The following is a 144,179-nucleotide window of genomic DNA, read 5'->3' as shown; positions in this document are numbered from 1 at the left end:
GCGTGTGTCGGCCGCTCTGCCTGGGGCTGTATCTATGGCGTTCTTGGCCTCTGGTTCACAGGAGTTCTACTGACCCATCATGGAGGGCTGGGCTATCTTCCCAGAACGTTTAGGATGCGCAGGCAATAGTATAACAGATGATATGGCGCAGGATATCTTAGTGGAGCGGGAGCTCTGGAATCAGGCAGCCATTTCCGTCTTGCGCAACAGCGCCCTGCAACCAAACTCTTCTAAAAATAGGGCGGTAACTACTGCAGTTTGTGGGGTCTCTATTAGGCTTAAGTATAGCCGTTGTGGTGGAGATTGCCATGTCCCATGAGATTACACCGGTTTCGTGAATGAGTTTAAATAGTTTGCTCAATGGCCCCACAAGCCATGGTTTCAATGCTTTATAGAAGCCATTCCCATACCAGGGCATGCTATTTTATTAGGTGACAATATGTGATAGAACATTGAAATCATATTCTATTTAAACGGTGACTTGTGTGAAAAACAAAAGGGCGTTTCACAACCTAGTCCCCGGGGATCCCATACTCAGGTGGCCAGGGAAAGGCCATTGATCTTGGATCCATTCCCTGCGGGTGGACAAGCAAGGCAGGGTCACCAGGGTACCGGGTCCTCTGGGAGTGGGGGAGAAGCACCAGATGGTAAAACATGGTAGCCCCCTTTTTCCACAACCCATCTTAACCCCTATGCCTCCTTATTTTATGGGAAACTACAGCTCCCATAATTCCTTCCCACTTTACATTGACAACACTACTGAGCCAAGGAAGATGAGGAATGAGGCCAGAAAGACTACCTCTACTGACTTGCAATGGCTCTGTCCCTGTAATGAGGCCAGCCAGAGTCAGGCACTTAATCCTAACTATACAGACCTGCCACTTGTTAACACTCCCTGTCAGGATAAAACATAGTGCTCACAGGCACACTGTGAGCGAGTCTGGTGTGAAAAACGTGAGGGTATTTCACTGCCCCGAATCTTATTGAATGACGAGGAAACATCCAAGGGAGGGACGCAGTATTCCCCCCTATCGGACACTTCCTCCACCTTTATTGGTCGTTGGGAATCATGTCCCGTTGGCCCCTCGTCCAACAGGTACCAACGTTAAAAGGAGGCGTAGGAGAAGAAGTATATCCCTATCCGACATCCCCTCAGTTACTATGGGACATTATCAGCTAAAACCCATTCACCTACAACCATACAATTGCCCCTTCCCCCTGACAAACACTTACAGAAGTTTCCCTCCATTGTTGGGGAAAACTACAACTCCCGTACTTCCTCCCCATTGCCTTTTTTAACAAACACTGGGACGAAGAATAGGAACAGAGCTCTGAAGATTGCCCATAGCAACCAATGTACCATGGATTCCTATGGGGAGTCTCCATCTTGTCCCATTAACGAGGACAGAGTCGGGCCTCCCATTTCAACCACCCACACCTGAAACTGGTTAAACCTTCCTACCAGTATAAAAACAAAGCACAGGAACACACTGAATGAGCTGGGGATGCAGTGTCACCAGAGGAGCTGAAGAGCAGAGGAGTGTACTGGAGAGTGCTGGAAGACCCCTGTAGAGTCTGGAAGGGAGCTGAGGGCCAAGACACTGATCCTGTGTTGATGAGGGCTGCAGCAGGGCTGAGGAGCTGTGCTTTCCAAGAGCCAGAGAGGGCAGATCATATCCTGCTGACTTTGGCCACAGAAATACTTGTTTCCCCTTGGCTTAGTAAGTAGGAAATAAAAGGCCTACGAAGGGCATAATGGGCATAATGGGACTTGAAGTTCTATTTGAAATTCAGTGAAAGTAGGAACGCATTGAATGCAAGCAGGCAAGGGTTATGAGAAACCCGTGTTAGCACAAGTGAATCGCCAGCTGTAAAGGAAGACAGAAAAAAGGGTTGGCGAAACCCAGAGAAAGTAAAGCGGTCAAGTGGCCCGGGCTAACCCAAGCAAAAATTGAAAGAAAGTAAAGAGGGGCACGTGGCCCAAACAAGTGAAAAGAGGGTGCAAGAGGCACCAGAACAGTAAGAAAACAGAACAAAGGGGAATGAGGTGACTGGGTAGTCTGTCTGAGTGGTTGCGCAGGAGCAGAAAGTCGGATACCTTGCATTCTCAAGCCTCAGACCAACTCCCCCCCAACCCCCCAATCAAGCAAGTGTGTCTGTGTTATATGGAATTGTTTCATTGACCAGAGAGAAAGTGGGAATCCTTAAACAAATTTGAGATGATGATGAATTTGTATGGAAGGAACCTAGGATATTTTAAAGGGCCTGACGAACTCTGTCTCAGGTTCCTGTTTTTTCTTCCGTTTGGAGCTCCTGAACCCCACAGTTCCTTTCCAGTTGTTCTGCACCCCACTTTTGATTTACAGTGTGGTTCAGATCATATAGAGGGGGAAAGGGGAATAGGACGAAACCATAATCGACACAGGAGCTCTTCTTGCTTCTTATTCACACCCTTCATAGGAATTAAAGCGTGTTAAACATAAGCGAATATCAAATTCAAATTGATCTCTTCCAATTCTACTCTTAAGACTGTAATATACCTGTGACTCCACCGCCACTACCTTGGAGGAAATGATTTGGTTTGTATTCTTATACAGTCTTTTCAAATTCTACATTTCTTAAACTCTATTGTTTTTCTTCTGATTTCACTTGAAACCTTCCTGGGTAGTTTGCCTTCCTTATGTTACTTAAAAACTTAAAACATCTCACTTTTCTCCAAAAGAGTTTTGTTAAAAAGAGTAACTTTTGAAATAACCTTTTAAATGCCTAACTACTTGCTTTACTCGGCTTGTCTTTCAACTTGAATGGATTTCACTTTAAAAAGAACCTTAAAAGGAAAATTCATTTTATTTTCACATTAAAGGTTACTAACTACATAAGATGTGCATCTTGGACTACATTACCCAAAATGCCAAAACAAGATGGCCGCCGGCATTTTGATGGTTTGTGAAGCGTCACAAAAAGCTTTTCTACAATACAAGGCTTCTAGTATAAAGTTGTTTCCTGATGCGCTTGCAGGTGCTGGCCTTTTAATTTACTTTCCTAATGGAGATTATAAAGACTTGCTCGCTGATTTAGCCTGTGTATGCCTCCTTAGTTGGAGTTGCGTAGTCCAGCTGATAGCCTGTAACCTTTTAGTCAAACAAAACGCATGCAAAGCTTTCCAAAAGTGTAATGATTCACAAGCGCAAAGTCACGTTCACTTGGATTGCTTTTTACTTTTGAAAACAAAGCAGTTCGTTGAACATCCAACGCTGCTCTGCTTCTAGCAACGTTGAAAGAATCTATTGCAGCTTCACAACAGAAAAATACTCATGCGAGATCGCCTTTCCACAAAATGTCTTTCCAACTTTAACAGACCAGTTTTAGAAACATGAAGGTGGCGAGTCCGCCAACTACATCAAAATATGATTATTTAAATAAGCGCTGCAACGCTATAACTCGTGTTGACACGCAAGTCAGTTTCTGTAAAATGAACAAAGCGCGAGAGTCGCGTTTGAGCTGAATTCACACACAGTCAATCTCTACAGCTCAGGAAAACAGTCATTACTCAAACTCCATGCGACTAAGCAGTTACCAATTTCTTCATGCGCTGCTTTCCCTAACCAAACCTAATGTTCAAAGTCTTTACCACTTATAAATAAATCTTTCATAAGCTTGCCATAACCTGGGCATTTGTCCAATAGCTATAACCTGGGCATTTGTCCAATAGTTATGCCGTTTGTTTCCAACATTACTCATTTTATCAGCCCCTTTCGTTTCCCCTCTAGTAAGGTGCTGCATGAGACATTTCATTTGTTTGGCATAACAAGGCCGCAGATTTATTTTTTACATATACAAAAACCACTGCAAACAGGTATTAAACTTTTGATCCAATAGGTGTGGCGACTGCTCCTCGTCCTGCTTCCCCCTTTTTTCTCCATACTGATTGCAGGCATAACTCCCCCAAGGCCTTCGAGTCTGAGAAACCGCCTGCCCTTGCAGGTCTTTGCGGACTGGGAGAGCGCCGTTTGTTGGGGGGAAGTTGAGCCCCAATTGCTACCGCCAGACACCCCCGCCGTTTAGGCTCCCAGGAGGCGCTGTCTAGAATGGGCGAAGCCCCTTCCGGTTTAGCAATGGCTCATTCGGAGTCTTAGTCTTATCCTGGGTTGCCACAACCCGCCACGCCAAAGGTGGGTTCTCGCCCACCGTGGCTCCCCCCTTTCCTAGCTTATAACTCCAGTAGTTTTGTGCAGATGTTCCAGAAAAACAAATCCATTCCCTGCTCCGACAAATGCACACCGTCCTTCAAGTAGTACTCCGTGTTTTTTAGATTGATCAAACCATGTCTGATGTGTTGAAAGCCTCTCCCTTTGCAGAACTTAGCCATGGCCCAGTTCAACTTCCTCCTTGAGTTTTCCACGGCTGCCTGACTCTCGGCGCCCCTCCATTCGCGCCTCGAGATGATTTCAGACCATACGATTTCCGTGTCCCCCAATTGAGCCGCTAGTTCCTGCAATGATGACATCATTTCTCTGAGCAAGATCCCCCTCCCCAACTCAGCCAAATCATTGCCGCCGAGGTGTACCACCAATACGTCAGGCCTCCGATGGCTCCTCAGGAGACTGCGTATGTGCCCTCGCAGCTGTGCCCATTTCATGCCCGGCACTCCGTGCCACTGCACCCGGTACTCCCCGGCGGTCAACACCTCCTGCTTAGCTGACCAGCTTCCCTTGGCCCTTGACACAAACGAATGGCCCACCACCCAGGCGGACCGCCGCCTTCCCCGCCTTGGTGCTACTGCGGGGAGACAGGAGGGAGGAACTGTTAGTCTAGCATTTTTTCAGGCCTGACATACCGCTTAAAACAAGATGACCTCCAGCCCCCAATCCGTTTGATTGTTTCCGCACCCAGGCCCAACCCAGCCGCGGTTGTGGCGGCCCCAATTCTAAAGGAGTGTGTCCCGAAAATCCCACTGGAGAACCCCGCCTCCCCCAGTGTCCTGCCCAACACCCTTTTGAATTGAAACATGCTTGGTGCCGTTCCATCGTTGTGCACCAGGAAGGGGGCCTCTTCACCCGTGTGGCACCTGTGTATCAGGTACCTGCTCACGCATCCTACTGGGCAGACCGGGCTGTCTTGCACCCTCCCCAATGTGATCATTCTGCCTTTTCCCATCTGATCGGTCTTGGACCTCCTCAGATATAAGCATAACTGCTCCCCATGTACCCTTACATCACAGCTCCTCAAGAAACTCAAACCTTTCCCCTTCTTGTTGGCAGGCACCAGTTCGCTTACCCTCAACGCCCCAAAAAATGCGAGAGAGAAGGCTGCTGCGAACAATCTTATTTCGTACTCGTCCCTGCACACCACCCCCAAGTTCCTGATCAATTTGTGCAATTTTCCCACGTCTATGGGCCGTCTCTCGTCGGGCTTTGCCAATACCTGTTTGGCCCAACCTTTCATTGCCATGACAATATAATGCTCCCTCGTGGGATCAGGCATGCCCCTTAATTTGTAGAATTGAGCAATCGCCGCCAAGTGATAAGCCACCCACGCCCTGGACCGTCCTTGGCTCCAGGACCATCCCACAAAGGCGCGCACAGGCCGGCCCTTTTCGCTCTCGGGCAGAACATTACTCTGAAAGGCCCTGAATCGTTCCCAGCATGCCTCGTATCTCCGCATAGTGCCTGGTGCGAGGGCCGTGTTGATCAGTGCGCTCAAATCTCCCCAACCAGTCCCCACCACTGTGACTGGAAGGGTGTCATCCTTGCGCTCGCCTCCGGATGGTTTTCCCGGAACTTTCCCCACTGTAAACGAGAAAGAGAATCAGCGGCCACATTCTTAACCCCGGGTATATGACGTACCCTGACTTCTGCATTCAGTTGCAGCAAGCACCTAGTCAATTCCCTGAGCAGCCCCAGCGCCCTCCCATTCTTGCTTGTTCCCTGGTTGATAATCTGGACCACTGCTAGGTTGTCTGACCAAACTAGCACCTTCTTGTCTTGCATCTGCCCTGGCCAAAGTTTGAATGCCACCACTATCGGAAACAGCTCCAGTACTGTGATGTCCCTGGTGATCTCACTGGACCGCCATTCCGCCGGCCAAGCATGCCCGCACCACCTAGAGCCCAAGATGGCACCAAAACCTAGGGCCCCTGATGAATCGGTAATCAAGTTCGGTCCATCACCCTTACCCAGGGGTTCCTTCCACACCAATACCCCGTTAAAATGGTCCAGGAAGGTATTCCACATTTCTAGATCTTTCTTAACCTCTCTCCCTAGGCGCACGTGTTGGCCTGCGTGCTTCAAGCCCACTGTCTTCAACTCTATGCTTCTAGCAAATGCTTTACCTGGAGGGATCACTTTGCCTGCGAAATTTAAGCTGCCTGCCAAGGCCTGGAGCTCTTTCAAAGTGGCTTTCTCCTTGCCCAGCAATCCCGTAATTACTTCCTTAAACCTCAGTACCTTGTCTCCCGGAAGCCTGCACACCCCTGCTACAGAATCAATTTCAATCCCCAAAAACACAAGTGATGTCACCGGACCCATCGTTTTTCCCTCCGCCAGAGGTACACCAAATTCTTCCATTAACCCCTGAAACACCGCCATGAGGTTCTTGCAATCTTGGGTCCCTTGGCCCCCCACAAACATGAAATCATCAAGGTAATGCACCATCCCCCCAACCTTGCTTCTTCGCCTTACTGCAAATTCCAGGAATCTGCTAAACCTTTCAAAATACGCACATGAAATTGCACACCCCATCGGTAAACATTTGTCGTAGAAGTAATCCTGCAACACCTTGAACCCCAGCAAATGATGGCTGTCCTTGTGAATCGGTAGCAACCGGAAGGCTGATTCAATGTCCGCCTTCCCCATGAGGGCCCTCACACCCGCTGCCTTTACCAAGTCCACTGCATCTTCAAATGTTGCATAATGCACCCTGCATTCTTCCCCTGAAATGCCATCGTTCACCGACTCCCCTTCGGGGAAGGACAAGTGTTGGATCAGTCTGTACTGCCCCTTATCCTTTTTAGGTACCAAGCCCAATGGTGAAACCACCAGGTTTCCCAGTGGAGGAGTGAGGAAGGGGCCAGCCACCCTCCCCAATCGTACTTCTTTCCACACTTTTTGCGCCAATATTTCGGGCATAGCTAGCGCTGATTTTAAATTGCAAGCCTCCTTAGTTCCTAACTGCCCCTGGAAGGGAATCTTAAATCCCCACCTGAAACCCTCCCATAACAGTTTTGCGTCACCCTTCTCGCTGTATGCATTCAAGAAAGGAATCATGGCCTGTAAACGTATTGGCGTGGGCAGTTCTGTTTCAATCATGCTTGCTTTTCTCTTTGCCCTTTGCGCTGCCCCTTGGCTTGCCCTCTCGGCTGGTGGAGCTGTGTCTCCCTGCGCTTGCTGCTTTTGTGTGTTTGAACCTGCACGCATTACCATACGTGCACCTCCCTTCGGCGAACAACCAACATTCTGGCAACTCCCCTTGGTAACTGGACCGGTTGGTCCAAGAGGAGTTCCCACGAAAGGACCCCCTCCCTTTTGCATAGGACCCCCTGCCCCTGCCATGTGCTGTTCTTTCGCTTGCCACGCTCTCATCCACCGGCCTGTCTGGGACCGTTTTCGTATCTATGCGACCCCCCACATCTACTTCATCCCATGTCATTCCCGGCCATACCTGCATTTTAAGTCTAAAACCTTTATCGTAGTTGCTCCATGTAACCCCCCCATGCTTCAAGTATTGCTCGTGAATATAATGCTCATACGCCATCAATGCCACGCCATCTTGTGGGAATTTTTCTAACATAATCGTGGCATAAACCCTGAACGCCCTCAACCAGGTATGTATGTTGAGCTCTATCTTTGGCCTCTCCCTCTCCCTCTTCTCCCTTTCCCTCTCAGTGGGTTCGCTGAAGCCTTGCCCCGAGGGGACCATCCCCAACAATTCCATAATGTCCATGAACTCCTTCCTCCATACCCGCTCTTTGTATGCCAGCGGGATATGCCATGCCAATGCATTGATCGCCACTCTGGCCGGTGCAAACCCTGGCATGGGCCTCCCGTATATTGTGTTACTACTGGCCAGCTCCTGCCCCTGTACCTGTGAGGAGGCCTGTGCCCCCCACCAAGGTGTCCCCCCAATTTGTGGCGTATAGATGGTGTTTGCCCCCTGTGTCGCCATCTGCACCGGGTTCCCTCCCATTAATGGCTGTCCTGCGCCTGCCACTGGCTGACTTGCCCCCGAGCCAAGTTGCTCCGTGCTCCCATTCTCCCCTTGCATTCCTTTACCCCCCATGTTCAAAGCATTATTATTACCAGGCAACTGACCATTTGCACCCGTCGCCCAAGCTTCCATGCATTCCCTGAACATACCTTTCACCATCTCCAAGGTGGTTGGTGCCTCCGCTGCTACCGCCGGTGTGGCTACAGGTGTGCTGCGTGGACCTCCCACTGGTCTTGGAGCCTCAGCAGGGACAGGTGCCGGAATGGCCTCAACCTCCTGCGCCCTCCCCTTTCCCTTGGGGTTGGTTTTTCTTTTCTGTGCTGCCGCCGCTTGCTGCTGGCTGTCCCTGGCTTTCTTGGTCATCACCCTTTTCCTTTTGGTGACCGGCTCCTCCTCGTCCTCGAGCTCCTCAATGTCCAGCTCTCCCCCTTCCTGCGAGTGCACTTCCACCCATGCCTCCTCGATGGGTGTAGGGGGGAACAAGGTGGGTGATTCTGCCCCCTGATTTCGTCCCGCAACCTCCGCTCCCACCTGTGCTGCCATTAACTGCATCCAGTCATTGCCGTATTTGTCCCCTGCTCTTCTTGCCATCATCATGAATGCCTCCAGATCTTCTTTCTGCTGGTCCTCTTGGCTTTTTCCTTGCCTCTGCATCATTTCCCTTTAAGCACCGTCCTTGCAAACAATGTCCGCTTTCCTTCACAGACCTTGTAGCCCAGCGAGACTTCTGTTTCAGTTGGTGTCCTTTTACTTGCTGTTGCCTTGCCAGACCAAGCACTCCTCCTTTGTGCAACGGACTCCCAGCACGTGATCGCTTAATAAATTCACCCAGCCGACAGCCGTACTACCGTAATGTCCCCTTACTGCGTGGGATCAGAACTCCGTTCTTCCGCCTTGAACAGTGCAAGCTCCTATTGCTAGCACCCTGAGTTCTCCGTGCTTGAAACGGATTAGTCCGCTTCCCGCTTCCGCTTCCTGGAGTCGCTCGGCTGCCAGGCTCCTCTTCTCCCCGCTGCGTCCCTCGCGTCCTGCCGGTTATGGGCGTGCAGCTCCCTGCTGCTTCCCCGTTCTTAGAATCGCCCCGCCTGCTTCCGCACCTTCCTTCCTGGCGGTTACGAGCGTGTCGCTCTCTGCTGCTTCTCCGCTCCTCGGACGCCCAACGTTGCAGTCCAGAAGAAAAACTGCCTTGTGACCCTCGCGCTCCGCTGCAGCCGCCTCCGGATGCCGTCTGCTCACTGAAAATGCTCTGCCTCGCCGATGCACGCCGCTCTGCCCCACGAAAGCGTAGTCCCACGAAGACGATTCCTGATGCATGAAACGAAGTCCTCCTCTCTTGGCGGGCGCCCGGCTGCTGGAAGAGCTGCAAGTGCTCCCAAGCCGGGCGCCCGCTGTACTTATGCGCCAAGCCACGCCCTCTTTCTTTGTTGCCCTTCGCGGGCTTTCCGGGGCTCTTGGCGCCCTTTCCTCTGCTCTTTCGCCCTCCTCTCGGGGGGGAGAGGCAAGAGCGCGAAAAGGAGTAAGGCCCCTGCCCCGGTTATCGGGGTGCCTCCTCCACTCGCTGCACTCCCCTTCGTCACCTTCATGCCGTTTGTATTCAATCTCACACATTCTGTCAGCCCCTTCGTTTCCCCTCCAGTAAGGTGCTGCATGAGACATTTCCTTTGGTTTGGCATAACAAGGCCGCAGATTTATTTTTTACATATACATGACCACTGCAAACAGGTAAAAATTTAGTTCCAACAGGTGTGGCGACTGCTCCTCGTCCTGCTTCCCCCTTTTTCCTCCATATTGATTGCAGGCACAACTCCCCCAAGGCCCTCGAGTCTGAGAAACCGCCTGCCCATGCAGGTCTTTGCGGACTGGGGGAGCGCCGTTTGTTGGGGGGAAGTTGAGCCCCAATTGCTACCGCCAGACACCCCCGCCGTTTAGGCTCCCAGGAGGCGCTGTCTAGAATGGGCGAAGCCCCTTCCGGTTTAGCAATGGCTCATTCGGAGTCTTTGTCTTATATTAGGTTGCCACAACCCGCCTGTCCATCCTGCGACAACGACGTCCAGGCTCCGCCATAGCTGTAGGGTGGGAGGGTGGGAAAAAGAAGTCCTCCACTCTTGGCGGGCGCCCGGCTGCTGGGAGAGCTGCAAGTGATCCTGTGCCGGGCGCCCGCCGTCTTTAAGCCCCAAGCCCCGCTCTCTTCCTTTGTTGCCCTTCGCGGGCTTTCCTGGGCTCTTGGCGCCCTTTTTTTTTTCTGGCTCCTTTGCTGCCCTCTCCCCTGCCCCACAACCCGCCACGCCAAAGGTGGGTTACCGCCCACCGTGGCTCCCCCCTTTCCTAGCTTATAACTCCAGTATTTTCGTGCAGATGTTCCAGAAAAACAGATCCATTCCCTGCTCCGACAAATGCACCCCGTCCTTCAAGTAATACTCTTTGTTTTTCCGATTGATCAAACCATGTCTGATATGTTGAAGGCCTCTCCCTTTGCAAAACTTAGCCATGGCCCAGTTCAACTTCCTCCTTGAGTTTTCAACGGCTGCCTGACTCTCGGCGCCCCTCCATTCGCACCTCGAGATGATTTCAGACCACACAATTTCCGTGTCCCCCAATTCAGCCGCTAGATCCTGCAATGAAGACATAATTTCCCTGAGTAAGATCCCCCTCCCCAACTCGGCCAAATCATTGCCGCCGAGATGAACCACCAATACATCAGGCCTCCGGTGGCCCCTCAGGAGACTGCGTATGTGCCCTTGTAACTGTGCCCATTTCATGCCCGGCACTCCGTGCCACTGCACCCGATATTCCCCGGCGGTCAGCACCTCCTGCTTGGCTGACCAGCTTCCCTTGGCCCTCGACACAAACGAATGGCCCACCACCCAGGCAGACCGCCGCCTTCCCCGCCTTGGTGCTACTGCGAGGAAACAGGAGGGAGGAATTGTTAGTCTTACATTTTATCAGGCCTGACATACCGCTTAAAACAACCGTACCTCCAGCCCCCAATCTGTTTGATTGTCTCCGCTCCCAGGCCCATCCCAGCCGCAGTTGTGGCGGCCCCTATCCTGAAGGAATGTGTCCCAAAAACCCCTGTTGAGAGCCCCGCCTCCCCCAGTGTCCTGTCCAACACCCTTTTAAACTGAAACAGGCTTAGTGCTGACCCGTCGTTGTGTACCAGAAACGGGGCCTCGTCTCCTGTGTGGCACCTATGACTCACATACCTGCTCACGCATCCTACTGGACAGACCGGACTGTCTTGGATACTCCCTAACGTGATCATTCTGCCTTTCCCCGTCTGATCGGTCTTAGACCTCCTCAGAAATATGCATAACCGTTCCCCTTGTACCCTTATGTCACAGCTCCTCAGGAAACTCAAACCTTTACCCTTCTTGTTGGCTGGCACCAGCTCGCTTACCCTTAAAGCCCCAAAAAATGCCAGAGAGAAGGCTGCTGCGAACAATCCTTTTTCATACTCGTCCCTGCACACCACCCCCAAACTCCTGATCAATTTGTGCAACTTCCCCACATCTATGGGCCGTCTCTCGTCGGGTTTCGCCATCACCTGCTTGGCCCAACCCTTCATAGCCATGACAATATAATGCTCCCTGGTGGGGTCAGGCATGCCCCTTAATTTGTAGAATTGCGCAATCGCCGCCAGGTGGTAAGCCACCCACGCCCTGGACCTTCCTTGGCTCCAAGACCATCCCACAAAGGCAGGCACAGGCCTGCCCTTTTCGCTCTCGGGCAGGATATTGTTTTGAAAGGTGACGAACCGTTCCCAGCACACCTTGTATCTTCGCATAGTGCCTGGTGCGAGAGCCGTGTCGATCAGTGCGCTCAGATCTCCCCAACCAATCCCCACCACTGTGTCTGGAAGGGTGTCATCCTTGCGCTCGCCTCTGGATGGTTTTCCCGGAACCTTCCCCACTGCAAACGAGAAAGAGAATCAGCGGCCACATTCTTAACCCCAGGTATAGGACGTACCCTGACCTCTGCATTCAGCTGCAGCAAGCACTTTGTCAGTTCCCTGAGCAGCCCCAATGCCCTACCATTCTTGCTAGTTCCCTGATTGATAATCTGCACCACCGCTAGGTTGTCCGACCAAACTAGCACTTTTTTGTCTTGCATCTGTTCCGGCCAGAGCTTGAATGCCACCACTATCGGGAACAACTCCAGCACCGTAATGTCCCTGGAGATCCCCTCGGACTGCCATTCGGCCGGCCAGGCCTGACCGCACCACCTCCTGCCCAGGATGGCCCCAAAACCTAGGGCCCCTGACGAGTCGGTAACCAGATTGGGTCCATCTCCCATCCCCAGGGGTTCCTTCCACACCAATACCCCGTTAAAATGATCTAAAAAGGTATTCCACATTTCCAGGTCCTTCTTAACCTCCTTTCCTAGGCGCACGTGTTGACCCGCGTGCTTCAAGCCCACTATTTTCAACTCTATGCTTCTAGCAAATGCTTTACCTGAAGGGATCACTTTGCCTGCAAAATTCAGGCTGCCCGCTAGGGACTGGAGCTCTTTCAAAGTGGCTTTCTCTTTGCCTAACAATCTTGCGATTACCTCCTTCAACTTTAGTACTTTGTCTCCCGGAAGCCTGCACACCCCTGCCACAGAGTCAATTTCAATCCCTAAAAACACCAGTGACGTGACCGGACCCATAGTTTTTTCTTTAGCCAGAGGTACCCCAAACTCTTCCATCAACTCATGAAATACCGTCATAAGGTTCTTGCAATCATGTGTCCCTTTGCTCCCAATAAACATGAAATCATCGAGGTAATGCACCATCCCCCCGACCTTGCTTCTTTGCCTTACTGCAAACTCGAGGAATCTGCTAAACCTCTCAAAATACGCACATGAAATTGCACACCCCATCGGCAAACATTTGTCGTAAAAGTAATCCTGTAACACCTTGAACCCCAGTAAATGGTGGCTGTCCTTGTGAATTGGCAGCAACCGGAAAGCTGACTCAATGTCCGCCTTCCCCATGAGGGCCCCCACCCCCGCCGCCTTCACCAAATCCACTGCATCTTCAAATGCTGCGTAGTGAACCCTGCATTCCTCCCCCGAGATGCCATCGTTCACTGACTCCCCTTCGGGGAAGGACAAGTGCTGTATAAGTCTGAACTGCCCTTTCTCCTTTTTAGGTACCAAGCCCAACGGGGACACTACCAGGTTTTCCAGTGGAGGTGTGCGAAAGGGGCCAGCCACCCTCCCCAACTGTACCTCTTTCCCCACTTTCTGTGTCAAGAATTCAGGCATTGCTAGCGCAGATTTCAAATTACATGCCTCCTTAAGTCCTATCTGTCCCTGGAAAGGAATCTTAAAACCCCACCTGAAACCCTCCCATAACAATTTTGCATCACCCTTGTCACTATATGTATTCAGGAAAGGCATCATGGCCTGTAAACGTATTGGCGTTGGCAGCTGTGTTTCAATCATGCTTGCTTTTCTCCTTGCCTTTTGCGTTGCCCCTTGCCTTACCCTCACGGCTGGCGGGGCTGTGCCTCCCTGTGCTTGCAGCCTTTGAGTGTTTGAACCTGCACGCATTACCATAGGAGCACCTCCCTTCTGCAAACAACCAACATTCTGGCAACTCCCCTTGGTAATTGGGCCGGCTGTTCCAAGAGGAGTTCCCACGAAAGGACCCCCTCCCTTTTGAGTAGGACCCCCTGCCCCTGTCCTGGGCTGGTCTTTCGCTTGCCACGCTCTCATCTACCGGCCTGTCTGGGACCGTTTTCGTGTCTATGCGCCCCCCCCACATCCACTTCATCCCAGGTCATTGCTGGCCATACCTGCATTTTGAGTCTAAAACCTTTATCGTAGTTGCTCCATGTATCCCCCCCATGCTTCAGGTATTGCTCGTGAATATACTGCTCATATGCCATCAATGCCACGCCATCTTGTGGGAATTTTTCTAACATAATAGTGGCATAAACCCTGAACGCCCTTAACCAGGTATGTATATTGAGCTCTATTTTTGGCCTCTCCCTCTCCTTCTCCCTTTCCCTCTCAGTGGGCTCGCTGAAGCCTTGTCCCGAGGGGACCATCCACAACAACTCCATAATATCCATGAACTCCTTCCTCCATACCCGTTCTTTGTACGCCAGCGGGATGTGCCATGCCAATGCATTAATCGCCACTCTGGCCAGTGCAAACCCCGGCATTGGCCTCCCGTATATTGTGTTATTACTGGCCAGCTCCTGCCCGTGTACCTGTGAAGGAGCCTGCGCCCCCCACCAAGGTCTCCCCCCAATTTGCGGTGTGTAGATCGTATTTGCCCCTTGCGTCGCAATCTGCCCCGGGTTCCCTCCCGTTACTGGCTGCCCTACGCCCGCCACGGGCTGCCCCGCCCCCGAGCCAAGCTGTTCCGTGACCCCACTACCACCTTGCGTTCCTTTACCCACCATGTTCAAAGCATTATTATTAACAGGCAACTGACAATTTGCACCCGTCACCCAAGCTTCCATACATTCCCTGAACATACCTTTCACCATCTCCAAGGTGGTTGGCACCTCCGCTGTCACCGCCGGTGTGGCTACAGGTGTGCTGCGAGGACCTCCCACTGGTCTTGGAGCCTCAGCAGGGACAGGTGCCGGAATGGCCTCAACCTCCTGCGCCCTCCCCTTTCCCTTGGGGTTGGCTTTCTGCTTCTGTGTTGCCGCCGCTTGCTGCTGGCTGTCCCTCGCTTTCTTGGTCATCACTCTTTTTCTTTTGGCGACTGGTTCCTCCTCCTCCTCCAGCTCTTCGATGTCCAGTTCTTTCCCTTCCTGCGAGTGCACTTCCACCCATGCCTCCTCAATGGGTGTAGGTGGAAACAAGAGCGGTGACTCGGACCTCTGGTTGCGCCCCGCAACCTCGGCTCCCACCTGTGCTGCCATCAACTGCATCCAGCTGGTGCCGTATTTGTCCCCAGCCCTTCTTGCCATCTTCAAAAATGCCTCCAGGTCATCCTTCTGCTGATCCTCCTGGTTTTTTTCCTGCATCTGCATGATTTTCTTTAGGTAATGTCCTCCCAAATCAATTTCCTATGTGCTTCTTCCTTTCATGTACAGCACACGTCGTCAAAAGAAATTCTTTAAAATGCTGTCCGGGTTTAAAAACGCACCCGGCACTTTGTCGTCCACCCCTCCGATTGAGCCGCTTCCGCCTTAGGACAGCCCCTTCTCAGTCCTTTGTGCCCACAGCCGTTCCCCGCGCCGTGCGTCTTGCTTTTGAAAATTATCCCCTGCCGTAAACAGGGATCGAACCGTGGACCTTTAGCACTGTGGGCTGCGGCTCTCCCCACTAAGCTATTTCGTGCTGCTCCCAACCTAGGGTAGTGGCCGCCTCTCACCTCAGCTTCCCAGGTTGCTACGCACCGCCGTGAGCCTGCAGGACCCCGCCGCCTCGTTGACCAGCTGCCTGGCGCCTCCTTTGCGGGAAAAAATTCTGCCTTTGTTGTCTGCGAGCGTGCAGCTCCCTGCTGCCTCGACGCTCTGTTAGCTGGCCTCGCCTGCTTCAGTACCTTCGGCGACTGCTCCTCCCCACGCTGCAAGAGCCGCCGCTTCCTCGCAATGCAACGAAGTCCCGGGCGGGCAGACACGAACTCCGGGCAACTGTTCCGCTGCCGAGGAAACCGCTGCCACACGAAGTCCAAACGAAGTCGAAACGAAGTCCAAAGAAGTCCAAAAGAAGTCCTCCACTCTTGGCGGGCGCCCGGCTGCTGGGAGAGCTGCAAGTGATCCTGGGCCGGGCGCCCGCCGTCTTTAAGCCCCAAGCCCCGCCCTCTTCCTTTGTTGCCCTTCGCGGGCTTTCCTGGGCTCTTGGCGCCCTTTTTTTTTTCTGGCTCCTTTGCCGCCCTCTCCCCTGCCCCTGTGGGGGAGGGGGAAGAGAGCGTAAAGGAGGAAGGCCCCTGCCCCGGTTATCGGGGTGCCTCCTCCATTCGCCGTGCTCTCCCCTCGTCACCTTCAAAAATGCTGTGCTGCCACCAGTAATTTTATTTAGACAGCTGGGCTCTTCAAACTTGCTTCTTCTGCTCTTTTCAAGTGACAAAAAGGGGAGGTCTAAAGATAGCTAAACCAAAACCTGACTAACAATTGTTATGCTTACCTGGACTCCTCAGGAGCGTAATGCCTTCTCAGCCTGTGGACCTGGTACCTTGGCACTTTTAGGATTCTCTTTCTGTTTAAACAATGACAACAGTAGTAATGCTAAAACATCTATTAACTGAGATTGTACTGCATGAGATGTATACTCCTGTAATCTCTGCCTTCTCACCTGTGTTTATTTATTGTGGGGCTCTCCATCCTGCTTTTCTACAGGGGCGCGTTGAGACGAAGGAACAATGGTAACTTGGATAGCTGATGTACTCTATAGCATCTTGCCTTGAAATGTCTATACTCTAAGAATGAGTCTTTGGGTAAGTAAGCTGGTGAAAATACTGTAATCTTTAGGCTTGAATTGATTCCTACGTTGGAGAGATCTCTCTTTCCAATAATTTGCTCTTTTTCTCTTTTTTTGCAGGTTCTCGGTATTTGGGAAAAGCATTATGGCTGCGGATGGCTGCAGAGTTACTCAGGATGAGAAAACTTTTTTAACCCGTAAGTTCGCCAATACGGAGTAACTGCAGCCTTCAAGGAAGAGCACGGAAACAACTGTGAGGTGAAAACTTGAAGAACCTTTAGGTACGTAAATGTTTATTTAACGTCTTTTCTTTTTAAATGTTAAGTTTGTTTGTAAATTAAATACCTCCTGTGTTTTCTTCAGGTTTTCGGAAAGCTGAGGAAAAGTACCTTCGAAAGCTGCAGTGGCTGCGGAAGAAACTTCTGACTGAAGATGCTGCGGCTGTAAGTGAAACTTCTGACTGAAGATAAGTGCTTCGGAGATAACTTCGGTCTGGTAAGTCTTTTCTATTAACTATAGTATTCTGTAGTTTTCTGTGAAGCTAATGTCTCTATTTTCTCCTTTTACAGGTTCTGTGAGGAGGAACGCTGGTAGCGTTACTTGCTGTCAGCGGAGCAGATGCGAAGCGCGCCTTCTAGCGGAGGTGGGGCTTAAGTAGCTCCCTCTGCAATATGAATAGAACATGCTGCAATTTGTAAATGGATCTTGCGGTTGCCATGTTTAGTGTATGAAATTACTGTAAAACATCACAAGAGTCTATGAAAGCATATGCTGTGAATGGTGTAAATGCCATATGTGCCAGGCTAACGCCCACCTTCGACCTGCTGACTGATATAATGTTGCCTGCCTAGCCTGAATACCTGAATGAGGACTATGCTCACTAACTGGGATCATCACACCATTAAGAGATTTGATGAAAGGCATTTTAGAATTGTCTGCCAAGACAAACTGCCCTCTACATTGTAAATTAGATCACTGCTGAGGGGGACCTCCCAATCCACCATTTTGAGTGCTCAACTCAGCTGATCTCTGAGAGAAGGCATTGAGGAAATGAGATAACCATTTAGAATTGCACATCATTCTACAAACCCCCAACCTTTGCACCCCAGAGACTTTATGTATCCTAGATCTTAGCCTGACCCTTCCCATATGACCCCTGATGTCCCTGACAACGAGGGAGACCAATTGTGAACATTGTGTTAAAAGGGGGTCCGAGCCTGAAGGAGAGAGACCCTTGATGAACACTGTAAGTGAGAACTCGTGAATGTACAAATCCTGACGAGAAAGGAACTTTGGTGCTTGTTTGTTATGACGGCCCCTCTGCAATACGTTTTTTTTTTTGGGAATGAGTCTTTAGCAGAGGGCCCCGATACCTATGCTTTGAATTTTTATCCTCGTGGCAGAGATGCACGCTAGTACATCATGCTAGTTTTGATGATATTTGACAGACGATGGCCTTGTGCAGGTGGTGGGTTTAAGAATGAGGATACTGGATTTAATATCTGCTGGAGAAACCGTTTGAAATTTGAAAGAATGTGTTTGCCCTGGTACTGAGGGTAAGGAATAAGGTTGAGATGTGTTTGCGTTCTGAAGGAACACATTATCTCTGTGACTGCTTGAAGAACCGATTCCTGATTTTTGTTCGAAAAATAAGACTGAAATCCATTACACAAGACTGGAGAATACATACAATTTGCGTCTTGCCTGGGTCTCTGCCACAACCTTAATTGGTTGTAAAGCTCTTCTGATTTTTAGAACTCTTCTAAAGTTCAGGTCATCAGCAAACTTCCTGATTCTGTTGGTCCGAACTGAACCTTGCCAGATTTTGTTTTTGGATCTCCTCCAACTATCAGAAGACAGTGTGGATAAGCCAGTGATGGGGGACGGATCAGAGGACTGGATTCTAGTTTTAATTAAGAAAAAAGAAATCCCTTTCCTATCATACCAACTACAATGACGGTGATGATCCATGCGCTAAAAAGGAAAGGACATTTTAAACTAAGCCTATCAGGATGCCTTAAAAATAATCGGTCCTCCTTTCAAACCTAATCTGTACCATGCTCTCCCTACCACTAACAATCTAAATAACATACATTCTGCCAAGGATAGTTAAGTTCACTCTATTAGGCGTTAGGTGGCTGGTCCCTGACCGCTTCTTACGAATCACTCTTTTCTCCTCAGGCCCGGCCTGCTGATAATGTTCAATATGCAAAGGTTCTTGTTGACTTGTAAAGTTCCCAGAATTCACAAAGCTCATACAGTTCATACCATTCACAAAGTTCTGCTTTCTCTCTCCAAGTATGTCTTTCCACAACTTTGTTCCTGGCTTGACAACATGTATAGTTTTCCCTGGATATTCAGGAGTTTCTTTGCTAAGGTTAAAAAAACAGCATCTTTTAAATGATGGGAATTTCTCAGTTTGACATAATCTGTCTGGCCCTCCTGACCTTCTCATTCTGGGTTTGGGTGCACTCCCTCAAAGTATTTTCGAGTTCAGCCCCCTTTGGGAGACTCTGGCCTCCAGGCCTTAGTATTCTTCGGTACGCTCCACCCTTCTGTAGGGTAGTCTCTGGTTTTGCCCCTTGTTAACCCCCTAGACCTTATGATTCTTTAGTTCATTTCACCTCTTCGTTTGGTATTCTCTACTTTCACCCTTCTAGGGAGATTCAGGCGCCTGATTCTCAGACTGTGTTCAACCCTTCGTTGAGTATTTCTCAGACCCCTCTCCACCCTCCCGCTTTCCTCGATCGGCCGCATACCTGCTCTTCTGGAGCGTGCCTCGACTGCAGAGGTGGCTTCTTTCTGCATCTCCGAACTGCAGCTCTGACGTCTTTGCTGTCTGCATTTGACAGTTGGTTTTTCCTGCCTATGATCGGCAGGACTTCAGCGTCGGAATAACTGAACGCTGGTGTGCAACTGCGGTCGCATTTGCCACCCCCTTCATATGTCGGTTCTGTACCTCAGGCTTTTTTCCTTCTTGGGATCGGCAGCATTCCACAGGCCCTGAATTCTCTTCACCCACCAGGTTCTGTGCGGGGTCCTGCCTCTAGGTCCCTCGTTGCAGGTAGGCTTCCCGTTGCGTGCTCACATAGATTGTTTGCCCTCAGGATGGTTCTCTCTCCTGACTTTGTCGGCTTGTTTGTACTCCTCTCTAGAACAAGTGAGATCGTTGGTTTCGTTCTTCAGGTAAAGGAGCCAGTAACATTGGGTCAGAGTCGAAGCCACAATCATTTGAAGGGCCCTGCATATTTAGACACTGTTCAGTTCCCATATAACCCATGAACATGTTGAACTGTGAATGTAAATTGGACGTGGTAGCGCTTGACTTGGGAGTTCCTTGTTCCCTTAAGGGGGAGGGGGGAAATCGCCCCAAGTGTGATCCCTTTTACTCTGTCCAAGAGAGAATCTGTTGCATAGCAGGCTCACCTTCCTAGTCCCGATGGGGTGGCTCCCCCAACGGAAGAAGCAACTAATTCCCTGGATTAGTCGCAACAGTCTCAAGGTATTGCCTCTGTTTCCGGGTCAACTTTACAGAATGATTGCATTCTCAACCCCTCCCTCCCATCTTTGAATCTGAAAGACTGGCAACTGAAAAATGTCAGTTGGATATATTTGAAACACCATGGTGTTTTCAGATTGCTTAGTCCTTGCTCCAGCTATCAACAACCACCATTCCATCCTAAGAGCATATGACAAAGTCCAACCTTCATACTCTAGGGTATGGGTCTGCAGCATTTGGCCCTTCAGATGTTGTGGACTACAACTTCCACCATGGGAGTTTATGTACAAAAAATTGAGAGCCAAAAGTTGCAGACCCATGCTGTAGGGGGTGGTGGAATCCTATGGAACAGGATGTGGTAGTTTGGGATGTTCTACTTGCATGGAGGGGGCTTTGTGTGCTAATGACCTGGGCATACAGATCTCAGTTTTGAAAGCTTTAAAGTGATGGGCATCTTTTTAGGCATACTTTACTGCTTTAAGCAATTCCTAACAGATTGTGAAGGAGGTAGAGCAAGGACTAATAGAACCAAATTTATTATAAAGGCATTTTTTTCTATTTTTTACTCGTGGCAAACCTTGACATGCTCTACTACCTTCCGTTGTTGGAGAGTAGCTCAGGAATGACTTGAGTTTCCATGCTAGAACTGTAAATGTCCCTATTCTGCTTGCCTTGCCATAAGTGCAACTGTTAAACATTGGCCTATAAAACAAAATAAAGTGAGGGTTTTTACTGATCAAGAAGAGAAATGAGTTGGTGTTTTAAATTTGGTATCTTTTTTTATTTTAAAGAAAATCAGAAGAAAAAACAGGTTGGAGAACTTCTGCAAGAGATCAACAAGTTGAAAGAGGAACTACAGGCTGGCAAGTCAGAGCTACAGACTGAGAAATGTGCTAGTGAAACCAAATTGGCAAAGGTAGTGTGGTCTCTGATTGGTTAAATCTGCTTTCTGTACCATGTGGATTCTTGAGAAATGTAAGCAATTTATTTTATCGTAGATATGACATGAGAATTAATTGTAGAAGTATGTCGTTTGTGCTCCATAATTAAGTAGGGCATGTATTCATAAGGTCAGATATCCCTTCAGGACAGGCTGTATGGTTCTGGAACATATTTTAAAAGGGCATTTAAAATTGCTTCACTTGTACAAGTCTCAAACAATTATAACAAAACATAACCAGTACACACCCATATACCCTCACTCAACACTTCACATCTCCCAAACGTGCACTATTCTTCCCACTTACCTCATAGCCACTCCATCTCTCCTCCCATTTGCACCTTCAATCTGACATCAAACACACAACGAAACAAAATGACCCTCGTCACAGGCCCACACAATTGTATCTACCAACTAATCCATTTTATTATACAACTACCTGGCCCCTCCTCCTCGGGCCACCAAACTACTTAAAATCACTAAGCACTACTATTTACAGCAACACTTGTGTGAGCCCTTCCACCTCGGCCAACACAATATACCACAATATTTCTAATCTACTACGCACGCTCAACAATAATCAATGCTTACCTCAATGGACCACAGGGATGGCAAGACCCTCCCCTTTCACAGAGGTTGAGTGAGGCCATCCTTTCTCCCTAAAATAGTCTTCCATCTCCCTCAAGTGATTTTTGTGTTTTTTTTTCCCCTCTGGCTACCTTCCAAGACAGAGGCGTGATACCATCGGCTGGACATGGTGCGAGCCCTCCGCTAAGTTTCTCTGACAAGGGATAGCTCGTTCTTGCAGGGAAGGGTGTGGGTGTTGGGCTCCCACTCGTGCATTTCTTTTTGCATTTCGGCCCAGGATGGCCAACATCACCATAACGCCGGAGGACACGCCCCCAACACTTTCATCTTCCACAGCCCACCAGGGTGAAGCCAGCAGGAAAGGTACAGGAGCCAAAGGGTGTTGGGCTCCCGCACGGTGTTAGGCGACCGGCGGGGTGAGGGAGCATCTAGCGCACTTCCAGCGCATAGCTTAATAAGGAAAGCGGGGAAGGATTCGTGCAGGCAAAGGTGAAGAGAGGTGAAGGTGAACGACCCCCGCGAAGATTCACAATAATTTATCCAAGAGAAGAATATTGGCTGTAAAGCGGAAATTGCTGGCCCCTATATCAGGTGCCGACCCCATGGTGCAGTCACACAGTCTCGTCAAGCTAACTGGGAAAGCGTATCGGCTGATTAAGGAAATTAATTACTTCCTTGGAAGTACCTTGGATGTCATGGAGTGCAAAGTCACGGACCCTGAAGAAAAGGACATTCATAACGCCCCAACAGAGGTTTTGCCCAGCAGACAAGGGCCTATTACGAAAAGTCAATCCAGGGGAGCACAAGTTAAGTACACCTACCCCTAAAGGCATAGACTTTGTCATTGCTGCAGCCCGACATCCTCCTATACCCTCTAGCCCCGTTAGAGGTGTTGCCTCAAATTCAATAACATCTAGTTCTGTTGGTGGGAATGAGAGCTATGTTAAGAATTCAACTCCTGCCCCCCTCCTTTCCTTGAATAGGCCACAGGGGGAAGGGGTCCGGGCTAACTCACTAACCTCATTTTCACCTTAAGTAACTTTATAGCTGATAAAGCTGAGGCGCAGGTTGTGTGCGTCGAAGGGACACCAGCCGAGCGTCAACTTCACCTGCATATTAGCCACAACTGGAGCATCTGCCCAAGCCTTCTGGAGAACAGTTTGCTGCCTCGCCCGAGTAAGGTATGCTCCCCAATGCTCAGCGACTCCCCAGTTCAACACATTCCTGCTTCCGGTATTGTCCATCTTGTGGCGGGAGTCCCTGTATTCTGTAGTTGCAACTGCAGCCACGTGTTGGAGGAATTCAGGGATGTGAAGAGGCTGCTTATGGAGTTTGAGGCCCTGGGAAGAAGGGGGGCACTGGGGGGCTTTCAAGCGGGAAACGCAGGCTGTCTTGGGGGTACAATTGAGGCCAGAGGTGCTGGCATGCATCATTGTGGATGCCACCCCAAGCAAATTGAAATTAAGTACAAATGGGGTTGATTAGCCCTGCATAAGCAGAGCATCAAATGGACCTTAAAAGGCAAGGCCCGACGAGGTGCAACCAGCTCCAACTGGCCAATCTGAACCAATTCTGCGCCCAACTAATTAAGCTGCCCAACCAACTAAGTGGGCTACTCTTGGGGGAGATGCCCAGGCCCTTTGAGCTACATTGCTAACTGAAGTGCGAACACAAGGTGCTTGTCACAGCTCAAAAACATGTAAAAAAAAACAGTGTCTTCCCCACGGCCCGTAGAGTTTACCGTGGGTGGGACCCTACGGGGTGCTACGTTTACCTGCACCATGTTCCCGAAATTACCTCAAAACCAGCACGCATTTAGAGAGGCTTTGATCAACAAAAGCCTATAATGGTCTCTCTCCACACGTGGTTATTTATTTGTATCCCAGGAGACCATATTGAACTGTACAAGGATGCATCATGGGGAGCGGGGGGGGGGGAGTGATCATGAGTAGAATTGCGGGATCAGCGCACAGCGAACTGTATCTTGGGTTTCATTAAGAAAAGCTCCCCATTACAAACTAGCTCAATTTTAGTTTGTCATTACTTTTTATTATTTTATTAATGTCCCTGTTATAAGCAATCCCCTTAGTGCTGCCTTATCTGGGGTGAATGCATTGCCACTGGGGAAACTGTCTATGGGGAAAGGCGGCAGGTACCCTGGGACTTTGGCAATTATGGTGCCCAATGGAGGCAGGATAAAATTATCCTATCCTATAGTTTTTGCTATGTATTAATATCTCCATGCTGTGTGTACTTTTATGGCCTCATGGCCGAATAAAGTTATTGACTGATAGACTTCCAGTTTTTCTGGATTATACTGTTTTCCATCCTGACATTGCTGTGACTACACTCACCCCTTCAAGGTGGCTCATTCTCTGAATGCTAACATCTGGCTGGCAAAGATGTACCCGAGGACCTCAGGGCTCAATTAACCACAGGGCTGGCTGTCACCTCTACCCTGTGCCAGTCCGAATCTTGGAAATTTGCCAGACCGATACTTTGGCAAAAAAAAACACTACTGTTTAGATTCCCTGACAGGGTACGACTCTTGCTTTGCTAGAATGATCCTGTGAAGTTTTTAGGTTTAGGTTGTGTACTCTCGCCCTTCTCCTTCCACCAGATCTTCGTACTGCAGTGGGAGTATATTATAGATATTATAGATGAAGAAGGAATCCATTAGAAAAATTAATTGCGTACCTCTTGTGAGAAACCAGGAGGTGTCTAACACACTAGTCCCCAGAGATCTTTCATCTAGGTGGCCAGGACACTGCCATCGCTTTTGGATCCAGTTCCTGGGCGTTGACCAGTGCGGGAGGATCACCTGGGTGAGGGGTCTTCGGGGAGTGGGACACTGGATGGCGAGACATGTCCCCTTCCCTGTAACACCTTTAACCCACCCTACCAGGTAGGATACAACTCTGCCCACCCCCCCTTTCCTACACGAAAACATTCACATGGACAGCCCACTTTGGGAGAAAATAGACTAACACCTGAGCAGTAAGTGTCCCAATACAATGGGCAGGCGAGGTCAGGCAATTACTGACCGAAACTCACACCTGACTTCCATTAAGCTTCCCCACACAGATAAAAGGTGGAGCACGAAAGCCCACTCTGAGCGAGGCAAAGCACACGAGTAAACAGCAATTTTGAGACGGCAGCTGAATGAGGAACGAAAGACGGCCAACCACGAGGGGATTGCAAGGAGGGAAGTTCCCCTGACCTTTCTGGAAAGAAACCATTATGATCGGGAGAACCCGAGACTGGCCAGCTTAAGGCCAGCAGACAAGTCTAAAGAATCCTGCATTGTGAGTCTGAGGTACTCTGCGCTCCTCCTACCTGTCTAATCGAGTCTGTGAGACGCTGCTGCAGCCATGGTACCGTCCTTGGCTTCAAAAACAAAGTAGCGACAGAGGAATCAACACAGTTGGGGAGACTGATACGAGACTGGTCTGTCTTGAAGCCAAGGTTGCAAGCAGCAACATTGTATACCGAGCGCTGGAGCGAACAGTGTTAAAAACGTGTGTAATAAAAGACGCAAGTAAAGTTGAACTGCTGATGAATGTTTAAACTTTGAAAGAAGTACAATATCGTTGACAGTGGTCTGGCACTGCGTGTGCGCTTAATCAAATGTCTCTGTAAGATATCCAGCCGCAAGGTGGCACAAGTGAAAGTAAAGAGTTGTAAAGAGAAAGGTTTTGTGAAGCGAAGTGGTACTGTGGCGGGTCAAGCAAAGTCCTGCGCACAATCAAGTCTTTGATATTTGATATAGAAAAGAAAAGATTGGAAAATGAGATGCAAATGGTCCAAGCCAGATTGAGGGAGATCAATTAAGAACCTTGTATGAAAGTGGGTCTGAGCCCGGCAGAGGTGGGCCTGGGGTGAACAGTAAATCACCAGAGAAATTGTGCATCTGAAATCCTAAGAAGAAAGGAACTTTGGTGTTTGTTGCATCAGGCCCTCTGAAATAGGAGACTTTGAATGGCAGAGAGACTTTGGCACAGAAGGTCCTGATGCTGATGTTTTGAACTGCATCCTCGTCCCAGAGAAGCCAGAATGTGTGCTAAGCTTGAGGGTGCTGCCTTGTCCTGTGCTGAAAATGTGGGGAAGGGGAACCAATGGCTCAAATATCCTGACATATAATTTCTTGAACACTTCTTTTGCATTACATTGTTTCCCACGCTATTTGTATTTAGAAGTAAGGATTGGCAGTAGGTTTATTAGTATAGGCCTTTGTATTTTGACAAGACTCTACTAGGACTGAATTATTATTTGATGGTCGTAGCTTGCTCTCATCTTTAGATTTAGGATTAGATGGGCGTTGAAAGTTCAATAAAAAACCTTGAACTGTGAGCACTTGTCTGTCTTGCCGTTTGATGTCATGCCTTCCTTACACTCTCCATAATGTTCGTTCTGACTGGCATTCCTCCCACTCATTCGCCATTGCCCGCCCAACCAGCCTCGCTTGGTGGATAGCTTGTACACTTGTTCTGCGATTCCCTCTGCATCAGATTGCTAGGGAAAATAGACGTAATTAAGGTCATGGGGCATAGCGGCTCTGCTTATACAGGCCTGTTAACGTAGGACGTGTAAGGGCTCAGAGCGGAACGAACTGTGCCGCATGGTGACTAAAATGTTTTCAAAGCTGCTCTGGAGATGTGATTATAATCTGAGGAATCCGTGGGAGGAGCATCCACCAGAAATAACATTACCAAAAGGTAAGTAATCTTAGCACAGTAGCACAATGTTTAGTCCACCCCTTCCTTTTAAATTCAACCTATTACAGGCAGATGATCTTATTAAGCAGATTTCTTCTAAAGTTCACTATACCAAGGTCCCAGTTCTCCAGGTGTGGAGGGGTTAAACTACCAGTTCCGAAACCCTACATGACAGGAGAGAAGTCTCCCGATCCAGGCTTCACCCACCAGCTTTCGCCTGGTAAGGTATCTACTTTTAACATAAGGACTTTCTGCCCAAAGTAGGGGCACGTGCAGTGATATAAGATATCCAGCCACCAACTTGCAACGCCGCAGATACCACGGGATAGGGAATCGGTGGAGACAATACAGCCCACTGTTGACTTCGCTGTACATTGCAGGTTCCAAGCTTTAAGCAACAGCTTGGTCAGACCTAAGGACTCCAGGGCACAGTGAAGATGGGTCAATATTGTGCCCAGCAGCACAGGAGGAACCCTCGGTTCCAGAGACAAGAATGGATGTTGGTGTGACCCAGGACCGGATCAACAGAACCTTGTGGTGAGACTTTGCGTTCCAGCAGGTCCTTCCTTGTGGTGAGAGGCTGGAGCAGTCGGCTGGTGAGGTCCCAGCAGCACAGTTTCCATCGCTAAGACACAAAGGGGCATGTGCAAAGAGTGAAGTGCAGGACAAATACAGACCTGCTGATGACTCCAACTTTGAAACTGCAATGGATGCAGAGCTTCATTCTGTCAGACCTACACCAGAGGAAGGCAACCTGGTTCAGGTCTTGGCAGTATATTGGAAGGCAGAGGTCAAAAACATGGTGGTTGGCTTGGCCAATGATCGTCACAGCAGAATTCCTCATAAGTTGACCCTAGCCGTCCTTTGGCTTCAAATGCTTGGATCTTGTGGTCGATGACCGTGAATGGCTCAGTCTCCTTTCCTTTCAACCAGATTTCCATCTGGTTCCTGCCCCAGCCCATCTGAGGAAGGACCTGCAACATTAATTCACACAGGGGGACAATTTGCCATCTCGCATTCTGCCCAGGGACAGGCAATACCCCGGCAGTTCGCTCACACAAAGCATTGAAGCAGGCCAAAAGCTGGACTGCCACAAATGTTCATGCCTTTATTTGGCAATTGTTGACCTTGAAAAGAATGAAGATTGCCAACAAGCAAGGTGGCGCAGGACGTGTACCACAAAGGACAGCCATTTTGAGTATATGGTACTCAAAAAGGCGTCATGGAAACAAAGTTGCATAGCTGTGCTCTGGAGAAAAAGATGAGCACAGTGCACTGCAATCATTCTGTCCTAGTACACATCACAAAAGTAAAGTGTCCCTGTAGCCCTCCACTGCTGAAAGCTTGTGCACAACTGTAAAAGTAAAGGTGAAAAACAAAGGGAGAGCCATTCCGTGCACTGGTAGGCATAGCGACAGACCAGTGCATTCCAACACGAAAAGTGAGAAGTAGGTGATTAAGTCAAAAGGGCCTCCTTCCTCTCAAAAATCTGTTCCAAATAGAAAACAAATATGCTGGGGAAGTCCATCGCAGTCAATGGAGGAAACTAGCAGAAATTGTGCAAACTCGCTCACCCGACCAAAAGATGGAGAGTATACCAGGCGGTAGTCTCCAGCTTTTATAGACGGGTCCAATGGTGAGGAAAATATTTTATCGACTTGAGCATCAATGTAAAAAGATCACAACATTCTGAATGAGTTCACTGAGTTCTCTGAATCTTAAAAATAATAGATTGTTTTCAAAATTAACCAAATTCCTAATATATTAGCAGAGTTGTGGAGGGGAGTGGCTAAAGAGCCATGTAGGTGGACTTGTCCTTGCTGAGGCTCCTGCTGATCCGGATATCATCCTGGCAAAACCGCGTGGGGACTGATGCATTTGTTCCACAAATAAAGGATTGTGCAGCTGATGCCTCAGGGCACATGAGGAGTCAGTGTGGCAGTGTAATCCGAGGTGATTACGACATTAGGAGCTTAGAAAGTTTCGGGGACCCGTCTGTCGTGAGAAGGAAGATGGCTGCCGCTTAACAACAAAGGAGAGTATGGAGCGAAGGCAGTTTGGGTGCCCGACTGCAGATCTCATTACATTCTGTGGCAGCGTGCGGCGTCGGCCCCGTGGACACAGGACTAGACCTGTGACAATTGCAGGAGCGCAGAGGATTCTGTTTGGAGTGGAGGACTGACCGCATGGACAGTGGCACCAGCACCTATACAACAATCAGGGCACGCAGAGGCTGCGACTTGGTGAACGAAGAGCAGAAGCTGGACCCGAACATGAGGTCAGGATGGCCCGGGGCTTCGGTGTCAATGCGAGCGTATAAACAAAGGCTCTCCGAGCCCTGCAACTGACACAGGATTCGTTACACCGAGCGCGACCATGGACACAGTAACATCGGCGCGGGTGCTCCTATTACACGAACAGCCGTGCCCCTGGGAAACAGATGGATGGCCTGATGCGACGTGAGGCCCTGCAGCATTTACTGCACTAAATGATTACCGGCGCGCACATGAGGCCCATTTATAGCAATATGGTGTGCCTACTGGAAGGTTGATAGGAGTCACGAGACAGCCCTACGCATGGCAGCTGCCCATAAACTGATGGAAGCACTCGGATACGGCACTGCTGGTACCCAGTAGCTCCATGTAAAGTGTACTGTGCATTGACCATTAACAGGCAGTGATGGCCTACAATAGGGATTAAGACAAGGCTCAGCCTGGGTGTGTGGGTGCAATGGAACTCCCCTGCTGGCGAAGCGAGGTCCAAAAGGGAGCGGCCCTTACTCACCTATTGCTCTGTGGACGTGATTGGATGAGGTTGGTTGCGGAGAGGCCAAGATGAGTCCGTCCCAATAAACTGCAGTGTCCGCTGTGGAAGGTGTGCCAGGACTGCATGAACCAACGGGTCTTGGACGTAACTGAGGGCAGGCACAGTTGCAAACGTCTGGCAGCGCTTTAGCTATGGACAGAAGGGGCGCGCCCGTGAGCTAGCCGTACCGGCCAAGTACACAGCAGGATCATCTTTTGGCAGTATCTGAGCAAGTCAAGAAAGCGTGGCGTCTAAGACCAGTAAAGTCAAAGGCAAGCAGTCTACAATGGAAGAGTTCGCCAAGGTCTCCCCCCCTCCCCCCCCCCACGCCGGATGGGGATAAAGCCAAGAAACAAGAACTACTAGCAGAAGGTACCTTGGCACATGACGATCACCGGATTCTGGACGCCATAGCAGAGCTGAAGACATCCTGGGCGAGCAGGATGGACGTATCAAGGTCGCCATGTCCTTTTCCAGCGCCCGGTGCGTTCCGATAGCTTCCCTCACATCTTGCCGCAGGAGATTCACTTCTATGCAGACTGCGTCTATTTTCTGTTCTAGTGAGGTCTGAATGGAGCAAGATGATGGAAACATTAGAGGATATTGGTTTACCTAAACTGGGCATTGAAGAGAGAGCACCTAGAGGCCCCAATCACATTGGAAGAACTAGAAGCAGTAATTAAGCTATTACCCACTAGTAAGGCCCCGGGAATGGATGGACTCCCCAGTGAGTTCTACAAAACGTATAAGATGGAAGTGTTGCCCCCGCTACTGGCAATGTTGAATGAAGCTTTAGAAATAGGGATACTACTGGAATCCATGAGAGAGGCAGCTATTGTTCTGCTTCTCAAACCTAACAAGCCGAGCACGGACTGCGGTCGTATAGAACGCTATCCATGCTAAACCAGGATAGCAAGATACTCACGGCTGTGTTGGCAAATAGACTGAGACAGGTCATTAACAAACTTATACATCCTGACCAGACCGGATATGTTCCACACAGAAGCATATCCGACAATCTCAGAAGGCTCCACCATGTCATAGAGCAAACAGAAGGGGACTCACAAGAAGTTGCAATTGTTTCATTAGATGCGGTGAAGACCTTTGATTCTGTCAAATGGCCATGGCTGCTGGCAGCCCTAAAAGAATATGGAATAGGGCCCAGGTACCTGAAATTGGTATAGTACGCCACTAGCCAGAGTCAAGACCGGAGCAATCATTTCAGAGAGGTGTCAACTCAGTAGGGGCACCAGACAGGGCTGCCCTTGGTCCCTGATGCTGTTTATCCTCGTACTAGAATTCTTAGCGATATATCTGAGACAACAATACGAAGAGGTGGGAATCTACACGAAAGGAGGGCCACATTTACTATCAATGTATGCCGACGATGTGCTGTTATACTTGGGGTATCCGGAGGAAAACCTGCAATATATCTTAGAAGTGATGGAGAGATTTGCGTTGCTCTCTGGTATCACAGTTAACCCTAAGTAGTCGTGTATATTCCCCGTGGGGAGATATAAAGGGATTCCGTGAGATAATCTACCAGTATTACAAATACCTTGAGAGACTAGAACCTTTAGATACCTGGGGATTGACATCTATCACACAGTGGAGGCTGAATATAAACATAACACAGCGAAGGCAGTGGCAAACATTGAGAATAGCATGAGAATCTGGGTTAAGCTCCCTTTGGCAATGTTAGGGAGGGTGGCACTGTTAAAGATGTTAGTATTGTCGAGGTTGTTATATTTTGTATGGGAATATACCTTGCATGATACCCAAGCGATTCTTTGTCAAACTTCAGAGCATATGTAGAGGGTTCATATGGCACAATACCAGGCATAGAATAGCTCTGTGGAAACTGCAGAACATGTATGATAAAGGGGGCATACAATTGCCCAACTTTGAGGTCTATTATCTGGCCAGCCAATTACAATATGTGGCTAAGTGGCTAACAGAAGACTCAACAAATCGGAATCCAGATTGCTGAGGTCTGAATGTGTTCCGTTCATTTTGAAAGAATGGATATGGGTGCACAGGGATGTTAGAATTGGGATGGAAGATGTGGCGTAAGGCTTGCCAGGCCATGGAGAACCCGACGCCTGTGCTCTCCGCAAGTGCCGCTAGTGGCATTGACAGGAGGGGACGAGCAACTGAGGAAGATAATTGCTATGCACTGGGATCCGGTGGGCATTGCAACGCTGGGAGATGTATGGCGAGATGGGAAGGTAATGGAATTTAACAGACTGGTAGAAGAAACAGGTCTACACTTAGGGCAGTATATAACCTACGCCCGACTGGTACGGCGGGTTAAAGAGACATGGTCCGAAATAGTGCTGGAAAACCAATCCGACACGGCCATAGAAACAATTTGATATCTCAGAGGGGGGGCACGAGGTCTCTCGGATCTATGAACTGCTGATGTCCAGGGTGGGAAAGGAAGTGACCCAGCTGAGATGGGACTGGGAATAGGAAGCCGGGGAACGCATGAATGATGGGTTGTGGGAGAGGGTCCAGAGATACCATAAATAAGTGTCTAGAAATGCGAGGCTGCAACAGATCCAGCTATGTTACCCACAGAGCGTACATGACGCCTCCAGAGGATTGCTCGATTCAAGAGCGCAGAAATACAAACATGTCCTAAATGTGGGGAAGTGTACGCAGGGATGATGCATATGTTTTGGGCATGCCCAGAAATTGGAATATTCTGGGGAGAAGTAGCCCACCGCTTAACCGAGAAGGGGATCACGCTAGATGTGGACAATCTGTGTGGGCGTGCATGGTAGGGGGGTTTTTCTAGACCGCGCAAACTGAAACATGTAAGTAAACTCAAGGACTGGCCTATAGACTTGCCAAGCGCAGAATTGCCATGGTTTGGAAAGCAAACAATAGGCCAAGAGCGGAGGTCTGGTGGCATGATCTCCAGAAATGGGCAGAAGCGGAAACGGTGGTATGGAATGAAGCGGCCAATAGGAGGGTGGGGGATGAAGAAGCGGGAACTCTGATGGCCTGGAGACAATTAGTGGCCACACTGTCTGGGTCCACCCAGGCCTGCCTAAGTGAACATGATTCCTCCGGAGATACAGAGGAAGAGGTACCCCAAGAGGAACCCACGGCAGAGGGCGAAGTGGAGTAGGCTCGAGTTAAAGGGGGCGGGTGTATGGGGAGGCAGTGCACATGGCACGATTCTGAATATGATGCTTGAAGTTACATGACATGCACTGTTGGGTTTGTTTTTTGTTGATTGGTTGTTGTAAAAGTTAATAAAAATTGTTTAAACATTTTTTTTCGAGTGGATTGTGGCCTCCAACGTATTCCTCATCTTTGATGTATTCCATCCAGCTTCAGCTGCTTCGGAAAATAATTTCGGCAGAGGGCGCCGTGCGTCGATGTCGTCGAGTCGATGGTCCCTCGAAGGCCTCCGTCGAGGGTGACGTCATCTGGTGTATAAGTAGAATACGCGGCGCCAGTTGGCCTCAGTTCTGTTTTTCCGCAGTGTACGTTGCTTCGGAGATTCGGCGCGCCTTGAGTTCTGTGAAGAAAGAATAAATACGAAATCTGTCTTCGTCATCGACGCCGACCCCGAAATCGGGTTTCAAAAAGTGCAAGTCGTGCGGTTCAAAAATGTCGATCACCGATTCGCACACAGTGTTTATGGTGCCTTGGAGAAGGCCACGACATGGAGGCCTGTATGAAGTGTCAGGCGATGATGGGGAAAGCCTTGCGAGAGAGGAGGGGAAAACTGCAGGTAGGTCGTAATTCTGACCGAAAAGCTTCTAGCGTCGAGTCGAAGTCCCGAGAGGAGAAATCTCCTCGACGCGAGAGGCATCGGTCCAGATCCCGAAGCGATTCCCATCGCTCGTCGTCTTCGATGAAAAAATCAAAGAAACAACGCCACAGGTCCCCCTCCACTTCGTCTTCGGGCGAATCCCCAAAAAGGATGAAATGTCCCACAAAACATTCATCATCCCAGAGTGGGATGCATTTAGAGTAAAAATGATGGAGGTGTTCGAGAAAGCGAAGCCTCGGTCCGCTCCTTCCTCGGAAGCCGGCCGGAGCGTTATCGCTCTGACACTCGCGCGCCTTCGAGCCCGAGTGATCGAAGCAGGAAGGATAGAGAACCTTCTAGGACGCCGAGCGAAAAAGATCGCTCGAGTCGACCGCTCGAGGTCACCGGCGCCGTCCGACACCGAACATACCTCGAAGGGCAAGTCTTCAAAGAGTGCCTCGATGCCCTCGCCTTTGTCGACGCCGAAGCCCTCGACGCCGAAACTTCCAGCTCGACAAGATCAGCTAGGAAGAGAGAAAGAAAAGGCTAAACCACCTATGTTGCATTCAGGACCCATTAGCCCTCCTCCTCCAGAGAAGGTTTTCAAACCTCTACCTAGGAAGGAGTTTTTCAAATCCTTGACCTCAATTTTTGAGGAACAAGAAAAATCTGATGAGGAGAATGTACCATTTGGGCTTGAATTTGATATTCCAAATGTTCCTGAATGCCTGATTTCAGAGGAAAGCAGGATGAAAGATCTGGTTGAATCATTGCACAATGCAAGTGGTATTGATACGGCCCCAGAAAATGAATTTGGTAGACCAGGGCCAGGTGAACATGCCAATCCATCATACCGTCCGTTAATGACTAAGGTAGTAGATTTGGGTTGGGCCAGACCTACAGCCCAATTTGTCCAAGACCCTACAGATATACTGATACTGGACTATGGTCCTACTGAAGACCCAATTCTAACTTTCCATGTGGCCTTACAAAATAGGGTGGCCAAAACTTGGGAGACTCCGGATTCTATTCCTCCAGTGAATAAATCCCTTGCTTCAAAATACCACCCTGCCAGTAGCGACCCCGGCTATCTGTCTAAACATCCCACTCCTGAAAGTTTGGTCATACAGGCAGCCACAGCTTCTAACAAACTTGCATACCCGTCTATCCCTCCAGATAGGGATGATAAGCATGTGGATGGCTGGGCACGGTAGGTATTTTCAGCTGGGAGCATGGCATTAAAATCAGCCAACTCCACATGTGCCTTGGCAAAGTTTTCGTACACTCTGTGGGAGTGCATTGCAATGGCGGCGGAGCACATACCAGAAGGGGAAGAAAGGGAAGGATTCCTAGCCATTGTTAGAGATGGAAAGGAAGCTATGCAGGAATCACTTGAATCTAGTTTGGACACTGTTGATGGTGTGAGCAGGTCCATGGCCACTAGCACGGTAATGCATAGATTTGCATGGTTACGGAAGTCGGGTTTTGCACCAGACATACAGAATCGTCTTCTGAACATGTCCTTTGGCGGTTCTCACCTTTTTGGCAGCAAGGCGGACGAAAGCCTTGAGAGGTTGCAGACCTCAAAGGCAGCTGCCAAGTCGTTGGGATTTGCTATCAGGCAACCTCAGCCTTTTCGTGCGACAAGTCAATCTTGGAGGGGACGATCCTATCGTTACAACTCTTCATATGGAAGAACGAGAGGAATGGCCAGTCAAAGGGGCCAAAGAAAGGCCACTCGCGGTGGACGAGCAAAACGTGCAAAGCCAGCTCCAGCTACAGCCTCTTTGCCATCAGCGGCTGCAGCAACCGCCACAAAACCACTTTGAGGACTTGCATCACAAGACACCTGTAGGAGGCAGGCTGTCGCAGCATCTGCAAGAATGGCGAGCCATTACTTCAGATGTTTGGGCTCTAGAAATAATAGCCCAACGTTACTGCCTTCCTTTTCTAACGCAACCTCAAAGCAATCCACCAGGGAGACACCCTTTGAAGTTTTCAGACCCGCTCCTACAGCAGGAAGTTCTAACCATGCTGGAGAAAGGTGCTATAGAACCGGTACCTACAGCGGAGAGGAACATGGGATGGTACTCCCCTTATTTTTTGATCCCCAAAAAGGACGCAGTACTGAGACCCATCCTGGACTAAGAAACTTGAACAAGTTCCTCAGGAAGGACAAGTTCAAGATGGTTACCCTTTCTCAGATCCTTCAGGCCCTTCAACTTCAGGACTGGTTGGTGTCATTGGACCTCCAGGATGCTTATTTTCATGTGCCGATTCATCTCAAGCAGAGAAAATACCTGAGGTTCGTGGTTGGCAACTCAAATTATCATTTTCGAGTCCTACCATTCGGATTGACCTCCGCCCCGAGTGTCTTCACCAAATTGATGGTAGTAGTGGCAGCGCATCTCAGGAAAGGGGGGATTCATGTCTACCCCTATCTGGACGATTGCCTGATCAGCGCACGCTCTGCCGATCAGGCACTGGATCACCTGAAAGTCACCTGCCACTTCCTCCACAGTGTGGGCTTCTTCCTCAATTTCAAGAAGTCACAAATGACACCTTCTCAACGGCTCCAATATATAGGAGCTGTATTAGGCACATCCCTGGGAAAGAGCTTGCCTCCCAGGTAGCGGGCTCAAGACATTCTTCAGATCGTTTCCAAATTACAAAACGCTCAAAATCTTCAGGCCTACGACTTCTTAAGATTACTCGGCCTCATGGCATCCTGCATCTTTCTGGTGCCAAAGGCATGTCTGAGAATGAGATCCCTTCAATGGGCCCTAAAGACTCAATGGTCCCAGTTCTCAGGTCGAATGACGGGGTCTTCTCCAGATTCCGAACAAGGTTCGTCAAGATCTTCTATGGTGGACTTGTTCAGAGATTATCCTGAAAGGAGAACCTTTTTGGCAACCATGGCCGGAGATCACAGTAGTGACGGACTCCTCACTCAAGGGGTGGGGAGCTCATGCCAACGATCTGACAATCAGCGGTCGTTGGTCTCCATCGAAGTCCAACCTACACATCAACCTAATGGAGCTGAGAGCAATCAGACTAGCGCTGAAGGCTTTCCTGCCATCTGTCAGAGGGAAGAATGTCCTGATAATGACGGACAACACAGTGGCCATGCAGTATCTAAACAAAAGAGGAGGTGTAGGGTCACTAACTCTGTGCAGAGAGGCAATGCAACTCTGGTATTGGGCAATTCAAGAAGGAATCTCTTTAACGGCAGTTCACCTAGCCGGGGAAGAGAATATGACGGCAGATGCTCTGAGCAGGCAGAGCACGGTGTCCCACGAATGGGAACTGGCTCAGGAAGTCATTTGAGATCTTCGCCCTTTGGGGAACCCCTCAAGTGGACCTATTTGCGACCGGAATCAACCGGAAGTGCGAAAGGTATTGCTCAAGGGAATTTCCCCCGAGAGGAGCCCTGGGGGACGCGTTCGTGGTGGAGTGGAATTTCCCACTATTGTATGCGTTCCCTCCGATTCCCGTCATTCCTCAGGTCATCAGGAGACTGAGACGCTTCGGGAGCCGCATGATCCTAATTGCCCCGGATTGGGCCAGGAGAACGTGGTACCCGGACCTTCTAGACATGTCCATCTGTCCCCCAGTTACGTCTTCCTCAGAGAGAGAACCTTCTCTCTCAAATGGAGGGTCAGGTTCTCCATCCAGAGGTCAAAACGCTCAACCTTCACGCGTGGTATCTGAAAGGCTGAGATACAAGTATTGGAACCTTCCAGATGATGTCGTGGAGGTGTTGCTTTAGGCAAGAAGGCCAGCTACAAAGTCTCTATACCGTTGCCGCTGGAAAAAGTTTTGCAACTGGTGCAGAGAAAAGAATGTCGATCCTTTTCTATGTACTGTTCCGGAAGTACTGTCCTTCCTTCTGACCCTAGCACATAAAGGTCTGAATGTTGGAACCATTAAAGGTTATCTTGTGGCGCTTTCCATCTTCAAGCGCTTGTCGGAAGAATGCTCCTACTTCAAAATTCCTTTGATAGTACAGTTCTTAAAAGGACTCACTAATGTGTTTCCTCCTCACCCATTTAAAGTGCCAATTTGGGATCTCAATTTGGTCTTCAAATTCTTAATGTGTACTCCTTTTGAGCCTTTGCACACTTGTCCATTAAGATTACTGACATGGAAAACTGCTTTCCTAGTTGCTTTAACATCTGCAAGAAGAGTGAGCGAATTGTAGGCAGTGTCTTCTGGGCCACCCTATACTGTGTTCCATAAGGACAGAGTTTTGTTGAGGGTTAAACCCTCATTTTTACCAAAAGTGGTATCTGAGTTTCATTTAAATCAAAAAATTGTCTTTACACGCATTCTATCCTCCACCTCATCCTAGTAAGGAGGAGGAAAGATTACACAGATTGGATCCAAAAAGAGCTTTAAGCTTTTATATCTCTAGGCTTTCTAGGCTTCGAGTGGACAGCCAACTGTTTATTGGCTACACAGGAAAAAGATTGGGTCAGTCAATAAGTAACTTGTTCATTCGCAGAGTTGTGCCAATCAGTAGACCGCACATGGTGCCTGGTAGATTCACTTATTTGCTGGAGGGGTTCCCTTTGCACTCTGCATGTGTAGTCATCCTATTCCTGTGGTCTAGAGGGGGTAACCATCCTGCTTAACCTGGTCTTTGACCCCAACAACCTACCTAATCTTTTAAAAAAAACATTTTGAGTATGTCAAAGGGTTTAAGTTTGATTTTAATGCCTATGCACCAGTACAGTCTCTGCGGTTTGTAAAAGTGCTATTGTTTGCCATCCTCATTCTAGGAGAATTGCCATTGCCTCTTAGTATACATCACTTATATTATAAGCTGTAGTCTGTTTCTGTTGCGTGTCTTGACATTTGTAAGTGAGTTTTTTTACCATTACAATGTTCTGCAGGAACTTGAAAATCAGGCAAAGAAAGAGGAAGAACTTCTGAAAATGTTTGAACAGTGGAAAAGCGAAGAGAGAGATAAGCATGTTGATGAAATGTGCAAAGTCAAGGAAATGTTCGTCGACAAATTTACAGAGATGACTGAGGAGAAATCTTCATTAGAAAAAGTAAGTATATCCATTCTACGAAGAAATACTACTTGTGCGTCAACAGGTTTGTATAATGTTTGTTAGTAGCAAAGGTATAATTGTACTATTAACAAGATATTTAATTTGACTGATATATATGAATGCCCACACTGGCAACCACTGTATTGTATCCTATGTGTTAAAATCTTTGGTCTTTTTGAATGTCTTGATGGCCTTTGTTTGCTGTGTTATTGCGATGCAGGCTGGTCTTGCCGTGCAGCAAAATCTAAATTGGTTGTAGAATATTCACAATGTTTGGAAAATCAAAAAGTAAAGTCTTTCACGTGTGTTTATGATATTAAGCATCTAGATGAAGAAGACCCACTTCATTACACAGATTTCATTTGCATGGTAGTTGTATGGCTGTTCAGGGATGACATTGATGGGATGGGGAATTTATTGGATGATATGGCACAAGCATACCTTAATGCTTTTTCTGAGTATGTTCTTCTTAGCCATAATGCCCTTTGGGGACTCATTTCCTGACTCTTTAAAACCTTGTACGCCTGCTCATTAGTGAAGGGATAGCATTCGAAACGCACAGATTTGCTTTTTGCCTTATGTCCCTCTTATTTGTTTGACGCCCTTTAAACAAATACTGTCACCCTTTGTACCAGTTAACCCGCCTTCTGGCCTTGTGTACATCGCCTAATCACAGCAGTTTGGCAGCATATGCCGCACGCCTCCCTGTTTGACTGCTGAAGGCTCACTCCCCGTCTTACACATCCAAATACAAATGAATATGAAACACCCCAATGGGAAATGAGACTAAGACAGGTTGCAAGAGTTAAGTTTTCTCTATAAAGAATTGGCATCCAGAGAACTCTGCTGCCCCGAGAGCCCTCTGGCAAACAATACAAAGATATTGGCTTATGAAGGGGAAAAAGCGTCATCACTGACATCACACTATATGGGACTACAAATGCTTGGGATTGGGTGAATAACATTGACACATACATGGCTATGGGTGCTGTTTCATCCGGATTGGTTGCTCCATTGGCGGGAGAGTGAGCGTCATGTGGTCCGGGTGCCAGTGTCCAGGATGGGTGAGTGTCGGGTCTCGGTGAGGCAGGGCAGACACCAACTAAGCTAGCATAAAAAACTACCACTAGACATATAATAAACAATGACCTCTATCTGTTATTTTTGTCGCAAAGCACTGTCTACTTTCCCACCCTAATGTAGAAGATCGGCTTCAAGTACTGCAGGACTCATGGGAATATGATTCTTTTCTCTAATCCCGGCATAGTGTTCTTGAAAATAAAACATGTTACATACCGATTGCGTTTACGTTTTTTACCATTTGGATGCTGGATAACAAATCTTTTTCTTAAGATGCCTAAAAGAATGACACTCATCACAGCATTGCCTTGGGAGTTTAAGATGCTCTTTTTAAGCTTTATGGCGTCCATCCCCTTTCCTCATGCTTGTGGGAAATTCCGTGGAACTTGGCTGTGACAAGAGTTTGTTGCCATTCAGCAGAGCATCATTTTAATATACCTTAACTTTGCGAGGTGCACACCTATAGTCATCTCTACGCTCTGGTCATTCCTCACACGCATGAGCCCCACCTAACCAATTCAGTCTGAGAAACAGAGGTCACACAATCAGTCTGGAGTAGTAGCATCACTAGTCTGTTTTATTGTCATGCAAGCCAATCACCAGAGCTCCATATTTTCTCTAAATGGACAATCCTGCTATAACTCCACCCACGAGATCACTACCTTTTATAGATATAGCCCTCGTGAAATAAGCAAACCTATCCTTTTATTCTTCCAGATTCAAAACATAACGTTTAGGTCAGGGGAGCGGACCTAACTTTACTGGTCAGTTCATAAAGGTGGGCAGATTTTTAGGAAGTCCTTTAAACTCTTCTTTTTTTTTTTTTATTTTAATAATTTTTATTGTTTAAATATTGAGTATGATACAGATGTCAACTATTTGCAGACTTTGAATAAAACAAGAACCATAAAGAAATTACATAGTAAATGATTCTGGTCATTTGTAATAGTATTTCTATATAGTTAAGTCATTTGTTAAAGCATTTGTTAAAATCACTTACGAATTTCATATGTACTATAGTAGTTATAAACTGCATTAACATAACAAGTGGTCTAAAATTAATAGTAGTATAAGTCTACAAAGAGTGACTTATATGTAATGAATATAGAGATTAGGGGGGAGACGTACTGGGAGACAGACAAGAGACGTATAAGAATTAGGAGGGTAGAGGATAGGGGGGGGAATGGGTATATTGGATTATTGCATCAAAATTAAACTAATCATTTCGAATATTATTAAGTACAAGCATTTCAATTTGAGTCTGAAAATACAGATAAAGATGCATATATATGGGTGTAGATTCATGTTCCATGAGCTATTGCATTAAAACAGTTAAGATATCTGGTGAAGTAATACCACTTAGCATTATATTTGGGAATTGTGTTATGAATATTGGCCATGCACATTTCCAGTTTGAGTGTTACAAATAGTGTTCCACCAGATTTTGGTAGTAAGCAAACTAGAGTCTTTCCAGTTGGCAGTGATGCATTTTAGAGCTATACAGATAAATAAATCATATAGTCTAGCAGAGTTAGATGGGAAATAAGATGTAATAGCTATACTTCCTAAGAATATGTTAACAAAGGTAAAGGGCAATTCAACACAGAAGATACGCTTGAGAAGCATCCAAATTTCCTGCCAAAATTTAACAGTAAATGAACATTCAAAAAACATATGCATATACGTGGCTGGAGATATGCCACATGACCAACATTTTGCATTATAATTCGGATTAGACTTAGCCAGTTTGGCCGGAGTAATGAATGCTCTATGCATGAAGAAATAGTAGTGTTGTGATATATTTGCTGATACCGATATTTGTTTGATCTTAGCAAACAAGCGATGCCAAGTTTCGTCATCAAACATGAAACCCAAATCAAGTTCCCACTTCAGACGTATAGGACATATCTTAAAAGTTGAGGTGAGCATATTGTATATTTTAGAGGCTCGAACTTCACCAACTATAGTAAGATGCATTAGTCTGAGAGCATCTGGAGTGAGAATTTCATTGGAAAATTGGGCCAGTGCATCTAGACAGGAATTAATTAAGTTGTTATAAAATTGAAAGTCCTTCTTAGGAATGTTAAATGTGATGGAGAGTTGCTGGAAGGAGAGGATACACGGGTCATCTATAATGTGTTGGATGAATCTGATACCTCTTTGGATCCATATTTTGCGGTTGAGGATCTTATTATTAATTACTATGTTTTTGTTATGCCATAATAGTGGGGAAAGATGCTTATGAGGAGTTATAGTGTGGGGAAAGAGAAAGGTTTGTAAAGCTGAGATTGAAGCTTTAATAGGGTCTAACATTTTTTTAGACGAATGTTTAAATATGTATATATAGTCTGTGATGTCGTGTGGTAGAACTACTTGTTTTTCTAATGTACACCAGGTCGGGATATCAGCGGATATAGGGTCCATGAACCATTGACGAGACTGCTTTATAAGAAATGCATAGTGATATGACTTAAAGTCAGGAAATCTAACTCCTCCCATGTCATAGGGGGCTCTCAGTTTCGTCAGAGCAATTCTTTTGCTTTTTCCTTTTCCCCTAAACTCTTCTTTTTAATCAATCTTTCTCCCGCCTCCTGCAAAGCCATGACCTTTGTCCTGAACATCTATGTTCGTACCTTGGTGTCCATGTTGTGGGCCGCCCCCCCCCCCCCCGATGCCCGCGGGCTTTCGTCGCATTAGAAATAATGTATCCATTGTCAAGAAAGATACAAGTTGATCACTTAACCGGACTCCTTCTGGAAAGCTCCTGCTCAATTGAGACCAGGAACACTATCTCGCTATTTTCACGTGCTGGTAATTTTTTATCGGTTCCTATACAAGTCCTCCACAGTTGCCATTTCAGACTCCAGAGGATTGCCTCGCACAAAAGGATTACTCGTCAGCTTCCATGTTTCAATATAGCAATGCAAATGGGTACAGAAGGAAAATAAATGGCAACGGAGAGACACCATATACAAATGGGTATGGAAGGAAAATGAATGGCAATGGAGGACAGAATATGAGATAATAAATCAATCATTCCAATTCAGTCTATCTACATTGTAATAGGGAAAAAGTGATAGACGTGCATACATTATTTGTAAAGGCAAATAAGTTGACAAGAATTCAAACTATTATAGAAAGCATATCTGCTATCACATCGTACCTGAATCTCCTCTGCGGTCTGCCTAGAGGAGTTAACTATCGTGTCGGGAACATGTCTTCGCTTTTTCTAGGAGAATAAACTGTTGGCGTGCTTCCTGTAAACTCTTTCCAAGTTTAAAGCACCAAAATGCATTCTGCAATCATCTATTCCATTAACAAAGTCGGCTTCTGGTCAGAATCTGCTCTCTCATAAATAACATCAATATCCCTAACTGCTTTTTAAATTAACCCGCTCTTGCAGCCATGTTTATTTCACTGCTTCTTTAACCTGTCAAATAGGTTTTGATGATCGTTACTGTATTTTCTCGACGTAGATCACAGCCCATGCACAGTCTCAGCTGTTATAAACTGTTGCTGCGCTTCCCGTGCTCTCTCGGTCTCCGTGGCTTGACCCAAGTGACTGCGCCACACGCATTCGTGAAAACAAGTGGATGCCTGCCGTGCAAAAGCGCACCTTAAGTTTTTTTTTTTTCCAAAACTCTTTTTATTGGCATTTATAAAAAACAAAAGCTTCAGTATTCTAAATGACATATTACCATATGATCTCATTAATCAAACAAAAGAACTTAGCCTCCTCTGAGGCGAACAAGGGCGGGGGGCATTGAGGGGGGAAGGATCAGGAGGGGGGAGTACTGCAGTCTCAGATTGATGTAACCGGGGCAGTGTTCAAGGAAGACAGAGGGTTGGGGAGCAAGTGATATCAGTTGAGGGGTGGGGGGTTAGTCCATCTTCAGCAACCAACGGAGGGCCGGTGGCTGTCTTGACACACCAGGGATTTTCTCCACATAATCTATGAATGGGGACCAGATGTTGTAGAACTTGCTACTGTTTCCAAAGCGGAGGGACGTGATTTTCTCGGCGGCTGCAATGTCCCAACATTTCACCCACCACACAGGGATTGCCGGACCCTCAGGAGTTTCCACAGCCTGGCGATGGAAATTTTGGCTGCGGTAAGTGCGTGCAGAGACCTGCCAGGTTCCCTGACATCGGAAGTTGGCCCTCCCGTGTGTCACCTAGTAGGGGGGATTCTGGGATTCCACGGAATCGTCAGGCCAGTGATGAGCCTAATATGTTCCAGGACTTCTCTCCAGAACCGCTCGGCTTTCGGGCAGGTCCAGAGCAGATGGAACAGCGTGCCGGTCTCTCCGCAGCCTCTCCAGCACTGTGGCGGGATGGTGGGGTCACACTTGTGCAGGGTTTCTGGTGTGATATAGCACCTGTAGTAGACCTTAATGGCCCCCTCTTTATTCGTGACACATTTTGAGGATTTATGGGTTCTCGTCCAGATGCGACTCCAACTAGCCCTGTCTAGTTCCTTGCCAATGTCTCTATCCCACCTTTCCATGTAGGGCTTCGAGTCTGGGTTTACCCTGTAAAGTAGCCTGTATAGGGGTGAGATCCTTCCTTTGGGCGGGTTGGTTGTTAACGTTTGTTCCAGAGCCGTGAGTTCTCTGTGCCCCTGTGTTCTAATTGGATTTTGCGAAAGCCAGTGACGCAGATGGGTGGATCGAAATCTCTCAACTTCGTGACCTGGAATTTCCTTTTGCAGTCCTCAAAAGTGAGCAGGACGTCCCCATCAAAAAAGTATGCGACCCGCATCAAGCCTCCTGCTTTCCAACTGGCGAAGGCACCCTGCCAAACCCCTGGGTAAAGTCCGGGTTGTCCCAGATCGGGGAGAGCGGGCCCACTGAGCCCCTGCAATTCCACCTCTTGGCCGCCTGCCTCCAACTGCTAACTGTGTTCCAGGTTGAAGTGAGCGGGCCGGTGTTCGGCGGGCTTCTAGGCCACGTGATGTGTGGCGGGGAGTCCAGTGGACAGCAGCTCCAGTACTCCTCCAATTTGAGCCAGCGGAGTTTGTTAGTTGTCGCTTGCCATGTGAATGCTGCAGAGAGCTGGCCGGCCAGGCAGTATCTCTCAACATCCGGTGCCCCCAAGCCGCTTGAGCCGGGGCTCCTTAGCATGATTTTCCTGGTCACTCACGGCTTCTTGCCCGCCCAAATGAATTTCATCATGCTGGCTTGGAGTTTCTGCTTGGCCTTTTTGGGGGGTCACAACTGGGAGAGCTTGACAGTGATAGAGCAGTCTGGGGATCAAATTCATTTTTAGAGCTGTGATCCTCCCCATCCATGATATCTGTTGTTTTTTCCAGTAGGACATGTCCTCTTGAAGATCCTTGAGTATGGACTGGAAGTTCAGCTTGTATGTGTGTTCAGCCAACTTGGGAAGTTGAATGCCCAGGTAGCTCAGATGTGTTTTGGCCCACGGGATTGGGAGGCCGGCTGGTAACGGGTCTGGCTTTGATTTGGGCATATTGATACCCAAGGCCACCGACTTCTTGGGGTTAATTGAAAACCCAGAGGCAGCTTTGAAGACCTCCAACTCGTCCTCTAGTGCCACGAGTGATGAGCTTGGATGGGTCAGCGTCAGTAAGAAGTCGGGCTGCTTTATACGTCTCCTGCTTGTGTTTTAGGCCTTGGATGGTGGGGCTTTGGCGGATCCTGGCAGCGAACGGTTCCATTGATAACGCAAATATGAGGGGCTACAATGGGCATCCTTGACGGGTTCCTCTCGCTATTTTGGGGGACCGAGCCCCGTTGATTCTGAGGGTTGTGGCGGGATCTTGATAATTTGCCAATATCCATTTCAGGAACTTCGGGCCCACCCCATAGTGTTGAAGTGTTGCTCTCATAAAGCCCCAGTCCAGCCTGTCAAAGGCCTTATGTGCGTCAAGCGACACCACCGCTAGTTCTTCTCCAGTTCTATTGGCTGTCTCGATGATGTTAATGGTCCATCTAATGTTGTCCTGGGTGTTACGACCCGGAATGAAGCCAGTCTGGTCCGGGTGTACGAGGTCAGGGAGGAGAGCAGCGAGTCTACGTGCCAAGAGCTTCGAGAAAATCTTAGCGTCTACGTTTAGTAGGGCAATGGGGCGATACGATGAGCAGAGCTCCCGGTTTGTTCCAGGTTTTGGGATTAGGACGGTGACAGATTCCTCCATGGAGGGGGTGACCGAGCCCGTCTCCAGGAAGGAGTTAAACAGAGAGGCCAAGATGTGGCAATATTTCTTATAAAATGGTGCAGGGAAGCCATCTGGGCCTGGAGCTGTGTTTTTCATAGATTTGATCACCTCAGCCATCTCCTCCGAGGAGATGGGATCCTCCAGGGCGTCCATCTGTGGGTGGCGGGGTGGCTTCGGGGCCAATTGCAGGAACCGCGCGATGAGATCCGCCTCCGCTGGGTTCCCGGACATCACCTCCCTATGGTGTTCGGTCATAATGGCTAGCTTTTCGGATCCAGGCAGCGGGGAATTCCCTCTCGATCCCGGAAGACTGTGATGGTATTCCTGGTGTGCAATTTCTTCAGCTTATGCACCACCAGACGGTTGGCCTTGTTGCTATTCAGGTATTAATATTGCTTCGTGAATGTTCAGGCTCGGGCCGTCCGGTCCGCCAGGTGCATTTCGAGGGCAACTTTTGCTTTGCGGAGCTCACTCCATGATTTAGTCAACTGTCTCTTCTTATGAGTTGCTTCTTTCTCTGCCACTGACCTTTCTAATTCCTCAAGTCTCCGCTGGTGTCTGCGTTTGTGCGCTGCAGCGCAGTTCATGGCCACACCCCCTGATGACCGGCTTCATGGCGTCCCATACAATTGCTTCCTTGGAACCTTTGCCCGCATTTTCTGTGAAATAGTTTGCCAGGGCCTCTGAGAGCTCCTGACTGTCTGCTATATCTGTCAGGAGGTAGTCCTGCAGCTTCCAGGCCCTTTGTGGGGGATCCGGCAAACCCTCTGTTTGTAGATAAGCCACTATTGGGGCATGATCTGAGATGATCCTCAGTCCTATATGGATGTCTGTGATGTAGGGAAAAAGGGCACTCGAGAACAGGAGGAGGTCTATCCTCGCAAGACCTCTGTGGACATGTGAGAAAAAAGTGTAGTCCCTTGCTTTGTCATTTGCTACTCTCCATGCGTCGACCATCCCTGTTTCCCTCAGGAATTCAGCCAGTCCCAGCACTTTTGAAAAGTCTGATCCAGTAGGCGGCAGGGACTTATCAATCGTGGGGTCCGGGGTTAGATTAAAGTCCCCCCCAATTAATAATTTCCCTTCGGCAAAGGTGGTTATCACTGGGAGCACCTTGTGTAAGAAGCACTCCTGGGCTTCGTTCGGGCAGTAGATGGCTGCAGTGGTGATGGGAAGTTCGACCAAGAGTCCCTTAATCAGCAGGAATCTGCCTTCCTGGTCGCGTTTGACTGTGACCCTGGAGAGCGCTACCGCTTGGCTAAGCAGGATTTTGACCCCTCTTTTTTTCTTGCCGTAAGATGCCGTAAGATGCAAAGTATCTCTTGGGGAATCTGTGGAGCCTGATTCGCTGCTCATCTACAGCCAGGAGATGAGTTTCTTGCAGGCATACTATGTCCGCCTCAAGTTGGGCCAGGCAGTGTTCCAAGGACTTCCTTTTCCTAGGGGAGTTCAGGCCCTGGACGTTCCATGTGATCATGGTTAGGTTAGTGGAAGGTGGCCCCATTTCAGAGGATGTGATTGCTGATCCTCGTTGCCATCTCCCTCCCTTCTCTGCCACTCCGTGTGGGTAGATGTCCTTATGGCTGACCCCCGTGTTGCTGGTGTTGGACCCCGCTCTGCTCTCCCCTTCAAAAAACAACAAAACTTGGTTCCCTGGGCCAGCCTTCAACCAGGAAAGGGGGGGGGGGCTCCGGCTGGGCCAATGCTGCCTTCTGAGAGGTGGGCCAACCAACTGGCCTTTGCTGTTAGCCAGTGAGAACTGAGTGTGTGTGACGTTCGTAGGTTCAAAGGTTTATTTGCCTGGGATTCGTTCTGTGGTGGGGTCCGCCGGTTGTATTCGGACCAATAGGTGACGCTTTCTGGCCACAGGGCCTTGGCGTACATCCTAGCCATGTTTGCTGGGCCATTTACTTTTTTGTGGGGGGCCTCTGATCCTTCGGCGCCTTCTCTCGACCCGTGACCTGGCCTGGTGGGAGTCCTTTCGTTCTTCCTGTTCGGAGGGTGGGCCTTCACTGTTGTTTCCCCACCCACCCCCCATCTGGGAAGAATAACTTTTTGGCCTCATGAGTGTTGCGTATGTGGCGGGTGCTCCCGTTACAGGCGAAAACTAGTGCAGTGGGGAACCCCCAGTGGTATGAGACTCCTTTCTCCCTTAGCCATTCTGTGACTGGCTTCATCGCCTTTCTCTTTGCCAACGTTGACGCCGCAAGGTCCTGATATAGGGAAATCGAGGTGTCTCTGAACAGGATACGGGGGGGGGGAGTTTCTAGCTTCATGCATGATTTCCTCCTTTACCTTGTAGTAGCTAGGACATCAGGTGGGACCGAGGAGTTGGATCTGGCTCTGGTTCTGTGGCCCCTATCGATCGCCAGGGGGTCTTCGTCCGGTAGAGTTAGGATGAAATGGAAGAGGTCTCGCACATAGCTTTCCAGGTCGGCATCCGAGACCGATGTGGGTATGCCCCTCAGGCGTATGTTATTGCGGCGGGAGCGGTTCTCTGCATCCACTTGCTTCAGCTCGAGGGCCTCACATCTGGCCTCCAATGCAGCCACTCTGACCCCTTTTCGATTTCATAACTGTGTTTGCATAGGATGTTCTCTGCTTCCGCCGTCCTGGCTTCCAGTTCCCCCACTCTTATGTCCAGCGCAGTGATTGTGCCTTTGACTTCTTCCGTACCTCTTTGGAACACTTTAGTTAAAGCCGCGAGTAGCTCCTGGAGGTCCGGCTTCGTAACAGCTTGGGACTGGCTCCTGAGGGGTTGAGGCTCCCCGTGTGTGCTCTCGGAGCTTGTTTCCGTGAGTTCAGGACAGTCCCCTCTCCTGGATCTGTTTGAGGTTGGGGTGGACTGTAAGGTTGCAATGTCCGTTTGTTTGGAGGGTTTTTTAGACATTGTGATTACCAGGGGGCCAACTGGACATCAAATTGGAGATTGGCTTGCTGCTGACTTGCGATCGCTGGGAAACCAGGGTGGGAGGAAGAGCTGCAGAACCCCAGCCTCTGCACGGTCACTTCTGCTGCACTAGGGGCTGATGGCGGGGCTCGATGCGGCCCGCCTGGGAGGACGCATGTGGGCCAGACTCCTAGAACCGGTGCTTTACTGCGAGGGTCGTTGTCAGTGCTGTAGGGATGGGGGTTCCCCCACACCGCCTTGAGTGGCCCCCCTCGGGAGAGGTGACCATTGGGCGCCTCTGTGCTGTTACCTGAGCTCAGATGAGCAATGCAGTATGGGCTGTCAAGCACGTTGAGTATTTGGGTTGCTCCCTCGCTTGAATATTGCGGCAGACTCTCTATGGGGGGGGGGGGGTCCCACTCCCTGTGGTGAGGCGGTGATCTGGTGACCACCGTCGATCTGGGCCCACCAGAATCCGCCCTCTGCCGTGCTCCTTACTGCCTTGGTCTGGGGGGGCAGGTTCCTCCCGCGATGCGTGTGTCTCGGCTCCGGAGGCTGCAGTCCCCTCAGGGGCCGGGCCACACCGGCGCCCGACTCTCCGCTCTCTGATGTCCGTCACCTGGAGTGGGGCGGGCCATGAGTGATGGCACACTCCTCCGCCGCGCAGGCCCCGGTCGCCAGCTAGGGTGAAGATTCTTGGGGAGACACGGATTGTGCCTGCCGTTGCATTGGTCTGAGTCCTGTGGCCCAGCTGAAAGTGGGGAGATGCCGAGTGTCGCTGGGCCACATGGGTTCCCAGCGACCCGCGACCGTGGCGGTAGCCCGGGTGCTGGAAGCTTCGGTTCCCGGATTTCCCCGCCTCTGCTGGCCTCCCCGCCATGAGAGTGGAGGCGTTCACAGGGGCCGAGGGGCACCAGGCAGACACAGTGCAGCAGTCTCCCCGCCCGGCCGACCTGTGATGCGGGTGCGCTGCTCAGCTGCACCATGGCCCGAGTGCTGCCGTTCCACCACAGATCAGGACCCTCTGGGGATCAGACGGCATTATCCAGGTGCTGCTTTCAGGGTGCGTGGTGGTCCCACTTCCTGGCCTGCGTATGGCCTTCTGACTCTGCAGGGGGGGGGAGTGGAGGTTTGTTGTGGCCCCACCAGGTGACCAGACACACAGTCAGTCGCGGCGGCGGTGCCCGCTGCCGACCTCGGAGTGGGCCGCCATCTTGCCGATCACCGCCTCACCAGCTCGCCACTCAGCTCGATCTCCAGGGTGCGAACCCGGCAGCCCCGAGGGCTGAGAATTAACCGGGGGCAGCCCTGTGCTGTCGGCTGCTGAATCCGCTGCAAATCTCTGCTGTAAACAAACTCACACCGGAGCATCTTGGGATGGCGCCTGGCAACCAGCCGGGAGCTCTCACAGAGCGCTCTGACCGCCATGGCTCCAAGCCACGCCCCCCACGCACCTTAAGTTAATTATGCATTGCCTGCGCCAGAAAATAAACGTACGTGTTCCCCTCAGGGAACGCCTGGCATGCGCTTAGCACACTTTTAAATCTTATTCCCTCGTGAGAAAGACTTCCGAGCAGCGTTTTTTCCTTCAGACTCGAGAACCGTGGATCAAGCAGGACTCCACACTACTAACGTAAAATAGAAAGCTCTTTGACAGAGGATCCCCTGACACTTGTTAGGGAGTATTCTATGTTTAGGCTGAATTTCCTAACCTAGTGAGTCCCCCAGCAGCTTTGCTGGATTTTAGGGGTTTATTTTTTTCTCCTGCCAAGAGTGAGACTCTTTTACCCTCACTCTTGGGCATGATTTGAGTGTGTTTCTTTAACTCTAGATGTGTTTAATGGGCTATAGGGTCTTTTACTCCATAGGGCTTCATGTGTTTTTGTGATGTGTGTTACACAGCACCCACAGTGCAGTAACACAGGGGTGTCATAGTGACCCCCCAGTATAGACTCCATACCCTGGGACTGACTACTGTCTCCCAGGGCATGTAAAGTCACCAATGACTTTACTAGTCTTGAATTCTGAACAGAACCAGTACAAACTATCATATTGTGGACTTACTGGCTGGGGCAATTCGATTGCCCCGGGGTCTGTTAGTTGAGGGGGCACGTCTCCGTCCCCCCTGATCGAGTTTTGGCTGGTGGCAGTGGATACTACTTTTTATATTCAACCGCGAATATTTCTCTATGGGATTTTCCCATTGTTCGAGGCTAATATCTTTATTTAATTAATTACGATAGCCTCGAACATACCGCCGGTTTATTTATTTAATATTAATTCTCCGGTTGGTATTTTTTGCCAAAACTCTGTTCTAAAATGGCGTTTGTGTTCTCTTCTGTGACTCCAACCCAAGTCGAGCCCTTTGTTCCACTTTTTGGCAGGCTTCTCCACAGAAGCCCTCCAAAGTGGTGCCACTCTGTCTGGGGTACTTAGGAGGGGAGGAGGGGGATTTAGGCACCCTGGACTGAGTTGCCTAGGCAACTCAAGTCGCACTCCATCCTGATTGGCCCAACCACTTAGCATGATTGAGTGACAGCTAGGCTGAGTGAATGGGGGTTTTCTGCATAAAAGCAGGGCTTTGGGGACTGGAACTTCAGAAGTCGCCACAGGACCTAAGAATCCGACGAGGGAGAAGCTGAGCCGACCTGCCACGACGACACCACCGGTGGAGCTCTGCTGGACCGTCTCACCACTTTTCCCAACAACAGAGGAGATCTCCCGCCGGAGAGTCTTCTTCCTTTGACTGATGGGGATAACCAGTTTCACCGTCTTTTCGCCTTCCTGACGTATCTCGTGGCCGCCTTGCCTGTGCCAAGCATCCCGGCAACCCGGATACCACGTTTTACCACGACCGCGAATTAAAGGGTAATAACTTTAACCGGAAAACTCTGCGGCTGGTTTCTTCCCTGGCAGCGCAACGACCTTCATCTTTCCTCCAAGTCGAGATCTTCTCTTCCCATGGACGACGACGAGACTTTCACCCGCTGCCAGGAACAACTGCCACTGCTGGAGGATCATTCCCACTTAAGGTACCGTGTCCCGCCCGGCTTCCCTTGCCACCGACTGTACGGGGTAGATTTAGCCCCCGGCTTTCAAACCTGGGTTAGCCTGGGACACCCTGGCTAAACTTTTCTGAGCCTCTAAACTCTTTTCAAACTCTCTGCAAGACTTTCTAAGCCTAGTGTAACAGTGTGATCTTGGGCGCATTTGTGCTCTGCTCTCTCTGAGTGGGCCCAGCCTATGGACTTTGGCTCACAAGTGACTCTTGCTCTTCTGCCTTGCTAAAAGTGTCCCTAAATCTTAGAGTGGTGTATCTTCACATATTCTGTCTTTTTCCCTCTCTTCTTCATGAACTTATTGGAGTGCCATCTATAGTTAAGCGCTCACCTCTGTATGAAAATAAGTGGTGTTAACTAAGACTTACCAAATAACGAATAAGGGTTGTATATATTATAATAGTAACTGTGTTTAGAGTGTTTTACAATAAGAGTGCTGGAGTGTTTCAAACAGTGTGTTTTTAAATAAATAATTATATACTTTGATACCAAAGCTCTGGTCAGTGTTTGCTTGTATTGTTGTATCTGAGTGCCTATTGTGTAGACTTTGCATACTGCCTAACTCTTCTTGAGGGAAGTCTGACTGCTCAGCCACAGCTACCAGGTAAATCTGGGTGATACAGGCTGCTACCAAGTGGGTTTACTGCTAACACCTGTAGTCCTAAATCGTTTGCAGTGTTCCCAAAGGGAACTGCACAGGTTTCTGCCTAACACTGATGGCAGCAGTGGGATTTGTATTGAGTATACATTTTAGAGTGCTTTAGGGTACCTTAGTACAACTAACCACAAAGCTTAGCACTGAAAAAGTAATCTTTGTAACATGTCAACTATGGAAAATGATAGTCAAGAGTCCCTTGCTACAAAAACTGCTGATTGTTTAAGAGTTCTCTGTAAGCATAAGACTCTTCTGACTAAAGGCAAGACAATGGAATTGATAGAAAGGTTGTTAGCTAACCAAAGTCTGGATGAAGGTTCAGAGGAACCTACTATGCCAGAAACTGTAGATAACAGTATAGAGATTGATGTTGATCAAAATGTTGATAATCTTGAGGAAGAGTCAGAAGAGGAGGGTGAGGCTGCTGTGACTGTCCCCCCCTAGGCCTCTGTCTGCTCTGCCAGCTGTACCTACTGGACCTTTGCCAGGTCCCACACTTAGTCCTCAATAGCTTGAGCTAGAAAAAATGAAACTTGAACTAGAGTTCAAGAGACTGAATACTCAGGCTGAACAAAGACACCAGGAACTGAATCAAGAACTAAGGCTAAGGGAAATGCAGCTCAAGCATGAGCTAGAAATGAAGAAATTGTCTGTTGAAAATACTTCTCTCTCTGGCTCCTCTAGAAGTTCCAGTCCTAAAAGACCCCGGATGCCTAAAGAATTGGTTGGTATGTATGAGCCTAAGTTGGATGTGTTGGATTGGTTGTCTGTTTGAATATAATCATGGGCTCCAGAACATCACAGGAAATGACTTACTCACCTGGTTGTTCTCTAGGCTTCCCTCTGTTGCAACTGATGTGGTAATGGAGTTGGGGGAGGAGGATAGGAAAGAGTATGAATGTGTGAAACTAGCTCTGATAGCTAGATTTGGAAAGACCTCTTCCCAGTATCTTAAGAGGTTTAGAACCCTCAAAAAGCATAATGGTACCCCTTGGGCTACCTGGGTGAGTGAAGGGTTGAAAAACTTAGAGGGATGGATTAAGGGTTACAGAGTGAACACTTATGAAGGTATGAAGAATCTTTTGATGTTGGAGTCAATTTATGATGCCTGCTCTCCTGAGCTCAGACAGCACTTGGCTCATTCAAAGAAATTAGATTCCCGAAAACTAACTAAGGCTGCTGACTTGTGGGTTGCCAACAGGGCCACTCGCAAGGATTCTGGGGTAACTCAGAGAAAGGATGAGGGGAAACAGCCTAAAAAGGACTCCAAAGAGAATTTTAATACTGCAAATTCCAAAGAGGGCCCCAAACAAAACCATAAGGGTAAGCCACAAGGGAAACCACAGCAGAATAGTGTACCCTCTGGTGCCAGACCAGAGGGAGGCCAGAACAAGCCACCATTCCAGAAGGCATTCGGTAAATGCTTTGTTTGTGGCTCTACTGACCATGTGAAAGGAGATCCCAGATGCAAGGGTAAACCTTCAGGGATCCAACTTGCCTCCTTAGCCTTCGCTCCAGAAGAGGAATTCCCAATGGCAAGTGGAAACTTTCTACTGCTGGCTGATTTACCCATTGGTGTCTCAGCCAGTGTTTCTTTAGTCTCTCTGGGGTTGTGGGAGCAACAGAATTTAGATGTGTATAATTCTATCCCAGATAATACTAAAGAGTATTATAAATACAGTGTCCAGGTGAATGGTCAGGAGACTCCTGCCATTAGAGACACTGGGGCCAGCATAACTGTGGTGGATGAATCATTTTTCAAGGCAGAGGATGTTGCTAAGGCACCCAAATGCCTCACCAAGTTAGCTGGCTGGCCTGTGCAGATGTGTCCCCAGTTACCAGTTCTCATCCAGTGTAATGATATGGCTGTAAAGATACCTGTCAGTGTACAATGTGAAGTACCAGGTAGGGTTCTGTTGGGTAATGACCTGAAAGCGCTTGGAGTTGTGTCACATACCCCCAGACCTCCTAGTAAAAGGTTACAGGAGCTCACAAAACCTGCAAGAGAGAAAACCCTGTGTGGGTTATCTAAGGAGATGATGACAGAGATCACTCCTTTACCACTGGAGCAACTTACTGCAGTAACTACCAGATCAGGAGCAAAGGGGCAACCCAAGACTCCTAGGAAAAAGTCAGCAGCAAGCACTCCAGTGCTTCCAACAAGGACTTCCCCTCGGTTGTCCACAGTTACACCTGTAACTCCACCTCCAGCTGAGCCTGAGAGGGAGGTGCAACCCTGTGTGGTTGAACTAGACTCTGAAGAAGAGCTAGTGGGAGGCCAAGAACTTATTGGAGATCTGGACCCTGAGGACCATCCTGAGCTGCAGTCTTTACTGGCAGAAGGTGGGCCCAGCAGGGCAGCTTTTCGTAAGGGACAAAGAGAATGTCCAACTCTGGAGGGTCTCCGCCACCAGGCAGCTGCTCAGGCTGATGGGCAAGAGCCTGGGAAGTATAGGTTGCACTGGGAAGATGGCCTCTTCTACAGTGAACCAACTGAGTCTGAACCTGGAGACTACAAGCGCCTTGTAGTACCTCAAGAAAACAGACAACAGTTCTTGCACTTAGCCCACGAGATTCCTTTGGCTGGTCACTTGAGTTTCAAGAAGACCAAGGAAAGGCTCTCCCTCTACTTCTATTGGCCAAAAATGGGGGCGGAGGTAGATAAGTTTTGCAAGAACTGCCATACCTGCCAAACGTCTGGTAAGGTTGGCTCCAAGAATGTGGCACCTTTTAGTGCCTCTCTCAGTTGTGGGAGTCCCATTTGAGAGGGTAGGGATTGACATTGTTGGTCCCCTTGATCCCCCAACCTCCTCAGGCAACAGGTTTATCCTTGTTGTAGTAGACCATGCTACTAGGTACCCTGAGGCAATTCCTATGAGGACTGTTACAGCTCCGGCTGTAGCTAAGGCCCTCCTTGGTATTTTTACCAGGGTTGGGTTTCCTAAGGAAGTAATATCCGACAGGGGGTCAAACTTTATGTCCCACTACATGAAAGCCATGTGGAAGACCTGCAGAGTTACTTACAAGTTCTCAACCGCATACCACCCCCAGACCAATGGGTTGGTAGAAAGATTTAACGGAACAACAAAGAGCATGATAGGTGCTTTAGAGGAACCCCTGAAAAGAAAGTGGGACCTTCTACTGCCATGCCTTCTCTTTGCTTATAGAGAACTCCCTCAGGAGGGAGTAGGTTATTCTCCCTTTGAACTTCTCTGTGGCCATCCAGTCAGAGGTCCGTTGGCCCTGATTAAGGAGGGATTGGAAGGTGCTCCTTCCCTCAAGCCAGTTAGAGTGACTGACTATGTGATAAGTCTCCAAAGGAGAGTTTCACACATGATGGCGGAAGCTAGTGATAACCTGAAAGCTGGGCAAGCTTTGGTCAAGCATTGTCATGATCAAAAGGCTAACATGGTTGAGTTCACTCAAGACCAGCTAGTTCTCATTATGCTCCCAACAAGGCAGAGGGCCTTGCAAGACAAATGAATGGGACCCTTCAAAGTTTTGGGAAAACTTGGGGAGGTCAACTATCTGGTGGATCTGGGCAAACCCAGGGAAGCTCCTATAGTCTTCCACACCAACCGACTGAAAGCGTACGTCTCCAGACCAGAAGTAGGAGCCTTGCTTCTAGCTTCAGCAGCAGAGGAAGAAGAGACTGAGTCTCTCCCTGATCTCCTCAGTGGTGTACCTTTTAGATGAGAAAATTGAAGGAGTCAATCTCTCTTCAGATCTGACACCTGAGCAACAAGAGGAGTGCAAATCTATGTTAAATCAGTTTGCCTCCCTGTTCTCACTCTCAGCAGGCTTGACCCCTTGGGGACAGCATGAGATACTCACTGGTGACTGTCTGCCAGTCAAAAGCAGAGGATACAGAATGTCAAAAAATGTGAGAACCCATATCAAAGGGGAGGTCAAGAAGATGCTTGATCTCGGGGTAATAGAGCCATCTATTAGTCCATGGTCTAGCCCAGTTGTGTTTGTACCAAAGGCAGGATCCAAAGACTTGAGATTCTGTGTGGACTATAGAGCTCTTAATGCAGTCACAAAGACTGATGCCCACCCTTTGCCAAGGACAGATGAGTTGGCGGATAAACTTGGTGCAGCCAAGTACCTCAGCACATTTGACCCTACGTCAGGCTATTGGCAAATATCCTTGACAGACCATGCCAAGGAGAAAACTGCATTTTCAACCCCAGTTGGCTTGTACCAGTTTAAGGTCATGCCTTTTGGATTAAAAAATGCACCTGGTACATTCCAAAGGATGGTGAATCAAGTTCTAGCTGGGATGGACGACTTCTGCATGGCATACTTGGATGACATTGCAGTCTTCAGCCACTCCTGGGAGGAACATGTGAACCACCTAGGGCATGTTTTGCAGGCTCTTGAGCAGGCCAATTTGACTATCAAGGCAAGTAAATGCCAGATAGGTCAAAGTAAAGTGGTCTACCTTGGGCATGAGGTAGGAGGTGGAGAAATAAGGCCTTTGCTCAGCAAAACTGAAGCTGTGCAAAATTGGACAACACCTACTACTCAAACCCAGGTGAGAGCCTTCCTAGGCCTCACTGGGTATTACAGGAATTTCATTGAGAACTATGGGACCATAGCTTCTCCACTGAATGTAATCTCCTCTCCAAAATTCCCTAAAAAGGTCAAATGGAATGAGGAGTGCAATCAGGCCTTTGAACAACTGAAGAAAGCTCTTTGCCAAGCTCCAGTACTGAGAGCTCCTGACTACCACCAGACTTTCACTGTACAAACTGATGCTTCCAATGTAGGTATAGTTGCAGTTCTAAGCCAACTGGATGAGAAGGGTAGGGAGCACCCCATTTGCTTCATCAGCCGTAAGGTGAAGGATCCTGAGACAAGGTGGGCAACAATCGAAAGAGAATGCTTTGCTATTGTGTGGGCACTGAAGAAGTTTAGGCCATACTTGTATGGTTCTACTTTTGTCATTCAGACTGACCACCAACCCTTGAGATGGTTAATGCAAATGAAGGGAGAAAATCCAAAACTATTGAGATGGTCAATCTGCCTGCAAGGGTTTGATTTCACCATTGAGCACAGGTCAGGGTGTCACCATCAAAATGCTGATGGACTCTCTAGGATGTATGTCATCGACTAGAGGTATGAGGTTCATCCAGGAGTGGATTAAATCCTCCTGTCCCTTAGTCTGGGGGTCGCGAGTGTTAGGGAGAATATAGTGAAGGGTTGTATATATTATAATAGTAACTGTGTTTAGAGTGTTTTACAATAAGAGTGCTGGAGTGTTTCAAACAGTGTGTTTTTAAATAAATAATTATATACTTTGATACCAAAGCTCTGGTCAGTGTTTGCTTGTATTGTTGTATCTGAGTGCCTATTGTGTATACTTTGCATACTGCCTAACTCTAATTGAGGGAAGGCTGACTGCTCAGCCATAGCTACAAAGTGAATCTGGGTGGTACAGACTGCTACCAAGTGGGTTTACTGCTAACACCTGCAGTCCTAAATCTTTTGCAGTGTTCCCAGAGGGAACTGCACAGGTTTCTGCCTAACAACGATCTTGCCAAACATCGCTGAGGGCAGAGGCAAAAGCCGCTAGTTTTGTGAAAGCGTCGGGGTTCCTGCCCCGTAAATGTGTACAATCTAGTGCCACGTCCATGACGCCGTTGAAGTTGCCGCCAAGGATCCATAAGTCGGGTTGATCTACGACTATGGTGAAGATGTCGTCGAGTAAGTCTGCTGAGAGTGGAGGGCGAGCATATACTGCCAGTGCACCTACTGTCTCTCACCCCATACATCGCCCGTCAGGATCACAAATCTACCTCTAGGATCTTGTTTCACCAGTGCTAGTTTAAAGGGAAGCCGTTTGTGTACCAATATTATATTAAGACTCCCCTGGATCCCATAGAGAAGCCTGCATGTATTGCTGTCCGATAGTTTGTTCTGTGGAAAAGGGTGCACGATGTGCCCGCTAGGTGTGTCTCCATGCTAGGTGTGTCTCCGTAAGGAGGGCTATATCGGGAGAGTGCCTATTGAGAAATTGTGTGACAAGTCCTCTTTTGATTCCGGTACATAGGCCTTTAACATTCCATGTAAGGAGTTTAAGATTTTTTGTTTTGTTTCCCTGCATATCATGGCGTGGAGTAGAGGGTAAGCATTTTAGTGTTTAGATGTGTAATCGGTGATAGGTGTGCGTTTCCAGCGGTGTGAGTGAATATGTGCATGATGACTGCATGAAAACTAACACAAAGAAAAAGAAGAGAACCCCAAACCTCCCCCCACCCAATTCTTTGCCCCAACCCAAACATCTGTTGCCTGACCATGTTCCTATAAACCCATAAGTACATTATCGGCATCAAAACAAGAACATGCAAGCCGTAAATGCGGTCTTGTCCCACTCAAACTAGGGAAGTAATGAAAAGGTCAAACGTGGGGGTGCGCTGACTCGTAGAGCTGCCAATCAGAGCTCCGGCAGCCCTGTAGTTCTGCATATGCAAGTTCGAACGTAGAGCTGTAATGCTGATCGGGCAATCCCAGGCCCTCGGCAACATTGTCACATGCCTCCTCCATCTTGCAGTAGTCGGGTATCCTCTGTAATTGTGGCTGGTACCAGTCCCTGCGTCTCGGTCAAGAGTGTAGCTGGAGATTGTGGGCGACGTGTCCAGGGATTATTGCATGATTTAGATCCTTCGGGTATCCAATCACCACCTAGGTGTGTTGCTCTGCCCATGTCCAAGCCTTGCGAGGATCCGTATAGTGGACGGTGGTTTCCTGGTAGTAGAATTTCAGCTGAGTTGGAAAGAGCAGCCCGTATTTGATGCCCATGGATTGTAGTTGACGTTTCAGTGCGTCAAAGGATTGTCTGGCACGTTGCACTGCCCTGGTATAATCTAAGAAGAATGCGATTCTGGATCCGTTGTAAGTAATTGACCCTTTCGTGCGAGCCATCTGGAGTAGCGAGTCTCAGTCTCTATAATTCAGCATCTTAACAGTTACCATGCGTGGTGACGCGCCCGCGGTAGGTCTTCCTGATGTAATGCAGTGGGCTATTTCAATAGAGAAAAAGTTTGAGAATTTCTTTGGGGCGAACAAGTCCACCACCATTGCTCAAAAAATGGTTCCATATTCGGTCACTCCACCTTTTCAGGGAGGCCCAAGATGCGAACATTGTTGCATCTAGATCTACCTTCTCCTTCATCAATCCGACTCTCCATCGTCTTGAGTTGTTGCTTTACCTTTAGCATCTGCTGTTCCATCAGTCTGACCGAGTCCTCAGTGTCAGAGATGCGGCGCTCCGCTTCCGCCGTGCGAGAGGATAGCTTCTACAGGTCATGTCGCAGGAGTGATACCTCCACACAAATGCCATCCATTTTCTCTTCCATGGATGAGCGAGAATTGGCATCTTTCAAATAGAGAGCGTCTTCCTCCTGAGCCGTGTCTTTCTGCGCAGTTTGGTTAGAGTGTTGGTCCCACATGTCACATACTGGTCCATCTTGCTGTGGGTCAAGATTTTTTTGGGTTTGTCCTTAACCATGATATGATCAGTTGTTTTAAGGAAGAAAGAGTGCCTAGTTGGCGATTCCCCGTGGGGGCTAGGAAGAAGCGCGTTGGTCTGACAGCCAACTGGGGCTATTGGTAGCCAGGAGCATAGTGAACCGTGCAAAAAATGTAGAGATCTTTTCTTTTTTTTAAATGTGTTTTATTGAAGTTTTACAAATGCAATTAAACAAATATGGTCTTGCTCATGGTTTTGTCATTGGTTTGGGTCTCATTCCCATCCCCCCTCCAGTAGCCTCCCTAACCCCAACTTTAAAACAATAACTGTGTCACAAGGTCGTTTTTCCTGAAGCTGCAAATTCCCGGGTCTTTCAGGATGATGTGTGTTAGTAGGCTTTGAGCATCGTGTATCTCTTGGTTGTCTCATACTTGTTTTTGATCGGGAGATATGTTTCAAGGGGGTGTATCGTTTCAAGTGAACAATTCTTGTACCAGTGCGTTCCATGATGTAATGTCTGTGGAACTTTCTTTCCTTCCCCTTCTAAGTGCTGCTTAGACTAACAGACTGCTGTTTCTGCTATAGTCCACCTTTTCAAATCTTTCCACCACTGTTCCACGCTCAGTCCGTCACTGGCTTGCCACTTAATTGCTATTCGCTGTTTGGCCAGTGCCCACGACATGTCTATCAACTTTTTGATTGCCCTGTTCTTGTTTGGGTATTTGTATAGGTCTAGGAGGCCAGCTTTGATTGTCCAGTCCTGGCCCTTCATCCTGTTCTCACGTAGGCGTTTTTCTATTTCTTGCCAGTACATTTGGATTGTTGGGCAGCGCCAGAGCATGTGGCTTATGTCTGCGTTTTCTTCTCCACATATTGGGCAGGTTTGTATATTTGCTTCAGGGAAGCGTGATATTCTTCCTGGGGTCAGATATGCTCTGTGGAATACGTAAAATTGCAGTTGTTTCAGTCTGGCATTTCTGGATATCTTCTCTGGGAACAGTTTAGCTTTTGCCCATTCTTTGTTCGTAATTTCCCTTCCTATTATTGCTTCCCATGTCTGTTTTCCTTTGGATGACTCTTTGGGAATCGCTTCTAGAAGCATCTGGTGTAGCCTGGATACCATATGTCCTCTTTCAGTTACATCGTATAGGAGGCCCAACACAGGGTTCTCCGTTTGTAAGGCTGTCGGAGTTGGCTACTTTGTCTTTAGCTGTCTGACAAGTCTTGCATAAGTTATGTATTGGCCACGGTACATTTTGTGGGGTTTCGATCAGGTCCTGGAATTCTAGTATCATCCCTGTTGGGTCTAGGTCTCCAGTTGTGATTTGTCCTAAACTCTCCCAGTAGGTTCTGCTTTGTTTGAGGTGTTCGTCACTGGTTCCATTCAGGGACGCCATTAGTATAGTTCAAAGTATGGGAGGCGCACTTCCCCTTCTGCATAGTCCCCGCAGAGCACTTCCATATCCACTTTCTTTTGGCCTTTACCCCTTATGAAGCTGCCCAGTACTGAGTTTGGGTCTTTGAAAAATGCTTTTGGTATGAGGTACGGTACATTTATGAAATGGTACAATAATCTAGGGAGGCTACCATTTTTATTAGCGATATCCCTCCCATCATTGAGAGGGGGGAGTTTTTCCCAGAATATTATGGATGGTTCCAGGACGGTTTTTGCTCTTGATGTGTTGGTTTTATGGGTGTCTTCTATGTTATGACATACCCAGGTAGCAAAACTTATTTGGGTACCATTGGAGTTCGAGGTGGGGGAGTTGGTCCTCTGTTTTGCCTGCCCAGCCCGCCAAGGGAAACCGACAGGATTTGCCCTCCTAATGTAGATTCCCGTTAGATGTGCAAAGTTGTCTAGTACTTCCAGATATGGCCCTAAATTGTCTTCTGGGTACTTTATATATAGCAGTATATCATCTGCATAGAGGGATATGATGTGTGTAGTCCTGTTTATTTGAAGTCCCGTGTCTGTGAATGTTTTTCTCATAAATCGCTAGGGGTTCTAGTGCCAAGATATACAGGAGGGGTGACAGTGTACAGCCTTGTTTAGTGCCCATGCGTTTCGGAAATGGATCTGAGGTGTGTTTGCCTGTGCAGACTCTTGCTGATGACTTTGTGTAGAGTATGCGTATCTATCTCATAAATTTGTGTCCTATTCCATAATGCTCTAGAGTGGCAAACAGCCATTCCCAGCGCACAGAGTCAAATGCTTTGATGGCATCGAGAGCTGCCACTGCACAGCCTTCTGGTCTAGCATGTGTTCTGTCTCTGACTGCCTGGAGTCGTCTCAGGTTTGCTGTTGTTGCCCTGCCCGGGACATATCCTGTCTGGTCTGGATGAACCAGTGTTGTCATTACCCTTTTGAGCCATCACCCCCACACTCCCCAGTACCGCTGTGAGGATCTTGGTGTCTTGATTCATCAATGCGACAGGCCGGTAGGATTCGCATAGTCTTTTATTTTTGCCTCGTTTTGGGATTGGTAGTATCAGGGCTTGTTCCATCGAACAAGTTGTTTCATATGCCTCATGTAGGACTTGTAGTAGTTGTGGGGCTAATAAGTCTGTGTACTCTTTATAGAATTTTGGCCTGGCCGGACGACGTCTCTGCCTGGTGTTTTCCCCGGTAGATAAAGAAGCGATGACTCTTTGTTTCTCTTCCAAAGGGAGGGGGCTACCGAGCATTTCTCGTTGTTCTGTTGTTAGTGTGGGTAGCCCTATGTCTTCCAGGGTTTCTATTATTTCTGCGTATTATCTTCGTACAGCTTGCTGTAAAAGTCTTTGAAGGCATGATTGTTCTCCGTTTGAGATCGCCATATGTGTCCACATTCATCTGCTATTTCTACTGCTTCCTCTCTAGTATTCGAGTATCGTACCAAACAGGCTAGGAGTCTACCTGGTTTGTTGCCCCGTCCATGTATCTTTTCTGTGCAATTTTGTTGTAGTGTTATGAGGGTGCCGTCATTGTTAGCAAAATGTATAGATAAGTGCTGCATTAAGTGGTACTATTTGTTTCGAGTGCTCAACACTGTTGTGGTATGTCAAACTCCAGCGCAGGAGTGGTTGATGGTAAGTAAGCCACGTACAGCCACAATGCTGCAACAGTATATGGATCAGGCACAAGTTGGCGATCCACTGTAGGTCTAGAGTCTACCCCCTCGGCCCTCCACCCAGGGCAGAGGCTGCCATGCCAGACCCTTAATTAGCATTTCCAAGGGAGTCAAACACCATTACTGGTCGGGAGCCGGTCAGGATATTCTTCTTTTATGAGCGCTGCCACTGTGGTACCTTTTAGTTAATGGATGCAAAGGGCGAGGGTAGGAGTGCTGAGAGATCCTGCCACCACTGCTGTGCGACGTTAAGTCCGTTCAGCACCTTCCGTCCACTGGTTTCACACACGGAGGATAGAGGGCAATCTCAGTGCAGCAGGAGGGTAATCAGCCAGTATGGGATTGCCGCCATCGTTGGATCCTTCACTGCAGTCCAGCACCAGCGTGGCAAAGCAAGTTGACGCAGCGTTATTCGTGAGAGCTATTGTTACATCGCTGGCTGTAATCTTACCCTAGTATTTTGTAGATCTTTCAGCAGCAGCCGGGAAGCGTATGCTTCAACCACAGGGCTTCGTGTTTCCAGGGACCCACCATCTGGAATACAGTGCAAGTCGTGGTTCCGCACTGCCCGTGTTGTGGTCTTGCGTTAATAGTGGGCCCCTAGCATGCTGCCGCATAGTGTTGGCAGTCCGTCAGATCCGTGTCCCCCCGATCCCTGTTATTACGATCGCATTACGATCACGCTGTGAGCGCTGCCACCACAGTATCTGTTGGCCCATACAGGGCCTGCAGTCGGCGGGGGTGGTCCAGCACGCACCGTCTCGCACTACCACTGGGCTGCAGAATGCTGGCTCACCACCGTCTCAGCCGCCAAGGGTTTCAGCAAGATGGCGGTAAGCGTAGATCGGTGCAGACAAAGCCGAACGAGTGGGCTCCCGAACTGCCAGTTTCTTTGGGAGCTTTGATATTACGGTGCCCGCTGGTTCATTGCATCCGTGTCAGCAGGGCTGTGCATTCTAGTTTTGGACAAAAAGGCAGGATGTTAAACCGGGTATCTGCGGCTCACACAGAGCTGCTGTCCGTCACGTCTTCACTCGCTCATTGCGCAACAGCACCCCCCACACTTTCTCATATTGTTGCCACAGTTAAAACTTGTACAGTTCCTATCTTCTGTCTGGCTCTTGCCACCAATGCTTGCTTTCTTTATTTTCCATAATTCACAGTTCCTTTGTATCAGGGAGCACTTTTTTGGCTTTCCACTCATGGGCCATTCATTTATTATTACCTTCCTTTGGTTTGGTATTCAAAATTGCAGTTCTTTCATATCCAAAACAACTTAACTGCAAATGTACACTTCACTCCCCTGCTGGGAATTTGAACCCTGCTCACAGGCTTCTCATTCAGTTTCAAATTTTCTGCTTTCTTGGCCCTTCTGCGACCTTCCCATTTTTACTGCAGTTCGGTATTCACAAACCGCATCAAACATCTGTGTTTTCCATTTCTGAACCGGCAATCACATTGCCTGTGCTGCCGCTCGCTCATTTGCGAGCACTCCGACCATCCTTCACCACATGGCTTGCACCACAGCGTCCTGGATTCACTCGGCCTCACTTGACTCACCGGGTACGCTGTCTTTGCGCTCTTCTCCGCTTCCGTCTGTTCTTCGCAGCTGCTGCTGTTCCCAGCTAAGTAAGCCCCTCTTCCTGGGTCTCCCAACACCTTTGGCTACCGGAGAGGGAGTCCTCTTGACTCGGAGGTCAGCAGCCTGACCCTTCCGCGAGAGACCTTTCGACAATGCCAGCCACAGTTTGCTTCTGCTGCAACGACTCTGCAGCACCTCAGCGTTTCGGACACTCGTCCCCTTGCCTTCACCTCCAGCTCCTCTGTTTGCATGCAGTCCACAGGTGAGCTTGATCTTGCAAGTTCTGCACACTCTGCAAGATCTTGAGCCCCACTTGAGTGGGCAATTTATACCGCTTCAGGTGCAGGCTATTCACAGTTACACAACATTCTTGGTACTCAGCATCCCTCTTCCACGTCCCAGTAACAGAATGGTGTTTTCGTATATCTGAGTTAATAAAGTATGAATGTAAGTTCTCCAACATGGGGTCGGGCATGGATTCACATGCTCATGAATATTCCCCGTCGTCAGGCTGGGAATCCTCGGTAAAGAAAAATCTGTATCAGTTTCGTTTCTGATCTGTCTTTCGTAGTAGTAACCAATCACTGATCTCTGCGTCATACTGACCACAGCCAATGACTGCCATCTCCCTAAGCCCCGCCTCTGGCAGCCATCTTCAGATTTTTACCGCACGTTCAAGTGTTGGGATCCTCGTGCTATTGCTCTCGAGCTTTAGTGCTTTTTTCGCGTTTTTTCATAGGAAAATGTTCTCTTTTTCGGTCAAAAGAGCCTCAAGCTCCACCGTTTCTTTATCCGATCAACGGGGACCCGTTGTCATGATCTCTGCTTCCAAAAGGTCAGGGTTTTCCCAACTCCCTTGGAAGCAGATCCATAACCCAGGTTCCGAGTGCCAACCAGTCCCAATTGGGACCTTTTGGACCCAGTCCTGGCGCCAGTGGCACCAGGTTCATAAATATGCCCAGTCCCAGCGCTGGAAGCGCCGGGCTCATAATGCTTGGGTGGACTTACCTGCAGCAGACCATGCTGCTTACTTGCCTGCCAGTTGAGCCTCTGATCCTCTTCTGTTTGGAACTGCTTTTCCTGTTGGGTGGGGCAGGAGCCACTCCCTAGATTCAGAACACTGGAACTCTTCTGGAAAGCAGGAACTCTTTTCTTACCTAGGCGTGGCTGTGGAAGGAGACACCTAAGCACTACAGGAGGCTATTTAAACCACACCCGATGGATGAATCTTGCTTTGCGTTATTCTGCATCCTCAGCAGCAGAACGCTCATCGTGTCTTCTGCATCTGATCCTGGGCCTAAGGAAAAAGGCTTACCATCCTGAATCCAGTCTTCAGCAACACCTATAAAGACAAGAAAGAACAGGTTAGCATTACGGTCTTCAGTGACAGCTCTTCACTTACCTGGTCCATCGGCTGTCACCAACGCCTCGCGCTGCATTCCGGCATCTGAAAGACAAAGGCTTACCTACTCTTCGTGCGCTCTGGAGGTCTTCACACTGCATTCCGGCATCTGACAGACAAAAGCTTACCAACTCTTCGCACGCTCCGGAAGCCTTCGGCGCTGCATCCCGCATCTGAAAGACAAAACAAGGTGCGTTTAAAGACATTGGGGAACTTTAATACTCACGTGCCATTACTCCTTTCCACATCTAACCCAGTGGGTATTCCGGCACCCTGCAGCCGCCCCGAACTTGTACCTGCAAAATAAAAAGACAGTTAGAGCGCATCGTGAAGCAGGCAACAAGCGCTTACGTGCTTCCAGGCGCTTCTATTCATCACACGGGCTCCATCTTCAACTCACTTCAGCCCGCCATCCGCCATCGCCGGAACCCTGCAAAACAAGAGACATCATTACTAAAGACTTTAAAGACATTAGAATTACTCGAAACTTACAGTTCGTGCAGTAAACGACGGACAGCAGTCCTCTGAAGTCAAGAGGCCTGCTCCCCTTATCCAGTGAAGAAACTGGTTACAGCACCCTGCCTCGAGGCAGATGGAGAGCACGGCGTTCACTTACCTAAGGTGAGAGCGTTAACCTTTGGGGTTCTACAGGAGAAGAGAAAGGGAAGAAGAGAGACATTCAATAACCCAGTTCATTAAGCCCACATTTTCTATCTGCAGACATCTTACCCTTCGAGCCAGACATACAGTGCACAGAGGTCCAGCCCAAAGAGCCAGCCGTGGGTTACACATCACCTTTGAAGATACGGTATACGCCCAGTCAAGACCGGCTCCTCTACGGGAATCAGGTGAGCGTTACACCCGTGTCGGATTCTTCTACGCCCCTCAAGGGTGAAGATTTTGTCGAGCCACGCTTTTGGAGGACTCCAGAAGTTTCTCAGGCCCATCTCAGACATGGCCCAGGAGAAGGGAAGCTCGACGCCCGGAAAGCTGTTCAGGGTCTGCCCTGGATGCCAGCTTCAGAATGTCTTTAAGGAGGACGAACACTCCCTTTGCCTCTACTGCCTGCATGAGGACAAGACGCACGTGGAGAAGGACTGTGCGTTTTGCGGCAATATGTCGGAGCGGACCATGAAGGACCGCCATCTGCGTCTCGCCAACTGGCTGGAAGGTAAGAGCCCGTCGGGCGAGAAAAAGAAGTCCGAGCGGTCTTCTAAGACCTTTGAGGGCGCCCTGGCGACGGGGGCCCAACAGAAGGCCAAGCACCGCGAGTCCGCTGGCACCGGGAGCGCCGAACGGTCGGGCTCTACGGGTGCCAGGCAGGGCGCATCCTCCCCGGCGCCATCAACCACGAGCCAACGCTCTGGCTCGGGTAAGAGGAAGGCCGAGCACCCGGCGAAGCTCCTGGAGAGACCCCAGTCGAGCTTGAAGGCCCCATCGGAGGGGGAGCGAGGCGGTGACCCTCCCCCCAAGGAGAAGGCAGTGAGCGCACCTAAGGTGGTGAAAGCTTTGATCCACCCTGCCAAGGCCTCTATCCAGACAGTCGCGGTGGCCCCGGCTCAACCTGTGGAGGCTACACCAGTGGAGGTGACCTCGGGGCCCAGAGTCTCCCTGCCACCGCGGAGGGAGTCCTCTTTCATGCCCATCGACAGGACCCCCGTGAAACCTCCGACGGAGAAGAAAAAGGGGGGGCAGGAGGTCGTCGTGGATTCGGCCTCAACCTCTGAAGAGGAGCTGATCGAAGTCTTAAGCCACGGCGTTGGCGTGGAAGACGACCAGCCCGTCGGGAGGGACCCCGACGTCAGAGACGACGATAACGTCGAGGGTGCCCACGAGGCTCCTGACCGCCCGTCGGAATCCCCTCAACCAGTGCCGCAAGTCAACTCGGCGGCCATTTTGTTGGCTATACAGTCCTTATGCTCGGAGATAAGGACAAGATTGCTGTTACCACCAATGAAGGAGCCGCTCCCGACTGGGGACCCGGAGCCAGGCCCTTCTGGGAGCCCTCCTCCTAAGAGGATTCATCCTCCACCTCCTTTTCAACCATCGCGCCCTGCTCAGCCCTCCTACCCGTCTACGACCCGTGGGGAGGATACGGGGACGGACACGGCCGCGACTGGTACAGACGATGAGGTTTACGACGAGGATCTCCCGTCGTCACCTCCTCTCCGGGCTTCCCTGCCCGACGTGATTGGATCGTTTCATGCCATGATCGCCAGGGCATCCGAGCTTTTCCAGCTCTGCATGGAAGAGAAGAAGAAGGAAGGTTTCCTTTATCAACGGCGCGAGACCAAGAGGAAGACGGTCCTCGCTGTACCTCTACTGGACGATATCTGGGATGAGGGTCTCGCCCTCCTCAAGAACCCATCCACAACGCCTGCGAGAAGGGATCGGTACGAGAAGGAATACCGGGTCCTGGACGCGGCCCCCTTGTGCCTTCGGGCACAACCGACCCCGGACTCGGTCGTCTCCGCGGCGGCCAGGAAGAAAGCGGGGGGGGGGGGGGCTTCGGCCTCTACGTCAACCTCCCCGCCGAACGGCGAGGGAAAGAAATTGGACACGATGGGACACAGTCATCTCATCGGCAGCGACGACGATTAAGGCTGCCAACGCCATGGCTATCGTAGCCCGCTACGACAGGGAGTTGTGGTACAAAATCGCCCCCCTGCTGGACTTCCTACCAGACGTCAATAGGGCGGAGGCCCTAGAGATCTTGCAGGAAGGAGAAGTGGCGTCGGACCACGCCATTACGACATCGACGGACATCGCTGAAACAGGGTTTCGCCAGTTGGGCAACGGCGTGTGCCTTAGACGGCATGGATGGCTCAAGGCAACGGACGTCCGGCAGGACGTGCAGACCAGAGTCTTGGACATGCCGCTCGCGGGAGCAACCTGTTTGGGAAAACAGTGGACGATTCCCTACAAGCCATCAAGACGGACACGGAGACGGCACGGGCTCTTGGTGTTCTCCAGCAACGATGGCCGCCCTTTCGGAGCGCCGGAGGCAAGCAGGGTGCCTCCAAAGGTTCCGGCGGTGGATTTTCCACCTATCGTCAAGCGGCCCGTTCGTCGTCACAGGAAGCCTACAGGGGACGAGGCAAGTCGGGCGGACACCGCCATCGTCGCTAGGGAGGACAAGGCGGCAAAGCCTCGTCGAAGCAGGACTGAACCGGCCGTGGGGTCGGGCCCCCACCGAAGCACCCGGGTGGGAGGCCGGCTGGCGAACTTCGTCAGCGTGTGGGAGTCCATCTCCACCGACCGTTGGGTGCTGGACGCCCTGGTCCAGGGTCACGCGCTCGAGTTTCTAAAGAAGTGCCCGCGCGTCCCCCCCGTGGCCAGGAAGGAACATCACGTCCCTCAACTTTTCTTGGAGGTAAAGGCGATGCTCAAGAAAGGCGCCATCGAGCTTTTCCCAAAGAGGCTTTGGGGCTCCGGAGTTTACTCAAGATACTTCCTCGTGAAGAAGACAGGAGGATGGCGTCCCATCCTGGACCTACGACGACTGTACAAATTCATCAAGGCACAGAAGTTCCGGATGGTCACCCTCCAGCACGTCCTGGGTCAGCTGGAGGAGGGCGATTTCCTGTCGTCGTTGGATTTGGAGGATGCTTACTTCCATATCCCCATCCTAAAGGGACACCGAAAGTTTCTCAGATTCGTGGTCCAAGGGCGTCACTACCAGTTCAGAGCCCTTCCTTTCGGATTGAGGTCGGCACCCAGGGTGTTCACCAAGTGCCTCGCACCGGTGGCGGCGCGGCTGCGCCTGGAGGGGATCCACGTCCACCCCTACCTGGACGACTGGCTCATCCGAGCAAAGACAAGGGAACTCGCCGCGGAGCACACGGTGAGGACCTTCCAACTACTCACGGACCTGGGATTCTCCATAAACTACGCCAAGTCCCACCTGGTGCCCGCGCAAGACGTGCTGTTTCTGGGAGCGAAACTCGACACAGTGGCGCTTCTGGCCTCTCCGTCGGAGGAAAGGACGAGGGCCATCTTGGGCAAGGTGCAGGGGATGCTGGTTGCGGACACGGCCAGGGTGAGGTCCATCAAATCCCTCCTCGGAATGTCTACTTGCATTTATCTCATCTGCCTGTGCAGGCTTCGGATGCGACCGTTACAGGAGTTCCTGGACGCTCGCTGGATTCAGACGGGCAGCTTCGAGGACAGGATCACACTCGACGAGAGCTTCCGACGAGCGATCCGGTGGTGGGGCACCCACGCGAATCTGACGGCGGGCATGGACTTCCAGACATCGGATGCCTCACTGGAAGGGTGGGGCGCGCACACCGAAAATCTGCACGCGAGAGGCCTTTGGCTTCCGACGGAGAAGTCCCTCCATATCAACATCCTGGAGCTCCGGGCAGTGTTTTGGGCCCTCAGGTCCTTTCTTCCATCCCTCAAGGGCAAGGTGGTGCGGATCTTCACTGACAACAACACCACCATGTTCTACATCAGGAAGCAGAGCGGTACCAGATCCCCAGCCCTGTCCAAGGAGGCGCAGGATCTGTGGCATTGGGCCGTCGGCCAAGGGATGTTTCTGGTGCCGTTTCATCTGGCAGGAATAAAAAACACCGTCGCCGACTCGCTCAGCAGAGATCTGCGCTCGTGCCACGAGTGGGAACTACGACAGGATCTAGTGGACCGCCTCTTCCGACGGTGGGGCACTCCCCAGATCGATCTGTTCGCGACGGCGACGAACTCCAAGTGCCGGAGGTTCGCCAGCAGGTTTCCCCAGCCGAGGAGCATGAGCGATGCTTTCTCGTTCCCTTGGGAGGGCCTGTTTCTATACGCGTTCCCTCCATTGCCGTTGCTGATCCGGCTCATGAACCAGCTCAAGAGGTCACGGTGCAGGATGATCCTCGTCGCACCTGCGTGGCCGAGGCAGATATGGTTCGCGGACCTTCTGGACTTGTCAGCGTCCCCGTCAATTAAGCTGCCAGAGGACGCGGATCTTCTCTCCAGGGAAGGGGGCGCCATCCTCCCATCACAACCCGAAGTCGCTGAACTTGCAGGCCTGGCTCCTGCAGCGTTAGAGTTTGGAGGTTACGACATACCGGCCGACTGCAGAGAGGTTCTTGCAAAGGCCAGGGCGTCCTCAACTCTTAAATGCTACGGACACAAATGGAAGAGGTTCTCTCTCTGGTGCCATGCACAGAAGATTAACCCTCTACGGATTACGGCTCCTCAAGTACTGCCGTACTTACCGACGCTACCAAGGCTGGACTGGTGCACGCTTCCATCAAGATTCATCTTGCCGCGATCTCCCGATACACCAGAACCACGGGACGGACGTCTTTGTGGTCTCATCATCTGGTGAAAGAATTCATGAAGGGACTGTTCAGATCGTTCCCGCTGGTGAAGGCTCCGGCCCCGGCATGGGAGCTCAACGTGGTGCTGACCAAGCTCATGGGACCTTCGTTCGAGCCTCTGCACTCAGCTCCGTTGAAGTTCTTGTCATGGAAAACAGCGTTTCTTGTGGCCATCACCTCCGCACGACGAGTGTGAGAGATCCAGGCCCTTTCCTGCAAGCCCCCGTACTTGACTTTTCACGACACGAGGGTAGTGCTCAGGACGCACCCCTCCTTCATGCCCAAGGTGCCGTCGGACTTCCACCTCAACGAACCCTTGGTGTTGCCTGTTTTCTTCCCGTCGCCTTCGTTGCCGGCTGAAAGGACTTTGCACTCGCTGGATGTGGCTAGAGCGCTGAAGTTCTACGTGGACCGCACAAAGAGTTTTCGGAAGATGTCACAACGTTTTGTGAACTTTGGACCTGTCAATCAGGGGAAGGCTCTCTCAAAGGCTTCCATTTCCAGATGGCTCTCCGGCTGTATCATGTACTGTCATCGGTTGGCAAACCGACCGCTGCCCGGCCGTCCGAGAGCCCATTTCACCAGAGTGATCGCAGCTACTACGGCGTTCCTATCTGGTGTGCCCCTGCTGGACATCTGCAGGGCTGCTACGTGGAGGTCGACGCACACCTTCACGAAATTCTACTGTGTCGACCAGGATTCCAGGGAGGAGTCCAGGGTCGGCCAAGCAGTGCTGCGCAACCTGTTCGCCTAAGGTGAGCCTGGTGAGAAGGTAAGAGATGCTTAATGGTGAGTTGTTGTATTGCTTAATGTTAAGCCTGTTGCCACCTCCCGTGGTTGTGCATGTGTGTACTGCTATGTATTCTTTTATTCATGAGCATGTGAATCCATGCCAGACCCCATGCTGGAGAAGGAACAAGTTACTTACCTGTAAATGTTGTTCTCCAGCATGGGTCTGGCATGGATTCACATGCGAACCCTCCCGCCTACTCTCTGCGGCTCTTCACTTGGTGATACTGCCACTTCACGTGCTACCAAATCTGAAGATGGCTGCCAGAGGGGGGCTTAGGGAGATGGCAGTCATTGGCTGTGGTCAGTATGACGCAGAGATCATTGATTGGTTACTACTACGAAAGACAGATCAGAAACGAAACTGATACTGGTTTTTCTTTACCGAGGATTCCCAGCCTGACGACGGGGAATATTCATGAGCATGTGAATCCATGACAGACCCATGCTGGAGAACAATAGTTACAGGTAAGTAACTTGTTCCTTCCTATGTGGTCTCTTCCGCGTCTTGGTACCATAGGGGTATATATTGGGAGATGGTTTTCTAATACAATAGGGAAGGGATTGGACATATCCCATAAAAGCCTGGGGGATATTTTATTCCTGATAAAGGGAAATGGGGGATACCGTGTCTCACCCAAGGGTGCTTCATCAACTCCCCAAGTCTCCTCCCAGGTGATCCTTCCTCGCATATCTACCCCCAGGGTCAGGATCCGAAAGTGACAGCCTTTCCTTGGCCACCTGGGGGGAAGCTATTTTGGAGAAAGAAGTGAGGACGCCCTCAGATTCCCCTCACTACCTTGTAACCAATGTTCCCTTTAATTATTTTTCTCTATGTGCGGAACTGGTTTGCTGTTGTGCGCATATTATTTTCCATGTGCGCAACTGACTAATGAGGTAAGCCACTTTGTGAGCATGCATATTTAGTGAACTACCGTTACAGAAGAGAGTTTGGAAAGGAATTTTCTCTTCCCAGCCACTGCAATTCTTGACAAATCTTAAACTTTTTCCAAACACATTGGCTAAAATAGAATATGTCATATGTGATTAAACAGAAAACTCATTAACCAGTCCAAGACTTCCAACATCTGCCACAGTACCTTGCCAGCGTTTTATGCCACTGGAAAATCACTCATATGTTCTACAAAACGCAAATATCTCTTGTCATAAACAGATGTGGCTGTAAAGAAATTCAGACAGAATACAACATTTGCCGATGGATTAGTGGCAATTAAAAGCAATGTGTGAAAAAACATGCTGATGGGAGTTCAAGTGCCACTTTAATTAAGTAATTCAAGGGCCAGAACATGCGTCTAATAATTTGTGTAAGGATGATAATTGCATCAGAATAACTGCACCTCAGAATATGATGATTAAATATTCCTGTGCCTCTGCTTACTATGCACATTACGTTGTCCTTTGGGTAGTGATAACACCAGCCTTACAGCTAAGAGACATATACGCCATCCATTTGTACTCCCTAAAAATGAAAATGCGCCCACCAAAAACGAGAAGAAATGAACATTTTGTTGCTTCAACCCACAAAGCTCTGCTGATATTTTTCCGAATTAGTGACCAGCAGCAGAGCAGTGGCATAGGAAGGAACTCTTATAATATGAATGCCTGATCGCAACAGGAATTTTAAGGGGAAGAACATCTTTTTACAAGCAGAAAGTATCCCTAGTGGCAAAGTTAATTACTTTTTTACTCCCTGAAAAATCATTTGACTCCAAGTAGGGAGCAAAATCTGATTAGTGCCTTGCTTGTAACCCTGAAATAGAAAGTGAAATGACAGGGAACATAATATAGTCTATAGTTATGGTCACCCTTCCACACCAGAGCCTAGACAAATTAAACAAGAGCTTTATTGAGGTTTATTGTGGCTCTCTATGTAAGAAAATCACATATATACGCCTTTTAAGTTAATGGCATCAAATCTCAAGAGATACAACATATTGAGTCCCTTCTTTTGTAACTATGGATCCCTCTTCTGTAATTCTTTGTTATGAGTTAAATAAGATGCAGGGAGATGCTAGCGACGATACAGAGCACATGGTTATATTGAAAAGCCCTCATCAGCTGAGCATAGAAAGAAATCTATACGGGTAATAGAATTTCCTATTCTTTAGCAAACTAGCAACACATTTCCTTCAGTATATTGCTGAAACGTCTGACTTGGTTTTTGAAATTAGCTGCTTTGTTCATCACCCGCAAGGAGTGATGACCTGTGCTCTTCCACCCATACCCTTCCTCGGCCCCTCTGCTTGCCCCCCAATACCAGTTGATAAAGCACTGTAAAAAGTGAGGGATTGTAGCAGTAAACACTCACTGGAATATTTGCAGACCCAGTTCAGTTTAGTTTATTTGTACCGCGCACCGAACCATGCAGTAACTGTGCGCTAGAACTTGAGCGAGTGTTACAGGCATATAGAAAAATTTACAACAACACAATAACAACAATAACTGCAGGTCGACCGATGGTTACAGACAGGTCGGAGGTTGAAACAGTACATGTAAGAAAGTTAGTATAGTATTGCAGAGATACATACTGAGAGATTGAGCAGGCACAGAATTATTGAGGGCGTGTTAGCGGGCCGTTAGTGTTTCTTATCGAAGAGCCAGCTCTTTACTTTGGATTTAAAGGTCCAAAACAAAGCCATTCTGATGCTTAGGGGAGGTCCCACAATACTTTGCAAGCAAGGCACATTTAATACTCAAATTATTATGTGCATTTTAAGAATATCATGACTCTGCATGTACGCAATTCTTTTGCAGTACATACAGGATTGTTTGGAACATACCCCACCCTTATATCATTGTGTAGGATTACACAGTGCTCAGTGAAACTGTTTTGCATAGCAGCGAGTTACCATATAATGTGTGACGGTGTATGCCCAAAGGAAGGCATTCTCCTGTCTGAATATCCAGTTGTCAGGTTTCTTTCCCTTTATCTCTTTATTATTATTATTATTATTATTATTATTATTATTATTATTATTATTATTATTATTATCCCTTTTAGATTGGCCTTATGTGGGTGGGAAGTTTTCTATTGTAGTTGGTTTGGCCTTAACTTCTTAATACAGAATCCTGATTCTGACCCAAGGCAAGATGGAGTTTCTCAGTGACTGCTCCGATTGGCTAGAGAACCCTGCAGAACAACAATGAACATTCTAAACTGTCACTCTTTGCCTTTCATCATCTAACACCCAGCTGAGAGGACGTTTGTAGTGGCTGCTCCTGCTTTAGTCTTGGGCCTGGTGGATTTTATCCTTCAGGCGCTAGCAGTTGAGCGGCTACTCTCTAGAGGGTGTCAGGAGAAGATCTTTGTTTACCAGGAAAGTGATCTGAAGACAGGAAACCCTGAAGATATTTAGAAATCATTTTGGAGATAAGTGACTATCTTTTGAGATTTTAATTCTACTGCTATGCCTTAATCTTGAAGACGTTTGAGAGAGAATTCGTAAAATGTTTTCTTGGAGCCTTTAACTTTGAATTGTTTAAGTGCGTGAACTTTGGTGTTCGTTTGAAAGTAAGCGTGAGGTTTAACGTGTGTTATGCGCGTGAGCTTTCTATCGCGAGAATTCCTCAGAGCGAGAACTTGTCAGCGCGTGTGTTTCCTAGCGTGAGAATCCTTCTGCGCATGAACTCTGCTGTGCGTGTGTTTTCAAGCGCGTGTGTTTTAGCGCATGACCTCTGCAGTGTGTGGACTCTTCAGTGCGTGGGATTTTAGCGCGTGTGTTCTTCTGCGCGGGAGCCCTTCAACACGTGGACTTTTCAGCGCGTGTGATTTTAGCGCCGGTATTCTTCAGCGCGGGTGCGCTTCAACATGTGGACTTTTCAGCGCGTGAGATTTTAGCGCGGGTATTCTTCAGCGCGGGTGCGCCTCAACACGTGGACTCTTCAGCGCGTGTGATTTTAGCGCGTTTGTTCTCCAGCGCGTGTGCATCTTTGCGTGCGTTTCTTCAAGAATCTACGTACTCAATTGTATTGTAAATAGTTTGGAACTTAAGAAAAGAATAAAACAAAGACATTTACTAAAGACAATCTTACTGGAACAATTTGTCAACTTTGAAAAGGCAAGAACAAGACTTTTCAGGTTTACCATAAATAAGAAGTTGCTGTAAATTTCAAGAGACTCAAGTAAGAAAGATTTTCAGCTACTTCTGCAAACTTCTCTAAGAAGTTTTAGGAGAAGAACCAGGTATGATTCTTAACTTATTAGTTATGGATTTAAAGTCAATTCTAATCATTGAAGTTAAGTAAGTAATGAGAGGATTTGCCTCTGTTTTCTTGTATTCTCTGCAGGCTCAGTTTCGGTTAGTCTTGACGCAGTCAGCCTGGTGTTTTTATGTTATCCACTTCCCCCTTTCCCTTAAGGGTGTAGTTAACAGAGCTGAGTTGTATTTCTGGTTCTGAGAATTACACTTCAGGGGGATTGTCGGGGGTTCAGCAGCTTCCGCGGACACAGGACCTCTCAGCCTGACACCAGTGCCCTGATACTATGGACAAGTAATCCCAGGCATAGTCCATAGCCATTATCCCGTGTAGGCAAAGTAAATGATATTGCAATGTTGCTCTCCACTTATAGAGTAACGTTAGTGATGCTAAAGATGGAGATACTGAGCATCACATTTGTCTTCTCAAAATCCTTACAGGGCAAATTAATATTTTAGTTTTATAATGCGTTAACTTGCAAGGGGGGCGTTTCAAAGCACTTGCGTGATGTATGTACTAAGAAGAGGAAGTATGGGATAAGGTTACACATCCAGGTAGCCTGCTTACTTACAGTCAGTATCCAATATTTTAGCTGGTAGTTTTATTGTATTGTGTGTATGACGCTTTTGGAAAGGCACAATGAGTAACACAAATTCTGGCACATGAACATTATTCATATTACAACAAACATAAAACAAGTGGATGTAGATACACATCTGCTAACCTTTCGTAGAGCCAAGAGAGGAGGAGTCAAGGTTGTCCGGTACTATCTCAATGTGTTCTGGGTCAGAAGTTGTGTGTCATAAGGTCAACGTGTGGTTGAATCAAGCTTAGGAGTCATGGGTGGGGAGGGAACATTATTTTGGTTAATGTGAGCAGGCATATCTGGCTTAGATTCTTCTATTCATGGAGCCAGTTTTTCAAATTAGTTTTTGACCTCTTATGTGTGTATTTTGCTGTTAGGGATTTTAGGTGTTTATGGTCACCCTTGAATAGTAGTGTAATGCAAATGAGCACAATATGAAGATTAGTTGCTTATTTTAAAATAAAGCTAATTTCAATTAATTGCTGTGGCTTGTGCCTCATTAAATATTTTTGAATAGGTGAGAATTGTCTGTGCGCTGCTAAAAATCTTCTGAGCGGCACCCAGAAGGAAGCTGGGCAAGCGCACATGCGCACAGCTTAACCCTTGCCTGCCAATCCCCCTGAGATGCACCACTCAGAACCCTGACTTCAAATAGTTCTGCACGTTGCACACCAAGGGCAAGGGGGAAGTGGATAAAATAAAAAACCACCAGGTTGAAAGCTGAATTGGACCTCTACCTCGAACCTGCAGATGAAATAGAAACAAACAGAGCAATCTCCATTTAATTCTACGTTCATTTATCTTCTTTTCTATTTATCCTTAAACAACAAGACTGAAAACCATGCCTGATACTTCTCTGTGGAACCCTTGAGAAGTTAAATATACTTGCAGAAGATTAATGCTTCTTATCTGTGATGCTTTTTCACAAAGCTTTCTGTAGCTGCCCATGAAGGGAAATATTGCTTAGTTACTTTCTCTCCCCTGGAATTAGTCTTTTCCTGAAAGCTTGTGTGCAGAACATTTAAGTTTATCTGTGCTCAGCTACTTCCTGACCTCTTTTGTAGAAAAAGGTTCTTGTAATTCTTTCATGTCTTCCTGAACCCAGTTACTTCCTGACCTCCAAAGAAGATAGGAGACCTATTAAAGACCAGGAAATAATGAAAAGCAAAGAACCTTCATTTGTGTAGAGAGTTAACTTTTCTTGCCCTCCTGCTCTGCTCCAGAATAATGACTTTTGAATTATTTACAAAAAATCACAATATTTATACAGTCACTCCAACTCGGATAGGAAAGATTCCTTAGCTGAAGACTGACTAGCGCCTCCGAAAACCATGACTAGCGCCTCCGAAAACCAACGCAAAATCACTGCGCATGCGTGCAGACGCGTAGTTCTTGGAGAAGTCCTGCACTTGCGCAATAAGAGAACTCCTACTAGACAACTGGCGCAACGGCGCTGATGGGAACCCAAAACCTGTAGAACCGTGGACGCGTGGAAAACCGTAACTAGTTAGATGAATTCCCACGCACGGATGCGTAGAATTGAAACACGCACGCGTGCTACCGAACACAGTTCCTTGGCGATCCACGCACGCGCGCAAGGCACAAGTTGAAGCACTGACACGCGCTATTCAAACAGCTCACGCGTGCATAACCTCGCGTGTGGCACACAAACAGATAATGGCTTGCGCACGTAACATGAAATAGAGTAAGCATTCAGTGTAGACATACTGGCAAATAAATGTCAATCTTGAGGTTTGCTCTGCTAAATTAGTTTAAGTGGTTTTAAGCGTACAATAGCTTTTAAACTGTGAGAGCCAGCACAAACTACTGGAGCTAATTACATGCAGGCTCCGGATAAGTACTTAACAATAATCTTTACAGCTGTTTTAGTCTTTAGAAAGTCCTAGATTTCTACTTGAGATGTTTCAATTGCTCCTTCAACTATTTACAGGTCAAAGTCTTTAAGAACATGAGTCACTTATCTCTGTGCTCCTGGAAGATCCTCAGCATCTATATCCTGACTCCTGAACGTTCACTGCTCACTTCAAAACCTTCTGAGGACCTCTGGAAACCCAAAGCCTTACAGTGTCATGATCTCTGCTTCCAAAAGGTCAGGGTTTTCCCAACTATCTTGGAAGCAGATCCATAACCCAGGTTCCGAGTGCCAACCAGTCCCAATTGGGACCTTTTGGACCCAGTCCTGGCGCCAGTGGCACCAGGCTCATAAATATGCCCAGTCCCAGCGCTGGAAGCGCCGGGCTCATAATGCTTGGGTGGACTTACCTGCAGCAGACCATGCTGCTTACTTGCCTGCCAGTTGAGCCGCTGATCCTCTTCTGTTTGGAACTACTTTTCCTGTTGGGTGGGGCAGGAGCCACTCCCTAGATTCAGAACACTGGAACTCTTCTGGAAAGCAGGAACTCTTTTCTTACCTAGGCGTGGCTGTGGAAGGAGACACCTAAGCACTACAGGAGGCTATTTAAACCACACCCGATGGATGAATCTTGCTTTGCGTTATTCTGCATCCTCTGCAGCAGAACGCTCATCGTGTCTTCTGCATCTGATCCTGGGCCTAAGGAAAAAGGCTTACCATCCTGAATCCAGTCTTCAGCAACACCTATAAAGACAAGAAAGAACAGGTTAGCATTACGGTCTTCAGTGACAGCTCTTCACTTACCTGGTCCATCGGCTGTCACCAACGCCTCGCGCTGCATTCCGGCATCTGAAAGACAAAAGCTTACCAACTCTTCGCACGCTCCGGAGGCCTTCGGCGCTGCATCCCGCATCTGAAAGACAAAACAAGGTGCGTTTAAAGACATTGGGGAACTTTAATACTCACGTGCCATTACTCCTTTCCACATCTAACCCAGTGGGTATTCCGGCACCCTGCAGCCGCTCCGAACTTGTACCTGCAAAATAAAAAGACAGTTAGAGCGCATCGTGAAGCAGGCAACAAGCGCTTACTTACGTGCTTCCAGGCACTTCTATTCATCACACGGGCTCCATCTTCAACTCACTTCAGCATGTCATCCGCCATCGCCGGAACCCTGCAAAACAAGAAACATCATTACTAAAGACTTTAAAGACATTAGAATTACTCGAAACTTACCGTTCGTGCAGTAAACGACGGACAGCAGTCCTCTGAAGTCAAGAGGCCTGCTCCCCTTATCCAGTGAAGAAACTGGTTACAGCACCCTGCCCCGAGGCAGATGGAGAGCACGGCGTTCACTTACCTAAGGTGAGAGCGTTAACCTTTGGGGTTCTACAGAAGAAGAGAAAGGGAAGAAGAGAGAGACATTCAATAACCCAGTTCCTTAATCCCATATTTTCTATCTGCAGACATCTTACCCTTCAAGTCAGACATACAGTGCACAGAGGTCCAGCCCAAAGAGCCAGCCGTGTGTTACACATCATCTTTGCAGATACGGTATACGCCCAGTCAAGACCGGCGCCTCTACGGGAATCAGGTGAGCGTTACAGACAGGCCCAAAACATAAACTGGAGCTGCTCCAAAATATGTCCTCTCAGCTGGGCATCAGACAATGAAAGGCAGTTTAGAATGTTCATTGTCTGCCCTCCTGCCAACTCCAGCCAATCCAGGCTTTGACTTGGAACCTCCATCTTGGTTAGGGACACTCTCCAAGCACTGCAAGGGAAAGTTAAGGCCAAACCAACCACATCATGTAAACCTATCTACTAACACACTAAATTCCCCAGGTTCTGAGAGCCATACCTGGCAATGCTCTTCAGTAACCCTACATCATGAGGATTACTGGTCCATAACTGATTGGGCGCCCTCTCTAAATCTTCCTGCAAGTGCGCTGGCAATGTCTTAACTAGGTACATGGAATGTGGTATTTCTCTGTACTCTACAATGATCTGGCAGGGTATGCCTTTCTCGAACATCATCTGTCCGGTGTCATCAGCGTCTTCGAACAACTGTTCATCATACACCTCTCTCAGCTGCTGTGTTGGATAAATACATAGAATTGTGCACCATTCAATGCTATCCGCATCCATACCTGACAATGTGATTTTGCCAGGTTTAGTGATGACTGCTTCTAGATCTAAAATGACAATGGTACATGGTGCCCTTTCCTTGTGGACTACTGGTCTGAATAAGAATTCAACTGGAATGCACAATATTTTGTCTCGAATCCCGAGAACCCATCCTTATAGGACTGTCACTTCATAAATGAACACATGTGTGTAGGGGCACGCCTCTCAAGGCGCTGTCACTGCAGAGTGCTTGTGTTAATACAGCTGCTGTAGCATGGTATGTGCCTCGAGTGTAGCACACTATACCTGCCTCTGTGAATTAAATAGTCATGTTGAATTTACTCCTAAGATCCCTACCTAAAAGGTTAATTGGTGTTTCCCTTGAGTGTAATGGAGGTGCTGTAACTTGTTGTGCTGCTACAGTAATAGGTAGATCTTCAGTTAAAGGAACCAAAACAATAGCACCAGAAAATCCCTGCCTGTCCATCATTTTGTTCGACCTTTCCTCATTAATACAGGACTCAGCAGCCCTTCTGTTGACCAAAAACAAAATGTCCTATCGCCTATCTTCACTCCCAATCGAGGTTTCTCTTACAGGACTGGGTACGTCATTTTTCCCTGTGGGCTTTCCTATTGCGAATGGCTATTTGTGCATGGAAGAGGAAAAGGATTACCCCCAAATACACTCGACCCACTGTAATGTGTTACTATGCCCTTCTCCCACAGCTATGCTGTGGGCACTAACTGCGTGCGTTGTTGCACAAAATTTGGTGTCTGATATTGGATTGGATGTTGTTGCTTGGAGCCTGGGGCAACTGGAGCAGTCTGTGTCTGTGGGTAAAACATGGGTTGATACCCTTGAATATTAGGGTTATAGGGCATGGCTTTGTTATTTCTACATTCCCATGCTCAATGTCCTAGTCTCCCACAAGACAAACATTGTTTCCAAAATCATATATATATATATATATATATATATATATCACTAAAAAAACCTTTAAGGGGACGTTATGGTTAAGTTGCGCTACTAAAAACCTGTGAAATTCACTAAAAAAACTTTATAAACGACACATTATGGTTCAAAGTACAACCGAAAAACCCCTGAAATTCGCCAGTTATGGTAGGCTAAGCAACCATAACTACCTTCAGCACTGTGCACGGCTAACACTAACACCCAGGACATCAAAGATGACATCACAAATGTCATTAATGACATCACATGTGCATTTACTTTTCAGACGAGGGGTTGTGAATGTAATTTTAGCAAAAAAGTATCAGTGATTATCGGAACATGTGTAATAAAGTACATACTTCATCACGCAATATAGTGTTGTAAAGAAAAATCCATTGCAGAGTTCTTTCTAGTACAGGAACCTACTCGTACAGAAATTTAGGTATTGGCTGCAGCATACATCACAGATGTGCTATGTTTGTACTTTCCAAATTTGTATAATAAAAAGGTAAATGTTTCTGTATCACACTTTCTTGGGCTGTGAAACATGTACTAAGGTGCTAATAATGCATCACTTACTACATATTTCTAGTAACACACGCAAAACATAAATATACTGCAATTCATACAAAGATGGGGCTTATATATGGAGAGTAAAGTAAGCAAACAAGAGGCAGTACCATTAGCAACTGTGTATGATCTACATGATTGTATTGACGCACAAAAATGATTGCTTTCTTTCAGGGCTGCTTCTTCCCCTATATATGTACATAAGATGCGATTAAAATCTAAGGAAAGTAGTGTAATAACATGTGAGAATAGCAGTATCTATAAAAGTAATACCTTTTGAAAGTTAAGTTTCTGACTGTCGGTAAATAAACCCATCTGGCCTAGATATGGCAGTGAACAAAGACGAAGTGGCTACACATCTGGTGTCATCAGTGATGTCATTAATGACATTTGTGATGTCATCTTTGATGTCCTGGGTGTTAGTGTTAGCAGTGCACAGTGGTACGGGCAGTTATGGTTGCTTAGCCTACCATAACTGGCGAATTTCAGGGGTTTTCCGGTTGTACTTTGAACCATAATGTGACGTTTATAACATTTTTTAGTGAATTTTACAGGTTTTTAGTAGAGCAACTTAACCATAACGTCCCTTTAACAAAGTTTATTTACTGAATTTCACAGGTTTTTAGAAGGGGAACTCAATCATAACATCTCGTTAACAAAGTTTTTTTTTACTGAATATACACTTTCAACAGGTGATTTTGGGAGATATGTACTATAATTACCTTACTCTATATACATGTAACATAGAACATACTGAACCCCCTCGCTAATAATATTTGAAAGGCACGGACTGAGCGACTGTCTGCGGACGGGCGCGGACAAGGTCAACGGTACCCAAACAGTCAGGGAATATCTGAAATTGTACTATTGTGTTATATGAAAAAAGCAGAACTTTGAAAAAGGACACATAAAGACATTATAAGTACTAATAAAAAAATAAGTGAATCTAAACGTCTGAAACAATAACCATGTATCTAATGACCATGTAGAATTAAATGGATTATACCATTACAGGAGGAGTTTGTTAGAGGAAAAATACAATATCACTGTCCCACCTGTACCTGCCCCCTTCTCCATTTCCTAGTGAACCATCCCCAAACCTTGAAGAAGAAAATAAAGTTTGATGAAACATCCATCCCTTCATCCCCTCACAAATCATCCCCTCAGTACCAGCCCGTTTTAAACCCTAATTCCCTATATTCGTTTCAGTTTCTGCTTCCCCCCAGTATTTCTTTTGATGTGTGTGTGTGTGTGTGTGTGTGTGTGTGTGTGTGTGTGTGTTTAAAATGTTCTTATGTTAGTTGTAGTGGAAGGGTTTGAGGGAAAACATTTATTTTAAAAAGAGTTAAAATGTTCGCAGACAGCGCGCCTGTTTGAGGTGGCCATAAACAATAGAATATGGATGTTCTAGGGCAATACACCTACCCCTACCAATGGCAACCAAGATGGAACTGATCTTAGAACGCACCATCTGTTGAAGTTGTGCGTAAATTAACAGAATGGGGTGTCCTAGGGACACTATACCTGTCCGTACCGTCCGTAGCCAAGATTGAACTGTCCGTAGAACAGGCGCGGTGGCCGGCATGTCCGTAAGCAGACAAAATGGAGGTGTCCTAAGGACACTGTATCTGGCGGTGCAGTCAGCAGGTCATGTACGCACATGCGCACTACACCCATAAGTACTGCGAACATCGCACCTGTCCGTAACTGTCCGCGTCACTTGTTTCGCACTTTTAATTACTTTCAGGACCCGAACACTGTCCGTAGAACAGCCGCGCGCATGCGCACGTCCGTTATTCTGCATTTGCTGTCCAGCGGGCACACATTTCCTTCGCGGATGTGTTCAGGACGTCATCATGTGACCGCACCCACGCTGAGCGTGTGGACTAATTGGCGCAGGTTGTCTGCTTCCGCAACATTTCAAAAGAATTTATTTAAACTTGATAAATTATTTTACAGTATAAAATCACCATTTCACATGTCCCATACAATGGCCCTACCTTTGAATGTACTGTTTGGAAGTTTTGCAATGCTTTTTGAGTGAGCAATAAGGTCACGAGCTGCACCCCTCCACCCCTATAAATGGACACACCCCCGAGCTCACCTTCATTGTGCTTCTGGCTATAGCAGATTGACTTCTGCTACCTTTAGAGCTGTAGCGAACATTAGCCGACTAATCCTTATGGCATCCATGGCTACTGTTGCTTCATTAGCCTCAGCACCACCCCCAAACCCTCCACCGCCACCACCTCCCCAAGGGCCTGCAGAGGGAAATATGGGTGAGGATGTAGAGAGCGAGGAAGAAGAGGAAGAAGAGAATGAGGTGGAGGAACTCCGCACTACAAGCACTCGCCGGGAGTCGTGGGTGTGGCTGTTTTCCGTTTTTGGTAACGTACCAAAAGCACGTGCGAACCTGGTCAGGTGTAACCAGTGCCAGTTGGTGCTGAGTTGTGGGAGACCTGGTGCGTACAGCTTTGGTACGACAACCATGAAGCGACACCTAACTTCGTTCCACAGTGCGGACATTCGCAAGGTGGTACCACGTGAAGAACGTAGTAGATTGAGTTCCTCCAGAGCATCCTCCGTGTCCGATCCTCTCACCACAAGAGATACTCCTGTGGGAGAGCGCATCCCTTAAGCTGCCTCACAGGCCATTCGCGATGCTGTTGACCCTTACCTCGCAAGGGTTACAATATTGTGTATGTACTGCGACACAGTACTCTGCCGGGGGGAGAGTCTTCGAAGTGCTTTTGAGACTATGTTCACGGAGCACCAGAAGAACTGCTACCTACCTAAATAAGGCCCACCCTACATCTTCTCTCTCCAGCTGCTCTTTCTTATCCCTGTGGTTGGTGTCCCTTCCTTACCCTCCTTTACCTTCCTCTCCTAGTGTGTCGTGTGTGAAAAAAGAAAAAAATGGAAAAAAACAAAAATTACAACAAAGGCTTATTTCAGAGCCGCCTTTCTCATTTTAACAATAGAATTATGAAGTGACGGTTGTAGGCCCCCGCACATTTCTCAAAAACTCAGCGGACAGTCGTGGGACGCACAAAAATGGAGGGTGCAAGTGGTGCAAAACCAATACACTTTTCGCTGGGAGTAAGTGGTGGCTCTGAAAGGAGCCTTTGGGTGGTGTTTTGTGTGTTTCGAAAAGTATGGATTGGAAAAAACGGATTGCCAAATAGGTGACTATGAATCCAAAAAAGGTTGCAATGCATTTTGTACATTTCGAAGAAAAATCTGATTGCCAGCATATGTGAGATGGACTCCATCTCTGCGAAAAATAAAAGTGCTGCGAAACAAAATGTTTTCATTTTGAAATGAGGACATGCCAACATCTCTTAGAAAGGCACAAACAGCCTTATTAACATTGCGCCTCGCTTTCTCCATTTGTGGACCAAATGCAGAAGAGCGCAGCCATATTTGTCTTTGTGCAATACGGGAAAAAACTATTTGACAATTTGGAAACATGTCCATGACCTTTGCAAGTCCTTCCTTCTTTGCAAATTGAAAAGAAATTCCAGAGACATGGCCTAAACTGTTTCCTCCGCAATGAATGATAATTATATCAGGATGAGCCTCTAACTGTAGAGTAGCACAGAGAGGTACCACGTCCAGCCACCTCATTCCGCGCACGCCATGCCAGTGCACTTCCGCATGAGGAAATCCAAGATCTGCAGATAGACCACAACTTTCTGCATGCACCATCAATCAATGTATCCATGAATCTCCCAAAATCTTGATAATCTGTTTTCGAGCACACAGAGCAATAACTGTCTGGTCTCCTGTCACGAAGAAGACGTTCTCACTAAATTTCTCTGTTCAGAACACACCCACTGAACTTTACCGACCAATCCCTACCTTCGCACATTCTCATTTGCATGTGTCTCCACCCCAGAATCCCCGTTGGTAATACGTGCTGTCTACAGACTACCGCCATGTCCGCGGACACGCAGAGGATCAGAGCATGACGACTGTACATTTAAATATTATTCCCCTTTTCCCCTTTAAGGTGGGTTCTGAAAAGAGCCTTTTTTTGTTTTTTTGGGCAGATGCCTTACAGACATTTGTTATTTTATTTTTGATATTTTCTCTTCTTACTTTGCTCCTACAATCATTACAGAACCTTCTCCAAAGCAAGCCTTACATTCCAAAAGAACATGGCATTTCCCAGAGAAGATAACGCAACACCATCTGCTTCAAAATAAGCCGCATTACTGGGAACAATGTTCTCGTGGCTGCAGAAAAACATACCAGCTCGTAACATGAAAGCACGCATGCCGCAATTGATGTTACACCTCCCAATACTTTGATCAGGACAGAAAATGGAACTGTTGTCCCATTTTCCCCTAGGGAGTAACCCAGAAAAAATTACTTTCGCAGTTGGAAAGATGTTAATGACTGCTTGCACCAAACTGTCCCAAATCTTCCAACAAAGTACGTGAACTCGCGTAGCCCAAATGGCAAGCACCGTAGAGCAAAAGTACCACATGGGGAGTGGTCATCCTACGCATGTTTCTGCAAACTTGGAGAATTGCTGCAACATTGCGATCAGTCTCAGCTCTCCACACAACCACCACTCCTCTCACATTGAAATTGTGTGCCACATGCCTACTTTCGGAGTAGTGCTGCAAACCATGGACAAAAATATCACCAAGCACCAAAACCCTCACTCTCTCCACCTCTGCCATCTTCAGTATATGCACCGTCTTTGTACACAAAAGAACAATGTGAACATCTGATTGGCTGATGCCTACAGTGCACTTTCCATGCTAGATCTGCTGTAGAACCCCGTATGTGGCACGCCCTACCCGCGGACAAGCTCTCTACGTGCGGCACGTTGTTCTTAGCCAGTCCTTCTACCCTTTCCACATCACTCGCGAATCCATTCCCCTCATTGGACACAGCTAAGCAGTCACAGACCCATCCGCCAATCACATTCAGCATCTCTACATCTAACTCCGTCATCAAAATTTCGCACTTCAAATGTACTATTGATCACTCTGAATGAAAGTCGCATATCATTGCAAAGCACCTACTTAAACTACTGTGCAAGTGTCGCGGATTTCTACCTACAGCTACATGCGCACATGCATAAGTATAAAGTACAGGTATGTGTATTTTAATCAGAGAACATGTGCAACCCTTATTATTTCATTTAAGCAAATTAATGCCACTAAATCTGCATAGTCAATACATCCCAGTGCTCCCCCTTTAAGTGCAAGACTTGCGATTTTTCATTCACAAACCGCACTACTTCTTACTGTCTCCCGCATAACCTATACATACATAACAGCACTCCCTATGTAGCGCGAAACTCGATTTTCCATTAGAAAATGTCACAATTTTTTACTGTCTACCGCCTACAATAATGCCACTTCAAATGCGATCGTATGAGAAAAATAAACTCTCCCGATTGCTGTGGTGACATCTCCCTCTGAGGGTCTGCCGATATTTCAGATTCGTACTTATAATAGGAAAGTAGTGAAATTTTTCCCATCTACTACAATGACCTATCACTTACAAACCTCTCTGCTATGGACAACACAGCTTAAAAAAAACAAGGCATTTTCATAAACTAAAAATTGTACTCATCTGCGATTCACGTTCAACTAACATACGGCAAATAACATACAAAGGCAGCACATAGTGTAGTGGAATGCACACATACACTGAGTTGAGATGTCAAAGGAGAATACTCCGACGAAAGATTCAAAATTAACGTGCACAGTAATATCACTGCTTTAAACACAGAAAGTTACTAACTTCTTCTTTTTACAATCGCAGTGAACACTACTCTCCTGAAAATGAACAGCATCTACACTGCAAACGACATATCCGAAGAAACCGGGTCAATCGGCAAAAAAAAGTAAGTACAATACTACCTTTATATTCTTACTGGTCCTCAAAGAGACTGTGTGGGTTATTTATTTAATTTGTGTACCAAAACAAACATTGATTTCTGAACCATTCTACCCGCAAATCCCCATTTATTGAACAAAGAATAACCGGCAGAGTGGCTCACAAATCCCTGTGTTTTTGGAACGCAAATAACATACAGAAGCTTTAGAATGTTAGTACTAGAAAATAAATAGCTGTTTCTCCTCACCATTAGCTCAATTTGTACTCTCATCTAAAGCACAGTGTAGTAGTATACAAACAGAAAATTAGCCTCCCCAACTCATTGTAACAGGCCAGTGCACATTCACACACCACCACAAACAGCTTCCCCATCAAACTCATGCACTCATGCACACAGCACACATACTTTGTACAACAGACCAAACCATGCCTTCTTTTTTTCAACAGACCCCAAAGAATGCCTACCAAAAAGCAAATCCGTAGAAAGGAACACAGAAATAGAGCAAATGAAAGTAAAAGTGTCCAAAGTAAGCATCCATCTGTAGCTGAGTTTGTAGAGAACATTGGAACAAATCACCTAATGCAGTCATTTAGCAAAACAAAGGAAGCTTCAACTACCGAAACTATACCTGCTCTATCAAAACGCTTCACAAATAAATCGGCTACCAGTACTGCTAACAATGCTCCTATTAATCCTGATATAGTAACCAGAACCAGTAGTAAAAAAAGTATTTTAGCAAAAATGTTTCGCCACAGAGTCCTTCAAAATCTAATAAGAGGACCGAAATCGTCCTCAACCCTTAAAACCTACAGTACAAAATGTATCCTACAAGCTCGTAGACAGTGCAATCCTTCTCAAAAGGAAGTTGTTTATATTAGTGTTAAATAGGATGAAACCACTAACAAAACTAAGTACTAAACTACAAAAGAAACTTATCAATAAACGGAATGTGAACAAAAATAACTTCTTAAATATTTGTGGAGGTGAATGGAGTCACACAACAACAACAGAACCATATTTTAATGAAGAAGCATACAAACAAAATCAAACAAACACAATTGCCATCCATAGCAGTGGACGAGGGTATGAAAAAATAAATAATATCATCATGGAACAAGAAACACTGCTTACAAAAGTATCCCCTGAAAACTCAGAATGACCTCTCGATTCGACTGAACCAGACCGTCCAGTATACAAATGGCCGTGCATGTCAATGTGTCACATTCCTAACAACTCTTTCAAATCTTTACGCCAGTTCCTCAATCAGTATGTGAAAGGTAAAGACAAAATTAAAATGAAAGTGCTGCAAAATGTGGATATCTGTCCAGTGTGCAAATACACAGGACTACAAGGACATTCATTAGCCTGCATTTCAGGACCTATGTGCAAAAGCACCTTCCATGCTATCAAAAGGATATCAATACATCATTCAAATGTAAGAAATCTAGTCTATAAAATGTACTATGCAAAAAGTCCAGCTTTAGAATTAGCCAATTTAAATAACTCTTTTGCATGGTACACCCAAATACCTAGAACAAGAAATTGACCGTATCCAGAGAAAATATTTTGGAAGTGAAAGCCACTTACAAAATACAACCAACAATTGTGCACATAGCAACCTTCTATTACACACACAGAGAAAAAAAAATACTAAAATTTAATAGTGCATCGGCTGGAGTACCGAACCATGTGTGTGTGTGTGTGTGCGTGTTGCCGCAGAAAGTTTTACAAAAGAAACACAACAAATATAGACATAACATACAAAATAGAAGACCATGAAGATTCAAAATGGTTTCAATTAGCTCTCTACCTTTTAGCAGAAAACAAATACCAAATAAGTGAACCCCTAATATGTTGCAGTTATTGCACTACAAAACTGGACAACAACCAAACTCCTTCACGTGCTATCACAAATATTTTGGAATTGTTCCCACTACCAAAACCCCTGCAACAACTGAATTTGTATGAGAGCATCATAATTCAAACAGTTCACCCATTTCAAGCAATTACACGCCTTCAACCAAAAACAGCAAAATTACCTCCCTCTGAATTGGTGAAAGGCATTTGTGGCAAAGTAGTTTATTTGCCATTAGATCTGAAAGAAAATGTACACACTCTAGGAGTGCAACGTCCAATACAGCATTCTTTAATTGTCTTGGTAAATGGTGTACCGACAAAAGACAAACAAATTTGGCAACAACTGGTTGACTTAAATAAAGTTGGTCAAGCCTTGCAATATCTGAAAGACAATAACGAATACTACAAAGAAATAAATATTGAAGAAAGCTTAAGGGAAACAACTGAAATAATTCAAGAGTCATCAGAAACTGGTCAATTTGAACTTCTGGATCCTGCTGCAGTATCCACTCTTTTGGACCATTACACAATTCATCCATTGCATTCCACTGAAAGCATAGATGATGCACTAGAAACTATCCAAATGCGACAAACGAAAGGGTCACCAATGAGCATATGGGCAAAAAAGTATAGAAGCACGTGCTTTTCCACTGCTATTTCCTACTGGCAAAGGTGGAAGATACGATGATAGACCCACTTAGATTACGGCATCAGAATACCGATCTTTACGAATGCATTTGCAAGATCCCAGAGTTAGACAAAATGTGGAATACATATTCCACCTACTCTTTGAAAGTGAACTAGCAACCCTATGTTACGGAGTTGCACACATTTTGAAATCTGGAACCCACTTTCAAAATATGTCAGCTGCGCAATTAATACAAAGAGTACAAGAAAAAGATGAGGTTTTAAAATCAAGTATAACAAATCTGTTTGCAAACATGTGTGGTACAAAAGAATACTGGTTTCGACGGCACAGAGACGTACGATGTATGATCAGAAACCTTGGACCACCGACTTGGTTTGTTACACTAAGTGCAGAATATGCATGGGAAGATTTACATGAGTTCCTACGCATATCAAACAACAACAAAACCAACATAGATGTATTAACACCTGGAGAACTTTGTTCTCTAGATCCAGTTAATGTGTCAAGATATTTCCATCATCGTTTCATTGCTATGCTACAATTTATTTGTAATAAAACTGTTCCTCCCCTCGGAGAAGTGCAACACTTCTTTTGGAGAAAAGAATACCAAGCGAGAGGAGCACCACATATTCACATGCTTTTATGGATCAAAGGTGCACCTAAATTTGGTTACGACAGTTATGCCACTGTTTTGCAGTTCATCCAAAAATATGTCACTTGTGAAATCCCTTCACAACAAACACATAGTGACCTGCATGGACAGATTTTACAATTTGAAAGACACAAATGTGGCAAATATTGTCGTCGCAAATACAAAAGCAGAGGGAAATACTACACCAAATGCTGCTTTGGTTTCCTTAGACCAGTTACGGAAACAGGTGAAGTGAACAACTTCATGTCTTCAGTTCGACATGGCGTTAAAGGTAAATCACCTAAGAACACGTATTACATAAAGTACAGAAGAATCAAAATATTTCAATGATTACAATGCAATCATTGCCCTCTTATGGAATACAAACATAGATGTGCAATACATTGCAGACAATTCCACTGCAGTTGCACGATATGTTGCAGCCTACTTAACAAAAGCAGAACAAACAGAGCTTCAAGACCTCTGGAATGACCTATCGGACAAAACACTATCTCAGAAATTGTACAGCCTAGGCATAAAAATGCTCTCTCACAGAGAATGTGTCGCCTATGAAGCGGCAGATCGTTTTACCGGTACTCCTTTGTATGGAAAATCAGACAACATAGTATGGCTAAGTCTTGGTGCTGCTAAATCTAGAAAAAGAGTTCTAAAATCATATGAGGACATAGAAACAATTGCCAGAAATAATCCCAACAGCCAAGACATTTTAAAAAACTATTTACTGGACACATACTATCCGAACAAGAGTAGCACTTTGGAAAGCATGTGTCTATACCACATAGGTCAAAACTTTGCATACAAAAATAATATAAAACTCAATGAAAGCAAAGGTAGATATAGAGTGACAGATTGTGAAGGCAGTTTAGTGAAATTTACCAAACGAAGCTTAATTAATCATGTCAAATTGTCATTAACTCCTCAACACAAAGAAATATATTACATGTCTCTGGTACAACTTTTTAAACCATGGAGAAAAGAGGAAGATATACTAGATAACTATGACTGCTATGAAGATGCTTTCAAAGCAAATGAAAGTGCTATCACGCATGTGAACTTTACGCAGTACAAACCAATGTTGCACAATGAACAGCAACACGAAGAAGAACTTCAAACCCAACTAGATAAGGACACTTCCGAGAGTAGTCAACCTTCTGTAACAGGAAGCCAGGAACCACTAGGACAGTCAATAATAGCAAATGAGGCAGAATTGGCTATGGCATAAGTGGAAAACACCATGTGTCACTATGAACAAGATAAAGAAGACTGAACTGTACTACAAGCAAAATTTAACAAAGACCAGCTCACCATTTTTGAAGTAACAAAGCAAATTGCACATGGTGTACAACATGAAAAGAAAGAATGTACCTGCCAAAATTACAAACCTATACTGCTTTACGTCAGTGGTGAAGCTGGGTCAGGAAAAACATCCTTAATTAAAATCATCAGCAAGTTCCTTCAACAATTGACAAACAACAAACTGTCAGCTGTTGTAACTGCCCCACAGGTTTAGCTGCCTACAACATAGGCGGTGTCACTTTACACCGATTACTACTCCTTCCAGTAGAACACCAAAACAAATTAGACTATTACAAACTTTCTGCAGAAGCTGCAATGGAACTACACAGAATATTAAAACAAATGAAAATGCTACTAATAGATGAAGTGAGCATGGTCTTCAACCTAATGTTGGCTTTGATTCACCTCAGATTGGAAGAGGTACTTAAAACAAACTACGAAGGACTCTTTGCAGAGAAACACATTATCGTTTTCGGAGATCTTCTACAATTGACACCAGTAAAAGGTGAACCTATTTTTAAAACCTTAGGACACAAACTCTGTCGTAAAACTGTTGGCAGCATAGGAAATGTCAACCTTTGGCAACATTTCCAATACAGAGAATTAACAGAAAACATGCGGCAATCTGCAGATCTCACTTATGCCAACATTTTAAAAAGTATTAGAGTTGGTGTACTATCTCAAGTAGCACAAGCAATATTGAAAAACCGGCACATTCAGGCACTTTATGGCGAGAATACAAGTGCTACTGATGTTATGGAACAATTAGCGCACAAAAATGACAATTGTATGGCCTTAATGCCAACTCTTGCAAGCTGTTTCAAATTCAATTAAACAATGTTAAAAAAAGAAATGCAACCAATAATGGAAATTTGCGCCACAGACAAACTAGACGTACATGGTATGACACTACCCATGTTTGAGCAAGCCACAACAAGACTAAATACCTTAGAAAATTCAATCTCCAACACAGGTGGGTTGGAAAAAATATTAAAATGATCCTTAAATTTTAGAGTAATGCTTAAACGTAACCTTGACTTGGAGCAAAGGCTAGTTAATGGGGCACTGGGTAGAGTTGTTGGCTTTCAAACATACCCACGTGACAACAACATTCAGTTTGTCAATATTTGCTTTGACAAACTTTCAGAAGTGAAAAGGATAGGGCGCTCAACTGCTCGATTCCTTCTCTTCAAAGACATGTATGTACGTAGAGAACAATTTTCTCTAACGCTTGCATATGCAGTTACCATTCATAAATCCCAAGGTCTTACCCTAGACAAAGCATTAATAGATATAGGAAACAGTCTTTAAAGAAGGCATGAGCTACGTAGTACTATCACGCTTACGTACACTTGACAGTCTATTTCTAATCAACTTTGATGCAAGTAAACTGAACGCTGATATTCCTTGCATTTTAGAATACAATATACTGCGTTCACTGTACAGCCCCCATCTGAAACAATATCCTGTTCCAGAAAAAGTAAAACCTGGTAAAAGAAAACTAATTCAAACAGAAATGCAACAAAATCTGATGGCAAATCCTTCAAAGAAAACAAAAGAAGCTAAAACTTCATCAATTACCACAAGGAAAGAAGAACATATTAGGGAAAGTAAATCGGGTACTTCTTCAAAGAAGGAACAAAAACTCTGAAAAAAGCACTCGGAGACAGAACTAGGTGGTCCATTCAAATTTTCAAATGAAACTGGTGTAAGTTGCCATGCAAATGTAGCAATGAATATTCTATTTCAATTGCCACCAATTGTTAACAATATTTACTTACACAGTACAGACCAATTTTGTTTGCAAATATTAGTCCTTCATAGATATGCAACAAACAATCCTGACAACACGTACAGTGTTCACGGAATAAGACAACAATTGGACTACTGTGCAGGAATGGTGAGATTCACTATAAACTCACAAGAAGATCCACAAGAATTTCTAATGTACTTACTACAAGTGCTGGAAAACAAAAACATACCTATAAATGAAATCATACATATGGAAACATACATGCACTCTCTGTAATAATGTGATATAGGAACAAATCCCAAATGAGCGATTTGTGTATGTATCTATCCCTAATTGTGAATCCATTCCATTTCAGCAACTTGTACAGAATGCAAACTATAGCAGATTATGTGCTATGTGCAATTCAGATAATCGCTCCACCTTACTGATACAAACGCATAGTAACTACATAATACTGGGAGCGTGGCTAACAGGGCCATGGAGTAAGCCACAGAACCCTCGGGCTCCCGTGATCCATCACCGATCCTCGCACAAAAATGATGCTGTAATTATTAAAAAACACTTTGCCTAGAAGTTATGGAAGTCGGAAGATGTGAGGCACGTAAGGAGCAGAGATCGATGTTGAATATGCCTCCAGGCGAAATACTGTGTGCATGAAGTCTGGCGACCGTCGCATCTGTGCAACGAAGATGGCGCTGACAAAGAAGTGAAAGACGCACACAGCTGTGACGGGGATTCGGTAAGGGAGCCTGCAGCTTTGGATGCTCGAGATTTAGTCGCGGCAGGAATCAGCAGAAGCAAGTCTGCGAGTAGTGACATTGTGGCTACCGGCAACATAAAAGCCAGATGCTGTGGTGGAGGATACGTTGTACCTAACGTTGGTACACTGGTGCACAAAGTGCTGCGCGGCCTGCAAACGGAATAAAAGACGTTCGGGGGCGCACACCGGAGCAGTTAGATGAGCCGGAGCTCGGAAGGCAAATAACAAAACGAATGAACGATACTAAGTCAGCCTCTTCAAGGCATCGTACGGATGCTATGATATAAGCCCTCCGAAAGACGGGCGGAGGAAGCAAGATGACACCCAGCCCACCGTAAGACAAAGGATCCAGCACAACACGGTGCAGCGCCCGGCATTGGAACACCCGCAAGAAGGATAGCTGCTAGCAACATTGGAGCTGTCCTCACAATAGACTCCCTAAAGGCAATAGGGATACATTGTACCGATCGTGGATAGAAGCGCACACACCGAGCTGCACGGCCCGCGATAGGAGGAGGAGGTGCGCACGGGCGCAGGCAGGAGCAGTGAGACGAGCCAGGGCTCGTGCGGCAACGTATTACAACAGGATAACGGGACTCTTATGAATCTCTATCTTAATAAGGAAATGTGAGGAATAACGTTGTTGAGCTCTTGGAGCTGTGATACACTAGAGCATAGGATTTACTCGACCAATGTAGTAAAAGGACAGCAAAAGCAGCGGAGGTCCACACTTCAGTCCAAGCAAACCCCGGACCCTGGTGGCGTGTTGAAGGCTGTTCCCAACTCGAATTTAGGAAGAGCAAGTGGGCTCCCATGGTGCAAACTACAGCACAAGTCGAGTAAGAAGGTAATTGCGGCACACCGCAGGTGGCCCCTACTGCTGCGGTCTGGGATGCGCACGCTACTCAGAATAGCGGACCTGGTTTAGATGGCATGATACGCTGTACCACACAAGGCACAACGATTCATAAGAGGGGGTGCAGTTCGGGAAAGAGGAGTTGAATGACAGTTGGCGCACTAATGGGAAGCGTAGCTCCCAGGGCAACCAGACATGGGGACAAGACCACCCAACTAACCAAGCCTGCACCGTGTGACTAAGTGTGCGTTCCCCCACCCCGTGGTGAAGAGAAGAGCACGCTGGTCGGCTTGCATGCCCCGTAGGCGGCAGACTCAGGATGAAAATGGATGCTGCAGGGACCATAGGCATTGTCTGACACCCGAGACCAGGAACCTTACATTGCAGCAGTTACCAGCTGGCGAACCAGGCACGAATCTCGAGGCATCCTCTTGGATGCACAGCAGAGTTGGAGAGGGGATCCACACGGTTACGTGGGAGGGCAGAATTCATTCCTGCAGCTAAGAGGTAGTCTTTAGACTAGGCTTGTCCAACCTTTTTGAATGTGGGGCCGAAGCATTAACTTTTTGTCACCCGGTGGGCCGGCAAGCCAAAAGTGAACACCCTGACCCAAAGCACTATATTCAAAAGCGATGGTGTGTGACCTTTGACACAATAGCATCACAGGCATAGCCATGCAGTCCCAAAGATAGCTTTTGGTGTCAAAGGTTAGTTTCTTGTGATTTCTTCCAGTGTGTATGTGTTGATATTTCTCAGAAATAGTGGGGGTGACCGAGCATAGCGAGGGAGCTATAACAATCTAGGGAGGGTTTGGGGGGTTCTTCCCACCATGACCCCCCACCCCCCCAAAGATTTTATTTCCAAATATGGGGCTGAAATTGTGCATTTTACAGCAGGAAAAGTGACCAAAAAGTCATCATTTTACAATCAGTTCTAAAGGGGAACATGTACATTCCATGTCACTAACAGCAGACAAGAACATTGTAGAACACAACACATTTTAATGATCAATGTGTCCACAGTGTAAGACAGCACTGTCACTGATGTAACACATTGACATGCTGGTTGTGCCCAAAATATGCCTCTGTAGCAACATGTCTATGCTGGCTGTTCACAATTTAGGCCAGCATTGTCCTCTACAAAGCATGATTGATGCTGCCTGAGCATGTGCAGTGTGCCCAATACATATGCCAGCTTATCTCTGTAATACACATTCATTACTTCTGTGGTAATGAAAGAAGCATAATCCAATTCCAGGGGGCACCTGAGGCAGTAAAAGTCCTCCGCCATGGCCCGGTTTATTGGTCGGACCCAACATTGCAGAAATAAATTAATTAATCGTGTCCACGGACCCGACAAACATTGAACAAATAAATCGGGCAGGGGAGCCGACTTATGAATTTCCCGGGGGGTGCCCAAATAGAGGAAGTGACATAACCAGCACTTATATGACCGCATTTGCACGTAGTCGCCAACTTGGTGCGAGGGGGACAGGGGGTGCAGAACAGTGGAAACATTGGCTAGCATGTATTGCATATACTAAAGGCAAGTAAGAAGGAGGTTTAAGCCTTCCAGTTGCATTCCAGTAGGCCAATACTGCCCCTACTCCACCCCTCTATAATCATTCAGGTTGTAGTAGCCCTCAAAAGGCAGAGCAACACAACCAGAATCGGAGAACGAAAATGCCATCCCATCCTGTGAGTGTGTCGAACCTCAGAGCAAAGACTGTGCCTGTGCCTTGGAGCACAATCTCAATAGTTTGGTGCAAATCGCGCAAGTGGGTGCATGGGAATGCCATGCGTGTGTGTGGGCTGCATACCCCGGATTACTTGCTCACTTCTTCAGTGTGAAACTCTGTCCAAGGCAGTACTGTCCCAATGGTGAGAAGTGTCATATTTTCACATTTACCGTGCTTAAGCACTTTGAGTTATTGAATAGTGCTGCTACATTCAGAGTAATTCCATCCCTTTAAATATATTAGCTCTTGTATAACCACAACAGTGTTGATTTATTCTGATGATGATGAAGATGATGTTAGACTTGCTCAATAGTTCTGGTTCTGTATCATTAAATGTACTTCAGATCTTCAGAGTCTCGGGAGGATAGCTCAGGGGCAACGTGCTCGCCTTGGAAGCAAGACGACAAGGAGCAACACAGGTTCGATCCCTCTGGGTATATTATACCTCTACATCTGTGCACCCCTCTTATCAAGAGGGGTGCACAGATGTACAAATACACCCAACCCAAAACGATTTTTTAGAAATTGGGGGACAGACTTGCTTTGCATCTGTGCCTCCATTTCTAAAAATCGTTTAGGGTTGGTGTTAGGCAGAAACCTGTGCAGTTCCCTTAGGGACCACTGCAAAAGATTTAAGACTACAGGTGTTGGCAGTAAACCCTCTTGGTAGCAGTCTGTACCACCCAGATTTACCTGGTAGCTGTGGCTGAGCAGTCAGACTTCCCTCAAGAAGAGTTAGGCAGTATGCAAAGTATACACAATAGGCACTCCGATACAATAATACAAGCAAACACTGACCAGAGCTTTGGTATCAAAGTATATAATTATTTATTTAAAAAGACAGTTTGAAACACTCTAGCACTCTTATTGTAAAATATTCTAAACACAGTTACTATTGTAATATATACACCCCTTTTTCCTTATCAGATAAGTCACAGTAAAACACCACTTATTTTCATACAGAGGTGAGCGCTTAACTAGATTGCACTCCAATAAGTCTGTGAGAAAGGGAGGGAAAAAGACAGAATATGGAAAGGTACACCACTCTAAGATTCAGGAACACTATAAGCAAGGCAGAAGAGCAAAAGTCACTGGTGAGCCAAAGTCCAAAGGCTGGGCCCACTCTTAGAGAAAGCAGAGCACAAATGCGCCCAAGATCACACAGTTACACTAGGCTTAGAAAGTCTTGCAGAGGGTTCAAAAAGAGTTTAGAGAGGCTTAGGAAAGTTTAGCCAGGGTGTCCCAGGCTAACCCAGGTTCGAAAGCCGGGGGGCTAAATCTACCCCGTACAGTCGGTAGCAAGGGAAGCCAGGCGGGACACGGTACCTTAAGTGGGAAGGATCCTCCAGCGGTGGCAGTTGTTCCTGGTAGTGGGTGCAAGTTGCGTCTTTGTCTAAGGGAAGAGAAGATCTCGACTTGGAGGAAAGATGAAGGTCGTTGCACTACCAGGGCAGAAACCAGCTGCGGAGTTTTCCGGTTAAAGGTGGTACCTTTGTTTTGCGGTCGTGGTAAAACGTGGTATCCCACAAGTACATGTTGCTTTACCCGGCGAAGTTAAAAGTTTTCCACAAAAACAGAACTTTTTTTTTTAAACTGCGGAAGAAGCTATGGGGTGGCTGGACACGCAATGCTGCCCCCAGGAGTCGGACATCCAGATGGGAGAAGGAGGAGGAGGAGATAAGTAATGCGCAGTGGGGGCACCTGTGGGTGTCGTGGCTTAAGACTATGGGACTTGATTATAGTAACTGATGCAGCTTATGGGCTGGTATGACCAGGTTGGAAAAGAACATGATCTGGGAGCACTGTGACTATTGCTTTGTTAGGGAGCCTTGCAGAGCTATACCCCCATCTAGAGTTTAGTTAGGTCACCGATAGTGCGGTGACACCCTGCTGGGGTCTTGGCCTGAGTGTTCCAGGGTAGGTCCAAACTCAGGGGAGCTTGAGATCCAGGGATGGAGCTGGACACTTGTTGGGGTTGGGCAGGGCGGGGAGGGGGGGAGGGGTTGTGTGCAGTGGTTTGTTGCAGTTGGGAAGGGTGTACAGTTGGGGTATGAGCCTACACCCCGGGAGAAACGAGATGCACCAATGGAGACATTAAGATAGTTACTTGGAACGTCAGGGGGCTCAATAGTTATTTGAAAAGGAACAAGGTTATGATGTACCTGCGCAGACAGAAAGTGGACATAGCCTTGTTACAAGAAACTCATTTAACGCAGGAAAAACTGGAAGTGATATGGAAGAAGTGGAAAGGAACTGTAGTAGGGGCAGCATACTCAGCCTACGTAAGAGGGGTAATTACATGGGTGGCACCACATGTCCCGTTCCAGTTGTTGCACTCTGCTGCGGAGCCAGACGGTAGAATGGTGGTTATGAAAGGGCTGGTGGATAATAGGGAGATATGTAATGTAAATACTTATGCCCCGAATCTGGATACGGCTGCGTACTTTAGAACCCTTTATGGTAAACTCAGTGGGAGTGTGGGGGGGGGGGGCTCTGCTGTGGGGGGATTTTAATTGTGTGTTAAACCCAAACATAGATGGATCAGATTCTAAGATGGACAGACCCACTCTGGCTGCAAAGGCATTGCAGTCATTATTGGCAGATTTTGGGCTGGACGATGCATGGAGGGCACGCCATCCACAGGATAGACAATATTCGCACTATACGGCCACTCAGGGCCTATATACTGGACTAGACTGTGTTTGCCACACATGAATTAATGCCTGAACTAACGCATGCAGAATATAAAGCAAGGGTCCCCTCAGACCACTCACCACTGATGGTAGTATGGCAATACCGACTCCCGCGGGGAAGGATACCCACATGGTGCTTGCGCGCAGAGGCGCTGAAAGACAATGTATTCAGGGAGGATACGCGAGAGGAAATAATAAGTTATTTTGAGATAAACACTGGCAGTGTTAAGACAGCGGGCACACTCTGGGAAGCCTTCATGGTGGTGGTGAGGGGAATCGCTATAGCCAAGTCCAAAGGACTGCAGAATGGGATCCTGACAGAGTTGCAGGAAGCTGAAAAGGAGCTAGAAAGGGTGTCAGAAGTGGGTAGTACGACTAAGGAAGGCACAGAAAATGTACTCGACCTGCAACAGAAATGTGCAGTATACTGGGAAAGATTATGCAACCTCAATTATAAAAAGTATATAGAGAGACAACATGCAGAAGGGGACAAACCAGGGAGAGTCCTGGCATGGCTATATAAAAATGAGACCTCTAGGCCCCCAATTAGAACGATAGTGAAAGAAGATGGGAGCGTAGCAGACACACAAGAGGGGGTTAATCAGGAATTTGCAGAGTATTATAGACACCTGTATGGGGATGAGGCAGGAAGCAACAGAGAAGAGATAGGAGACACATTGGAAGATATTGGACTACCACAGATCAGCGCAGAGGAGAGGGAGGAGCTAGATGCCCCGATCACTCTGGAAGAACTAGAAGAGGTAGTGAGGCAGTTGCCCACGTGCAAAACCCCGGGAACTGATGGACTCCCAAGCAAATTCTATAAAACATACAAAACAGAGGTTCTCCCCCCGCTGCTGGAGATGCTTAATGAAGTGTATGAAGCTGGTAAATTGCCGGAATCCTTACGTGAAGCGGTTATTATATCGCTTCCCAAACCCAATAAGCCAGGTACCGGCTGTGGCTCGTACAGGCCCTTGTCGATGTTAAACGAAGACAGCAAGATTCTAACAGTGGTCTTGGCAAATAGACTGAAGAAGGTCATTAATAAGTTAATACATCCCGATCAGACGGGATCTGTCCTGAATAAGAACATCTCGGATAACCTTAGGCGACGCCACCGAGTCATTGAACACGCTAATGGAGAGGCAGGCGATATGGCGATAGTATCATTAGATGCGATCAAGGCATTTGACTCGGTCAAATGGCCCTGGTTAACGGCGGCCCTAGCCAACTATGGCATGGGACCAGGATATCTCAAATGGGTCAAACTGTTATACAGTGCGCCACTAGCTAGAGTGAAAACAGGAGCAGTGGTTTCTGAAAGATGGCAACTCAGTAGGGGTACTAGACAAGGATGCCCATGGTCCCCCATGCTGTATATCTTAGCCTTGGAACCCCAGGCGATCTATCTAAGGCAGCAATATGATGCAATAGGTATTGTTGTTGGGGAGACACCACATTTAATTTCATTGTACGCAGATGACATGTTACTGTATTTGCGCTACCCAGAAGAGAACCTTCAATATATATTGGAAGTGATGAAGAGGTTTGCAGAACTATCAGGCATAGCTGTGAACCCCAGTAAGTCCTGTATGTTCCCGTTGGGTAGATATAGAGGGCTCCCACTAGAGCATTTGCCGATCCTACAGATACCGTGGGAAGTTGCCACATTCAGATATCTGGGAGTAGACATATATCATACTGTAGAAGCTGAACATAGGCATAACACGGAAAGAAAAGTTAAGAAACTGGAGAGTAGCATGAAGTTCTGGGTGAGGCTCCCCTTGGCAATGATGGGACAAGGGGCGATGCTCAAGATGGTGGCGCTACCCAGATTGTTGCATTGCTTCGCGAATATCCCATACGCAATACCCAGAAAATTCTTTATTAGGCTGGACGGCATATGCAGGGAATTCTTATGGCACGGGATGAGGAACAGGGTAGCCCTGTGGAAATTACAAAATCCATATGAGAAAGGAGGCATTAAATTACCAAACTGGGAAGTCTATTATGTAGCGAGCCAATTACAATACGTGGCTAAATGGCTCTCAGAAGAGCCTAACTTAGAACACATGCTGTTCCAGAGGGACAGCGCCCCATATTTCCTACAAGAGATGGTACGGTTGCCTAGATCGGAGTTGGAAGGCCGCCCGGGGATGATGGGCCTTGGGTGGGAGATGTGGCAAAGAGCGTGCCGGTTAATGGGGAAGCCATCCCCGTGCTCCCCACAGATCCCATTGGTCACAGTGGTGGGAAGAGAAAAGCAACTGAGGTTAATGATTAGGAAGCACTGGGAATCGGTTGGGATAGTAACGATGGGGGATGTATGGCAGGAGGGGAAGATATTGGAATTTGGGGAGCTGGTGGAACTAATGGGGCTGAGTGTTGGGCAATATATTACGTATCACGGGGTGGTGCAATGAATTAAAGACACCTGGTCGGAAGTGGCACTGGCGGAGGAACCGGACGCCACTATAGATACGATATATGATATAGCAGAAGGGGGACACAAAACATCTAGGTTATAGGAAATGATAATGTCCCAAGCGGGCAAGGAGGTGGTGCAACTTAGACTGGACTGGGAAGAAGAAGTAGGGGCCCCGATTGATGGGTTGTGGGAAAGAGCACAAGGATATCATAAAGTATCGAGAAATGCTAGGTTACAGCAGATACATTTGTATATAACTCACAGGGCATACCTGACGCCTCAAAAGATAGCTAAATTTAAAAAACGCTGGACGCCAAGTGTGCCCTAAATGTAATGAGGAAAATGTGGGAATGCTGCATATGTTCTGGGCGTGCCCACTGATAGAGAGATACTGGGGAGAAATAGCACAGATAATGGAAGACAAAGGGCTCCACATGAAGGTGGATAGTGCGTGGGCTTGTTTGATAGGAGGATTTCCCAGACCACGCAAGCTTAAACACGTACGCAAATTGAAAGTTCTAGCGTATGTCTTGGCAAAGAGAAGGATTGCGATGGGTTGGAAAGCATGTCATAGACCCCAAATGGAAACGTGGTGGAGGGATCTGCAGAAGTGGGCTGAGGCGGAAACAGTGGTATGGCAGGAAGCGTGTAAAGGGGAGATGGAAGAAGAAGCCGGAACCCTGCAGGGTTGGAGGCAACTGATAGCTGAATTATTTGGGCCTCCACATGAGGAACCAAGTGATGGAGAAACAACAAGTTCTGTCGAAGAGGAATCCCTGCCGCAAGAGGTAGAGACTGGAAATGAGAGGGAGTAGGCTGGGGAGTGGGGAGGGAAGGGGAGATACAGTGGGCCGGAATACATCAATCTGTGTTCATTTGTGATTGACATTATGTATCCACTGTAAGTTTGGTTTGGTTTATTTGTTTTGAATAAAATTGTTTTAAAAAAAAAAACTTCACAATACTCATGCTTCTACGTTACAATGCAGATGGTATCAAAAACAACTGCAAGCTGACTGGATTCACACACGGTCAAGTGTCACTTGGAAAGAAAACCTTTACAACAATAGGTATAATCTACCACGCAGGAGCTACAACCAGTGCAGATCACTACACTGCATACATTAAAAAGAAATGTGGATGGTTCAAATGTAATGATAGCACCATTACTCTAAAGCAGAGATTACCAGCTAATCTTACAAATGCATATTTAATCTTCTTAAAGCCAAAATCTAATAACTAATGTGTACTACAACAGTAACAAAAATTCAAGTAAATGACTATAAACAGTTAGAATACGCCAACAGGTATCTAACTGTTTTTAAAAATCTACAACAAGCCAACAGACATAACATTAATCCGAAACAACAAGGAAACACTCAAACAAAAGAAAGAAGTACTTTGTAGCATAGCAAATAAAGTTTTTTTTTTTAATCCAACTAGGATTTTTTTCCCCCAGACCCAAGGATTTGAAAAACAAACACAGAAACTGAGCAAAATGCACAGTTCACTGGTTTGTAAACTAAATATGAGGGTAAAAAAAAGGTCAAATGTAATAAGTCTTCATGAAATAGACACTAACATGCTCTTTTCTTTTATCACAGAAATTAGAAAAGGATCTTTCCGCCAAGTACTAAAGTCATGTAAGAAATATATGGATTCTCAACAAAGTAAACAGTAAGTATAATTGCACACATGGCATACATATTCGAATCTTATCTATGGCAGTAATATGGTGCAGTGGCTGTAGGCAGGGCCTACCGTCTTAGATGTATAACCTACCACCTGCACCCTGCGGCCAAGCAACCAGACTATAGGTCCTACCCACAACCATTGCAGCATATGAAAACCATAGTGCTTATAATTTCACTACTTATAAGTTTACTCTTGAGTGCATGGTCTGCAGCCTTGCACCTAAGACTGTAGGTCGTGCACACAACCACCGCACCACAGCACACCCATGCTGACTTATAACCTCACTGCTTATGACTTCAGTCTTGGGTGCATGGCCTTTCGCCATGCACCCAAGACTCTCGGTCCTGGCCAGAACCACCACAGCATATCGCACCCATTCTGGCTTCTTACTTCACTATGTATAAATTTGTGTTTCGGTTCTTGGCCTTCTGCCACGCACCCAAGACGCTAGACCCTCCCCACAACCACCTGAATGATGTTTGATACTACAGCTGTACCTATAGCTGTAATAAGCTGCAGTAGTTTTGGCCAGGGGCGAAAGTCTTGGGTGTAAGGCCATAGATATTTCAATGTATGGGTGTGCAGTATATAAAAACCATAGTGGCTTATAACTGCAGTGCTTATAACTTTGTTTTTGGGAGCATGGCCTTTGGCCATGCACCAAACACACTATGTCCTCGCCACAACGACCACAGCATATCACACCCTTTCTGGCTTGTAACTACACTACGTATACATTTGGTCTTGGGGGCATAGCCTTTGGCCATGCCCCTAAGACTGCAGGCCCTCCCCACAACCACCTGAGTGCTGTGCGATGCTACGGGTGTATCTATACCTGTGATATGCTTAAGTGGTTGGCCAGGGCCTATAGTCTTAGGTGCATGTCCATAGATATTTCAATGTAGGGGTGTGCACTGGCTTATAACTGCAGTGCTTATAACTTTATTTTTGGGTGCATGGCCTTTGGCCATGCATCCAAGACTGTACACACTCCCCACAACCATCTGATTGATAAGCAATACTACAGGTGTATCCATAGCTGTGACATGCTGCAGTGGTTGTGGCCAGGGCCTAGAGTCTTGGAAGTATGGCCTACGGCCATGCACCCAAGACTCTAGGCCCTGGCCGCAACCACTGCAGCATGTCACAGCTATGGACGCTTCTAAATCATTACCACACCCATAGAATGAAACATTATAACTGTAGCAAGTGCTACCTATAGAAAAAAAACATTTAACTACTCCATGTACTCAATTTCAATGTTCGCTAACACCACGCGTTTCCTTAGAACAGTTTCAAGTTCCCTGCGCACAGCACGGACTGAAGTAGTATCCTTATGAGACCCCCCATTTTCTGTACTTACAAACATCCCGAACAAGGCGGCCATCGGGAATACATCATTAACACGTACCACCTCAGCAAATACAGCATTCTACCCATCTCTTACTGTCTGCACCTCCCCAAGCACTGTGACACAGCAAAACAGTTTCCAAAATAGCACTTTGCCACTGGTTGTAGGGCGCATCCAAACAATCTGACGCAGAACACGACTCACTGCAGCCAACCGGCGGAGATGTTGCGTGTCTCCAGTCATGACGCCAGCCCCTTAGCCAATCGGTATCTTGCCTGCGGAGCGAACAGTGAAGTGTGAGCGTGGACCGGACATGGATATGACACATTTTTTTAGACCTACTTTTTGGTCGTTTTAAGAAAACTACTGCACGGATTGTCACCAAATTTACAAAAGCACACTTTCGGGACCAAGCCCCTGCCCCTGCTGCAAATTTGGTGAAAATCCGTCCAGCGGTTTGGCCTGTAGGCGTGCGCAAAGCTTTTTCCCCTATTCAGTCTATGGGGAAAAAGACATTTTGGCGCCCCCATCTATAAATCCCTCCCCCTCCAGCCCCCCCGGATCAAACATCACCAAACTTTGCAAAAAATAAGAGTGGCCCAAATACTTTTTTAGCAAAGTGTGGTGAGGATTCGTCCAGGGGGAGCGGAGTTATAGGCCGCCCAAAAAGTGCTCTTCCTATGGAAACAGCAACTTATCCATAACTTAACGTGGCTGTGTAATATATATATTCAGTAAACAAACTTTATTAAAGGGCCGTTATGGTTAAGTTGCGCTACTAAAAACCGATGCAATTCAGTGAAAAAACTTTGTTAAAGGAACGTTATGGTTACACGTAAAACCGAAAACCCCCTGAAATTCGACAGTTATGGTAAGCTAAGCAACCATAACTCGCGCCACCACCGTGCACTGCTAAGACTAACACCCAGGACATCAAAGATGACATCACAAATGTCATTGATGACATCACTGATGCCATTACATGTGCATTTACTTTTAATGAAAAGTCTGTACAAGGGATTCTTATTATAATCTTAATCTGCCTTCCTCTACTCTCTGCCCTCTGCAACTTATCCAAAACAGGACTGCAAGACTTGTCCTTGGCCTCAAGCCCAGGGATCGTATCTCTCCAGGACTGAAATCTCTGCAATGGCTCCCAGTGGCTGCAAGGATTAAGTTCAAAACCCTCTGCATTGTCTTCTGGGGCCGGAATACCTTCAACTCTCTTCCCAAATACCTTCCTTCCTGGGCTCTTCGCTCCTCTGCCTCCAACTCCCTCAGGGTCAGTCGCGTCTCCAAGCAACGAGTGGGTGGTCGAGCTCTCTCTTCAGCAGGGGCCTCCCTCTGGAACAGCCTCCCTGCCTCCCGGAAACTTGAGGAGAGCTATCTCCGGTTCCGGAAACACCTCAAAACCTTCCTCTTTGCTTCTGCTTTCTTTGCACTGGTCACCTGGCCACCCTTTCTGATCTTGGGTCCAGGCCAGGCCCCGCCATTTGCACACTGCCATGCTCCCCATGGCAACCGATTGCACCTGCGGACTGTTTTCTGTATCCCTACAAGTCCCCTACCAGCACTTATTCTGCGCTTACCTTGCACTTGCCACCATCTGGCCGCTTGTATTATTCATTATCTTATTTATTCTTTCCATCGCTTGCACTGCACTTTCCCCCCTCTATCTTCCCCCAGGCACTTGCCCTTTCTCCCTGCCCATGCACTTGCGCAATCTGAATGTCACCTGGCCTAGTAGGATCGTTGTCTGTTTCCCACTGTTTTCCCCTCCCTTGCCTCGTCGCGCCCTGAAACACTTGTGTATGGGCGTGTTATAAATGCCATATCATATATCATAATGTTGACAAAAAAGTGTCAAGGATCATTGGAATAAATATCATGAGGTACGTAGTGCATTAAGCAATGCATTGATATAAATAGCATTCTATTATGAAGTTCTTTCCAGTATACTAAGCTACTCATGTAGAAACATAGGCATTGTGTGCAGCATACATGATGGAGGTGCAATATTCATAATCTTGCCATGTTGAATAGTGAAATGATAAATGCTTTCTTATTACAGTTTTGCGTACTGTGAAACATGTAATAAGTAGCTAATAAAACTCATTTACTAAATAATTGCATTATTACAGACAAAACACATAGAGACAACAACACATGCAAATATGAGCACATACAGGGAAAGTGAAGTAAGCAAAAAAGAAGCAGTACTACCAAACAATGTTCGTAACCTAACTGATTATCCTCATGCACAGAAATGATTGCCCTGCTTCAAAGCTGCTACATCAAAGCTGCTACTTCTTGGGTGCAAGAATCTTGCTCAACTAAGGTAGAGTTAGGAAGAGAGAGAGTCCGCTCTGTGCGATGTTCCGTTGCTAAGGAACGTTCAGACACGAGTCGGCTTCTATCAGGGGAATTTTAGTTCAAAAAAATTGGTGCGCGCCACCATTTCAGGTGCTGTCGCTTGTTTGAGTCAGGAAGTGCGGCTTCAATTTCGCTTTAGCTGTGAAGGAAGCAAAGGCTGCTCCTGTGTGCTAAACCTCTCGCGTGCGTTGCAACTTTTCTACAAAGACACTGGAAACTCTCAGTGCGCGTGCGTGGTGACTCCAAAATAACAGAGACTTTAGTGCGCAAGTGCAGCATCTGTACAGAGAACACTTTGAAGAGGCAGGGAAAGGTTAACAACGTATGAGCAACCCGGAAGAGTCCATTTGTTGTCTCCCTGTGTGTTGTCTGCTTGAGAAAAGGTACTGTCTCAATGGTCTTTGTCATAAACTTTGGTGGCTGCTATAGTTGACAAGATACTTTGCAGGGCAATAACAGTTTTAGGGAAAAGAAAATGTTTGAAGGAAGTTATCACTTCTGAATATACTGGTGACCTAATCTACTGCAGGAAAAGCTGGAAAGTTTCTCACAACTCTAAACTTCTCAGCACCAGATTCTTACTTCCTAATAAAGCTGAGGGACTACAACAGTAATTACTTAACCAGTAATCCAGGTGTGAAGTTTGCTTACAAGTAATTACCTCCTCTCGGCAGTCAGGAGAGGAGTGCCAGGTATGGTTAACTAAACAGTTGAAAATAAGGTTATGGGAAGAGGGGAAGTCATAGAGAATGTACAGTTATTAAGTGGCATGTTTCTTATTCTTTTCTTCCTTCCTGCAGATCAGTGAAAGCGACAGAAGTGTTCTTTTTAAGATTTTATCCACTTTCCTTTTCCTCAGGGGTGTACGGTGCTCAGCTGTATTCAATCAGCTCAGTGTGCTACACATTAGGGGGACTGGCGGGGTTCAGCAGCTTCTGTGGACATTCTCATCTGGTCTCAGCCTGATAATGAGTCGAGGGATTCCTCTATATGTAAATATCAAAGCAGTCGCGCTTCAAAGAAGGGCAAGAAACGGCACCATAGGTCGCCTTCGTCCTCCAGTGATTCCTCGGCTGAGGTAATTGGGTGTCCAACGAAATCGAACTCCCCTGCAAAGTGGGATGCGTTTCGTACCTCGAAGGACTAGAAAGCCTATGCCCCTGTCGATCTGCAAAAAGACAAAGGGAAGTCGAAGAGAAAATCTTTGAAACTGAGCCTTAAACCGGTGCTGCATCGAGCAAGATCTCAATCCCAAGAGAAATCGTCGAGGGCTTAGACGATCCAGGAACCTAGCCCATCAAGGTTTCCGTCGAAGAAGCACAAGAAGTCGACTACGTTGACGGCTTTGCTGACTCCGTCAGCGTCTGAGCGACACAGGTATTGAAATCAACGCTGACTAAGGCAATCCCTAATTCGAGGTCCTTGTCGATGATTACTTCAAAATTGTCGAAGCCAGTGGTGGTACCTTTACCACTGAAGGCACGCGTCCCCAACCAGCACGATCCTCCCCGCAATGAGAGACAATGAAGGACTCTCCCAAGTCGGGAATAAAGCCAAGACAGAGTGCGGGTGAGCTTAAATGGGAGTTTATCAATCAGAATAGGGCATGCAAAGAACTCTGCAAACTCCGAGAGCGCTCTGTCTGACAATAGCAAAGACAGGCGTATATATTTACAAAAATCGTCATAAGAACCTACACACTATAGGGGGCACAAGTTCGATGGGATTGGGTGGCGATGACTAACTATAGGTACTGCTGCGCTGTGGTTGGCCTTGGCTGGAGGACGTCACTGGTCAGCCTCGTGGGTTGGGCTGGGCCTGACAGGTCAGCTGAGTTCATCCGGGCGGTGTTGTTGTGCCATTGTGGCCAGTGTCAGAGATGAATGTCTTTTCCTGACTTGGTTGCCCTATGCCATGCACACCGCAGTCATTCAGTCATTGCAATATTATCTTCTTTAGTAAATCTTCCAATAGGTTATTCTACAGGTTAATGCAACACAGGAGGAATGCACCTTGTGAGGGGTGTGATGGTAATACGTCAGGACATGGTTACCAGTGTCCTGTTGACCGGGGCCATAGGTCGAGGTGCTAAGCTTCAGGGCCTGGGACGGGCGGTACAGATCTTTCTGTCTTGTTAGAAGTTGTTATGGATGTGCCGCTGTGTGTTGTCAAAGTATTGGGTGTCCTCATTGCACAGGGCCATAAGTCTAAGATGATCCGGTGGGTTGTGGGGTTTACGAGGGTGCGCCTTTGGAAGTGTGTGTTCAGGCCGAGGTTTACTGCTGTGCTGTAAATAATGCAGGTGGCGGGCCGTGGCCTTGGGTGCTGCAGAGGGGGCTACAAATCTTTGAAGCGGCTCCAGTCTGGTTGGGGGAGGTGGAGCAGCGCGGCGCGGGCCTCTGCTCTCATGTTTGGCAGTCTTCGCAGGGTGGGAGGGAAAATAGCCTTGCACATATTCACAAAAAGGTATCTTCCTCGTATGTTGCCGACTTTAGGAAAAACATCACAAACATTTGAACACTCTGTAATACTTATTCAAATCACTTTAAAACATGCATTTCAACTTGGCTGGATGTGTCTCGATTATATCCAGTCTGAATACCTTGTTCGTACACTATATTTTAACAATTGCAGTATTTAGTTATATGCATATACATTTGCAGTAAGTGAGGTAGTGTTAAGGTTGGTGGAGTACATAGAAAATGACCCGCCACTGTACGTGACGGTGGTGGCACATATGGGGCTTTAGACATACACACATGACAAGTGCATTCTTGCGCATCCTTCACATGAGCCCTCTGTATGGTTACATTCGTCTTCTCGTGTACTCTAGCAGCATCAGTTCGGTTATGGCGCAAAACCATGAAGTGTAAGTTTCCCAGTGATACACGTAACAAATAGATCCCTGGAACGCTCCTTCATTATTAGTACCCAACTGCAATGGTGTGGGCTCGCCATTGCTTATATCATGGAAGCATGCTTCTCCAGCATGGGGTCTGGCATGGATTCACATGCTCATGAATATTCCCCGTCGTCAGGCTGGGAATCCTCGGTAAAGAAAAAAACAGTATCAGTTTCGTTTCTGATCTGTCTTTCGTAGTAATAACCAATCACTGGTCTCTGCGTCATACTGACCACAGCCAATGACTGCCCTCTACCTAAGCACCGCCTCCGGCAGCCATCTTCAGATTTTTACCGCACGTTCATGTGTTGGGATCCTCGTGCTATTGCTCTCGAGCGTTAGTGCTATTTTTTCGCGCTTTTTCACAAAAAACTTCGATTCTTTCGGTCAAAAGAGCCTCAAGCTCCACCGATCCTACATCCGATCAACGGGGACCCGTGTCGGATTCGTCTGTGCCCCTCAAGGGTGAAGATTTCGTCGAGCTACACTTCGGAGGACTCCAGAAGCTTCTCAGGCCCGGTCTCGGAGATGGCCCAGGAGAAGGGAAGCTCGACGCCCGGAAAGCTGTTCAGGGTCTGCCCTGGATGCCAGCTGCAGAACGTCTTTAAGGAGGACGAACACTCTTTCTGCCTTTACTGCCTTCATGAGGACAAAACGCACGTGGAGAAGGACTGTGCGTTTTGCGGCAACATGTCGGAACGGACCATGAAGGACCGTCATCAACGTCTCGCCAACTGGCTGGAGGGTAAGAGCCCGTCTGGCGAGAAGAAGAAGAAATCCGAGCGGTCTTCTAAGACCTTTGAGGGCGCCCCGGCGACGGGGGCCCAACATAAGGCCAAGCACCGCGAGTCCGCTGGCACCGGGAGCGCCGAACGGTCGGGCTCTACGGGCGCCAGGCAGGGCGCACCCTCCCCGGCACCATCAACCACGAGCCAACGCTCTGGGTCGGGTAAGAGGAAGGCCGAGCACCCGGCGAAGCTCCTGGAGAGGCCCCGGTCGAGCTCTAAGGCAGAGGAGGAGCGTGGCAGTGCCCCCTCCCTCAAGGATACGGCGGTGAGCGCACCTAAGGTGGTGAAGGCCTTGATCCATCCGACCAAGCCCTCTATCGAAACGGTCGCGGCGGCCCTGGCTCAGCCTGTGGAGGCTGCACCAGTGGTGGCGACCTCAGGGCCCAGAATCTCCCTGCCTCCTCGGAGGGAGTCTTCTTTTGTGCCCATCGATAGGACCCCCGTGAAACCCTCCGTGGGGAAGAAGAAGGGGGGGCAGGGCGTCGTCGTAGATTCGGCCTCAACCTCAGAAGAGGAGCTGATCGAGGTCTTAAGCCACGGCCTAGGCGTGGAACAAGGCCAGCCCGTCGGAATGGACCCCGACGCAGGTGACGACGACGACATCGTCGAGGATACCGACGGGGCCCCTGCTCGCCCGTCGGATTCCCCTCTGCCAGCACCGCAAGACAACTCGGCGGCCATTTTGTTGGCCATACAGTCCTTATGCTCCGAGATAAGGACGAGGCTACCGTTACCGACGGAGGAACCTCTCCCGTCGGGGGATCCAGAACCGGGACCTTCTGGTGTTCCCCCTACCAAGAAAAGAAGGATCCATCCACCACCTCCTTTTCAACCGTCGCGCCCCGTCCAGCCCTCCTCCCCGTCCACCCGAGGGGATGATACGGGGACTGACACGGCAGCGACGGGTACGGACGACGAGGCATACGACGAGGATATTCCGTCGTCGCCTCCCACCAGGGCTTCTCCGCCCGACGAGATCGGATCTTTCCACTCCATGATCTCCAGGGCTTCCGAGCTTTTCCAACTCTGCCCTGAGGAGAAGAAAAAGGAAGGCTTCCTTTATCAGCGGCGCGAGGCCAAGAGGAAGACGGTCCTCGCAGTGCCTCTGTTGGACGACATTTGGGATGAGGGCCTTTCCCTCCTCAAGAACCCTTCCACGACGCCAGCTAGAAGAGACCGGTACGAGAAGAAGTACCGGGTCCCTGACACGGCCCCCCTATGCCTCCGGGCGCAGCCTACCCCGGATTCCGTCGTCTCCGCGGCAGCCAGGAAGAAAGCGGGGGGGGGGTGCGGCCTCCACATCGACTTCCCCGCCGGACGGCGAGGGAAAGAAATTGGATGCTATGGGGCGTAGAGTCATCTCGTCGGCAGCGACGACCATTAAAGCGGCCAACGCCTTGGCTATCGTGGCCCGCTACGACAGGGAGCTCTGGTACAAGATAGCTCCCCTGCTGGATTTTCTGCCGGACGACAAGAGGGCGGAGGCCCTGGAGATCCTGCAGGAAGGTGAGGTGGCCTCGGACCACGCCATCACCGTGGCGACGGACATCGCCGACACTGGGTTCCGCCAGCTGGGCAACGGCGTTTGCCTTCGACGTCGTGGATGGCTCAAAGCGACGGACTTCCGGCAGGACGTCCAGACCAGAGTCCTGGACATGCCCGTCGACGGGAACAACCTGTTTGGCAAGACAGTGGACGATTCCCTTCAGGCCATCAAGGCGGATACTGAGACGGCCCGGGCCCTTGGAGTCCTGCAGCAACGACGGACGCCCTTTCGGAGCGGCGGAGGCAAGGGCGCCTCCAAAGGTTCCGGCGGCGGTTTCGCTTCCTACCGTCAAGCGGCCCGCTCGTCGGCGCAAGAGGCCTACAGAGGACGAGGCAAGTCTAGCGGACCCCGCCGTCGTCGCCAAGGAGGTCAAGGCCGCAAGGCCGCGTCCAAGCAGGATTGAACCGGCCGTGGGGTCGGGCCCCCACCGAAGCACCCCGGTGGGAGGCCGGCTGGCGGGCTTCGTCAGCGTGTGGGAGTCCATCTCCACCGACCGTTGGGTGCTGGACGCCCTGGCCCGGGGCCACGCGCTCGAGTTTCAAAGAAGGTGCCCGCGCGTCCCCCCCGTGGCCAGGAAAGAACTTCACGTCCCTCAACTTCTCCTGGAGGTAAAGGCGATGCTCAGAAAGGGCGCCATCGAACTCGTCCCAAAGAGGCTTCGGGGCTCCGGAGTCTACTCGAGATACTTCCTCGTGAAGAAGAAGACGGGAGGATGGCGCCCCATTCTAGACCTGCGACGTCTGAACAAGTTCATCAAGGCGCAGAAGTTCCGGATGGTCACCCTCCAGCACGTCCTGGGTCAGCTGGAGGAAGGAGACTTCCTATCGTCGTTGGATTTGGAGGATGCCTACTTCCACATTCCCATCCTAAAGGGGCACCGAAAATTCCTCAGATTCGTGGTCCAAGGGCGTCATTACCAGTTCAAAGCCCTTCCCTTCGGACTACGGTCGGCACCCAGGGTATTCACCAAGTGCCTCGCACCGGTGGCGGCGCAGCTGCGCCGCGAGGGGATTCACGTCTACCCCTACCTGGACGACTGGCTCATCCGCGCCAAGACGAGGGAGCTCGCCGTGGTCCACACGGCAAGGACCGTCCAACTCCTCACGGACCTGGGATTCTCCGTGAACTACGCCAAATCCCACCTGGTGCCCGCGCAAGTCGCACTGTTTCTGGGAGCGAGGCTCGACACAGTGTCTCTTCTGGCCTCCCCGTCGGAGGAGAGGACCAGGACCATCTTGGGCAAGGTGCAACGGATGTTGGTGGCCGACGCGGCCAAAGTGAGGTCCATCAAGTCCCTCCTCGGGATGATGTCTTCCTGCATCTACCTCATTCCCATGTGCAGGCTCCGGATGCGCCCGTTGCAAGAATTCCTGGATGCGCGCTGGATCCAGACGACGGGCAGCTTCGAGGAAAGGATCAAGCTCGACGAGAGTTTCCGACGAGCGATACGGTGGTGGGGCTCCCGCGCGCATCTGACGGCGGGCATGGGCTTCCAGACCCCAGCCCACCAGGAGACTGTGACCACGGATGCCTCCCTGGAAGGGTGGGGAGCGCACACCGAAAATCTGCACGCAAGGGGACTCTGGCTCCCGACGGAGAAGTCCCTGCATATCAACGTCCTGGAGCTCCGTGCAGTGTTTTGGGCCCTCAGGTCCTTCCTTCCGTCCCTCAAGGGCAAGGTGGTGAGGATCTTCACCGACAACACCACCACCATGTTTTACATCAGGAAACAGGGCGGAACCAGGTCCCCAGCGCTGTCCAAGGAGGCGCAGGACCTGTGGCATTGGGCCATCGCCCAAGGGATTTTTCTGGTGCCTTTTCATCTGGCAGGGATAAAAAACACCATCGCCGACTCACTCAGCAGGGAGCTGCGCTCGTGCCACGAGTGGGAACTACGGCAGGATCTGGTGGATCGCCTCTTCCGACGGTGGGGCACACCCCAGATCGACCTGTTCGCGACGGCGACGAACACCAAGTGCCGGAGGTTCGCCAGCAGGTTTCCCCAGACGAGGAGCATGGGCGATGCTTTCTCGTTCCCCTGGGAGGGCCTGTTCCTCTACGCGTTCCCTCCATTGCCTCTGCTAATCCGGCTCGTCAACCAGCTCAAGAGGTCACGGTGCAGGATGATCCTCGTCGCACCTGCGTGGCCGAGGCAGATATGGTTCCCGGACCTTCTGGACTTGTCAGCGTCCCCGCCGATCAAGCTGCCGGCGGACGCGGATCTACTCTCCAGGGTAGGAGGTGCCATCCTCCACCACGACCAGAAGTCGCTGAACTTGCAGGCCTGGCTCCTGCAGCGCTAGAGTTTGGAGGATACGACATACCGGCCGATTGCAGAGAGGTTCTTGCAAAGGCCAGGGCGTCCTCGACTCTTAAATGCTACGGACACAAATGGAAGAGGTTCTCTGTCTGGTGCCACGCACAGAAGATTAACCCTCTACGGATTACGGCTCCCCAAGTACTGCCGTACCTGCTGACGCTGGCCAAGGCTGGTCTGGCACACGCGTCCATCAAGATTCATCTTGCTGCGATCTCCCGATACACCAGAACCACGGGGCGGACGTCCTTGTGGTCTCATTGTCTGGTGAAAGAGTTCATGAAGGGACTGTTCAGATCGTTCCCGCCGGTGAAGGCTCCGGCCCCGGCGTGGGAGCTCAACGTGGTGCTGACCAAGCTGATGGGACCTCCGTTCGAGCCTCTGCACTCGGCCCCGTTGAAGTTTCTATCGTGGAAAACAGCTTTTCTTGTGGCCATCACCTCCGCACGACGAGTGGGAGAGATCCAGGCCCTTTCCTGCAAGGCCCCGTACTTGACTTTCCACGACACGAGGGTAGTGCTCAGGACGCACCCCTCCTTCATGCCCAAGGTACCGTCGGACTTCCATCTCAACGAACCCTTGGTGTTACCTGTGTTCTTCCCGTCGCCTTCGTCGCCGGCTGAGAGGACTTTGCACTCGCTGGATGTAGCTAGAGCGCTGAAGTTCTACGTGGACCGCACGAAGGGTTTTCGGAAGACGTCACAACTCTTTGTGAACTTTGGACCTGTCAATCAGGGGAAGGCTCTCTCGAAGGCTTCCATCTCCAGATGGCTCTCCGGCTGTATCATGTACTGTCACCGGTTGGCAAACCGACCGCTGCCTGGCCGTCCGAGAGCCCATTCCACCAGAGCGATCGCAGCTACCACGGCGTTCCTATCTGGTGTGCCCCTGCTGGACATATGCAGGGCTGCTACGTGGAGGTCGACGCACACCTTCACGAAATTCTACTGCGTCGACCGGGATTCCAGGGAGGAGTCCAGGGTCGGCCAAGCAGTGCTGCGCAACCTGTTCGCCTGAGGTGAGCCTGGTGAGGAGGTAAGATGCTTAATGTTGAGTTGATGTGATGCTTAATGTTGAGCCTTTGCCACCTCCCGTGGTTGTGCATGTGTGTACTGCTATGTATTCTTTATTCATGAGCATGTGAATCCATGCCAGACCCCATGCTGGAGAAGGAACAAGTTACTTACCTGTAACTGTTGTTCTCCAGCATGGGTCTGGCATGGATTCACATGCGAACCCTCCCGCCTACCCCTCTGCGGCTCTTCACTTGGTCATACTGCCACTTCACGTGCTTCCAAATCTGAAGATGGCTGCCGGAGGCGGTGCTTAGGTAGAGGGCAGTCATTGGCTGTGGTCAGTATGACGCAGAGACCAGTGATTGGTTATTACTACGAAAGACAGATCAGAAACGAAACTGATACTGGTTTTTTCTTTACCGAGGATTCCCAGCCTGACGACGGGGAATATTCATGAGCATGTGAATCCATGCCAGACCCATGCTGGAGAACAACAGTTACAGGTAAGTAACTTGTTCCTTTCTTATGTTTATACATTTGACAGGTTTTTGTAATATAAGAGATTTTGTGGAGAAAAGCATACTTTGCAAGTGGTCTTGGCATTAATATGTAGAGACTTTCTGCCATCTGATGACCATTTTACTGTTCTTTTTCATTGCCCAGGCCCGCTGGCCGGGTCATGCTGGGAGCGATGATACACTGCGGAAGGTGAACTGTTACAATGTTAGTGTATTACGCTAGCTCATGTAAGTTTTGTTCGTGGGATCGGGCTCGCAGCGGATCTGCCATGGTGCTGTGGCGACAGGGATAACAGACTTTCCGATTGTGGGGGCCGCGCTACAGTGCGCTGCGCTCACACCATCTTTAGTAGACAAAATGGTTTCTGAGGCCTAGCTAAATTCAATACATGCGGGCAATGTTTTCAGCAGGTGAGCCATCCACCACCTGGGCCCTGGTGGTAGGAGGGGACACACAATGAGCCATGGCCTTCACCTGGGGTGGAGATGTAGGCAAGGGGGGTCTTTCGGACCACTCCTCCCCTACATTTCCCCCCTTTCGTTACTTAAGTAACAAATACTTTAAGTCCTCCAACCTTCTACATTCTGCTTCGTCCATCACTGCCTCGTCCCATGCAGGCGTGCCTTTTATGGGCATCCATGCTCCGCACACCCCCCGTAAGCTTTCCCCTCTTCTGGCATATTCATCTGGGGTACAAGTCAGGTATATACATCCGCCATCTCCCGCCAAATCTACCCACACCTCCTGGTACCATTCTAGTACACGGGGCTCTCTAATGGTGGTGTGCCATGCTTTATCTATGATATCTTTGTCGTGATAGATAGGCACTAGCTGATATCTTGGTGTGTCATCTGTTCCTGTTTGTACCTGCACTTCCTGCATGTTTTGCATTGTCCCACGAGTGTTGCCCATTGTCACCATCATCATTGCACCATTAGGTACTGCGTTAGCGCAACATGGAAGACCCACCTGGCACAGGCAAAAAACAAAAAGGAGGAACACCACAGGTGGCATCAAAAATTTCACAGCCGTTCCAAGCCATGAGGGGACCCAGGAGAAGATGTTATCGAACCACGTACTGTCTTCTGCTCCGCCTTCCATTTTCATTTTTTCTCCTAGGTTGTGGACTGCTTCGATCACATGGGACAGGGAGCCGTTCTCTGCGTCTTCAGAAGGTACGAAAGTGCAGCAGGCACTTCCTATTTTTCGGCAAACACCTCCATCCATCGCCGTCAACAGGTCCAGGACATACCTGTTTTGCATGGTCATCAGTCGTAAAGCCCTTAGTTCCACTTTTATTACGTTGAACCCTTCTTCAGTGTCATTTGCCAGCTGAATCAATTCCCAGCGTGTTATCTGGAGCCATTTTGCATTTGCTCTTGCTTGGACCCTTGAGACGAGCGAGGCAAAAAATGTTTCTGCTGAGCTGAATAATCGATATTTGTCTGGGATCTGAGCCAATAGTTCTGATGATGCCTTTGATATGTAATTTGATGCTCGTCTGTTACGGGTCAGCACCTCTCCCTTGCTTCCGGAAGACAGGGCATACATTTGTGACTCTGCAGTTGGTTGGGCCGCACTCTGTTGCATGCGTTCCTGTGTCCTTTTGCTCCCATCGATGTGGCTTTCTGGTATCACCATTAGGGCTGAGTGCAGAGTGGCCATAGAGCAGCTGCCACTCCATGACGGGGGGAGGTGTAGGTATGCCTGGTTGCCGCATACCCAGTACGTGTCCATCAGGGCCGCTGTCCCTTTTCTTAGATCTGGGATGGTGAGGGTCTTGTTACAGTTTTTGTTCGTTCCCATGGGGGTTTTCCCCTCTCCTTTAAAACATAGTTCATAGTCTATTTCGTTCTGTAGTTTGAAGGGTTTCTCAATGGCTGTTACCCAAGTTAGTTTTGAAATGTGTTCCTTCCATACTGGTGTGCATGTTTCGTCTATCCACTGCAATTTCTCTGGTGCCACACCTCTCAGTGCTTCAGCTTTGCACATTACTTCTTCATCCTTCCACTTGTTGTCCGAAAAAAGTGTCCCTTGTATTACAAAAAATGGTTCTTCCAGACATACCACCCCTGCCCTTTTCGGGTAGCAAGTTTTCTCGTTCTGCAGCATTTGAAAAGTAACTCCATGTGCCTGGAAGGTGTTCTTAATCCTGCATAACGTGAGATGAAGGAGACATTGGGCATCTATGATTGGCAACTCTTTGGGTAGCAATACTTTGGGTGTACCTGAGGCGTGAGGAATGAGGGAGCAGACATAACAGCTCTCATTTGTTGTTTGTTTAGCTGTGGCACTCATATCCGCGTACCATTTATTTGTCTGGTGGGGGTGTCGTGGGTCTTCCATTTTATCTAGTCCTAACCCGTAGTACTCCTCATACTTCCTCCTCCCTGCTTCCCTCTTTCGTCTGTTATTCTTGTTCCTCATGTACTTCCCAACCTCCTGGGCAAGGGACAAAATAGACCCCCCTTTCTCATTCCTGCCCCCCTTGGCCCATGCATCATATAATATTTCGTGTATTGCTAGTAGCTTTTCCTCTTCCTCCCTGACGTTATCTTGCATGTTGTTTTTTAGTATGGGGGCAGGCTGGCTGGTGGGGATGTTATACAACCATGATATGGCAGACGGGTTTCGGTCATTTAAACTGTGGGCATTGTAATTAGATACCCCTGGTGGAGACACTGTGTTGTTCTGCATTCCACCCTGTGGCTCTTTTCTTTGTAGGATGACAGCACTGGATGGTGTGGTATGATAACCCCATACAAGTTTAGTTCCGTCCCATACCAGAAAATCACCTTCCCTAGTATTGACACTTGCAGTTGTATTGGTCCCAGTAGTGCTGTTAATCCCAGTGCTGTTAATCCCTCCCCCCTCGTTCATCTCGATAGAGATGAACGCTACAAACCAATATGTAACCAGGCCAAACATTAGCATAAAAAACAACTTAATGCATACAGATAATCCACACTCATACGAATATCTGCATCTCTCATGTAATAATTCTCTCATTCTACTAATTCTGTCCGTTGCAGGCTGCCCGTTAGATGCCATGGTAGCTCCTGTTTGAGATATAAAAGTGCATTAAGTGCATGCATGTAAACATTTTGCTGGCACCATCAGTGCCAATATATATTGACGGGGAATGGAAGCGGGTAGGGATGCGGGGAAGGGTATTCACAGACAAGGGTGTAAACACGTCATAATTTAGTCACTTCATTAATTACATATAAGTCCACAAGATAAAAAAGAAAAAAAACGTTTTTTTTTTCTTTTTCAGTAACATAAGAATGCAAGTATCCTCATCAGTCATTTTCCCATTCAAGTCCAGTACTAACACACACAAGTTCATATTCAGACATTCTGTTCAGTTGCATTGTTTGCTGTTGTCTGTGCCTCCTCATCCACCTCCTCCTGCACGTTACTATATGCTTTTCGTACATCTCTCAAGTGCACCCAGTACCTCAAGCCCTTCACTTTCACGGCTGTGGGCGTGCAGAACACTACCTCGTATGGGCCATGGAACCGTGGAGCATTCCATCGACGCACAAAACTCCTGACATAAATTGAGTCGCCCGGCATCAGCTGTAGCTGTTGCTCAGGCTCCGTGATGGATCCTGTTACGTTTCCCTCCTCTCTAGTGAAGGGTGGGGAGAGCTGCTTTGATATCGCGCGCGCTGCCCTTGTCAATTTCTTCAAATAGTCTGTGAACTCATCTCCCAATATTGCGGCGCTTCTGTGTGCATCTGAGTGTTCGCGCAGTGGAGAGTGTGCTGTGTTCATTCGTCTCCCAGTCACGATCTCGTGCGGGGACAAATGGTGGTCTTTACTTGGCTGATTTCTCAATTCAAATAGCGCAAGGGGTAGACAGTAAATCCAATTCTTTTTCAATGAAAAGCATAGTTTTGATAACCTGCCCTTTAACAGTCCGTTCATCTTTTCCACTACGCCATTTCTTTGAGGATGATAAATCGAACACAATTTATGTTTTATTCCCAATAATGTGGTGACTTCCTTGAAAAGTTCATTCACAAAATGAGTGCCGTTGTCTGAGCGAATCACGTCACAAATTCCCCAGCGTGGGAACACTTCCCTTACTAGGAACTTGGCGGCGCTTTTGGCATCAGGTTGTGCACATGGTCCTGCTTCCACCCACCTTGAAAATGGGCACACAACCACGATCATGTACCGGGCGCCATTACACCTTTCCCCCATGTCCGCGTAATCAATATGTAGCCCTCTGAATGGGCCAATGGGTTTTGGAATTGTTCCCCGGAGCGTGCGTAATGTCATTCCTGAATTGTATATCTGACATGTTGTGCATTCCATCGCTAATCGAGATACGTGCTCCTGGAGACAGGGCACAAACCATTCTTCCTGTATTTCTGCTGCGATGTGCTGTCTGGTATTGTGTGCCGGGAAGTGTAGTTGTTGGAACGCAATTTCTAATAGCTTTATTGGCATTACCACTTTCCCTGAGTTGTTTTGTCGCCAAAGTAAGTCTGTTGCCGACTTGCTGCACCCTCGTTTTGTCCACATCAATTTTTCGTCTGCACTAGCTCCTTCCTGCAATTCTAGTATTTGTGATAGAGGCATCATACTGTAGCCTTCTGGGAGCTCTTCGTTTGTCTTGTGCTGTAACATGTACTCACCTGCTTCATATTTCTGAAAATAGGAAGCTTCCTTGGCGGCAGCGTCCGCTGCCGCGTTTCCTAAAGACACAATGTTTGTGTTGGATGTATGTGCTTGGCACTTTACTATTGCTACTGCAGTAGGGTTTTGTAGGGCCTCAATTAACTCCTTTAACAATTCTGCATGTTGTACTGGTGTTCCGTCTGCCCGTCGAAATCCCCTCCGCCCCCATCTCGCCAGACCTCCATGTACCGTCGTCGTCATGTAAGCTGAGTCTGTGTATATTGTCACTGCACAACCCTTTGCTGCATGTAGTGCTTCTATGAGCGCAATCAGTTCTGCTGCTTGTGCGGAGTAATGTGATGGGAGGCGGTACTGTACTAATGTTTCATACTCGCCGTCTTCTAACCTCACCACCGCCATACCGACATGTTTTTCTCCTGTGTCCGCATCAATCGATGCAGACCCGTCCACAAAGTACACTTGCCCCTCGCTCAGAGCGTTCTCACACACCACTGTGTCCTCCCCTCTTTCTCCTGTGTAAGTTGCACAATCGTGGTCCTGCATGTCCTCTAGTGTGCATGTTTCTGTAATGAATGTTGCGGGGTTCACTGTCTTGTATCTCACCACATGAATATTGGCGCTAGACAATATGATCTCATAGGCTGTTGCCCGCTGTGTTGTCAGAGTGCTTTTTGATCTCTCAAGTATTGCAAATAATGAGTGTTCCACAAACAGTGTCACAGGGCATCCCATTACTATTGTGGCACTTTTCTCAATCGCGAACGCGGCTGCAGCGAGTGATTGCTCGCACGCGAAATGGCCTTGCATCACGGCATCTAAAGTACCACTATAGTAAGCTAAAGGCTTGTGTCCTAATGATGTCTTTTGTGTCAGAACAGCTGTCATCAGTGTTCCCTTGCAGTGTGAGAATGGGTAAAATTTGCGCCCATAATCAGGATTCGCTAGCACTGGAGCGCTTGAAATTAACTCTTTTAATGATTGGAATGATGCGCTCATCTCTTCTGACCATTCTATTTCTTTGTTTTCCTGTTGTGCTTCTTTGAGTGCGTGTAGTAGGGGCCTCGTGTATGCTGCATAGTCTAGTATCCATGCTCGGCAATAGTTGCACATTCCCAAGAATTTCTGCATGTCTTTCACTGTTGTGGGTTCTCCTACTGATTTTATAGCTTCTACCCTATCGGGTATTATTCTCTTTCCATCTTTTGATATCAGTAGTCCTAAGTATAAGACCTCTGTCATGCAGTACTGTAGCTTTCCCTTGTCTACCTTGTACCCCTTGTTGGCCAATAGTGTTAGGAGTGTTGTTGAATCTTTTCTGCATGTTTCCTTGTCTTGTGCACACACTAGTAAATCATCTACGTACTGAATGATTGTACTCTCAACTGATAGGTTTCCCAAGTCTTTATGCAATACGCGGTTGAATATGCTTGGGCTCTCACAGTATCCCTGCGGTAATCTGCAGTGTTCATATCTCTTTCCCCCCAATGTAAATGCTGTCAGGTATCTGCTCTCTTCGGCCAGAGGGATTGAGAAAAATGCGTTTTTCAAGTCTACCACTGTGAAGTGTGATGCCGCTTTTGGGATGCTGCACAATATTGATGCAGGGTTCGGGACCAAAGGGAACTCTTTCTGAATTACATCATTTAGGGGACGTAAATCCTGTATCATCCTCCAAGACCCTCCCTTTGCTTTTTTGATTGGATAAATACATGTGTTGCATGGGGAGTTTGAAGGCACTATTATCCCTTGTGCTAGTAGTGCATTTATTGTCTCTTTTATCCCTTCTTCAGCTTCACGGGACAATGGATACTGTTTCACTCGGGGTAAAATTGCTCCTTGCTTTAGTTTTATCATCACAGGTTTTACTCCATGCAATAGCCCTACATCATGGGGGCCTGTTGTCCACAAATTATTTGGTACGAGTCTCATGTCATCAAAAAATGACGGCGGTGCTCCTATCACTGCCATCAGTTGAGCGGGGATTTCCCTAGCTTGAATCAAAATGTCACAGGGCATCGCTATTTCCATTACAATTTCACCATCCCCCTCTGCATCTGAAAAGAGATCCTCGTCTGTTAAGTCTCTTAGGGCGATGTTGACATTCGTGCACAGTACTGTACGCCACTCACATCCTTCCATATCTAATCCAATCACAGCAATCCTTTTCGCTGATACCTGTACAGCGTGCAAGTCTAATGATACCACTGACCCTGGTGCTGTGTCGGGGCACACTATGGGGCGAAAGAGGAACTCTGCTGGAATCCTCCAGTCCATTTTTCTCAGCTCTGGAATTATGAGGGCCAATGTCTTTAGCCCTCCGATGAACATTTTCTCATTTTCCGGCAATCGCCATACTTCTTGTGTGGTTGTGTAGGCGTGCACTACCAACATTGTACGCAATGGGCATATTCCGGGTGTTGAACACACTATACCTCTCTCAGTGAATGATATGGTCATGTTGAGTTTACTCAGGAGATCCCTCCCTAATAAATTTATTGGTGAGTGTTCATAATACAGCAAAGGTGTCTTTACAGTCTTACCCCCCGCTGTTACATCCAATGCTTCTGTGTAAGGAACTTCAATTACAGCCCCAGAGAACCCCTGCGTCTCTAGCTTCCGGTTAGATAACGGGAACCGGCCCTCTCTAATGCATGATTTCTCCGCTCCCGAATCAACCATGAATATGAACTGCTTGTCTCCTATCTGCGCCCCTACCAATTGTTCCTCTGCTGCATTGTAGGTGGTAGATAGAACTGGACACGCAAGTGTTCTCTGTGGGCTGTCCTATGCGGGGTGTCTCATCACCCCCCCTTGATTAAAGACGCTTCCTGACACTACTGACACGCCGTTGTAGGGTGCTGGTGCGGGGGCCCCGTTTGCTGTTGTCGCAAAAGGGTTGCCTGGCGTGTACTGCATGTTGTCATTGTTTTGTGGGTGGTTCTGTGTTTGATACTGGTGCCCCTGTTGCTGCTCATTATTACCTTGGCCTGGGTTTCTCGGTTGTTATTGTCCCATTGGAAGACCATATGGGCTCCCCGGGTGGGGATGGCCATACTGTTCTACCTCTTGGAACCCATTGTTGGGTCTGGCTCTGCACTCCCTAGAGTAATGCCCCCATCTTCCACAGTTCCAGCAACTCCCTTGGGTACCTCTAGGACCCTGCCATCCATTTCCTCCCATTCCCCCGTACCCCGGTCCACCTCCTCTTCGGCCCCTGTACCCACCTCGTCCCCCTCGAGGGGTCCACTCTTGCCACTGCGGACCTCCACCTTGTTCTTGCTCGTTCCACTGCCGCTGTCCTGCTCCTGCCCAATTAGTTGCCACCTGTCAGGCTGAGATCCTGGTGTCTGCAGAAGCTGCTGAGCCCCCGACAATCCACCCAAAATGTGGCACTCTGAGCTGATACTATAAACTGCTCAGTTTACCTCACTTCCAGGGGAAAGGGGGAAGGGACAAATTAACAAACACCAGGCTGGAAGCTAAGGCTAGCTGGTTCTTCACCTGTAGTAAAACATAAACATATAATACACCTTGTTATTCATGGGGTACTATACTAACCTTAAGTATCAATATCCTTTACCAAATAAAGTAAAAACCATACCTGGAACTTCTCTACAAAATGCCCAGAGAAGTGATAAGCTGACTAGACTTCCTTACTAGTTGACTTGAATCTCAACGATCATTCAGCCTTCTTAGTAGGTCCATGAATGTGAAATTAACTTTGCAGGTAATCTTCTTTAAACTCAAGAAGCTTGAACAAAGTCTTAAGTTCATTAAAAGTAAATGGAAGTTCTAGTGTTTCTGGAAAGTATTTATTTTTCTTCTTATTAATTTTTTTTTTAGAGTGTTTTTACTTAAATAGACAGTTCTTGAAACTTGCGACAAAATTCTCACGTGGAAATCTCTTGAACTCGCATAGGGATCCAAACTGAGTGAAGATCGTTGAAGCGCTGAAGATTAAACCGCAGGAAAAACCACACGCGCTTATCCAAGGAGCGAGTAAACTCACACGCGCTGAAATCGAACCGCGAGAGAAAAAACCACACGCGCTTTGTCCAAAATGCGAAAACACTCACACGCGCTGTCGATACCGCGGGAAAAAATCCACACGCGATTAAACGAAAACACGCACACGCGCTGAAGTCCAACCGCGGGAAATATCCACACGCTCTTAGTCCAAGATGCGAGCACACGCGCTAACAACAAACCGCGGGTAAAAATCCACATGCGCTTAGTCCAAGATGCGATCACACGCACACGCGCTGACGACAAACCGCGGGTAAAAATCCACACGCGCTTAGTCCAAGATGCGATCAGACGCACACGCGCTAAAGTCGAAACAGGGAAAAATCCACACGCGCTTATTAAAAGATGCACACGCGCGGAAATCCAACCGCGGGTAGAAAAAACACACGCACAATAGTATCGCGCGACACCAACGAGCTCGCGCTAGATACTCAAGCGAAGACTCTCACGCGCAGGCTTATGTTAACTGAAAAACCACGCGCTTGATAGAAAACGTAGCGTAGCAAAGCCAAACATACGACAGCAAAATAGTTCTTAGTAAATATTTTTCATATGAACTTAAAAATCAGATTAAATCTTCTACAATGACATTATAGAAAGAGTCTTGAGTTTTAAAAGGACTTATCTTATTAAGAGTCTTTGAAACTTGTTTCTTTTTGGATAACTCGAAATCTTCTTACTCCTGTTCAGTGCCAAAATAAATCTCCGCAAGATTCCTGTTTACTTTTCCAAATAAGCCGCTCGACCGCTTGAAACTTGAAACCCTTGAACAAGTTAAGCAGGAGCAGCTTAATACACGACCTCTCAGCTGGGCAAAGACGATGAAAGGCAGTTTAGAATGTTCACTGTCTTCCCTATAAACAATCACCAGCCAATCAGAACTTAGACTGAGGACCTCCATCTTGGCTTGGGGCATTCTCCATAGACTGCAAGGAATGTTAAGGGCAAAATTGGCTGTTTTAAAATTAAACTCATAATAACTTCTAAAAACCTTTCTATACTAATTTTCCCCAGACCTAATGTAATTCAGAATATGTCACTGTATCCTGACAGTACCTGACACCACCCTTCCTTGTATTGCTATCAGCCCCTCCTCCTCCTCATCTCCCTCCCTGCTGTGGGGGAGTGCGGCTACAGCCGCTGTGACCTTCACCAACTTTGTCTGCACCAGTTTCGCTTCGTCTGCCAATCTCCTCTGCGCCACCTCCTTCTCCCTTTCCTTTAATCTCTTACAATGATGCACTATTATACTCTGAATCTCAGGCCATCTCTTCGCTTCGATGCCCGCTATTTTGTCAAGCGCCTTTTGCACCTCTTTTGGGAGCCCTCTTTTTATAATGAAGTAAAATAAAGATGTCGATTGGTACCAGGGCGTGCCCGTTTCTGCTCTCCACATCTCTTGGACCCGAAAAATGTAATCCATAGCCTCCTCCCCGTCATTCATTGTACACTGCATTACTGACTGTAAGTCTGGTGTGTCTGGGAACGTTTCTCGCAAGGCATCCCACACCCTGGCACGCACTGTGTTAAAGGAAGCTCCGTCATGGCGGTCGCAGTCTAATGTTACTCCCGGGAAACCAGCCTTAACCCACACTCTCTCAGCCTGATCCCCCACTGCTGACACGAGCAAGCTCTTCACATCTCCTATTGCCAGGAGTACCCCGGCAGTGTTTCTCAAAGGCGTATATCCACTTACTTGCCCCTCCCGACAACGGGGGCAATAACTTTAATAAATTGGCTTTATCCATCTGAGCCCATGGGATATAATTCGGCCTCCCTCCTCCCCTATGTATCAATGGGAGCTGTAGCTTTCCTTTTGTCGTTGCATCTGCACCGTTTTGGCTGCTGATGTTCCCAGTGATGCCATTTTCCCCACCCTGTTCCTTAATCGTCCTGTCCACTCATCATCCAGTGTTCTCATTGAACAAGTACCATCCACCCCTTCACTTCCCCCTCCCATTGCCAGGCTCAACCTGTCGCTTTCTTCCAAATCGTCCCTTATATCACATAGTAGTTCCTCTCTGTCCCCTATAGGCCTATCTTCATTATCAATACCTCCCTCTCGTGTCCCTACTTCAATGATTTGTGTCGGTTCTTCCTCAATTCTGAACAGGATCTCACCTTTTTTCCACCCGTCTTCGAGTGTTCTATTCTCACTCTGCGCTCTAGACGTGCGCCCTGATCGTACTGCATTAAGTGCTGTTTGTTCACATATGTCTTTTATCCTTGAGAGCTCATCTTTCGCTATTGAGAGCCGTGATTGTAAATCATCTGTTAGCTTTTCTATGTGAAACCCTTTGTTTACTTGTCTGGGCTCGCTCCCTTGTACTTTCATATGGTGGGGGTGCCGTTGGTCGGTGAGGGGTAGTAGTTGTCGGGGGAGGCACATAAGTGGGGTCACTGTAACCCTCTGCGGGCACAGGCTTGTTTAATATCGGGTACAAGCTTATTACCTCTACTGGTGGCTCTACATTTGATAATTCTTTAGCATCTTTCTGTATCATCAGTGGGTTGTCTGTGGTGGATGGTAGGTCAGGGTTTATTGCTGGTGCTTTAGGCGGTGGTATCTCTTCAAATAACCTCCAGAGATCCAATATTTCCCTCCTATTGTGCAAATGCTTCCCCGTATATTTTAAACAAATGCATGTGGCTACCATATCCAGAATGCTTTTATCAAATGACCCTCCCTCGGGCCATATCTGGGGTAACCCCTCTCCCTTCAGCTCTGTTATCCATTGGTCATGATATTTCTTAATCCGCTCCGCGTACCCTGGTAGGTTCTTACAAATATGTGATAAGGGTGTTTCGGCCCCCATCCTTGTGCCCCCCTAGGGCTTGTGTATCTCTATGTGTCCGCAACTATGATGTGGATGTATTACCAGTATTATTTTTCGTTTTCTACTTCACATTCAATAAATGGGCTCCTTTGCGCTCTTCCCCCTGCCTGCACAATACAAAACTGGCTGTACACCGTTTCTATTCTATCCTCTTTGGGGTGGGGGCACGTACAAGAGCAAACCATCAGTGATTTTGACAATATCAACCCGAAAATCAAAAAGGTACACACTCACTTCACCTTGTCATTTTTGTCTTCACTGAGCTTTATCCGGCCACACTTACCATGACCATTCAATTACTATGCATTTATAGACCTTTTACACACTCGCAGTACCAAATTGTCATCTGACGCATACGAGGTGCACACACCTCTCTGTAACACTCTACTCACAAATCAGGCTGCCCTCCCTTTCCTCCCTGCCGGCTGTCCCTGTCCGTCTTATTCAGAGATATTGATGCACATATATATATATATATATATATATTTTGATCAACTCTTCCCTCTTCTAGTAGAACTCTCTGTCTCCTACTTTCTCCCTAACGTTTTGCACTGATCTCACCTTTATTTTCCCCCCAACCTTAAAGAAAAGAATAGAAAAAGGAAATAGCAGTCGCTAATATATTCTCCGTGTCTCCCTTTGCCAGACACTTTTAAATTATTATCCACTTCTTCATATATTCCCAGTACTAGTCAAGATAGCACTATGCGGCGCCGCCTTCCACCCCCCTTCGGAGCTAGGTTCCCGTCACTTTTATCTCTTATTCACCTCTTAATCCTAATGGCCATATGCAAAGAAAAAGAAAAGAAAAAAGAAATTTTAGGATGATCCTTAGTAGATCTGCGTACCCCCTTTTCTACCCCTCTTCGTTCTCTGTCCTAGACTTCTTCCCCCACTCCCTTTACGATCGCTCGCACTCAATACTCACGTGCCCGTCTTGAACCGATAGTCTCCGAAACTGGGTCCGTCCAGACAGTGTTGCCGTCCGCTCAACAGTCAGCCCCGGCTCCGGCGAGCGGTACTCAAAGGGGATTTTTCAACTGGGATCCCGTACCCTCTCTCTTTTGAGTGCGCACTTCTTAGTGTACCGGTCGCCGTTGGCGGGCAGCCTCCCGGAGCCGGCTCACCGTGCGTATCCCTTTTCGACCGGAGATTCTCGTGACAAAAGGGGACGGTAATGTTAGGTCGGGAAAAAATAATAATAGTAATAATCACGCTTTCGGGGTCACCACTGAAGGCACGCGTCCCCAACCAGCACGATCCTCCCCGCAATGAGAGACAATGAAGGACTCTCCCAAGTCGGGAATAAAGCCAAGACAGAGTGCGGGTGAGCTTAAATGGAAGTTTATCAATCAGAATAGGGCATGCAAAGAACTCTGCAAACTCAGAGAGCGCTCTGTCTGACAATAGCAAAGACAGGCGTATATATTTACAAAAATCGTCATAAGAACCTACACACTATAGGGGGCACAAGTTCGATGGGATTGGGTGGCGATGACTAACTATAGGTACTGCTGCGCTGTGGTTGGCCTTGGCTGGAGGACGTCACTGGTCAGCCTCGTGGGTTGGGCTGGGCCTGAAAGGTCAGCTGTGTTCATCCGGGCGGTGTTGTTGTGCCATTGTGGCCAGTGTCAGAGATGAATGTCTTTTCCTGACTTGGTTGCCCTATGCCATGCACACCGCAGTCATTCAGTCATTGCAATATTATCTTCTTTAGTAAATCTTCCAATAGGTTATTCTACAGGTTAATGCAACACAGGAGGAATGCACCTTGTGAGGGGTGTGATGGTAATTCGTCAGGACATGGTTACCAGTGTCCTGTTGACCGGGGCCATAGGTCGAGGTGCTAAGCTTCAGGGCCTGGGACAGGCGGTACAGATCTTTCTGTCTTGTTAGAAGTTGTTATGGATGTGCCGCTGTGTGTTGTCAAAGTATTGGGTGTCCTCATTGCACAGGGCCATAAGTCTAAGATGATCCGGTGGGTTGTGGGGTTTACGAGGGGGCGCCTTTGGAAGTGTGTGTTCAGGCCGAGGTTTACTGCTGTGCTGTAAATAATGCAGGTGGCGGGCCGTGGCCTTGGGTGCTGCAGAGGGGGCTACAAATCTTTGAAGCGGCTCCAGTCTGGTTGGGGGAGGTGGAGCAGCGCGGCGCGGGCCTCTGCTCTCATGTTTGGCAGTCTTCGCAGGGTGGGAGGGAAAATAGCCTTGCACATATTCACAAAAAGGTATCTTCCTCGTATGTTGCCGACTTTAGGAAAAACATCACAAACATTTGAACACTCTGTAATACTTATTCAAATCACTTTAAAACATGCATTTCAACTTGGCTGGATGTGTCTCGATTATATCCAGTCTGAATACCTTGTTCGTACACTATATTTTAACAATTGCAGTATTTAGTTATATGCATATACATTTGCAGTAAGTGAGGTAGTGTTAAGGTTGGAGGAGTACATAGAAAATGACCCGCCACTGTACGTGACGGTGGTGGCACATATGGGGCTTTAGACATACACACATGACAAGTGCATTCTTGCGCATCCTTCACATGAGCCCTCTGTATGGTTACATTCGTCTTCTCATGTACTCTAGCAGCATCAGTTCGGTTATCGCGCAAAACCATGACGTGTAAGTTTTCCAGTGATACACGTAACAAATAGATCCCTGGAACGCTCCTTCATTATTAGTACCCAACTGCAATGGTGTGGGCTCGCCATTGCTTATATCATGGAAGCATGCTTTCTTATGTTTATACATTTTACAGGTTTTTGTAATATAAGAGATTTTGTGGAGAAAAGCATACTTTGCAAGTGGTCTTGGCATTAATATGTAGAGACTTTCTGCCATCTGATGACCATTTTACTGTTCTTTTTCATTGCCCAGGCCCGCTGGCCGGGTCATGCTGGGAGCGATGATACACTGCGGAAGGTGAACTGTTACAATGTTAGTGTATTACGCTAGCTCATGTTAGTTTTGTTCGTGGGAACGGGCTCGCAGCGGATCTGCCATGGTGCTGCGGCAACAGGGATAACTGAGACTTTCCGATGGTGGGGGCCGCGCTACAGTGCGCTGAGCTCACACCATCTTTAGTAGACAAAATGGTTTCTGAGGCCTAGCTAAATTCAATACGTGCGGGCAATGTTTTCAGCAGGTGAGCCATCCACCACCTGGGCCCTGGTGGTAGGAGGGGACACACGATGAGCCATGGCCTTCACCTGGGGTGGAGATGTAGGCAAGGGGGGGTCTTTCGGACCACTCCTCCCCTACACCACCTTTACCTAAAAATTACTTTAATTAGCCATCTATGAGGAAGATCATCCTTCTGATAACACACCAACTTTTGTGCTAGGATTCGGCACCCGTAATGTGTCAGAAGAGCTAATCTGAGTTCAGATTAAGGGATTCATATGACAACCTTCAGTCAGCCAGTTAGAGTTTGGCAAACCAGATCCAACTGATCATGCTGACTCCTCATATAGAAAACAAATGAGTAAAGTTATATAGTTTTTAGGCTGGAGCTGGCCTACTCCTTTTTAACAAGATGATATGACAGACATCTTAGACCAGGATCCCCAGAAAGATCCAATTTTACCTTTGCACACTTTATTACAGAAAAGGATCTCTGCAGATTGGGAGACACCAGAAACTGCGGCTGCAGTAAACAAAAATGTTGCCAAAAAATGCAGACCATCCAGCAGCGACCCAGAGTATCTAAACACCCAACACCAGAAGGTTTGGTGGTTCAGGCTGCTACATCTACCAAGCAGTCAGCATACCCATCCATCCCTCCTGATAGGGATGATAAGGGAGTGGATTCCTGGGTGAAAAAGGTTTTTACGGCTGCCAGTATGGCATTAAAATCAACAAATGGGACTTGTACTTTGTCAAGGTTTATGCTTACCCTGTGGGTCTGCGTAGCTATGGCGTCTGAACACATTCCGGAAGGGGAGGAAAGAGATGGCTTCCTGGTAATCATCAAGGATGGTAAGGAGGCAATGGGTGAAAGTCTCCAGTCAGGTCTGGATACTTCAGACAGCATCAGCAGTTCCATAGCATCTAGCACAATGTTACGCAGATTGGCTGAGAGTTTGGAAAAGCTGCAGACCTCGAAAGCCGTGGCTAAATCCCTAAATCCCTTAGCGCCGCCACTAGACAGCCTCAACACCCGTACTCAGGCTCATATTCCTGGAAGGGTAAGTCCTTTTGAATCTACTCCTCAACTGGAAGAGGAAGAGGACAAGCCGGGCAAAGAGGTCAGAGAAGATTCCCTTGTGGGGGACGAGGGAGAGGTGCTAAGCCAAGCCAAGCAGTGTCGGCTTTACCCTCAGCTTCTGCGACAGCCGTCTCAAAACTATTGAGGCCTTGAATCACAAGACCCCAGTGGGAGGCAGACTTACTCTGCATCTGAACGAATGGCGAGGCATTACTTCAGGTGCTTGAGCACTGGAAACTGTAGCCCAAGGATACTGCCTTCCTTTCCAAAGAAGGCCTCGGGATCATCATCAACCGGGGAACAACTCTTTCAAAATTCCGGATCTGCTCCTTGTGCAGGAAATTCTGACCTTGCTAGAGAAAGGTGTAATAGAACATGTACCTTTAGCGGAAAGGAACAAGGGTTGGTATTCCCCATACTTTCTGATTCCCAAAAAGAACTGAGGATTGAGACCCATCTTGGACTTAAGAAACTTGTTCAAGTTCCTCAGAAAGGACAAGTTCAAGATGGTTACCCTTTTCCAAATCCTTCAGGCTCTCCAACTCCAAGATTGGATGGTGGTGTTCGACTTTCAGGATGCTTACTTTCACGTGCATATTGTCAGGTTGACATATCCTTATATACTCTGGGTCAGGTGTTGCATACATTGACATTACATACATTGACATATTTTCACATACATTGGGTCAGGTGTGACACAGATATAGTATGGAAGGGTTTGGGTGAGTTATGATGGGTTATTATTTTGAAACAGACAATTTGGCCTTAACCTTAATTGCAGACTATGGAAAATGCCCCAAGCCAAGATGGAAGTTCTCAGCCTAAGTTCTGGCTGGCTGATGATTGTTTATAGAGAGGACAGTGAACATTCTAAACTGCCTTTGATCGTCGTAGCCCAGCTGAGAGGACGTGTGCTAAGCTGCTCCTGCTTAACTTGATCAGGGGCTTCAGGTTTCAAGCAGTCGAGCGGCTTCTTTGAGAAAATAACAGGAATTGAGTTTGGAGTTGTTTGGGACACAGGACAGGCGTGCGAAAATTAAATTTTCCTGAGAGAAGAACTTATTCAAGACTCTTTCAAGAGATAAGTGCCTTTAAATTATTTCAAACTGGAAGATTACTTTAGTTCTGAACTCGCTCTCTACTCATTTTTTGTAAAATGGTTAAATTGTGTTTACAGGTTCAAATGCGCGAAGCGAACACAATCTTCTTACGAATGCATAAACTGAAGCGCGAGCGCATGTTTTCATAAGCTACGTGTCTTTTCAAAGCTAGCGCATGTTTGAGTCGTTAATAAGCTTCAGCGCGTGTGTGTGTTAGCGCGAACGTGAATTGTGAGCTACGTGGAAATAACCACGTGTGCCCAAGAATATTGTTACGTGGATTCTATTGCGCGTGTGCGAGATCATTGTTACGTGAATTAACCGCGCATGCGCGAGTATATTGCTATGTGGATTCTATTGCGCGTGTGCGAGAACATTACTACGTGAACTAACTGCGGGTGCGCGAGTATATTGCTATGTGGATTCTACTGCGCGTGTGCGAGAACATTGCTACAACAACATTGCTACGTGAACTAACCACTTGGGCGCTCATTTGCCTGCTTGCTCTCTCGTTTCTCGCCTCTCTCCCTTTGCTTTCTGCCTCTTCTCTCTCGCTACCCACAGCTGTTCCAGTTTTGGCTTCTGTCAGTCCTCACACAGTACTCTCTTTTCTCCCCGGATTCTTACGCTGTTCCATTTTCACTAGTTGTTTTGGGGGTTGTTAAGGACACACTTACCTGTTAACCCTGTCTACCGGGTCTACTGCCATTGGAATCATCTGGTCTCCAACTCCACTGCCGCGCTGTGTCCTTGATTACAATCTGCATCCAGTCCCAGAACTACAAGGGTTTTTTTGTGCCTTTTTGGCTTTTTCCCCTTAATCGGCTACCCCGGGACCCTTTCCACTGGACTACTTGTTTATTAAGTGGTCACAGTGGCGGCCTTCCGTGGTAGACCCTATCAACATAAGAAGACTTCCAAAAGAAGAAGACAACCACCATTAGAGCTGGTGGATCAGGTGAGGAGGGGGGGGGGGCTTTCATCAGAGAGTGATCGTGACAGTTTGAAACGCCTGCAACCTTTCACAGTAAAGATGGCCACAGTGGAACAGTTGCAAGAACTAGTGGCAGTGGTTCAGAATCTGAATCAGGAGGTACAGAATTTGAAGTCCGAGAATACCATCCTCAGACAGATGGTAGCAGCCAGAGACCAACCCTTATCAGACCTGCCTCCCATGCCTCTTAACTCTGGAAAATGATGGGTCTCCCAAAAGACTTAAGGAGTTCTTAGAGGCATGTACCATTCATTTCGCCTTCCGCTCCAATACTTTCACATCCGAGCATGCCCGAGTGGGCTTTATGGTTTCTAATTTGGCAGGCAATGCCTTAGCTGGGCCACCCCACTGGTGACCCGCAATGATCCCGTTCTACAAGATAATGAAGCCTTCCGTACTTTGCTCAAACAGACCTTCAAACGACCTGAGATAAGCTTCAGTGCTTGTGAAGCACTGTTGGACATTCAACAAGGGTCCACGGATCTGCTTACTTATATCACCCATTTCAAGCAAATAACAACGGAGGCCGGATGGCCAGAACAGGCACAATTCACAATTTTCAGGCGAGGGCTCAAAGAAGAGCTCAAGGATGAACTAGCCAGGATTCCACGGTCATTCTCTTTTTTGGAGCTGCTCTGTACGGTTTTTCAAATCGATTTTCGCTTGGGAGAGCGGAAAACTGAAAGAAAGAAGACAAGAGTACCCTACACTCCGTCCCCAGCTCCAACGACTTCATCTTCTCCGAATGCTCTCTGCCAAGTAAAGGATGAACCGATGAAGATCGGCACTACTAGAGCACCTCTCACTCCGGAAGAGTGCAAACACTGGAAAGACGGAGGATTATGTCTCTTGTGGAGCATCTAATCATCTGTTAAGAGACTGTCCCGAGGTGCCACCCAGGCGCTCGGAAAATGGGCAAACTCAGTCCTAATGGGGACGAGCTACCGAGGTTCAGCCAACAGTCCCTATGTCTCCGTAGCAGTAACTACACCCGGAATAAAAGAAGACTCGCGCCTCATGGTTGTAAGTTTGCTAATAATTCTCAAGAACCAGGCAGTGGACACTCTTGCCCTCATTGATTGTGGTGCCGCTGGCAACTTTATGGATACCCATTGGGCCAGCAAGGTTGGCATCCAACAAGTGGAAAAAGAAGAGAACCAAAAGGTTGAGGGAGTTGATGGGACACCACTTAGCTCAGGTCCTATTACCCATAACACCGAGCTCCTATAGGTTAATATCCTGCAACACACTGAAAGGATGTCTTTTGACATCATCCGTGCTGCCCACTTCCCAGTCACATTGGGTATTGTGTGGTTGAAGAAGCATAATCCCTCCATCAACTGGTCAAACATCTTGGGGTTTCATTCCTCTTTTTGTAGGCTACACTGTCTGCCTGATTCTAGATATCATTCGGTTACCACAACACCCTGCTCTTCTACAGAACCCTGCACGGTACACTGCATCCCAGCGGATCTGAACGACTTTAAGGAGGTGTTCATAGACAAGGGACCACTCGCTTTTCCTCTTCATAGGCCAGAAGATTGCACCATTGATTTGGTACCGGATGCATTGGTTCCTTTTGGGCGCATGTTCTCGTTGTTTACTGAGAACATCCACAGTGCCTTTTAGATGGACGGAGGATGCTGAGACAGCCTTCTGTCTTCTTAAGGACCAGTTCTCTTTGGCTCTGATTCTCCTCCAACCCGACCAAAACAAGGTCTTTATCATAGAAGCCGATGCCTCAGCCAGAGCGATAAGGGCTGTTCTCCTGCAAGAGCACGACGGAAGGGAACATCGATTGGTTATCTATCCAAGACTCTCCCTCCCAGTGAATGCCACTACTCGGTCATTGAGAGGGAGTTGTTAGCTATGAAAAAGGCCTGTGAGGAATGGAGACACCTGCTCCAGGGGAGTACACACCCTTTCATCATCGGAACTGATCATAAGAACTTTAAAACCCTACAACGCATGGATTGCGTCAATTCAAGACAGGTAAGATGGGCACACTTTTTTGCCCAATACGACTTTCTGATCACATATCTTCCAGGAAGTCAGAACATCCTAGCAGACGCCCTCTCCTGTCAAGACTCTCCCGAATCTTCTATTGAAGGTTCATCGGATGTTATGTTTCCCAGGAATCGGATTATCTCATAGGTCTCCTCATTCATGGAAGACGTCAAGAAGGCTACCATTCAATTACAACCTTCCATTCCCAGACGGTACCATCCATATATGGAGAATAAGGAAGGTCTAATCTTGATCAATCAGAAACTTTTCCTTCCTGACTCGCCCCTACGTCTCAAGGCCCTGTCATCGTGTCATGACCATATGTCTGCGGGCCATAGAGACTCAAAAGGTACCCTGGACTTGTTTTCACGTTCCTTCTTCTGGCCCGGTATGTCAGTCGACGTGAAGAAGTATACAGAGGCATGTCTGGTGTGCTCTAGGTGCAAACACAGAACACAGAAACCCATTGGTTTACTTGAACAAGCCACCCCTCCGACTGACCCTTGGAGTCACATTTCTACTGATTCATCATTGACCTCCCAGTTCCGAGTGGTTGTACGTGCCTCATGGTAACTGTGGATTACTTCACCAAGTTGGCACATTTTCCCCTCTTTCCGGTCTTCCATCAGCTTCGTTGATGGCTGAGGTGTTCATCTGAGACATTAATCGTCTACATGGTCTACCAGACAAGGTGGTCTCCGACAGAGGTAGCCAGTTCACATCTAGGGTTTGGAAGGCTTTGTGTACCAGACTAGGAGTTTAGAGAGCCCTTTCGTCCGGCTTTCACCCACAGACTAATGGGCAGACCGAACGGCTTAATGTCACTTTGGAGCAATACCTACGTTGTTACACCAACTCTCAACAGGACAATTGGGTCTCTTTGTTGCCCACAGCATAGTTCTCGTATAACGACTCCATCCACACTGCTACTGGACTCTCTCCCTTCTATTGTACCTATGGCTTACATCCTCATGGTCTGCTACCGATGAAGACGCATCCCTCTAATATTCCATCCATTGAAGCTTCCTTAGCAAATCTTGCTGAAGCACAACACAGTGCCAAGGACGATCTTCTGGATATTCAACGCTCCAACAAGACGCAGCTGGCCGCAAGCGATCCCCTGGTCCGACCTGGGAGGTTGGCTCAAAAGTATGGTTATCTACCAAGTATCGTCCCCGTTGGGTACGTCCTTCCAAGCTTTCCCCCAGGTACTTGGGTCCCAATGAGATCATAGGTCGGATCAACCCGGTTGCCTATCGTCTAAGACTTCCGACTAGCCTCAGTCACATCCACCCAGTCTTTCCTGCCTCTCTACTCCGCCCTGCGGTTGAAGATGCAACTTCCTTACCTGTTCGTAGAATCTCTGCCAGACAGAACAATGACTCAGAGGAATACGAAGTCTCCCAAATCAGGGACTCCAGATACTGTAAGGGCCGTTTGGAATACCTGGTACATTAGAAGGGCTACCCCGATTCCGAGGACTCCTGGGAGCCCAGTTCATACGTGCATGCCCCGTCCTTTTCCGTAGATTCCATTGCACCCATCCTGGGAAACTGGGTACATCTCGGGGAAAGGGGGGGCATACTGTCCTACGCCCGCTATCTTGGAGATTGTGGGACTGATGGCGTGCGAGACACCATTGATTGCGCCATCACGTTATTCTGCATATGATTTCAGCGGTCGAGTTTATTTCCATCATGGCCGCGGCTGGGCTGGATTTTTGCCTGCAGTTCCCGACGGTCGGCGCGTTTCAACCTGTGAGTTTTCCTCCCTTTGGGTCACGACGCAGTTTTTCCTTCCTTGGCTTTGCTAAGCCCTGTCCCTCTCTCCTCTTGCTGCGTCGCTTCTGGCGTTCCTCTTTCCTGTTCTGCTGCTGTGCTACGGATTCCCTCTGTTTGGGTTTCCGCATCCACCTGCTTTCTGTCTGTGTCTTGCAGCCATCCGCCAGTCTGAGTCTTCGGCCCTGGCATCCGCTATCTTCTGCTTGTTCCTGCTTTCGGGCGCTCATTTGCCTGCTTTCTCTCTCGTTTCTTGCCTCTCTCCCTTTGCTTTCTGCCTCTTCTCTCTCGCTACCCACAGCTGTTCCAGTTTTGACTTCTGTCAGTCCTCACACAGTACTCTTTTCTCCCCGGATTCTTATGCTGTTCCATTTTCACTAGTTGTTTTGCGGGTTAAGGACACACTTACCTGTTAACCCTGTCTACCGGGTCTACTGCCATTGGAATCATCTGGTCTCCAACTCCACTGCCGCGCAGTGTCCTTGATTACAATCTGCATCGAGTCCAAGAACTACAAAGGTTTTTTTGTGCCTTTTTGGCTTTTTCCCCTGTTCGGCTACCCCGGGACCCTTTCCACTGGACTACTTGTTTATTAAGTGGTCACAGTGGTGGCCTCTCGTGGTAGACCCTCTCTACATAAGAAGAAAGACTTCCGAAAGAAGAAGACAACCACCATTAGAACAGGCGGTTCTGGTGTGCAGTGGGGGGGAACTTTCATCAGAGAGTGATCGTGACAATTTGATCAAATGTAATTCCAAGAATTTTAATTATTTCCTTAACCTGAGTGTCATGGTCTGCAATACGAAATTATTGGTATTCTAATGCCAGTTTGCTGAGTCTGGGTTTAGAGCGTGCCAGCTTGAGCTCTGTTTTCCCATGATTAAGAGCCATGACATTAGCATCCATCCAATCACAAATTAAATCATATATTTCTGCCACCATGATGGCTTCCTGGTCATACTTCCCTGTAAGTGTAACAAGGCTCTGAGAATAGTCAGCATAATTCGAGAAACGAATATTCTTTTTTTCTAGAGCATCGAAACAAGGAACCGTGAATAAGTTGTAGAAGATTGGGGACAGTGCTGCTCCCTGCGGTATGCCATACCTTATTGCTAATGGGTCTGCCTCAGTTTTTTGCTGCATACACGCATTGTCTGCATCAAATTTCTTGCAGTGTCACTAAAATTGGCTCTATTCTCCAACCTATCCAGGAGGTGCTGATGTTCCACCAAATGGAATGTCGCTGAGAGGTCCAGGGACAACCGGAACATATTAGAACCTTTGTTGATTTTTGACATATTTGATTTGTGTTCCAAGAGGGCTGACTCTGTACTCTAACCAGGACGGAAGCCTGATTGGCCATTGTTCAAAATTGGATATTGCTTAATATGGGCCGCCAACTGTTCGTACGCTACCCTGTCTATCATTTTTCGAATAAATGGGGAGTTAGTAATTGGCTGATAGTTTTTTCTCTCTTCAGGGTCTAGGTCAGATTTTTTTAGAAGGGGGGGGTAATCCAAGAACACTTCAGCCTAGTGGGGACTTTACCCTCTTCGAATTATGTGTTGACAATCTTGTTTAAAGAGCCAATGAGCAGTTCCGAGCAAGCTTTGATGGCTATGACTGGGAATTGGTCGCCTTTGCAGGTGGACGGCTTCAATTTGGCAAGAATAACAATAAGTTCATCCTCAGATATGTTCTTAAAACTAAACTTAGGTATCACTTGTGGCCTATTAATTATTTGAGCAAATTTAGGAGGATCTACGGGACCCGTTTCTCTATTTTTTTCAATGCCTACTTTTGTTTTCGTAGTCTTAATCATAGCTTGTTGAATATGTGTGCACCTTACCTGATTTTTGTCAGGTTCTACTTGATGGACGTCTGGCTTCTCCAGTTCCCTTAAAATTGTAAAGATTTCTGTGGTATCATATTGTCATATTGGGCTTCCTGAATGCGCGCCTCATAGGATTGCTTCTTTGCTTTAACTGCTCTTTTGAAGGTAGTAGCAGCACCCGTATAAGTTAGTTTATCCTCTTCCATTTTAGTATTTTTCCATTTATAAAAAGCTTTCCTCTTTAATATTCTCAACTGTTTGAGGACCTACGTAAACTAAGTGTTTTCTGTGTGATTCAGTACCTTTTAAAGGAGCTGTCACATCAATAGCATTAGCTAATGAGTTCAGAAGGGTCTCAGTCAATTCTTCCACATTTGCTGTGGGTGGTACCTCTTCTTGTGATGTGGAGGTATCCACTCCCTCATGACTTCCTGTGTCACCCTCTTCATATTTCTTGAAGTAATCCACTTTTGTTTAGTGGCCTTACATTTAATTTGAGCTACGATGTCTGCCCCAAATTCAATAAAGGTGTGATCCGACCACGGGAATTCCGATATATTGGGGGTAATAATTTTCAAATTGATTGCAAAAACCCAATCTAATATGTGGCCCTTGGCATGTGTGGGTACTTGAATATGTTGTGTAAAGCCCAAAGCCTTAGTAAATCTATCTAGTTCCCTAGCAGGTGAATCTTTTGGGTCGTCCTTCCGGAGATTCAAGTCTCCCATTATGATCCATTTGCCATGTCCCTTCACCTGGAAGGGAATCAGGCTATTGAGCTGTACTAAAAAGTCAGGCATGTTATCCGGTGGGCGATATAACAGCAGGACGTTCAGTCTGGTATTAGGGTCTGTTCGAATTTTGACACAAAGTTTCACATTCCTCAATACCTTGTATATCATGTTTCCAAATTTCGACAGAGTTTCAATAGGTGATAGCAACCCCTCATCCACTCTTATTAAACCTATTATTACGTAGGGCAGTGTAACGCTCACCTGATTCCCGCAGAGGCGCCGGTCTTGACTGGGCGAATACCATATCTTCAAAGGTGATGTGTAACACACGGTTGGCTCTTTGGGCTGGAGCTCTGTGCACTGTATGTCTGACTCGAAGAGTAAGATGTCTGCAGATAGAAAATATGGGATTAATGAACTGGGGTTATTGGGTGTCTCTCTCTTCTTCCCTTTCTCTTCTCCTGTAGAACCCCAAAGGTTAACGCTCTCACCTTAGGTAAGTGAACACTGAGCTCTCCATCTGCCTCGGGGCAGGGTGCCGTAACCAGTTTCTTCACTGGATAAGGGTGCAGGCCTCTTGACCTCAGAGGACTGCTGTCTGTCGTTTACTGCACGAACGGTAAGTTCCGAGTATTTCAAATGTCTTTAAAAGTCTTTTGTAATGATGTCTCTTGTTTTGCACGGTTCCGGCGATGGCGGATGACGGGCTGAAGTGAGTTGAGGATGGAACCCGTGTGAGGAATAGAAGCGCCTGGAAGCACATAAGTAAGCGCTTGTTGCTTGCTTCACGATGCGCACTAACTGTCCTTTTATCTTGCAGGTACAAGTTCGGAGCTGCTGAAGGGTGCCGGAATACCCACTGGGTTCGGCGTGGGAAGGAGTAATGGCACGTGAGTAATAAAGTTACCCAATGTCTTTAAACGCACCTTCTTTTGTCTTTCAGATGCGGGATGCAGCGCCGAAGGCCTCCGGAGCATGCGAAGAGTTGGTAAGCTTTTGTCTTTCAGATGCCGGAATGCAGTGCGAAGACCTCCGGAGCACGCGAAGAGTAGGTAAGCCTTTGTCTTTCAGATGCCGGAATGCAGCGCGAGGCGTTGGTGACAGCCGATGGACCAGGTAAGAGATGCGCTGTCACTGAAGACCGTAGTGCTAACCTGTTCTTTCTTGTCTTTATAGGTGTTGCTGAAGACTGGATTCAGAATGGTAAGCCTTTTTCCCTTAGGCCCAGGATCAGATGCAGAAGACACGATGAGCGTTCTGCTGCAGAGGATGCAGAATAACGCAAAGCAAGATTCATCCATCGGGTGTGGTTTAAATAGCCTCCTTCCACAGCCACGCCTAAGAAAAGAGTTCCTGCTTTCCAGAAGAGTTCCAGTGTTCTGAACCTAGGGAGTGGCTCCTGCCCCACCCAACAGGAAAAGTAGTCCCAAACAGAAGAGGATCAGAGGCTCAACTGGCAGGTAAGTAAGCAGCATGGTCTGCTGCAGGTAAGTCCACCCAAGCATTATGAGCCCGGCGCTTCCAGCGCTGGGACTGGGCATATTTATGTGCCTGGTGCCACTGGCGCCAGGACAGGGTCCAAAAGGTCCCAATTGGGACTGGTTGGCACTCGGAACCTGAGTTATGGGTCTGCTTCCAAGGGAATTGGGTGAGACCTGACCTTTTGGAAGCAGAGATCATGACAGCCAGTGTACCCTATAGGTGTGACGAGCACATGTAGCCAAGTTTCTGTCAGAGCGCAAATATCCAAGTTCTTCTCCTATATATAATCGGTTATTTCCACTGAATGTTTCACCAAGAATCTTGTGTTTTATAATAAGACGCGAAGCGGCTTACAAACCTCTCTTTCAATCTCATAGATCTTATTTGGAGATCTGAGTTCATTAAGCACAATATTTATCTGTTTTAACTGAGTCTTCTCTAGTTGGGGGGGGGGGGGGGCTATCAGTTTTTCCTCATAACCCGACATGGGTGCTAATGTGTTGCATGGCACTACTTCCACAGCTGAAGGCAATTTATCTAGGCAATGCACATGAATCTCATTGAGAATAGGACAAGTATTACTATCTTGCAAATATTCCGTCAATCCAGCCAGAGGTGTACTTACCCCACCATTAGTTCCTGGGACAGTTTTATATTGATCAAATATGGATCTGGCTGCTTCGAACGCCACCATTACTGCAATCCCCATGTTGGTGCCACCAATGGGCTCTCAGGACTCAGTCGCCCTAGTTTTCAGGCAGAATGTCAGACCACCTGAAAGTTCTGAGCAGGGTCTTTCTGGACCTTCTGTGCTGGGCTTGCAAGGACAACATTCTCAAGGGAGAATCTTTTTGGCAGCCATGGCTGGAGATAACAGTAGTGACGGATGCCTCACTCACGGGGTGGGGAGCTCATACCAACGATCTGACAATCAGCAGTCGTTGGAATCCATCGGAGTCCAAACTACACATCAACCTTTTTTGGAGCTCAGGTCAATCAGACTAGCGCTAGAGGCCTTTCTGCCCTCTGTATGGGGATATAATGTCCTGATAATGACCAACAACACAATAGTCATGTACTACCTCAACAAGAGAGGTGGTGTAGGGTCACTACCACTGTGCAGAGAGGCCATGCAGTACTGGTTCTGGGCAATTCAAGAAGGAATCTCCCTTTTGGCAGTTCACCTAGCCAGAGAGGAGAACATGGCGGCAGACACTCTGAGCAGGCAGAGTACAGTCTCCCACGAGTAAGAACTAGATCAGGAAGTCCTTCACGAGATCTTCACCCTTTGGGGAATTCAAGTGGATCTATTCGCGACCAGTGTGAACCGGAAGTGCAAACTGTTGTGCTCCAGGGAATTTCCTCCAAGAGGAGCTCTTGGGGACGCGTTTGTGGTGGACTGGGAGTTCACTCCTGTGCATGTTTTCTCCAGTCCCCGTCATTGCTCACGTGATCAGGAGGTTGAGAAAGTTCGGGAAATCCATTATCCTAATTGCTCCGGATTGGGCCAGGAGGACGTATTACCCTGACCTTCTGGACATGTCCATCTGCCCTCCAATGCGTCTTCCTCAAAGAGAGGATCTTCTCTCACAAGAGGAAGATGAGTTCTCTATCCAGAGACCAAGACACTCAGCCTTCACGTATGGTTTCTGAAAGG

Source organism: Ambystoma mexicanum, chromosome 7q (genome assembly GCF_040938575.1).
Source record: "Ambystoma mexicanum isolate Mex_15411 chromosome 7q, UKY_AmexF1_1, whole genome shotgun sequence".
In the NCBI taxonomy this organism is placed as follows: Eukaryota; Metazoa; Chordata; class Amphibia; order Caudata; family Ambystomatidae; genus Ambystoma; species Ambystoma mexicanum.
Note: the sequence above shows the minus strand (reverse complement) of the source record.